Consider the following 144179-nt stretch of genomic DNA (forward strand, 5'->3'; position numbering starts at 1 on the left):
TATTTCATTCCTCCTGGGCCTCATCAGCTGTTTCTTCATCTCACACCATCATGTTGGTTAAGCTCCCTATGGCCCCCACCTTCTTTTGTTTTCCTCTTTTATGTGTTATATTGTCTGCTGAGTTTCCTCGTGAAATTATCCTATGTTTATGTGCTTTTAATCTCATTGGACATTTTTTACTTTATTGTTATGCTTTATATTTGGATGAATAAGGATTATTGTTTTTTTCGTCTTTCAGCTATCAGAATGTTCTGAATTTACATTACCCTCTCTGTACATGTTATATATTGTACAATGATGCAGATGAGAAAGTTTGCTTAATGTATCTTTTATTTTTTTCAAGAAAAAAATTTTTTTTTTCAATAAATGCAGTTAAATAAATAAAAAAATAAGTTTACATGGATTCTCTGGATTCTCCTGCAGTGTGGGTGAATTTATGAAAACCGTAATTAAAACTAGTTGATAATTCTCAGTTTTTGACGCAGTGTTCATAATAAATGTAACACTGCGCCAATGTTTTAGAAACCACCGTGCTATTGTCATGATTACAAAAATCACAGGAAAAGAACAAGAAAAAAAAAACTACTCATGTAAACATAGCCTTAAATCCACAATACTTTTCCTCCATTGATTTTGGTCACAGTTCACCTCAGGCAAATATAATTTGGGTGTTTGGCAGCTCAAGTCCAGCCCAATAATAAATTCTCGTATTGGCTGTTTTATGTCTCTGAATAACCTGATTGATCTGTTAAAAAAGAGACTATAGTTTCTTCTCTACGTGAATTCTCTGATGATTTTTTAAAATTAATTTCTTTGTAAAACATTTCCCACATTCTGAACATGAATATGGCTTCTCTCCTGTGTGAACTCTCTGATGTGTAACAAGGTATGATTTCCTAGTAAAACATTTCCCACATTCTGAACATGAATATGGCTTCTCTCCTGTGTGACTTCTCTCATGTATAACAAGGTATGATTTATTTATAAAACATTTCCCACATTCTAAACATGAATATGTCTCTCCAGTGTGACTTCTCTCATGTAGTAGAAGGTTTAATTTACTTGTAAAACATTTCTCACATTCTGAACATGAATATGGCTTCTCTCCTGTGTGACTTCTCTCATGTATAACAAGGTATGATTTACTTGTAAAACATTTTTCACATTCTGAACATGAATATGGCTTTTCTCCTGTGTGACTTCTCTCATGTATAACAAGGTATTGTTTATGTGTAAAACATTTTCCACATGCTGAACATGAATACGGCTTCACTCCTGTGTGACTTCTCTTATGTATAACAAGGTAATGTTTACTTGTAAAACATTTTCCACATTCTGAACATAAATACTTATCTCCTGTGTGACTTCTCTCATGTTTACAAAGACTTGCTTTATTTGTATAGCATTTCCCACATTCTGAACAGGAATATGGCTTCTCTCCTGTGTGACTTCCCTCATGTATAAGAAGGTATGGTTTACTTATAAAACATTTCCCACATTCTGAACATGAATACGGCTTCTCTCCTGTGTGACTTCTCTTATGTATAACAAGGTAATGTTTACTTCTAAAACATTTTCCACATTCTGAACATAAATACTTATCTCCTGTGTGACTTCTCTCATGTATAACAAGATCTGATTTACCTGTAAAACATTTCTTACATTCTAAACATGAATATGGCTTCTCTCCTGTCTGATGTCTCTCATATATAACAAGATTTGCTTTATTTGTATAGCATTTCCCACATTCTGAACAGGAATATGGCTTCTCCCCTGTGTGATTTCTCATATGTACAATAAGACCTGATGTATTTGTAAACAATTTCCCACATTCCGAACAGGAATATGGCTTCTCCCCTGTGTGAGTTCTCATATGTACAATAAGACCTGATGCATTTGTAAACAATTTCCCACATTCTGAACATGAATATGGCTTCTCTCCTGTGTGAATTCTCTGATGTATAACAAGGTATTGTTTACTTCTATAACATTTTCCACATTCCGAACATGAATATGGCTTCTCCCCTGTGTGACTTCTCTGATGTATAACAAGACTTGATTGGTCTGTAAAATATTTTCCACATTCTGAACATGAATATGGCTTCTCTCCTGTGTGAATTCTCTCATGTACAACAAGATTTGATTTATTACGAAAACATTTCCCACATTCTGAACATGAATTTGGCTTCTCCTCGGTGTGACTTTTCTTATGTTTAACAAGACTTGATTTATCTGTAAAACATTTCCCACAATCTGAACAGGAATATGGCTTTTCTCCTGTGTGTATTCTCTCATGTATAACAAATTTAGATTTTTGTTCAAAACATTTTCCACATTCTGAACAGGAGTATGGCTTCTCCGCTGTGGGAATTCTTCTGTGCATAACACGACCTGAGGTTTTTGTGAACTGTTTAACACATTGAAAATTTTTACCCCCTTTCTGAGCTGTACTTGCGGTAAGGATCTCCGATTGGTCAGGAGAAGGTTGCACATGAATAGGGGAATTATATGATCGATCTGTACTGTGAAGTCCTGGCAGTACATTAAGGATAAGGAGGTTTTCTCCTGAAGACTGCTGTATGATGTCTTGATCTTCTACTTTATAATGTATCGATAACATGAAGTTTCTCTCAGAGTTCTTACTGGGATTTCCTGTTGGGATTAAAATAGATTTTTTTTTTTTTAACCACAAATTAGACAAATGTATAACATTATTATTAAGCTGGAAACACACATGCAGTTTTAAAAGCAATTTATTTTGAGCAAACACCAACAGTAAATTCAGCAGAAAAGGGAAGTATACGTTCTTCACTTATATTTCCTATTTCTTTTGAATCTGCTGTTGGATTTGGCTCATAAAACCGACACAAAAACTGAACCAAAGCGTCATGTGTAATTCCAGTCTTATAAAGTTTTGTCATTGATACATTTTGAAGTTTTATACAAAGTCCTGAATTCTTCTAGTGACCACAGTTTTTACATAAACCTAGACTTGATAAAGTTCCAAAATCTGATAAGTACAACTTTGTCCGGAAATTAGGCCTGTCCTCTGACAACACATATGGCCCTTCAATACAATTTGGGAATCACTTTAATACAATAACGAAGATTAATGGGGGAATTTATATAGAGTGGGGTTTTATATGCCAGTCTTAATAAAGAGAAAACTTAAGAGTAAACTCTGACACAGCAGCGTCAGGACCTTGTATGTGATGCAGCACTTTAACATCAGTGCTGCGTCGCATTCAACATCCTGATGTTGGCCGGCATCATTAAACTGGTGTAGAAAACTAGCAGAGAATTGTTGATAAATAACCCCCAATATTGTAAGGTTGTGTTCACACATAGTGGCCACTAAACTGACTGAGGTGCATCTAATGCGACCGAAAAACCGCGTCGACAAGCGGTTTCACTATTAAGCATCTTTCTAATTACATTTTAATGGCCGTTCATTTTTTCGGGTAAACAGTTGATCAGCAAAATCACACTAAAATGAGCAATTTGAAAACCTTGTCGGCACAGTTTTCGGATGCATGCCTGCTACGTGTGAACAAAGCTTTATTGACAATCAAATCATGTCTGCAGTCTACATTTAGTAAGATAATGTGCCATGTGTAAGGGATCTGCCAGGCACAGCTTCTGTGTCAACGCCCATAGGTAATCAGTCTGCACCTGCTTCTATGTCTGTGAGACTGACTCCATCTTCCACCACTCAGGATGGCAGGCTTAGGAGTGGGAGAGCCTATCACAGCCTGGCCAGACGGAGCTAGCTCCCGCCCTCTGTCTATTTATACCTGCCTTTCCTGTTCCTCCTTGCTTGTTATTCTTCTCGTTTGGTTTCCTGGCCCTGCTGCAGCTTCTGAACTATTTGACACTGCTTCATATTGACCCTGGCTTACTGACTACTCTCCTGCTCTGCGTTTGGTACCTCGTACACTCCTGGTTTGACTCGGCTTGTTCACTACTCTCCTGCTCTGCGTTTGGTACCTCGTACACTCCTGGTTTGACTCGGCTCGTTCACCACTCTTATTGCTCTCGGTGTTGCCGAGGGCAACTGCCTCATTTCCCTTAGCTTCTCTGTACCCTTGTCTGTTTGTCTGTCGTGCACTTATTGAGCGTAGGGACCGTCGCCCAGTTGTACCCCGTCGCCTAGGGCGGGTCGTTGCAAGTAGGCAGGGACTGAGTGGCGGGTAGATTAGGGCTCACTTGTCTGTTTCCCTACCCCCATCATTACATAATCACAAGCCCATATACCTAGTCTACCCTGGTCCCTCACACTATGGACCCCCTTGAGACCCTGGCTCAGCAAATGCAGGGTCTCTCCCTACAGGTCCAGGCCCTGGCTCAGAGGGTCAACCAGCCTGATGCTACCATGGTAGTGCCCCTCACCTCACCTCTTGAACCCCACCTCAAGTTGCCTGACCGGTTCTCAGGGGACCGGAAGACTTTTCTCTCCTTTCGGGAGAGTTGTAGGCTCTACTTTCGCTTAAAGCCTCACTCCTCAGGCTCTGAGAGCCAGCGGGTGGGTATTATTATGTCCCGACTGCAGGAAGGGCCCCAAGAATGGGCCTTCTCCTTGGCTCCTGACGCCCCTGAACTTTCCTCCGTTGTTTTTTTCTTTTCTGCTCTCGGACTCATTTATGACGACACTGACAGGACTGCCTTTGCCGAGAGTCAGCTGGTGACCTTACGTCAGGGTAAGAGACCTGTTGAGGAGTATTGTTCTGACTTTAGGAAGTGGTGCGTAGCTTCTCGGTGGAATGACCCTGCCTTAAGGTGCCAGTTTAGGTTGGGTCTGTCGAATGCCCTGAAAGATCTGCTAGTTAGCTATCCCTCTTCTGACTCCCGAGACCAGGTTATGGTTTTAGCGGTACGACTTGACTGACGTCTCAGGGAACGACAACTTGAACGTTTTTGTGTTTTCCCCTCTGACTCCGCCATGATGCCTCCCGAGGTTCCGTTGCTTCGCTCTTCCACGGAAGACTCGGAGGTACCTATGCAACTCGGGGCCTCCGTGTCCCCCCGACAACGTAGAGAGTTCCGCAGGAAGAATGGTCTCTGCTTCTATTGTGGGGATGACCAGCATCAAGTGAACACCTGTCCTAGGCGTAAGAATAAGCAGCCGGAAAACTTCCGCGCCTAAGTGATCATCGGGGAGGTCACTTGGGCGCACAGGTATTTCCCGTAAATATGAAACGTAATAAAATCTTGCTTCCCTTTCAGGTCTCTTTTGGTGGTAGGTCTGCTACCGGCAGTGCCTTCGTGGATTCAGGGTCTTCTGCTAATATCATGTCTGTGGAATTTGCTATGTCTTTTATGCCTTTGATTGATTTTCCTAAACCTGTCCCGGTAGTGGGTATCGACTCCACTCCTCTTGCTAATGGTTATTTTACACAGCATACCCGTTTTTGAACTCCTTGTTGGCTCCATGCATTTGGAGCAGTGCTCTTTACTGTTGATGCAGGGATTATTGTCCGATTTGGTTTTAGGCCTTCCCTGGTTGCAGTTGCATAATCCCACGTTTGACTGAAATTCTTGGGAGCTTACCAAATGGGGTAATGAATGCTTGACGTCATGTTTTTCTGTTAATTCTATTTCTCCCCCTGAGGTGAACACGCTACCTGAGTTTGTTCAGGACTTCGCTGATGTTTTCTCTAAGGAGGCCTCCGTAGTGTTATCCCCTCATAGAGAATACGATTGTGCAATCGATTTGGTACCAGTAGCTAAGCTCCCTAAGGGTAGGATATTTAATCTCTCTTGTCCCGAACATGAAGCCATGAGAGAGTATATCCAGGAATTCCTGGCCAAGGGTTACATTCGCCCCTCTACTTCTCCGGTAGGTGCTGGCTTCTTCTTCGTAGGGAAGAAGGATGGTGGTCTTAGGCCATGTATTGACTACCGTAACTTGAATAAGGTCACTGTAAGGAACCAGTATCCCCTTCCTTTGATTCCTGATCTCTTTAATCAGGTTCAGGGGGCCCAATGATTCTCTAAGTTTGATCTACGGGGGGCGTATAACCTTATCCGCATCAAAGAGGGGGGTGAGTGGAAGACTGCGTTTAACACGCCCGAAGGTCATTTCGAATACCTCGTCGTGCCCTTTGGGTTGTGTAATGCTCCCGCGGTCTTCCAGAATTTCATAAATGAGATTTTAAGAGATTACCTGGGGGTATTTCTTGTAGTGTACCTTGATGACATACTTGTGTTTTCCAAGGACTGGTCCTCCCACATTGAGCATGTCAGGAAGATGCTCCAGGTCCTCCGGGAAAACAAACTGTTTGCGAAGACCGAAAAATGTGTGTTTGGGGTGCAGGAGATACCATTTTTGGGTCAAATCCTCACTCCTCATGAATTCCGCATGGACCCCGCCAAGGTCCAGGCTGTGGCGGAGTGGGTCCAACCTGCCTCCCTGAAGGCGTTACAGTGCTTCTTGGGGTTCGCTAATTATTACAGGAGATTTATTGCTAACTTCTCGGTCATCGCTAAGCCTCTTACGGACCTCACTCGCAAAGGTGCTGATCTCCTCCACTGGCCTCCTGAGGCTGTCCAGGCTTTTGAGGTCCTTAAGAAGTGCTTTATCTCGGCCCCGGTGCTGGTTCAGCCCAACCAAATGGAGCCATTTATCGTGGAAGTTGACGCATCCGAGGTGGGAGTGGGGGCTGTCTTGTCCCAGGGTACCAGGTCCCTCACCCATCTCCGTCCCTGTGCCTACTTCTCCAGGAAGTTTTCGCCCACTGAGATTAACTATGATATTGGCAACTGCGAACTCTTAGCCATTAAATGGGCATTTGAAGAGTGGCGCCACTTCCTGTATGGGGCTAGGCACCAGGTAACGGTCCTTACCGACCACAAGCATCTGGTTTTCCTAGAATCTGCCCGGAGGCTAAACCCGAGACAAGCTCGATGGGCGTTCTTTTTTACCAGATTCAACTTTTTGGTTACCTATAGGGCTGGGTCTAAAAATATTAAGGTTGATGCACTGTCGCGTAGCTTCATGGCCAGCCCTCCTTGGGAGGAAGATCCTGCTTGTATTTTGCCTCCAAGTATAATCATTTCCTCTATTGATTCTGATTTAGTCTCTGAAATTGCGGCTGATCAAGGTTCAGCTCCCGGGAACTTTCCTGAGAACAAGCTGTTTGTTCCCCTGCAATTCCGGCTAAGGGTACTTAGGGAAAATCATGACTCCGCACTATCTGGTTATCCAGGCATCCTGGGTACCAAGCACCTCATTGCCAGAAGCTATTGGTGGCCTGGGTTGCCTAAAGACGTTAAGGCCTACGTCGCCGCTTGTGAGGTTTGTGCTAGGTCCAAGACTCCCAGGTCCCGACCAGCGGGCTTACTACGTTCTTTGCCCATTCCCCAGAGACCTTGGACCCATATCTCCATGGATTTTATCACCGATTTGACTCCATCTCAAGGCAAGTCGGTGGTGTGGGTTGTAGTAGACCGCTTCAGTAAGATGTGCCACTTTGTGCCCCTCAAGAAACTACCCAATGCTAAGACGTTAGCTACCTTGTTTGTCAAACACATCCTGCGTCTCCATGGGGTCCCTGTCAATATTGTTTCTGACAGAGGGGTACAATTTGTTTCATTGTTTTGGAGAGCCTTCTGTAAAAAGTTGGAGATTGATCGGTCCTTCTCCTCTGCCTTCCATCCTGAAACTAATGGCCAAACTGAGAGGACTAATCAGTCTCTAGAACAATATTTAAGGTGTTTTATCTCTGACTGTCAATATGATTGGGTCTCATTCATTCCCCTTGCCGAATTTTCCCGTAATAACCGGGTCAGTAACTCGTCAGGGGTCTCCCCCTTTTTCTGTAATTTTGGGTTTAATCCACGGTTCTCCTCCGTTTCACCTGGTAGTTCCAACAATCCCGAGGTAGAGGTCGTTCATCGGGAACTGTGCACAGTCTGGGCCCAGGTTCAGAAGAACCTAGAGGCGTCTCAGAGCATACAAAAAACTCAGGCAGATAGAAGACGTTCTGCTAACCCCTTGTTTATGGTCGGGGATCTGGTGTGGCTATCGTCAAAGAACTTGCGCCTTAAAGTCCCGTCCAAGAAGTTTGCTCCCCGGTTTATAGGGCCGTACAAGGTCATTGAAGTCCTCAATCCTGTCTCCTTCCGACTGGAGTTGCCCCCATCTTTTCGAGTACACGACGTGTTTCATGCCTCCCTCCTTAAACGCTGCTCCCCGTCCTTGGCTCCCTCGAGGAAACCTCCTGTCCCCGTTCTCACCCCTACATTTAATAAGATAATGTGCCATGTGTAAAGGATCTGCCAGGCACAGCTTCTGTGTCAACGCCCATAGGTAATCACTCTGCACCTGCTTCTATGTCTGTGAGACTGACTCCATCTTCCACCACTCAGGATGGCAGGCTTAGGAGTGGGAGAGCCTATCACAGCCTGGCCAGACGGAGCTAGCTCCCGCCCTCTCTGTCTATTTATACCTGCCTTTCCTGTTCCTCCTTGCTTGTGATTCTTCTCGTTTGGTTTCCTGGCCCTGCTGCAGCTTCTGAACTATTTGACCCTGCTTCATATTGACCCTGGTTTACTGACTACTCTCCTGCTCTGCGTTTGGTACCTCGTACACTCCTGGTTTGATTCGGCTTGTTCACTACTCTCCTGCTCTGCGTTTGGTACCTCGTACACTCCTGGTTTGACTCGGCTCGTTCACCACTCTTGTTGCTCACGGTGTTGCCGTGGGCAACTGCCCCATTTCCCTTAGCTTCTGTGTACCCTTGTCTGTTTGTCTGTCGTGCACTTATTGAGCGTAGGGACCTTCGCCCAGTTGTACCCCGTCGCCTAGGGCGGGTCGTTGCAAGTAGGCAGGGTCTGAGTGGCGGGTAGATTAGGGCTCACTTGTCTGTTTCCCTACCCCCATCATTACACCATGAGACAAAGGAGACATCTCATGCTGAATTCATGGACATGACAATGAGGTCTGTATATCCTAATGGCTGCACGGTCACCGGATCTCAATGTTATAGAACATCTTTATAGAATAGACAGAGTGAGGGTATCATTCAGAATCTTTAATTAAGGATTCCAGTATCTTGTTATATCATTCCACTAAGAATTCAGGCTGTTCTAAAGGGAAAGGTTCCTTACATTAGCAGCAATGTTTTAAAATTTTCAAGAACATTTCCATAACCTATTCCATCCTAAGTGTCTTGTGGATTTTAGAGCCTCCTTTTAACTAGGATGTTTTCTATGCATCACTATAGGTTTGCAGAGGCCTTAACCCCTTAATGACCGGGGCATTTTGTGCATTAACGACCAAGGATTGATTTTGTTTTTTCACTGTTGCTGTAAAGGATCTGCCAGGCACAACTTCTGTGTATACGCCCATAGGTAATCAGTCTGCACCTGAGTCTATGTCTCTGAGACTGACTCCAGCTTCCACCACTCAGGATGGCAGGCTTAGGATTGGGAGAGCCTATCGCAGCCTGGCCAGATGGAGCTAGCTCCCGCCCTCTGTCTATTTATACCTGCCTTTCCTGTTCCTCCTTTGCTTGTGATTCTTCTCGTGTGGTTTCCTGGCCCAGCTAAAGCTTCTGACTATTTGATCCTGCTCCATACTGACCCTGGCTTACTGACTACTCTTCTGCTCTGCGTTTGGTACCTCGTGCACTCCTGGTTTGACTCGGCTCGTTCACCACTCTTGTTCCTCACGGTGTTGCCGTGGGCAACTGCCCCATTTCCCTTAGCTTTGTGTACCCTTGTCTGTTTGTCTCGTGCACTTACTGAGCGTAGGAACCGCCGCCCAGTTGTACCCCGTCGCCTAGGGCGGGTCATTGCAAGTAGGCAGGGACAGAGTGGCGGGTAGATTAGGGCTCACTTGTCCGTTTCCCTACCCCCATCATTACAGTTGCATTCTAAGAGTCAAATATTTTTTTTTATTCCGTCGACATAGCCGTATAAGGGCTTGTTTTTTGCGGGACGAGTTGTATTTTTCAATTGTATCGTTTTTCGGTGCATATATTATATTGATTATCTTTTATTAACTTTATTTTAGGAAATAATTGAAAATAAACGGCTATTCCAGCATGGTTTTTCACGTTATACATTTACGCCGCTCACTATGCAGCATAAATAACATGTTACCTTTATCCTATGGGTCGGCAGGTTTTATGTTTTCCTACGCAAAAACCCTTTTTTTAAAAAACAATTACTTGTTTTTGCATTGCCGCATTCCAAGAGCCATAACTTTTTTTTTCCGATGTAGCCAAATGTGGGATTGTTTTTGCGGGACAAGGTGTCGTTTTCATTGGTAGTATTTTGGGGTACATGGGACTTATTGATTAACTTTTTTTTTATTGTTTATGGTGGGAATGAGAGAAAAAAAAGAATTTTGCCGTAGTTTTTTGTGGGTTTTTTTGGACACCGTTCACCCGGCGGTTTAATTAATGCGTTAACTTTATTGAGTCGTTACGATCACGGTGATACCATATATGTGTTACTTTTTTTTTTACACTTTTACTAACTAAAACTACTTTTTGGGGAAAAAAATGGTTTTATTTTATTTTTACAGTATTCTTTTTTTTTTTTCCCATAAACTGTAACTGTTTTACTTTTTTTTTTTGTCCCACTTGGGGACTTTACCATTCGATCTGCTGATCGCTTATATAATGCTATGATATACCTAGCATACCAAAGCATTATTGCCTGTCTGTGTAAAACTGACAGGCAATCTATTAGGCCATGCCTCTGGCAGATGCTGAAGGCAGGCCTTTGTTAGGCCCCCCCGGCCATGGAAACCTGACAGCGCCCCGCAATTTCTTTGCGGGGGCGTCGATGGGGTGACAGAGGGAGCTCCCTCCCTCTGTCAAACACATTAGGTGCTGCTGTAGCTATCTAGCGGCATCTAATGGGTTAAACATCCGGAATCGGAGCACGCTTCAATTCCAGCAGTTGCCAGGCTGTGTTGAACAGCCATGCTCCTGCCGATGATCGCGTGGGTACACTGGCAGTACCCAACCGATCAGAGCGACGGATATATCCGTCACTATGCGGGAACTAACACCTGCTTGCAACGGATATATCCGTCGCTTGTCGTTAAGGGGTTAAGGTACCAAAATATAGAAAAAACACCCCCCCAAAAAAAAGAACATTTTAGAATCTACACTCCACAAGGAATTCATCTAGGGGTTCAGTGAGCATTTGTTCTCTCAAGTGTTTCATAGATTTTATAAAAATTAGGCAGTGAAAATAAAAAATACAACTTAAATTTTCTCCAATAAGATGTAGTTTTAGCTAAAAATCTTCATTTTTAAAAGTAATAAATGAAGAAAAAGCAACCTAACATTTGTAAAACAATTTTACCCAAGTACGGTAATGCTCCATATGCGGTCATAAAATGCTGTTTGGAGGCAGGGCAGGGCTCAGACGGGAAGGTGCGCAATTTGGCTTTTGGAGCGCAGATTTTGAGGAATGGTTTGCAGACACTATGTCGGATTTGCAAAGCCCAAAACAGAAGTGAACTCATTTTATAAACCACACCCCTCAAGGCCTTCATCTGGGGGTGTAGTCAGCATATTGACCCCACAAGTGTAAACTAGTGTACAGTGGATGTTTCTATAGATATGACATTTCAGTGGCCAATATGTTAAGCCCAGCTTGTGCCACCATGAACATACAGCTCTCTAATTATTATGCTGTATTTCCTGGTTTTAGAAACACCCTACATGTGTCCCTAATTTTTTGTCTGGACATACGACAGGGCTCAGGAGTGAAGAGCACCATGCACATTTGAGGCCTAATTTGGTGATTTACACAGCATTGTTCACAATTGTAAAGGTTCTGAGATACAAAAAAAATAGAAGAAACTGCTGAGAAGTGACCCCAATTTGGAAACGACAGCCCTCAATGTATTTATTAAGGGGTGTTATTTTGAGGATTGATACGATTACGGTGATACCAAGTTTATAGTTTTTTTCATGTATTACAGCTTTTGCACAATGAAATCACTTTTTTGCCAAAAATAATTTGAAAAAATCTGAGCTAAAACTACATTTTATTAGAAAAAAATTAGATTTTCAATTTCACAGCATAATTCCCATAAATTCAGCAAAAATCGTGTAGGGTCAAAATGCTAACTATACCCCTAGAAAAATTCCTTGAGGGGTGTAGTTTCCAAAATGGGGTCACTTTTGGGGAGTTTCCACTGTTATGCTCCCTCCAGGGCTTTGCAAACACGACATGGCACCGAAAACCAATCCAGCAAAATCTGCGCTCCAAAATCCAAATGGCCCTCGTTCCCTTCTGAGCCCTGCCGTGGGTCCAAACAGCAGTTTATTACCACACATGGAGTGTTGCCGTGATCGGGAGACATTGCTTTACAAATGGTGGGGTGCTTTTTCTCCTTTATTCCTTTTTAAAAACTAAAACATCGTATGGGTTCTCTCATATGAACTGCTCGCTTCAGCTCCTTCCATAACATTTCTATTGGATTAAGGTCAGGATTTTGACTTGGCCATTCCAAAACTTCTTTAACCATTCTTCTGTAGAACGACTTGTGTGCTGAGGGTTGTTGTCTTGCTGTATGACCCACTTTCTATTGAGATTAAACTCATGGGCAGACTTCCTAACAATTTCCTTTAGAACTTTCTGGTATAATTCAGAATTCATTGCTTCATCAATGATGTAAAGATGGCCCAGATGCAGCAAAACAGGCCCAAACCAGGACATTACCACCACCACCACCACGTTTCACAGAGGTAGGGATGTCACGATACCAGAATTTGGACTTCGATACCGATATTTAGTGTAGTATTGCGATACTCGATACATACCTAAGTATGCCCTAACAACAGGAAATATGGTCAGACAGCCCTGGGGTCCTTCAATGGGGGTCCATATATGGTATGTCCCTCGATCGCGTCACAGGAATTCCCTGTGACACGATCCAAAGGGTATCCCCCTTCTCATTTTCCCATTGAATGCTGCAGTCAGCTTTGATCGCAGCATTCAAGGGAATAGCGGCGGAGATGAGAGGTTTCTCTGATCTCCACAGTTAGAGCTGGGCTGCGGATGTGTAATACAGCCATTGCCCTGCTCCTAACAATAACTGTGTGCGCGCGAACAGTATGAGGTGATGCAGCTGGCGCTGCACTAATGATCAGCGGTGCAGGCACTAAAGACAGAACATGGGGGGGTGTTTTGTAGTGTGCCCGCCATGCTCTCTGTCTTCAGTGCTGCCGCTCATTAGTGCGGCGTTGGGCGCATCACATCATGTTGACCACGCGCACACTTGTCAAAACTCCGGAGCGGGGCAATGGATGTATCACACAGCCGCAGCACCGATCTAACAACATTCATGTATTACTATACTTAGCTGTGCGGCTGCACAGCTTAGTATCGAAATACATGAAATAACGGTATTGAACCGTTTGAGGGTGCACGGTATCGAAACAGTATCGAAGTTTCGATGCATCGTGCATTCCTAATATGAGGTAGGGTTGCACGATGCATCAAAATATCGATACTATTTAGATGCCGTGCACCTTCAAACGGTTCAATACCGTTAATTCATGTATTTCGATACTATGCTGTGCGGCCACACAGCTTAGTATTGTAGTACATTAATGTAGTCAGAGCGGGGCTGCTGTTGTGTAACACAGCCATTGCCCCACAGCTGACAAATGTGTGCATGCGGCCAGCATGATGTTATTGCACGGGCACTGCACTAATGAGCGCTGGCACTGTCGACAGAGAACATGCCGGGCACACCCCAAAACGCCCCTATGTTCTGTCTTCAGTGCCGGCATCACCGCTCATTAGTGCAACGACGGCTGCATCACTTCATGCTCACCGCGTGTGCACACTTGTTGTCAGGAGCTGGGCAATGGCTGTATTACACAGCCGCAGCCCCGCTCTAGCAGCGGAGATCAGAGAAACCTCTGATCTCCGCCACTATTCACTTGAACGCTGCGATCAAAGCTGACCGCAGCATTCAAGGGGAAAATGAGAAGGGGGATGCCACTTGGATCGCATCGCAGGGAATCCCTGTGATGGAATCTAGGGACATACCATATATGGGCAGACATCCCAGGGTCCATTAAAGGACCTCAGGGCTGTCTGTCCATATTTCCTGTTAGGGCATACTTAGGTATGTTCTAAAAACTGCCTGTGTACAATCAGTACACAGGCTAATGTACTGGCATGTAAATATATGCCAGTACATCACAGTTGAAAAATAAAATAGTAAAAAAAGAAATAAAGTAATGTTAAATAAAAAATTTTTTACAAAATACACACACATTTTTTACAATAAACATTAAAATAAAAGTCTCAATACATAAAATAATATACACATATTCAGTATCGTCGCAACAGTAATAACCTGCACAACAAATTTAAGTGTAATTTCTGATATGTACGCTGTAAAAAAAATGCCTTTAGTGGCAGACTGCTGCTGGGTCTTACTACACCCAGCAAAGCCCTATTAGTGACAATATTCACCATAAGACGGCTGATTTCTCCTGTAACTGGAGCCCCAGTTACAGTGGAAAAACTTGCTGTAAAAGAAGGAAAAAAAAACACACAAAGCCTTTTCTGACCTTTGAGGGACAGACCATAATAATAAAAAAATAAAAGTAAAATAAACATAAACATAAAAAATGAATGATAAATACACACAAAATACCCACCCCAAAAAATATTTTCCCCCCGCCAATCATTGTTGTAACGCTAGCCCTGAGCAAATTACCCTAATATAGACATGTAATATATGAAAATTTGCAGTAGACAAGGACGATCACAAATAAACGGTCTATTTTAGGGTAAAACTATATTATTACCAGAAAAAAATAGCTAAGAATTAAAAAAGAATATTTTTTACTCTAATTTTCAAACTTTAAGCCTAGAAATTAAAATAGCAAAAAGGATGTGTATAAAAATGATACAAAAAAGAAACCTGCATTGTCCACGAAAAAAACATCGCAAAAATCACGTTGCTAGCCCAACAAATAAAAAGCTATAGCCGTTTAACTAACGCGTGCTAAAAATGGCTAAACGGTGTCTGGTCCTGAAGGCTCAAAATAGCTGGTCCTGAACTGGTTAAATAGAACAGGTCGCCCACTCACATCTGATTGTCTTCCCATTGAACGAAGGCACCAGATTCTAATTCCACCTTCAAAATATCTGCTAATCCTAAAAGGTTCGCATACTTTTTGTCACGATCTGTGGGTATGTGGACCCACTAGGCTGTACGCCGTAGCGGGATAGCAGCTGGCCAAACAGTGTACCAAGTAAAGTCTATAGTCCAAGTAAGGGTACCTGTGGTAGTACAGACAGTAGCGATGGCTAGGCTCAGATGGGACCTTGGCAGCAGACACCAGGCGTGGTGTAACACAACACGACTCCAACTCTTTTAAGGCACAGGAACAAGGTAGCACGGGATACAGGTAGCAGGAACGGGAACAGGAAAACATTAAGGGATCATTTGCTAGACCGACACGGGAAAACACAACAACGCTCAGGCAATGAGTGAAGGGGCAGGGTCCTTCTTATAGCCCAGGGTGATTAGACAATACTAAAGATGTGTGCGCGCTAGCCCTTTAAGGCCGGGACTGAGCTCGCGCGCGAGCGCACCCTAGTGGTCACTGCAGGTCAGGACGGCCAGCATGTGCTGGCATCTCCGGGAAGGAAGGCATCGGCAGGATGAGAGGAGTCTGCGGCCGCAGACGTTACACTTTTGCCACTCACAGATATGTGATATTGGATCCTTTTAATAAATAAATAAACAAACAACCATGTCCAAATGACCATGTTTAATATTTTTGACTCTTTTGTTTGATTTGGTACACTTTATCTACTTTTAGGACGTCTGCAAATCTGATTTTGGTCGAACTATAGAAAATTCTGAAGGATTTACAAACTTTCAAGCACCACTGTAGTGCAAGATGTTGCAACACGTCGGACCTAAAGGTCATTGTTAAGCCTCTGGTTGCCATAGAAGCCATCGGCACCCCTGCGATTGTGTGGCTACAAACCACTTAGAAGCTGCGTTCGCTATTGACAGTGGCATCTAAGGGGTTAATTGGCCAGGATCGTCGTTTGCTCTGATCACGGCCGTTACAGCAGAGCGTCAGCTGTAACATACAGCTGACACCCACTGGTAATGGCGCGGGCTCAGCTTTTGAACTGCGCCATCACTGCGATGTAACTGTACTGCGGATTGCAGGTACCCCTTTTGACAATGCAGTATATATAAGGCAGAAGTCATGCAGGGGTAAAAGGCCTTGTATTTTTGTAGGAGGAGCTTTTGACCTGCATAATTTTGGGGGACCATATAACATTGATACAATAATTTTATTGAATAGCTTATTTTGGGTGCGAGAATACCAAGTATGTGTATGTTTTATACAGTTTATTGGACTTTAATTTGATAAAAAAATATTAAAGTAAATTTTGTCGTTGTTGGTTTTTCTTTTACATATTTTTAGTTTAACCCCTTCAGGACTGAGCCTGTTTTGGCCTTCAGGACAAAGCCGATTTTTCAAATCTGACCTGTAAAACAGATAGTAATACCACACAAAATAGTCACTAGTTTACATTTCCCATATGTCTACTTTATGTTTGCATCTTTTTTTTGAACGTTCTTTTATTTTTCTAGGACGTTACAAGGCTTAGAACTTTAGCAGCGATTTCTCATATTTTCAAGAAAATTTCAAAAGGCTATTTTTTCAGGGACCAGTTCAGTTCTGAAGTGGCTTTGAGGGCCTTCTATATTAGAAAGTCCCCATAAATCACCCCATTTTGAAAACTGCACCCCTCAATGTATTCAAAACAGCATTCAGAAAGCGTTTTAACCCTTTAGGCTTTTCACAGGAATTAAGGCAAAGTAGAGGTCAAATTTACAAATTTCATTTTTTTTGGCCAAAATTAATTTGTAATACATTTTTTTCTGTACCACAGAATGTTTTACCAGAGAAACACATCTCAATATTTATTACCCAGATTCTGCAATTTTTAGAAATATCCCACACGTGGCCCTAGTGTGCTAATAGACTGAAACACAGGCCTCAGAAGCAAAAGAGCACCTAGAGGATTTTGGGGCCTCCTTTTTTCAGAATATATTTTAGGCACCATGTCATGTTTGAGGTCTTGTGGGGCCAAAACAGTAAAACCCCCAAAAGTGACCCCATTTTGGAAACTACACCCCTCAAGGAATTCATCTAGGGGTATAGTTAGCCTTTTGAACTCACAGTTTTTTTGCTAAATTTATTTGAATTAGTATGTGAAGATGAAAATCTACTTTTTCTGAAAAAAACAGACATTTTTAATTTTTACATGGAATAAAGGGCAAAAACACCCCAACATACGTAAAGCAATTTCTCCCGATTATAGCAATACCCCATATGTGGTAATATACTGCTGTTTTGACCCACAGAAGGGTTTAGAAGAGAAGGAGCACCATTTGGATTTTGGATTTTGCTGGAATACTTTTCAGTGACGTGTCGCGTTTGCAATGCACTGGGGGGACCAAAATAGTGGAAACCCCCCAAAAGTGACCCCATTTTGGAAACTACACTCCTCAAGGAATTTTTCTAGGGGTAAAGTTAGCATTTTGACCCAACATTTGTTTTGCCGAATTCATTGGAATTAGTCTGTAAAGGTAAAAATCTACTTTTTTTCTGAAAAAACGTAGCCATTTTTCATTTTTACAAAGAATAAAGGAGAACATTTGTAAAACAATTTCTCTCGATTACGGAAATACACCATACGTGGTAATCTGCTGTTTGGACCCCCAGCAGGGCTGAGGGTATGTTCAGGCAGTGTTTTCAGGCATATTTCAGGGCGTTTATGCCTCGAAAAACGCCTGAAAAAACGGCAGATGAATGCCTACAAACATCTGCCCATTGCAATCAATGGGAAAAACAGAAGTTAGTTCATACGGGGCGTCTTTTTACGCCGCTGTTTTAAAAAATGTAGCGTAAAAAAAGACGTTTTGTAAACGGAAGTGCATGTCACGTCTTGAGGCGTATTTTGAAGCCGATTTTCCATTGAACACTATGCAAAACGCCAGAAAAGAAGCTTAAAAAGAAGCCTCAAAAGAAGCTTCAAATTAAAAGAAGCTTAATTTTCAGCTTCAAAAACGCCTGAAAATCAGAGGCTCCGTATTTTCAGAAGATTTTGGTTAAGTGTGTGAGCATACCCTTAGAAGGGAAGGAGCGCTATTTGGCTTTTGGAGCTAAAATTTAGCTAAAATGGTTTTCGGGTGCCATGTCGAAATTGCAAAGCCCCATAAGAGGACAAAACAGTGGAAACCCCCCAAAAGTGACCCCTGTCATGTAGCGGGTTAGTGGACCCACTAGGCCGTACCGCCGTAGCAGAGACGCAGCTGGCCAAACAACAGGAAACCCCAGCAATACAATGTCCCGCACAAGGCTACCTGGATAGTCCAGACAGTGGCCGCAGCTCTAGTACAGATGGAGATTGGTGCAGCAGGTAAAGCCAAACGTGGCGAATGACACAGGTTGCGCCAGACGTGGAGGATTCCTCCGGACGTGGCAGATGACACAGGACGTGGCGGATTCCTCCGAACGTGGCAGATGACACAGGACGTGACACGACACTAATAGACATTAATAGGCACAGGAACAAGAACAGCGCGGGATACAGGAACAGGTGACAAGGCACGGGTAACAACTGGAACGAGAAACCCTAAGGGACCATTTGCAAGACAGACTGGGAAAACTAACAACGCTCAGGCAAGGATTAGAATGCCTGGAGCCTTCTTATAGACCAGGAAATCGTGGCAGTTGATGATGATGACGATTTCCTTTTCGGGACACAGCAGACCGGAGCGGAAGTGAGCGCTGGCATCTCCTAGGAAGGAGATGGGGACCAGCACCCACGGATCCATGGCTGCGGGCGTCGGGAGGTGAGTAAACCAGACGGTCCATGGCCATGGACGCTAAAGTATCCCCCCTCTTACGCCCCCTCTGCTTGGGGCCAGAGCGAGAGAGGAATTTTTTAATAAGAGCAGGAGCACTGAGGTTCTCCTCCGGCTCCCAGGACCTCTCCTCTGGACCAAACCCTCTCCAGTCCACCAAATAGAAAGTCCTTCCTCCTACCCTCTTGCAGTCCAGAATCTCCCTCACCTCGAACACATCAGAAGAACCAAAGGGAGCAACTGTGGAACTAGAAGTCTTGCTGTAGCGGTTCAGGACCACAGGCTTCAGGAGGGACACATGAAAGGAGTTGGGGATTCTGAGGGCAGGACGCAGCTGCAGCTTATAGGAGACAGGGTGTATTGTTGCAGAATTTCAAAAGGACCAAGGAACCTGGGAGCAAACTTGTATGAAGGCACCTTCAAACGAATGTTCCGAGAGGATAGCCAGACTTTGGTACCCGGAAGATACTGAGACGGCTCTCTTCTCCTTGTATTTGCTTTTCGCTTCATGCGATCGACTGACAGCAAAATAGAGGACCGGGTCTGTTGCCAGATTTGCAGAAAGTCCCCATAAGCAGAGTCAGCAGCGGGTAATTGAGATGTGGTCGACACTTGAAGATGGACTCTAGGATGTTGACTGTACACAATGTGAAATGGAGTGGAAGTGGTGGACTCACTTGTGTGTTGGTTGTATGAGAACTCGGCCCATGGAAGAAGCTGTACCCAGATATCGTGCTGTGAAGAGATGAAGTGGCGGAGATAATTCTCCATGATCTGGTTGATCCTCTCGACTTGCCCATTGGACTAGGGGTGATAAGCTGAGGAAAAGTCAAATTTCACATCCAGGAGTTTACAGAGGGCACTCCAGAACGTTGAAGTAAACTGAACCCCCCGGTCGGACACAATGTGAAGAAGCAAGCCATGCAAGCGAAAAATGTGTAGAATGAAGAGACTCGCCAGTCGAGGAGGAGAAGGTAGGCCGGTCAGTGGGATAAAAAGTCCCATCTTAGAGAACCGGTCCACCACCACCCAGACGGTGTTGCATCCTGCTGAGGGGAGGAAGGTCTGTGACAAAGTCCATCGCAATGTGCTGCCAGGGGGTATTGGGTACAGGCAGAGGTTGAAGCAAGCTGGCAGGCTTGGAGTGAGTAACTTTGTCTCTTCTTGCACGGTGTGTGCTTCTAACAAAGTCCAGAACATCTTTAGGTAGCGTGGGCTAAGTGACAATCAGGTCTTGGGTTTTACGGACACCAGGGTGCCCAGCCAGTTTAGAACTGTGTCCCCAGCAGAGAATTCTTCTGTCTGCCAACCGAACAAAAGTCCTCCCCGGAGGGATGTCTCTAACCTGCAGAGGATTAGCAGTGACGATGCAGGACAGGTCTATGATAGTCTGAAGGGACACCACTGTGTCTTCTGTCTCAAACGATCTGGATAGGGCATCGGCCCTCATATTCTTGTGTGCGGGATGGTAGTGGAGCACAAACTGGAAACGGGTGAAGAACACCGACCACCTGGCTTGACGGGGATTCAGTCGTTGAGCAGACTGAAGGTAGGTAAGGTTTTTGTGGTCGGTGAAGATCAGGTTGGGGTGAGCAGCACCCTCTAAAAGATGTCTCCACTCCTCCAGAGCCAATTTGATGGCCAGTAGCAACCGATCTCCAACAGAGTAATTGCGCTCAGCAGAAGAAAAAAGTCTAGAATATTAGCCACATACTACTGCCTTTCCTTTGGAGCTCCTCTGGAACAGAAGTGCACCTGCACCAACAGAGGAAACGTCCACTTCCAGTGAGAACTGCCGAGATACGTCAGGATGATGGAGGATCGAAGCTTAAGTGAAGGCTCTCGAGGCTAATAAATGCGGACTCTGCCTCTGGAGTCCAAACCTTGGCGTTCACACCCTTCTTGGTAAGGGTAGAGATGGGAGCCGTCAGAGATGAGAAGTTTGGAATAACTGCCGGTATAAATAGGCGAACCCAGGAACCGCTGTATGGCCCTTAAGCCTTGAGGACGTGACCACGCCAGGAAAGCTTTCACTTTCTCAGGATCCATCTTGAGACCTTGATCCGAGATGATGTAGCCCAGGAAGGGCAGAGAACTCTTCTCAAAGACGCACTTCTGCAGCTTGGCGTATAAATGATTCTCCCTTAATCGTAATAGAACCTGACGGACATGCCTCGATGAGTCGTCGGATCTGGGGAGAAAATCAAAATACCATCGAGATAAACAACAACACAGACATAGAGGAGATCTCGGAAGATATCATTAACAAACTCCTGAAACACTGTGGGAGCGTTACACAGTCCGAAGGGCATCACTAGGTATTCGTAGTGCATGTCCCGGGTGTTAAATGCCGTCTTCCATTCATCACCCCGGCGAATACGGACTAAACGGGTATTTGTTCTTGACCGTGATCTGGTTGAGACCACGGTAGTCAATGCAGGGTCGAAGAAGAATCCAGCCCCGGCCGGGGAGGAAGACTTTCATATGAAACCCTTTTCCAGACTGTCCTTGATATAGGCCGACATGAATAGAGACTCTGGCAAGGAGAGGGGATATACTCGACCACGGCGGAGAGAGGCATTAGGAAACAGTTCAATGGGGCAGTCATAACTCCGATGTGGAGGCAGCGTCTCAGCCTCCCTTTTGCTGAAAACATCTGCATACTGAGCAAACTGGGGAGGCAGTCCCGCCAATGACTGAGGCAGAGGAGGCTGGACAGGATTGGATCGGCAACAGACAATGACCAAGGCACTTGGAGCCCCATTGGAGAACCTCTCCAGAATTCCAGTCCAGCACTGGGGCATGTAGTCGCAGCCAAGGCAGGCCCAGCAGAACAAGATTGATCAGTTCAAAATGAAGGACTCCAACCTGGAGCTTCAACGGCTTGGTTTTAAAAACGATGGGATCAGGCAGTCCATTAACTGAGGCAACATCCAAAGACGTCTCTAGGGAAACTGTGGGCAACTGAAGATGATCCACTAGCTCTTTCTGGATGAAGTTTGCAGCAGAACCAGAGTCAAGATAGGCAGAAACTTGATGCGTCATCTCGGCGGATACTAGGGTCACAGGAATAGTCAACTTGGAACGGAATTCTCTATTAGGTACCGTTGCATCTAGGGTTGTCTCTCCAATCAATCATAGGCAATGGGGTCTCTCTGGCCTCTGGGGACACAGACGCACAATATGGCCTCTGAGGCCGCAATACAAAGTTTCTCCTGGGTAGAACATTTCACATAGTTACATTGCATAGGATCCTCTGGTGGGACGACTGAGGAGGATTGCTGGAAAGTAGAATCCAGCCTAGGAAGTTCTCTCTCCCGTAGAACCTCTTGGGAACGCTCCCGGATCCTCATGTCAACCCGGGTGGCGAGTAACATAAGATCATCCAGGGTAGATGGCAGATCGCAAGCAGCCAGCTCATCCTTAATCCCTGAAGACAGTCCCCGCCAGAATGTGGCCACCAAAGCCTTGTTGTTCCAGGTCAAATAAGCAGCCAGGATACGGAACTGAATGGCATACTCGCCCACGGAGAGGTCTCCCTGGTGTAGGGTCAGCAAGGATGCAGCAGCCGAAGAAACTCTCCCAGGTTCCTCAAAAATCGAGCGGAAGGTCTGTAAGAAGCACTGCAAGTCACTGGTCCCTGATGTTCCCATAGAAGATTAGCCCATGCCAGGGCTTTGCCAGTAAGGAGAGAGATGATGAAGGCGATCCTGACTTCATCCGAAGAGAAGGACCTGGCACGTAGTCTGAAGTGGATCAGGCACGGATTCAAAAATCCCCTGCAGGTCCTCGGGTCTCCGTCATAACACGGAGGTGTCAAGGATCATTAGCCTGTATATTGTTTGCAAAAACATTATTGCTTTATATCAGTATATTCCACAAAGATTTGTAAATGAAACAAGATGGAGTCTGTATTAGGAACATGCCTATGGAGACACCGCCCCTGGAATGCAAGAGGAGTGTACAGATGAACTTACAGCTGAATAGAGCCAATGGGGCTTAAGCACGTCCCACATCTCTAGGGAGGAGACTTGTGATTCTTTTCTTTGTTCAATAAAGTTTAGTTCTTACTTCCTACTTCACTGAGGGAGGATGTCTACCACCATTTGTCTGTTTGGCACATATCTTCCATGCATGCCCTCAGTTTCCAATTTACAGAGGTGGCTATTCGTTGTGGAATAACAGGGAGAAGGAAGTTTAACCCTGACAATTGGCACCCAAACGTGGGGCCACACGTGGGGATCTCGGAATCCGGACAACCCACATTCACAGAGTGAAGCAGATGACCCGGGACTGCCCACTGAAGGAGCCTGATCACCTCCACAATAACACGGTAAGTCAGTTGATATGATAAATTTTCGACTTATCTGTGTTAGTGGACGGTCTTGTGGTGGTCTGTAGAACCCTGGTCGGTTGCCTGGATTAGCTCAGGCGACAGGGGCGACATCCCCGCTGTGTGATCACGTACCCGTAAGAAATTAGTCGCGCCCAACTCACCATCCTCTGGATAATTAGGGACTAGATAGAAAATATAACCGGTCTTATACGCGGGCATGCGGGCACAATACATGTGCGATAAATCGTGTGATAAGTCGTGGGACAGGCGTACGCGGGGTGTAAACACTGATGAGTTGTGGGTAATATTTCGGCCAGACCTAGAGAGTTGCAGACTGCGAAATTGTAATATTTCCGGCTAGACCAAGAGAGTTGCAGACCGAAAATTGTTATATAGATTAAGTGAAGAATATAGACGGTTAGAATGGATGGTTTACGGACAAATATTCAAATCATCAGGATTACCCGTACCCGGACGATCCTATTCGTATGATTTGGTGAAACAAAGGGAAGTTGGAAATAAGAAAGGCATTGTATGTTATATGTATTAGAAACCACAGGACCAGCCACCGCCCTGTAATGGCGGCAGTCTCTCATGTTGGGTGTGTCCCCATTGTGGGCAGCAAAACCCCCCTCACAGCTGAGCTATGTGCTTCCTGTGGGAGAAGGCTGCCCCCCACCACCTGATGAGGTCACGCCCGGCCCAATCAAATCAGTATGAAATTATAGCCTTGTTAATTTTGTCATTTCCCTCAGTAAAGAGCTGACAGTAACACATGCTGCAGTGTTTTCTTCTATTCTAGATTCCGTCCCAGGGGTGCAGGACGCTGTGCACTGGTGAAAAGACACGTCATCATAATATAGATATAGTGGCCGACAGATTGGACACAGTTACAGATTATGTGTTTGATGTTTTGAACGTAGATAATTCCTATACAATAGTGTGATGAATTATTGCAGATACGTACGTTCTCTTGTGTTGTACAGATGTGTGACTCTTGGAGGTTCATTGTATGGGAGAATTTTCGCCGGCATTAAAATTGTTAAGATTGTGAGAACAGAAGCTGTGAGGAGTGAGTGTATGACCCCCTCCTGTAGAATTTGATGTAACGTGTGTGATAGATTGTGTGGGGGAGGGGGGCTGTGTGCAGTGTGAAGTCTTGACAGCAGACTGGTGTAAGCTTGTATATGGAGCGTGGACTGATGAGACAAGTGATTACAATATTGCACTGATTTTAGATTTATAATGTATGCTCTTATTTTTAACAGCAGTAATGTCTAAAAAAACAAAATTCTTAGTGTTTTGTGTATGGGGTTAAAATCTGTTTCTTTTTTTCTGTGTAAAGGAAAGTTTCTTATCTTTGCGCATGCGCTGTTGTCCTAAATTTCACCCAGCAAGAAAAATATTACAGACTGCTGGATATGTCTGCAAAAAGATATAACAGTTACGCTGCATATTTATGTGTTATGATGTGATAAGATTTAATGTGTTTTGATGTTAATTCAAATGTATTAAACTACAGATATTGAGAGACACGGGGTCTTGAAAATGTATGTGCCCCCACTGTTCGCTTTTTTTATATACAGTTTATTGGTTTGCAGTAATTAATATTACCAGATATATTATTTTCCGTTTTATTGAATAACTAATTACAATTGTTTTGTTTTTGTTTTTTACATATGAGGCAAGTGCTATAGTGCTGCCTAAATGTTATTTTGGAAAATGTGAGATGTTTTACAGGTAAATGGTTGCAAGTCATTTTAAAGATAAAATTTATTTTTGTCAGGAGAAAGTCATTTTTGTTCCAGGCTGTTGTGTATTACAGGGGGTTAAACTAGTGCCCCCCCAGATAGAGTGCCCAACTTTATTATGTTGACATGTAGTTTTGAACCCTGCTACATTACTTTCGCAGAGTCCAAAAAGGGGGGAATGGTGAAGGGACTGATCAGGTACAATTTAGTTTTTTTTTAAATTAATGAATTTGGTTCCAGGAGATCTGCAAAATGTGTAAGAGACCATCCCCCTCCAGCAAATTTACACAAGAGGCCGAGGTCACTCACAGATGAGTCTTTACAGATTTAGTAGGGAAGGAGGTGAAAATTATATGAACATTGTTAATTTTATGTAAAGATTTTAGTAATTTTTATTTGTTTTTGTATTAATCAAGTATTTACGGAACCTGATAAAAGTGAGATTCTCAAAGTGTTCTGGATTATCAGATGAGTGTGGAGAAGTGTATAACATTTGTTTCTGTTTTTGAGAATGAAGACGCCACCCCTTTGAAATGTTCTATCTATATGTGACATAGGTTTCCAATGTAAATTTGTAATGTAGAAATACTTGATCATATACAGTATGTACAAGACAGGATACGAGGCACCAGGTAAATTATCCAGAAACCACTCTCACCTTCTCATTCATCTCAAGGAGCGGAGCTGGAGGTGCTCGCTGAGGCTTGTAACCTGGCAGAAGGTAAGACGACCGACATTTACACTGACTCTAGGTACGCTTTTGGCATCGCCCACAATTATGGGCCCATTGGTAATAGGAACTTTATTGGATCATCGGGTAAGCCAATTGAGAGAGAAAGAGAAGACAGACCTGACAACAAGGGTATGTGCGGCCATGTGTCAGTAAATTGGCTTGTCCCTGGATACAATAATGCCACCACTAGGTTTGTAGCAGCCTGCACGATGTGCGCACGGCATGATATAGGTAAAACAGCAAAGGTACCTGTGAAAAGTGCAGCCCGGCCAGATTACCCATCCCAGCGACTGAAGAACATGAAACTACCCGAGGTAGAAGTGTATGACTCGGTGCTCGTGTGTGTAGACCTGTTCTCAGGGTGGCCTGAAGCCCGGCCGGTATCTTCCCCACTGCAGACGTTGTGTGTAAGTGACAGGGGAACAGTGTTATCCCAAGTATTGACCTGGTGTTTGTACAATGATAAGATGTCAGCAGTTCTCCAGATGTTGTCTCAAAGTTAGCTTGTTTAATAACGATATTCAAAAAGTGTTGTGGGAATATTAAATACTGATGTTAAGTTTTATGTAAAGTTCTGGACCAGCCTTACCATTGGACTATTGGAGGCATGTGTCAGTATTATATTTGTGTAAATGATAACTTCTTGGTGCAAGTAGATTCCCATTTGAAAATATTTTTGTTGTGAAAGGAAAATTTTAGAGCAGAGAATTCTGTGCAGTGTATATGTGTATGTATAGAAGAAGAAGAATCAGGTTGTATGTATCAGTTTTAGTTACTGCCCAGTGTGAACGTTTAACATAAATCTGTCATTGTTAATGTTTTTCTTCAACTCAATTATCTGATTAAGATAAATTACTGATTATGCGATGGAAAGCTTGTTCTCCACAGGAAGTGTCCAACTGGGAGCGAAAGGCGTGAGAACCAGATTCTGACAGAATGTGGAAACCTGGTAGTGCCCAAGGCACTCTTGATGGCACTTGCATTGATGGTGTATGACCTCACATATGCCCCAAGACTGCAAGGATCGATGTGGTAAGATCTAATTGGTATGTCCCAGGCTTTACAGCTGATGCTGCTAAATTCTGTTAGAGCTGTTGGATTTGCCTACAGAACGGTCCTGGCAGACCGGTGCCAACCTTATCATACCCGCCTCCCACGAAGAGAACCGACCTTGAGAGGCCTTCCCAGGTAGAACGAAACAGAGTAGGGGGAGAAAAATTGGCTTGAGACACTTGTCAGATAAACATGTGGAATTTGTGTATATTTCTGTGAATAGGAGATGTTCCAGGTAATCAGCTGAGATCAAGGTATAAATCCTGCTGGAAAGTGTAAACACCAAGTGCAAATACAATGTACCCAGTAATTACACATTGTCTAGGTGCCCTGTCCAGTGGAACAGAGAAGTTTTTTCTTACATGAAGGTGTTTGTTTGATGTAGTTTAAGGGCCTGTCATTATTATTGTATGTACTTAGAACAACGTTTATAGTGTATGCGGATTAGCATTTATTTTAACAATTGACAAGGTTTGGGTCCCCGGCAAGTGGCAGTACACATGAACTAAAAGACTTTTAATATGATGAACTCCATCACTGAGATGCGGCATGCGCAGCCTGAGCCAGTACAACACGTTTATCACGAACTGACGGCAGTGTCACAATTCTAAGCAGCCGCCCAGACAAGTAACTTACCGGAGGAAGAGGACAGATGTGGAGGGTTTGTGGTAGTCACAATAAAACTCCACTACTCCGTCTACGTGGGATCTCACTCCAGGCTCACAGCATGAGGTGCTATGTACAGCCCGTGACGTATACTAAAAGAGACGGTGTCTGACAGATGAGAAGGACCAAACCAAGTCCTGATGACATCAAAGATCAAAGTAAAGACCAAAGACCTGAGTGAATCCGTCAGCAGTATCAAGTGTTTTAATAAGTAAGTGACCAGGTGGAGGATAATAATAAATCCCCCACTGGACACCACTGTGCAGTCTGACTCCACAGAAGACAGGAGACAGAAGAAGAAGAGGACGATGATGTACAGGACTTGCAATGAACCCATGGGACCCAAAACCTGAGGGTGATAGCATTATATTATTAGTTGAGGCTTTATTGTTTATATTGTCTGAGGTTTATAATTATAATGTGTGTAAATATGCCGCGGCACTGCAAATTACGATCTGAGGAGTTTGTGAAGGTCACTGGTTGTTGTCACTCATATGTAAGAAGTACATGGCAGCAATGAGAGCCCGGAGGTTATGTTACCCGGGTGTCTTTAGGTTTGAGGAAGATGCTGCCCATGACCTGTTATATCTGCAGGGGTAAAAGTCCCATTAGGACAGTAAGTGACAGTGCGACAATTATTACCGTTAATAAAAATGTAGACTGGATTAATTATATATATTACAACCAGCAGCGGTTTGTAGATTATACCAAGACAACCATCCTGTATCCTGAGGAGAATAGGGAAAGTTAGGACCACTCCGAAACCTTGGAAGTCCAGGTACAAAGGGGGGTTACTCATAAGGAGTAGCTTGTCTCAAGCTGGTGAAGAAATCCAAAACCCCTACCCGCCTGGTTCGAGTGGTCAGTAGTAGGTTGCTAGGCAAGACTCAGGGATAGAGTAGTAATGTTTTTAGGGGGGACTGTCAGGGATCATTAGCCTGTATATTGTTTGCAAAAACATTATTGTTTTATATCAGTATATTCCACAAAGATTTGTAAATGAAACAAGATGGAGTCTGTATGAGGAACACGCCTATGGAGACACCGCCCCTGGAATGCAAGAGGAGTGTACAGATGAACTTACAGCTGAATAGAGCCAATGGGGCTTAAGCACGTCCCACATCTCTAGGGAGGAGACTTGTGATTCTTTTCTTTGTTCAATAAAGTTTAGTTCTTACTTCCTACTTCACTGAGGGAGGATGCCTACCACCATTTGTCTGTTTGGTACATATCTTCCATTCATGCCCTCAGTTTCCAATTTACAGAGGTGGCTATTCGGTGTGGAATAACAGGGAGAAGGAAGTTTAACCCTGACAGAGGTAGCGGCAAATAGCACAGGGGATTGGTACTGGTACAGGCAGGAAGTGTAGCAGGAGGAACAGCAGGAATGGGTGCGGTGACGACTGTGGTAGGAACAAGCAGCTGATGGGCTACGCTATTGTCTGGCCTCTGGTTGCCATGACAAGGATCGACAGCCCCCACAAATGCATGTGGGGGGCTGCCGATCTGCTCTAAATCTCTTCACCCTGGGCTAGAAGAGGGTTCCAGCCCATCCTCCCACGCCTGAGCTTTGTTGTGTATTCCTAGTCTGTTTTGCCTATGGCTCCCTAGTGTTTCCTGCTCCCAGTTTTCCTGTATTCTATACTTGTAGCCTGATCTAGTGCCGTGCCTAGCTGTAGTCGTGCTGTGCTGTATACCACGCCTGTCCTGCTTCTCCACGGCTGACGTTCACCTGCTGCCAAGTTCTTGCCAAGCCTGCCTTGCTACTGTCCGAGCTGACACAGGTACCCTATACGAACTATAGACTTTTACCTGCGTCCTGTTGGCCAGCTGCCTTACCACCAAGACGGTACGGGCCAGTGGGTCCACGAACCCTACGTGACAATACAAACTCCATGCAGATGTTGTCCTTGGTCCCCAGCGCTGCAAGGCAATAGTGCTAACCACTGAGCCACCATGCCGCCTAAAACAATGGCGTCAATATAGGAAAAAGCAATTTTCAGTATTGTTTTTCTTGTTTATTTTTTATCCCGTTCATGTTTCACGCTAAATAACCTGTTAAATTAATTTGTCAAGTTATTACGGTCGTGTATATACCTACTATGTGTAGGTTTTTTGTTTTTATGTAATGTGGGAGCAATAAAATATATTTTATGCAAAATAATGACTTTTTTTGGGGACTTTTTAAATTAATTTATTACTTTATTTTTTTTAATCCCATTAAGGGATTACTTTATTTTTTACTTATGTATTAGCATACTCCTGTACATAGTGTGCCCGAACAGCAGGCAAACGGAACAAATCTCCTTTTGGGAGATTTGATTTGTCTTCACATACAGTTATAGGTATTTATTATAAACGGAACAGACAGCCCTGGGGTCCTTTGTAGGTCCCCAGGGCTGAATGCAGAGGGATTCCCCGGTGTTTGATAGAATCACAGAAATCCCGGTGATGCAATCAAAGAGGGGAATTCCCTTTGATCATGCCGCCGTCACGGACCACGGCGATCAAAGGGTTAAACAGCTGGTGTCAGAATGTTTTCCGACCCCAGCTGTGTTCAGGAGGCTGCTCTGAGATCAGAAGCTGTTCGTTACAGCTCCTGCTTAGAGGATGAGCTAAAGTAAAGTTTTTGTGGGACTTACACACGCAGCACAGCGTGATCTCACGAGATCACGCTGTGCTGTTATTCACAGCGTGATCTCTCGAGATCACACTGTGCCGCGATTCAGTCCCACACAATCTTTACCGAAGTGTCGGGAGTGTAAATAGACATCGTGTGCTGGCTGGAGGCAATGTCTATTCACTCTCAAGACACTTCAGTAAAGTTAATGTGGGTGTAAAGGATCTGCCAGACACAGCTTCTGTGTCGACACCCGTGGGTATTCAGTCTGCACCTGCTCCTAAGTCTGAGAGAGTGACTCCATCTTCTACCAGTCAGGCTGGGAGGCTTAGGAGTGGGAGAGCCTATCACAGCCTGGCCGGACGGAGCTAGCTCCCGCCCTCTGTCTATTTATACCTGCATTTCCTGCTCCTCCTTTGCCTGTGATTCTGTCTGTTTCCTGGCTCTGCTGCTGCTGCTTGAACTATTTGTCCTCTGCTTCATTTTGACCCTGGCTTTACTGACAATTCTCCTGCTCTGCATTTGGTACCTCGTACACTCCTGGTTTGACTCGACTCGTTCACTACTCTCGTTGCTCACAGTGCTGCCGTGGGCAACTGCCCCATTTCCCTAACTTCTGTGTATCCTTGTCTGTTTGTCTGTCGTGCAGTTATTGAGCGTAGGGACCGTCGCCCAGTTGTACGCCGTCGCCTAGAACGGGCCGTTGCAAGTAGGCAGGGACTGAGTGGCGGGTAGATTAGGGCTCACCTGTCTGTCTCCCTACCCCGTCATTATAGTGGGTGTATGTGACAGCACAGAGTGAATACAAATGGACATGAATGGAGAGAAGTGTATGACGCTGATTGGTCAGCGTCATACACTCCTCTGTACAACGCCCACTTGGTCAAAAGGTAAAAAACGCCCAGTTGTCTATTGAGAAACTAATTAGCATAAATCTAAAATTGCTCATAACTTGCTCAAAAATTATCGTTTGTTATCTACATTACAGCGCCGATCAGATTATGAAGGAGATAGGGCGCTTATAATGTGATGATAGAGCCTCTTTAATGTTATGGCTGAACAGCGTATGTGTGTGATGTATGTATGTATGTATATATATATATATAGCTATCACAATAGAAGTGGATCGTACAGTGAATGTAAACTGTCACCCAGATAAAAGGTGAATGTGGAAGAAATCATAAATTTGAAAATAATAAATCCATATTTTCTAGTTATCATCTACACTCTCTAGAGTTTATAAACCTTTACAAAGAATTCTAACAATTCGACGCGCAAGAAGTGCCATTGTTCCTATTTTTCTGGCCAACACATATATAGATATAAATAAATAATCGGTCTCTTCTTACCTTGTAATGTGTGCGGCCGGTAGTTCTCCATTATGACCTCCTCGTACAGATCCTTGTGTCCTTCTAGATACTCCCACTCCTCCATGGAGAAATGGACAGTGACATCCTGACACCTTATAGGAACCTGACACACACAATGATACAGTCATCACCCAGACACCTCCAGTGCTGTTACTGTATAATTTCCCAGCATTCCCAGCAGTGTCACCTCTCCAGTCAGCAGCTCAGTCATCTTGTAGATCAGTTCTAAGATCTTCTTCTCATGTATCCGGGAGTGAGGGGGATGCTCTGTGATGGGGCTCTGACAACTGCTCCATCCTCCTGACTCATGGATGATGGGAGTCGTACAGTCACCCGATGTCTTCTTCACCATTGTGTACTCCTGTGTATGGAGAGAGACACTTAGAGAACTGAACACAGTATTCCCCCCTTAGTAGAAAGAGGGAGATTGTGACCCCCGGTGTATAGGGCTTTACTGACCCCACATCTGTAATATTGGAGACCTCGCCTACAAAAAGACATTGGGAAAATAGAACGAGGCCAAAACTAAAAAGGAAATAATATTGGGAGCGCCTAGATAGACCATTTGCTCTCCTCCTGCCGTCATCTTCTATGTTTCTATATACTGTAGATGCCATCCTGATCCACCTGGTTTCTCCTACTTGTCATTCTCATTGTGGCTAAATCTCCCCTCTCCATATCTTCTTTTAGGTTTACACTTATTAAAATCTTTTATTTGGTCCTTGGTAGGAGGTGTAAAGGACATATATGCTTAGATGGTATTTGGTCACGATATCACTTATAAAATTATGAATTCTATACTCTCTATATATTTCGAGTTTGTATACATTACCATTTGAAGGTGCTAGTTGACCTCTGTCTAGAGGCATATTACATGCTCTCCCTGTGTGTTGTTGCCTTACCTATTGCACATTATGTATTACCATATAGATTAGGCAATGGTGGTTATGTTCTGATGATCTCTGAGTTTTTTCATTTTTAAGTATGTTTTAATATTTGTATGTATATTTATGTGAGCTTTTGGGTGTTTTTCCATACTTATGGAATAATAAAAATAATATTTTGGACTAAATACATGTCTAAAGATTCTTTCTTGTATGGTATGGTAATATGATACATATATAGGTTTTCTTTAATTTTGACTATGCCTTATGGTTATATAATTGCCCAATGGGTATTATAGGTGCTAATTCTTGTTTTTGTTATATATATATTTTGAGCAGAAACTCTGTTTATGGATTATAAATCTCGTGACCAGGTGTGGGTTACACAGCTAACAGCTATATTTGATGATACAGTACCTCCTAGAGAGGATGCAAATGCGTGTGTGAGAGAACTAAAATCATCTCTCAAATATCTACTTAAAAAACGGACCAGAGTATGGTGGAATAAAGCGACATTGGAAAACAACCTACAGAAATATTAATTCCACGTGGTCTAAGGATACAGGTGTTTCCCTCATTTCCTATATTTATATTGCTTTTGTAACAAGGTGGGAGGAATCTTGCAGGAATTGCTCCAATACATTTTTAGAGCTTCTAATTGGTGTGGACAAAAAAAACCCTTGAAGCACTGGAAGTGGAAATTGAATTATTAAAAAGACAAATTAAAGAAAGACTCCACAGAGTAGGAAATTAAAAAATTCGAGGGGGGAGTTGGAAGTTGAATTTAAGAAATGGGAATCGGAGGTACAAGAGGCAAAAGTTAAAAAATTCAAAAGGGATCAGCTGGATTATGTGAATAAAACGGCATAGAAATGGCAACGGTTGGGAAGAGTTCAGTCCTTATCTCGAACCTCATCTGTTTCATCCACTCGGAGTTATCAAGGGGACCGTTTTTTTAGACAAACGCCCCGTGGAACACCGGGAAGAGGATGTGGTCCAACCTGAGAAATACACCCGAGAACATCAGAAAAAGAGAGAATTTATCGGGGACAGAATGACCAGGAGAAGGGGAAGGAGACATTAGAGGTAATAAATCTATCGATTTCTGTTCTCAGGAGGGGGTCTTACCTTTTCTCCTACTATTAATTTTGACACATAGGGTGTCACATAGGGGACACATTTAAGCTGTTAAGGACTTACATCTATTTGCCCGTAAGGTAATTCTTAAAAGGCATTTCTTTGACCCTGATAAATTTACACCTAGTACGGATGAGGAAAGGGAGACACTGATGGCTTTGGAAGCCTTGTGTGAGGAAAATAGACACAAGGAGTATATGAGGGATAAACTCCCTAAGAATTCACGTAAAAAAAAGTACCACGTTCCCCTCTTCCTCCCTTTGTCCGCAGGTTATGATTTTTGTCAAATTGGTTACAGGTGAGATGAGGGCAATTAAATCTAATTATAATGACAATCTGACTGTAGCAGAACGTATTGCCCTTAAAGAACTAAGAAACATGAATGATATCGTGTTCAAACCTGCGGACAAGGGGGGGGGGTGCAACATTGTAGCGTGGCCCAATATCATGTACGAACAAGAGGCTAGACGATAGCTAGATGATACAGGCACCTTTAGGGTATTACAACAAAACCCAGTTACTATTTTTAGCTCACAGCTTGAATCTATTTTGAAACAAGCAGTGGACAATATGGTTATCCCTATGGAGGTATATGAGGGTTTAAAAGTAAGAGAACCTAGAATCCCTACAAAATACTTTTTACCTAAAGTACACAAAAATGTCATCTGCCCTCCAGGTCGACCGATCATCTCAGGGATTGGTGGTCTTTGTGAACCAATCTGCCGCTTTATTGACTACTATTTGAGACCTCATGTGGAGTCCCTCCCCTCCTATATCAGGGACTCAACAGATATGTTGATATCCCTGGAAGATTTAAAACTAGAGGAGGATATGTATATTGTGACTAGTGATGTAGAGTCACTCTATACGTCAATTGACCATGTGCATGGTTTGAGACCTTGCAGATTTTTTCTAGAAATGGGCAATTTTGGTAGAGATATAGTGGATCTAATTTTAGAGCTACTTGAATTTGTCCTTTGCCACAACTTCTTTACATTTAAAGACAAATATTATATGTCTGGTACGGCTATGGGGGCCACATGTGCCGCATCATATGCAAATTTGTTTATGGGTTTTTGGGAGGGGAGTACTATACAAAGTGATAACAACCCATATGTGACATCGGTGTTGTCATGGCGATGATTTATTGATGATGTTCTGTTTCTCTGGCAGGGTACGGAACATGATCTTGGAGGTTTTTTGAACTACCTAAACGCTAATGATGTCAACATTAAATAAGTAAGTAAATACAGCAAAACTGCAATTGAATTTTTGGATATTCAGATTCTGATCGAGACTGATGGTAAAATTAAAACTGATATCTTTAGAAAGGCGACCTCAGTCAATTCATACTTAATGGCAGATTCCTCCCATCCTAAACATGTTATAAAGCCAATTCCGAAAGGACAATTCCTCCGAGCGAGGCATATTTGTTCCCCTGACGAATGCTTTGAAGCTCGATCTAAGGATCTTATATCGAGATTTCAAAGAAGGGGTTATGAGGAAACACGTGAGACGGGAATATAATAATGCAAAAATCGAAGAAACGAAGTGATCTCTTAAAACCAAAGGTAAAGAAGGGGCCAGATGAGGTGGTAAGGTTTATTTAGGGTTACAATAAACAGTGGAATGTAATGAGAGGTATTTTTTCAAAAACACTGGGCAGTTTTGAAAACAGACAAAACTTTAGCCAAAATTCTAACCCCCCAGCCGGCTATGACACCAAGACGCAGTCTGAATCTACGGGATATATGTTGGTTCACAGCCACTATACCTAACCCTCCACATATCTTTTTGGATCAAGGGAACCCAGATGGGGCAATATATCGTGTGGTCATTGTGGGGCATGTGCTGTCATGGAGAGAACTGATAGCTTTGTGGGTTTGAGTGACAAAAGGAGATATAAGATTGTCCACTATATAAATTGCAGTGTTAAGAATGTGGTTTATCACGCGAGTTGTCCATGTAATAAATTTTATATTGGTATGACTACTAGGGAATTGAGAACTCGTGTGATGGAACACATTCGGGACATAAAGGGAATTACATGTAGAGATTATGTGGACGAATTTGGGGATAGGAGTAAACCCTTAGCTAGACACTTTAGAGATTTCCACAATAAAAATTGGAGACTTATAAGAGTTAACGGCATTGATAAGCTTTATGAAGGAAACAGAGGAGATGTATTTAAACAGCTCTTACGTAGGGAACTTAAGTGCATTGTGACATTAAATAGTATGTCATCAAAGGGGCTAAACGAGTCTCTAAGCTTTGCATCCTATTTGTAAATATATTTACGTTTTTATTTTTATAATTCTTTACATGTTTTTTTCATTTTGGTAGTGTATGGAATTGAACATATACCCTTGATCAACTCTAGTATCGAGATATCGAGTGAATCTATGTGACTAATGGAAAATTGACGTTGTGAGGAGAATCTATGAGATGAACTTGTAAAGATGTACATATGTATAATTACTCTAATAAATTGAGAGAAATGTGGTGGTTATTGGGGTCTTCTGTATATGTACTGGTGAAACTGAAGAGTTCACCCTTATTGAATTTTGTGTGTGTACATAGAATGAGTAACCACTATCTTTATATTGATTATATATATTTTTTAAAATGTATATGTAATACTAGCACTTTGTATTACGTTTTTTATTATTATGGTGGTATATATGTTATTGTGGGCCTGTCCTTTGCTTCCCGGACCAGTTTGGATCGTAAACCGGGCTGTTCCGGTGACTAAGGGACAGTCACTGTGTTGTAATGTTGCACAATTATGGGGAGTGTGGCTAAATCTCCCTCTCTCTCCATATCTTCTTTTAGGTTTACACTTATTAAAATCTTTTATTTGCTCCTTGGTAGGAGGTGTAAAAGACATATATGCTTAGATGGTATTTGGTCATGATATCACTTATAAATTCTATACTCTCTATATATTTAGAGTTTGTATACATTACCATATGTCATCATCTCCCACATATTATCCTTTACCACATATGCTCTTATTTGTACGTACGTGTGTATTATTGGCATCCCTGGTTGGGGTGTGCTCGGTGAATTGTCACCTCTCACTGATGTGGGTGGTGTCCTTCACGATCATATTCAAACCTTACACACACCTTTGTGTGTGTGTATTTCTATTTTTTCATTTACTATGTGTCTCATGGTATTGTGGGGTGCAGTGTGTGCTGCTGGGTGGGGAACCCCCACACCGGTGTTGGGCACTGTTGGTGGACTTCCCTATCCGTTCCTCTGTCGCTGGTGCACACTGTACTGCATAGTGGTTTGATGCACTCCAGTTTACGTTATATTTATAGTGTTTGCAACGGATTTAGTGTGTGATATGTCATATGTCTCTCGCAGTGGTGTGTGGTGCAGTGTGTGCTGCTATGGGGGTCCGGGTGGGTGACTTTCACCACCGATGTTGGGCACTGGTGGTGATCTTACCTAATCGTTCCTCCACCGTTTGTACGCGCTGTACTGCATAGTGGAGTGATGCACTCCAGTGTATGCTATATTTACAATGCTTGTAAGGGATTCAGTGTGTGACATTGTCATACAGATATATATATATATACATATACATATACAAAATAAGTATATATATATATAACTAACTGTGACGTGGATTGATGGGTGTTGGTTGATATTGAAAACATCATGAACTCCTCTTTGAATTAATTCTCTGAAAAGTCTGTACGGCAGATTCAGACTCTAAAAACTAGATTTTTGACACATAGGGTGATGTGCGCATGCGCTTGATTGGCTGTCTACATATTGTGCCGGAAGTTGTCAGAGTTAGGGCGGAAGTGCAGATGATGGAGAAATCTGCCACTGCACAGTACGCTCCTGACGCGGAAGACACACGTGGGACGGCTTAATGAATCGCTATGCGCCACTGGTCACCAGTATACAGGTACATTATTTAAACCAGATTCCAGTACACTAACATCATCTCCTGACAAAGGGTGTGAAACGCGCGTCGAGGTGTTCCTCTCCTGAGATCACTGATAGCCATCATGCCAGCCACAGGTAATGGATATGAAGTTCTGCTGATCATTTATGTAGGTTAGTCATCTATTACTTTATAGACTACATTGAAGGTGGATGTGCTAGTGGACCTCTGTCTAGAAGCATATTACTTGCTCTCCCTGAGTGTTGTTGCCCTGCCTATTGCACATTATGTATTATCATATAGATTAGGCAATGGTGGTTATTTTCTGATGATCTCAGAGGTTTTTCCTTTTTAAGTATGTTTTAACCCCTTAATGACCAGCCTATTTTAAACCGTAATGACCAAGCCATTTTTTACGTTTTTTCCATTGTCGCATTCCAAGAGCTATAACTTTTATATTTTTGGGTCGACATAGCTGTAGAAGGTCTTGTTTTTTGCGGGACAAGTTGTATTTTTTAATAGCACCATTTTGAGGTACATATTAATTTATTGATTAACTTTTATTAACTTTTTTTTGTGGGGGAATAGAAAAAAAATGAAATTTCGCCACTCTTTTTCGCGTCTTAAATCTACGCCGTTTACCATGTGGTATAAATAACACAATAACTTTATTCAGCGGGTTGTTACGATTGCAACGATACCAACTTTGTATAGTTTTTGTATGTTTTACTACTTTTACACAGTAAAAACGCTTTTTTTTCAAAATTATTTGTTTTTGTGTCTCCATATTTGAAGAGCCATAACTTTTTTATTGTTCCGCCGATGCAGTTGTATGAGGGCTTTTTTTTTGCGGGAAGACTTTATTTGTTTATTAATTTTTATTGGTACCATTTTGGAGTAAATGCGACTTTTTGATCACTTTTTATCACATTCAGAAAACTTTTTCCATAGTTTTTTACAGCGTTCAACGTGCGGGTTAAATAATGTAATAGATTTATAGTCGGGGTCGTTACGGATGCGGCGATACCAAATATGCGTAACTTTTTTACTTTATTTTGTTTTTTTAAGTAAGGGGAAAAAGTGGGTTTTTCATTTTTTTAACATTTTTTTTATTAACTTTATTAAACTTTTTTACTAGTCCCACTAGGGGACTTTAATATGCGATTCTCCCATCGCTATTATAATACACTGCAATACTTTTGTATTGCAGTGTATTAACTCCTGTCCGTTTAAAACGGACAGGCATCTGCTAGGTCATGCCTCTGGCATGAACTAGCAGGCATTCGCTACAGGCAGACCTGGGGTCCTTTATTAGGCCCCCGGCTGCCATCGGATGACACAGACACTCGGCGATTTTATACCCGGGTGTCAGTGGGAGAGAGAGGGAGCTCCCTCCCTCTCTCCAAAACCACTCAGATGCGGTGCACGCTATTCAGCACCACATCTGAAGGGTTAAACGGATGAGATCGATACTTATATTGAGCTCACACGTTCGAGCAGGGACGCCCCCAGCCCTCAGCTACCTCTGGCAGCTGAGAGCAGGGAGATTTGACATCTCCCTGCTCTGTTTATTTATCCTGATGCAATGCCGTAAAAAGGCGTTTAAAGCCCATTAGTGGCCGCCGTGAAAAGGCGTATTGGCGGTCACGAACGGGTTAATATTTTTATGTATATTTATGTGTTTTTTTTTTCCATATTTATGGAATAATAAAAATTAGATTTTGGACTAAATACATGTCTAAAGATTCTTTCTTGTATGGTATGGTAATATGAGACATATATAGGTTTTCTTTGTCATTCTCATTGCTCTACAACATTACTATTGCTGCATTGGTGACATGACACATAACTGACCATATTGGTGGCTGAACTTCAGCTTTTCTGTTGTTGGCTTATTGACGTCACTTGGAAGGTCTGGACGCTGTTATACAGGACACTGGATTCTTCCTATCATGTATTGTCCCTATGTGTGACTTGTTCTATAATGTAGAAAAGTTTACCTCTCCGCTCAACAGGTAAATGATCTCCAAGGTGGAATTTAATAATCTTCTGCTTATCTCATTCCTGTCCTTGTCCATCCTTGGTGGGTCATTCAGAAGGATCGCTGTGGAGGAGAAGAGTCAAAAACTGAAGGAACTGGAGGATCTATTTGTTATGGAAATGCAAGTGGAGCGATACCTTAAGGCTGCTGGAGCCTGCCGGGAGAGGACATGCACGTAAACCCACAACCTCAAATCCACTCTGATCGACGCTGTCTAAGGCTACTCCAAGGTGTTCGCCAGAGCCGACCGCAAGGTGGGATGGACTTTTCTGCTTAGAACCCAGGTTGTCTTAACAGAGTGTATTTTTGAAAAAGTGCAATGCAGGAAAACCTGAGCTGGAAACCAGACAGCCAGTAGGTTAACTGAAAGTCCAAAAACGGAGTAGAGGTAAACAGACAAGCCACGGACAAAACCAGCCGGGAGCGGATAATCAGAATCCGTAAGCAGAGGGTTAACGAAAGACAAGCCAAGGTCCGTATACACGAGGTCCAGAAAATAGAAGTGCAGGAGAAGTCAGGAGCTTGATCAGAAACCAGGAGATAGGAAAATTCACAAGCAAAGACAGGTGGGAAAAGACATATAAATACAACCCCACAGCTGATTGGCAGAAGGACAGAGAAGAGAGATAAGTTCAAGGTAAAAGAAGAAATGCCCAGAAGCTAGACAGGTTGTCGTAGCAACCTTAAGGAAACAGGTGTTTTCCTAACACTAGTACTGCATATGTCTTTATTAAGACAGGAGCAGCTGGAAATCATACAGGGGACAACATCATGTGTGAAATACAGAACCCCACTTGTTGAGCATTGAGAGAAACAGCTTCTCAGAGCAGTCACCACATGGATTAAAAGGGTATTCCCAAAACAGACATTTCTCCCAAGGATATGACAGAAATGTCTGATAGATACGGCTCCACCTCTGGCCATGCTCGGCTGTTTCTGGAACTCCTATACCAGCGAATGGAGAGAGTTGTGCACATGTGTGGTCACCTCTCCATTCATTCTCCACCTGGATGCAGTCATCACCTCACCAGGCGGGTCAGGGGATCCCCGTTCTCCACATAGCGGTGGGACCCCCAATTATCAGATTTTTATGGCTAATCCTGGGACTATAAATGATGAGATATTAGACGTGACCTCAGAGATGCGGGGACTTCAGAGACGTGTAACATTCTTATTTATTACAGTAGTGGAAATATAAGAAACTCCTTATTCATATTGTGTTCCTCTATTCCTCGTAGATTGTGATCATGACCCTCTCTCGTGTAGCTAATAGTAATTGTATGTCCCTCTGTAACTAAGGCTCTGTTCACACCTGCAGGACGGATAAGGAAGTGATACACCCCAGTGACTTCTCCTGTGGATGGCTGATAAATGTCCTTCCTGGTACAACCCCTGTAATAGGTGGCATGGGCGGAGTTACTGTACACCCAGCGTGCGTCTCTCCCATGTCATACAGGGAGGGGTGACTGATAACAGAGAGAACACTCGACAAGCGCCTGCTCTCTACCTCGTACGCTGCAATCGATGAAGGACCTGTGATGATGTCACCATTATGAGACCGGCAAAGGAGGGGTGGAGCTCAGCAATAAAGAGTAGTAGTGGATGAAGAACCTGTGACGGTATCAAGATCACGTGACTGGTGAATCAGGGGGAGGACCTTAGAAGTGGAAAGAATGAACGGTGGATGAAGGAACTGTGATGATCACGTGACATGAGGGGGCGGGGCTTGGTGACGGCAGAGCCCTGTAAAGGAGCTCTGTGAGGGGGCAGGGCTCCTGTGCTGTGTGGAGAAGTGATGGATTCAGTATTTTCTTCTTCTATAGGTTGTCAGCAATTGTGTAAGCCAGGGAAATGCTGGGAATTGTAGTCCTCTCCTCGTATATCCCTCCCTGTAATGTCTTCTAATATCCAATAATAAGTCTGGAAATGCTGAAAGTCGTAGTTCTCCCCTCTTATACCCCTACCTGTAATGTTCTCTAATATAAAATAATAACAACATGGATATGCTGGGAGTTGTAGTTCTCTCCTCTTATACCTACTCCCTGGAATGATATTGTATTATAACAGCCTGCACATGCTGGGAGTTGTAGTTCTTTACTCTTAAACTCCACCCTGCAATGTCCTCTGACATTCCATAATAACAGCCTCAGCATGCTGGGAGTTGTAGTTCTCCCATCTTATACCCCTCCCTGTAATGTCCTCTGATATCCCATAATAGCAGCATGGACATGTTGTGAGTTGTAGTTCTCTCTTCCTATGTACTCTTCCATGCAGCCCTTTGTTCATTCTGGTGCTGCAGAAGATTTTCTAGATATTGATTTGGGTTTTATCCCTGCACCTCCAGAGAAACCCATTCACATTTGTTCATTGGATGGTACTCAAGTGTCTGGAGGATCGGTAAGATCCCGTACTCCTGGTCTGAAGTTTTCAGAAGGTAGTATCCACTGTGAGACTATTTATTTTCTTTTAGTTCTCTCTCCCTCCTTTCCAGTTATTTTGGGGTAACCTTGGTTGTTCCTCCATAATCAAATGTTTGATTGGACTTCAGGAGAATTACTGCAGTAGGAAATTTTTGTTCAGGGGGATGTTTTACTTCCCCGATTCTAGTCGCATTCACCAGTCTCCAGGGTCTGCCTGTTGACTATAGAGAAATTGTGAATGTTCCCCCTCATAGAGAGCAGGACTGCTCCATTGATCTTTGTACCAACGTTCCAAAAACCTTAAGGCTGATGCCCTTTCTTGCAGTTTTCTACAGCAACATGTGGAGACCCCTGTACCTTCTTTCATCATTCCTCCTGAAAAAATTGTGACAGGGCAAACACAGGATATTTGTGGTTTACTTCTGCAGGCTCAAACTCAGGCACAGCCAGAGAAACCCACCCAATGTTTGTATGTTTCTAGTAACCTTAGACCTGCTGTTCTTTTAGAGTGTCATGGTAGTATGTTGGCGAGTCATTCAGGTGTAACTAAGATGTATAAGACCTTGTCTCGATCTGTTTGGTGGCCAGATATGAGGAGAGATGTAGAAAGGTTTGGTGGGGAATGTGACATTTGTGCTCACAATAAGACATCTACAGCATTACCCTTTAGTCGGTTAAAACCTTTGCCCAATCCCGGGAAACCATGGACACACATACGATATCCATGGAATTTATTGTCGAGTTGCCCAGATCCGGGAGGAGGGACACCAACTGGGTTGTTGTAGACAGGTTCAGTAAAATGGCCTATTTTATACACTTGTCTGGCTTGTTCTCTGCTGATAAGCTGGCTACTCACTTTGTTCAACAAGTGGTGAGACGTCATGGTATTTCTGAATATATTGTATCTGGCAGGGGTTCACAGTTTGTGGCTAGATTTTGGAAGGCCTTTTGTGCAAATTGAGGTATTGATTTTGGTTTCTCCACCACCCATCATCCACAGACCAATGGTCAAACAGATAGTGAACCAGACATTAGAGCAATATCTCTGGTGTAATGTTTCAGAACAACATGATGATTAGCTCAAGTTTTTGCCGTAGACAGAGTTTGCTTATAATATTTGTGTCATGCATTCACTAATCTCCCTCCGTTTTTCAGTAATTATGGTTTTCACCCCAAAGCATCTTCATTTACCGGCAGTGTGGGCTTTCACATTCCATTGCTCAGACTAAGGATTAAGATATTGAAGTCAGTGTGGAGTAAGGTCCATGGGGCATTGGGCATAGCTGCCCTTCGTGCTAAACGCGAGTTTGATCGCCACCACAGACGACATAAGTTCAAAGTGGAAACTAGATTGTGGTTGTCCACCAAAAACATTCTGTTGAGCCAACCATGCAGAAGGTTGGGTCTAGATTTATTGGTAGTTTTAAGACAAATGAATCCAGCTTCCTTTATGTTGGATTTACAACAAAGCATGAGAATGCCCCGGACTTTTCATTGTTCTCTTTTTAAAACTGTGTCTTCTTTTAGAAGAGCGATCTGTAGAACTCCTTTTGTTTTGGTCCATGGTCAGCCTGAGTATGTGGCCCAGAGGAGCCTTCATTCTGAATGGCGTGTAAGACAACTCAATTACCTTGTTGACTGGCGGGGCAATGGCCTCGAGGATAAGTTGTGGGAACGGCTAGAAACATCCATTCTGATATATTGATATGAGCCATTCATGCAGTTAATCCAGATAACCCCAGGATTAAAGGTTCATCAGACCTCCTTTAAAGGGGGAGGGGGTCATGTTACAATTATCAGCAGGACTGGATTTTTTCATCATTTAGCTTTGCCTGGTTAATTAGGGCAGAGTACTTTTCTTGTTTTTTTTATATACTTCAGGCCTGGATTACTCAGGTGCTGGTTATACTGTTTCTGGCATATGCTTAATTCTTTCCAGATTCTAGTTGGTAATGTTGTTCTTGTCTATGTGTTTGTTTGTACTGTTGTTACTCTGAGAGACCTAGTTTTTGTATAGTGGATTTTATGTGTATCCTAGGATCAGTAGTTCCAATGGTTTGTTTACGCTTTTTGTGCGTTTGTTCTCCGGACAAGCTGTCTTTTCCTGTTGTGGGATATTCAGATAGGGTCCGTGAGTGCTGTTAATTCTGATATTCATCTGCCATCCACTCCATTTAGGCGTCTCCGTCTTCAACTACCTTTAGTGTTTGGTTCCACTTATCCACTGGTGAGTACCTGTGCCTTTTGTTTTCTGTCAGTGTTGATGCGTGCTTCACCCATGTGATTGCGATTGTCTGGCGTTGAGGTCTTAAGCACTACCAGCGGCATAACAAGCGCTAAGGCGGAACCTTACCCTAAAGTGTACTTATTATTCTGGGTGAATTTCCTGAATAAGCTGTCATGTGTGTGTGTCTGCTCTCCCATACACAGCACACAGAGAAGATTGTGCTCCTCTCTCTCTCACATTCAAAAGCAGCATGGAGAACATTATACAGCACTACTGAGCAGTGTAGCTGTGAATCCAGCAATGGGGTTAGATATAACACTTACTACAAGCAGAAGCAGCATGGATAACATTATAAAATAAATAATGGAGCAGTGTAGCTGTCAATTCACTACTGGTGTGCGATAAAGCATTACTAGAAGCAGCATCTGTGTGTCTCTCTCTCTTTATGCAGCAGCTCATTCCTTCATCCTCTCCATAGACTTCTATGGGAAGTAGCTTTAACCTGATCTTAGTCTGCAGACACCTGTGTATGGATTTTATCAGTAAATTCAGAGCAGAATTCGGAGAGGGATGAGGAGAGGAGTCTGATAAGTGGAGAAAAAAAACAATTTTTCTGTAATAAGATAAAATACAAAGTTTCTTATCTTCTCATATACTGATATTGATTTATGAGGAAACATTTTTAAACAATAGTTAATCTGCAAGGAACCTCTGAAGTCACTTTCTAAAATCATTATAACTTACCTGTGGTAAAACCTCCTGAAATTTCCTCCTCCACTTCACTCTTACATGGTTGATCGCCCCTCACCCGCTCTTTTTCTGATTTATCCTCCGCTTTATTATAAGTCAGATCTTCCCCCTGATTTCACATATGTAACAATTCAGTACAATACAGCAGATAGTGCGAAGAATCTAACAGATCAACATAAGAAACCACCAAAATCTATCACCACATCTATGACTGCAGGACCAAAAAGCTCCACACCCCCCTATATAGATCTGGTATAGGACTCAGCTTCATCTACCTGATGATTCTCTGGGACATTGTGATTTTCCTCTGGACAGTCCTGGGAATGCAGAGGACTGGGACATCTCTCTGGTGGATTTCTCCTACTGGATTCATCTGTGGGAAACACACAGCGAATGAATTCATGACTACTGTATATTTGTCTATATATCAGACACTTCTCTCAACGCCTTCAATTCCATGTTTAATTTTAGAGCGTAAATGATAGTACTTGGGTCCTCACCAACTGTGCTTGGATCCTAGCAATTAGGAGTGTGAAAGCAAAAATATTTTCCAAAGTGTTTTAGACTTACTGTATACCTTATATACTCATATCTTTATATGCTTGTACAAGTTAGTTATATTAGAAGGTAGATGCTCTGGGACTTTAAGGCAGTAGGCCGTGTGCAAAGTACTACGCAATAATAATAAGAATTAAAATGGAGAATCATAGGGCCGGGTGCAAAGCCTACGCAGCAATAATAAGAATTAAAATGGAGAGTCATAGGGCCGGGTGCAGAGCCTACGCAGCAATAATTGGGAAGATAAGGGAACGGCCCCCCTAAGAGCCAATTAAGTTCTGGAACTTTATCTAAACTTTCTGACTCATTTGTTGTTGAAAACTTGTTATTGTCGGAGTATAAATATACGTGCTGATAAGAATAAAGTAGAAGGATTTTCATACAGTAACATGTCTGTGTGTTTTTACTCCTCCGAGCTGCTCGTACTCATAACATTTTTAAAAGCTAATTTGGAACTGGATGGAATTCAAGGCGTGTGGGCTGGTAAATTGCACCCACAGTTTTTGGCGCCCGAACAGGGACTGCAGCACTAGGACCCAGAGACCACCCGAACCAGGCAGAGGAGACCGGACGGGAATGTGTAGACCAAGAGCTGCAGCATAAGGTAAGAAGATTTGATTCTTACATTTTTGCTCTGCATCTCCCAGTCTGGCCCCCCCTATTTTCGGATGACTAAGGCTCCACCTTAGGGAGTAATGTATGAAGCTGCAGTTCCAGAACTCTGTACTCCCTTAGAAACTAAGTGCCTGACTTCCATGTCCGTTGTGTGAAAGAGGAATGGATAGCGGCATTGAGCATGCTATAGGGGGATTGCTTTGTTAGGATACCCATAAAACAATAAAACATGGAACACTCTGGCCAGAATAGTGAATAGTAGTTTAGTTTGATTTCTGGGGTGAAAGAGACCCAGAATAGTAGTTTAGTTTGATTTCTGGGGTGAAAGAGACCCAGCATAGTAGTTCAGTTTGATTTTTGGGGTGAAAGAGACCCAGAACACTTTGATTTCTGGGGTGAAAGAGACCCAGAATAGTAGTTTAGTTTGATTTTTGGGGTGAAAGAGACCCAGAATAGTAATATTAGAAGTTGTTAGATACCCAGTACAGCCTAGAGATGGGTAACCTATTTACTAGAGCAGAGAAGCCAGGAGTGCCAGCCCGAGAGATAGTGGAAAGAAGAAAGGGCAAACGTGCAGTAAAGAGATGTAAGAAATTGATGAGTGGTTTGGGACTCCCCAGGGGAGGCATGCTTGATGTGGATGAATGGGATGCCGCTATCAGTAAGAATGAAGGATGGTTGAGAGACAATAAGTTGAGAAAGGCAGCGGATGATTGGAGGGATGTGTCTGAAGAAGTGAGGAGAGGAGGATGCAAGGAAACCACTGTGGGTAGGAAGAGATATTATGAATGTTATGATGAAAGCCCAAAGACAGGAGTAGGGATGGTCACAGGTCAAAAGGTGAAAGTAAGTCATGATAAGAAAGAGACAGAGGATGTTGGGGAAAAACTTAAGGAGTCTCCTGGGTACACGGAAGAGAAATGTGCCAAGGCTAGTCGATAAGTGTCAGTAAAGGCAGTTAAAATATAACTTTTAGGCCTCATTTACACGAGCGTGTGCGTTTTGCGCGCGCAAAAAACGCTGCGTTTTGCGCACGTTTGTATGGCGTATGCACTGCGTATACGCAGCCTTGTTGCGTTTTAAACGCGCAAAAGGCATTTGACTGCTCCGTGTGTCATCCGTGTATGATGCGCGGCTGCGTGATTTTCGCGCAGCCGCCATCATAGAGATGAGGCTAGTCGACGCCCGTCACTGTCCAAGGTGCTGAAAGAGCTAACTGATCGGCAGTAACTCTTTCAGCACCCTCGACAGTGAATGCCGAACACAATATACACCAACCTGTGAATATAAAAAGACTTTCATACTTACCAAGAACTTCCTGCTTCCCCCAGTCCGGGCTCCCGGCCGTTGCCTTGGTGACGCGTCCCTCTCTTGTCATCCGGCCCCACCTCCCAGGATGACGCCGCAGTCCATGAGACCGCTGCAGCCTGTGATTGGCTGCAGCCTGTGCTTGGCCTGTGATTGGCTGCAGCTGTCATTTGGACTGAACTGTCATCTCGGGAGGTCGGACCGGAGTTATCGGTAAGTCAGAACGTCTTTTTTTTTTTACAGGTTCATGGATTTTCGGAGCGGAAGTCACTGTCCATGGTGCTGAACCAGTTTAACGCTTTCAGCACCGTGGACAGTGACTGTCTCCTGACGTCGCGTACCCGAACATTTTTTACCGGTTTCGGTCAAAACGAGTTTGGCCGAACCCGGTGAAGTTCGGTGCGCTCATCTCGAATTTGACACTCCGTTTGGATGTTTGTAAACAGAAAAGCACGTGGTGCTTTTCTGTTTACATTCAGGAGTTTGACAGCTCTTGCGCGAATCACGCAGTTCGCACGGAAGTGCTTCCGTGCGGCATGCGTGGTTTTCACGCACCCATTGACTTCAATGGGTGCGTGAGTGCGCGAAAAACGCACGATTATAGAACATGTCGTGAGTTTTTTTCTGCGCACACGCGCTGAGCGCAATTCACGCATCGTCTAAACAGCCCCATTGACTAATATAGGTGCGTACGACATGCGTGCAAAGCACGCGCGTCGCACGCGCGTATAATACGTTCGTGTAAACGAGGCCTTATTATGTATCAAAACAGACAGACAACACTAAAGAGTTAAAATTATATCAAGAGGCAGCTGCCGAATCAGTCTCTCTCACTGCGTCCAGCGTTGCACTGGGTGCATGCACACTGACTCCTGTGACACACACTGGCCGTCTCTTGATATAATTTTAACTCTTTAGTGTTGTCTGTCTGTTTGATACATAATAAAAGTTATATTTTAACTGCCTTTACTGACACTTATCGACTAGTCGACTGGTGGCTGGGAAACTGGGACTCTGTGCCTTGGCACATTTCTCTTCATTGTCTAATTATCCCTGCCAGCCACTAGGGGGTCTCCTTTTTTGCTTTTTCTCCTGGGTACACGGGACTCAACCCAGGGAAAGATCCAGGAGGCTTCTGGACCTGTCTGAATTGCGGTGTCCAGAATCCTGACTGGAGAGAGGTGTGCTCTAACTGTGGGGCTCACCGTCCCCGAGCAGACGCCCCCGCCCCTGGCTTGTATCCCGTGATTACCTATACTCGTGGCTCAGCAAATAATCCCTTTTTAGGCATGTTAAAAGGGAAAGATGCTAATGTAATGGGAGTGACGGGAGAGGAAGAATCAGAGGTTGAGGTCAATGGAATGCCCGACTTGTCGGGACACATGAATCAGGATGATTCTCTAACCACTCCCATAAAAGAGCCCAAAAGGGAAAAGCTGAGGGATGAAGAAATTGCGGGGATAGTGGAAGGAATAGGAGAAAGTTTGAGGGCAATAGCTCAGAGCTCAAAAACTCAGGTAGACCAGGGAAATGTACACTTGTATAAACCTTGGAGTCCAGGGGACATAAAGAGTATAATTGAGGGAATGCCCGACCCAGAAGAGAAACCAGTTAAGTGGGCAGAACAAATAACAAAGATGCAGAGATTGTATAACGCTACGTGGAAAGATCTGGACATGGTGTGTAAAATACAATGTCCCGATATATACTCCACCATAGAGGACGATCTAAGGGTCCCCCGTGACTATGTGACCGAGGAACCTAGTGACTGTACTAACTTTTCAAGAGAACAGTTTGTAGCCCAGATAAAACAGTGGGCAGTAACCCAACAAGGACAAAAGGGACAGAGTTTGACTGACACAACTCAGGATAACACAGAGTATTGACAAATACTATGCTAGACTGAGGTCCCAATGGAAGGATATGGGTTACAAGGAAAGACCCCTAGATACCAGGATGTTGACAGCTGCGTTTATAGAGGGGCTTAAGAAAAGCTTGCGGGAGGCAGTGCAGACCGCTAGACCCGAGTGGAGAGGCATGGCGACCAGTGACCTAGTGAAGGTAGCCCAAGGGGTAGAGTTAGATCTAAAGAAAACCAGAAAGAAACCCGCTGGAGTAGCTTATATGCAACCTGGCCCCTTTAGGCAACCAGGGCCGCCGATCCAACAACAGCCCTACCAGCCACCCCCAGCACAGTATATGCAGTATCCTTGCCAAGGGGGACAAATGATCCAACCGCAGTATGTACAGACACGGGGCAGGAGGATGGTCATCTGCTATAATTGTGGCGAGCAGGGACATCTCCAAAGATACTGCAAAACACCTAGAAATATGAACCCACAGATAGGACCAGGTGGGATCCAAGGGGGATGGGCTTCACAGCCGGACCTTCCCCAAGGAAATCAAAGGCAACAGGGAGACACGCAGCAGCCCCAGTACAAGCCCCATCAAGCATGAAGGGTCGGCAGTCCAGATATAGGCGAATCCGCCCACACCATGGCAGTAAAATTAGGCCCCGCCCCTTTAATGTCCTTGTCTGTCAATGATGGTACCCCGATCCCTTTCCTGATAGATACTGGAGCTGCCGTGACTGTTGTTAACCCTAGAGAACTGCCAGCAGATTTGTTATCAGATGACACCCAGATTTGCGTGGGAGTAGATGGGAGGTCCCACCCAAATCAAGTTACGAAACCGGTTGTTCTACGGTTTGGTCCACACCAATCTATAGTCACAAAACTTGTCACCTGTGAAACAACTCCAATAAATTTACTAGGTGCTGATGTTTTAGAAAGACTAAGAGCTAGAATTGAATATTGTGCGAATGGCACCATTATGTTGAGAGGAACCATTGATGAGGAGGACTTATGTATATTAACAGCTACAAACCTGAATCCATGGGATACTGAGTCCCCGTCCTTTGTTTTATTAGGCCAACAACAGATAGATAGCCTACTGGCACAAGTGCCAGATGGGCTATGGTCAACAGGACCCACTGATGTAGGGATCCTCAAAGTCCCCCCCCCCGTAAGGGTAGATCTTAAACCGGGGGTGCCCCTCCCCTACAGGAAACAGTACCCCCTTATAATAGCACAATCAGATGCTATATCACAGCAGGTGAAGGCGTACCTTGCTGCGGGGGTCTTAACTCCCATAGTCTCCCCATGTAACACACCCCTTTTCCCAGTAAAGAAAAAGGCAGAGCCGGGACAACCGGCCAAGTACCGCATGGTCCATGACCTCAGAGCTGTCAATGACGCTACAGTATTCAATACACCTATTGTACCTAACCCCCAAACTCTATTGGCACAGATCCCTGCTACGTCATGCTGGTTTACGGTAGTAGATCTGGCTAATGCTTTTTTCTCTGTTCCTCTTCATCCTGACTGTTGGTATATTTTCGCCTTCACGCACAATTATGCACAACTTGCTTAGAAGGTATTACCCCAGGGGGCTCACAACTCCCCCAGTATGTATACCTCTGCTATGACTCCGATTTTCAGTGACTGGGACCCCGGCCCAGGAGTAGTTCTACTACAATATGTGGATGATCTCCTCCTTTGCTGCCCCTCCAGGCAGCAATGTGAGAGCTCCAGTGTTTCTTTGCTCTGTTTCCTAACACAGTCAGGCTGCAAGGCCAGCAAAGCGAAGCTTCAACTTTGTCAGCAAACTGTTGTATTTTTAGGACACTGTATTTCTCCTGGTATTCGACACCTTACACCTGAAAGGATCTAAGCTGTTACTAGTATCCCTCTGCCAAAAACTCAGTCTGCTATGCGCACATTTTTGGGACTTATTTCTTACTGTCGCCCCTGGGTTCGCAATGCTTCTGCTCTTATGCAACCTCTTTACGATTGTCTTGCTGCAACTCCCTTTCAGGTGTCACCAGAAGCAGAGGAAAATTTTTATAGTCTTAGATTGAGTATTCAGACAGCCCCAGCACTGGGTATTCCTGATTACAACAAATGTTTCCGACTGTATACCACGGAATTAAATGGACACGCTACAGCGGTTCTCACACAGGACCATGGCCAAAAACAAAGGCCTGTTGCATATTATTCTGTACGGCTGGACCCAGTTGCTAGAGGGTCCCCATCTTGTGTTAGAGCGTTAATTGCTGCTACAGAAGTATTAGACAAAGCTCAACAGATTGTCCTTGATTTTCCTGTAACTGTTTATGCTCCTCATGATATGTCTGCTCTTTTATCTCAAGTACAGCCAAAACATCTCTCTGTTGCTCGGCATACGAAAATTCAATGTGCCTTACAGTTACCTGATAATGTCACTATTCAACGTTGTACTACTCTGAACCCAGCTACTTTACTGCCTCTGGAGCAAGGGGGAGAAGAATCAGGTATTTGGTCAGATTTTCTTCCTTCACAGGATGATCATGACTGCTCGCAGCTCATGCAACAAGAGACAATGGGGTTTGAACATATTAAGGATTCACCATTACAGAATCCAGAGTTAGTTCTCTTTGTGGATGGTTCCAGGTATGGTATAGATGGTAAATTTTATACAGGGTATGCGGTGGTCACCCCATATGAAGTATGTAAAGCAGAAGCACTCCCACCGCACATGTCAGCACAAGAAGCGGAGATGAAAGCTTTAGCCGAAGCATGTAGACAAGCTGAGGGAAAGACAGCTAACATATACACAGATTCCAGATATGCTTTTGGCATAGCACATGACTATGGTCCTATTTGGAGAGTAAGGGCGTTCCTCACATCAGCGGGTACACCTATTAAAAATGCAGATCTAGTCAAATATTTGATGGAAAGTTTATTGTTGCCAAAAGAGGTGGCAGTGGTGAAGATCAGGGCTCACACAAGAAACAGCAGTGAAGAGGCTAAAGAAAATGACTTTGCAGACAAAACCGCTAAAGAGGTAGCAAGGACAAGGCCTATTCTGGCCAACACTTTCGTAATCACCAACCTAGAGGATATACACACTTCAGTCAGCTCGGATATTTTGCTGACACTACAGAGACAAACCACAGATGAAGAAAAGATCAAATGGACAGGTAAAGGGGCTGAAGCAAAGACTGATGGTTTGTGGTATTTAGAGGGACGGGTATGCCTGCCCAGGACACTATACCCCATGATGGCTCAAGTAGCCCATGGGATTACCCACCAGTCAAAAACAACTATGTGCAACCTGGTTAGTCGGTACTGGTTTGCTCCAGGGTTTGGGACATTAGCAGCCCAGTATACGCAGGGGTGTATGATCTGTGCCCAGAACAATATTGGTAAGGTGGTAAAGGTCCCTATGAGACACATGCCAAGACCCCTGTATCCTTTTCAGAGACTACAGATTGACTATATCCAATTGCCAAAGGTGGGAACCTATGAGTATGTTTTGGTATGTGTTGATATGTTTTCAGGATGGCCCGAAGCGTTTCCAGTGTCAAAGGCCAATGCCACCTCCACCGCCAAGAAGTTGATGGCAGAAGTGATTTGCAGGTATGGTGTACCAGAGACTATTGAAAGTGATAGAGGTACTCACTTTACAGGAGAAATTATGCAACATATTATGTCAATTTTAGGGATAGAACAGGCATTCCACACCCCATACCATCCACAAAGTAGCGGTAAGGTTGAAAGGATGAATGAGACTCTAAAACTGAAAATACAGAAGGCTATGGTGGAAACAGATAAACCATGGACAGAGTGTCTTCCCCTGGCTTTATTTTCAGTAAGATATACGCCCAATAAAAAGACAGGTCTGAGTCCCTATGAGATTCTATTTGGGGGAGGTCCTAGGTTAGGATTGTACTTTCCACAGGTGCTCCAGATGCAGTACGGTAGACTCACAGATTATGTATGTGCCTTGCATAAACAACTGGCTAAAGTGCATGGTCAAGTATTTTCTTCTATTCCAGACCCAAATTCTCTAGGTGGTGCACATTCCCTCGTACCAGGAGATTGGGTAGTGGTCAAGAGACACGTTCGGAAAAGTCTTGATCCCAGATTTGACGGTCCGTTTCAGGTGCTCCTGACCACAAGTACTTCAGTGAAACTTGAAGGAAAAGCCAGTTGGATCCACGCCAGCCATTGTAAGAAGGTTCTCTACACGCCAGAAGACGAAAGAGAAAGGTCATCTAAAGAATCAAGATGAAGATTTTGCTGATTTTGGGGGTGGTGGGACTTATTCTTCACAGGTCCGAATCCAGAGCTCCCGCACATGCGATAACTAGAATGCAAGGGACATTGCAGTGGGGATGGGTAATATCCAACAACATTCGGATTCAAGATGGATTTAGTTGTCCTTCTAGACAAATTTGTAGCGGATTATTTAACATTACCAAGACCAACGAACTTGTAGACTGGTATACGGGAGGTGGATCCCAGCGGGGAGTAATATATATGAAATTCCCTGATGAGGATACTGTAACAAATGTGACTTATGAAGCCCGGGTGAAAATGTCCTGCTGCGACATGAGCAGATTAATGCGTTTGCAAGATTTGAGAGATCATAGTAATCGGTCAGGAATGCTGACTAATTGTTCATTGTCCAAAATAGATAGCCCTATACTAATGAATAGTACTGTAAAAATGGTGATTTGTGTGAACTCTACCCGAATCATCGGAAGAACCTGGTTCGTAACAATTATACAAACTCTAGGAGGAGGTAGGCGTCCGGAACATGTAAACACCTCGATAAATAAGATTCCCCAGACTTGTGTGCCTATGGCCTATAGGGAGCAAAGAAAGATAGTGCATTGGAACATCACATTTCCTAAGGATAAGGCATGTAGAGTAAAAAGGGAATGGTATGATACCCTTTTAGGAGGAGCAGGAACAGGGATGGGAATCCTAAACGGTGTACAGCTAGAAGTAATGGCCAATAAATTGGCCTCAGTCGGAAGCAACATAGAAGAAGCCATAGCTTTGGGTGCCCAGTGGTTACCCACAAGTTTTGAGACACAACAATTACAGTTAAAAGTGGAGCAAAATTTCCTTAATGAATCTGTACTCACCCAATATCGAGCTTACAAAGATATGTCTGCTTTTATAGATTGGACTATATGCACCACTAAGACTTTATGGGAAATGAGACAAAAAGATAAATTCCAACAAGATTTGATGAGTACACACCCTCATGTCTGGGGAAGGGCACAAGTACAAGCGAATTCTAATGATACATGGGGCTGGTCTGACCCAGACTCAGTAGAATGTACAGATGAATGGTGTTCAGGAAAATTGATAATATATAAGGTGACTAATATTGGGATGGTATGTAAATATGTAGTGTTACCTATTGTCATGACTGATGAATTTACTCAGAATAGCCAATACTGGTGGCCCGAATTTAGACATCCACATATAACTGACAGAAACAAAACTATTGATATAGGTTTGTGTATTTTAACCAAAAAAGGATATGTATGTAACAAACAATCAGAGAGTTACGAACCTTGCCTGATGGAATATGAGGACAATATATGCCCTTTCTCAGTAATACCAGCAGAACATTTTTCAATGTATATAGAGATAAAACCACAGAGTGTATGTATGGTTACGGATGACCCCAAAACACTAAAACCTTTTTCACTACAGGTACCCTTTTCCGGATGTATATTTAATGTTAGCTATATAGAATGGAAAAACCAGACTATTGTATTTCTCCCGGATTTGGATGAGATTGTAAGCACAGTATGGGTACCGGACCCATTGCCAACACCTAATATTAGTCTTCCTTTAGATGAGTTGAATAAAGTTCTAAGAGACGCAGAAGAGGTAAGAGAGATGGTTAGGAGACATAATGTTACACTACAAACAGTAAAAATGAATGCTGTTATAAGTGGGAAAACGCTGCAATATTTAGGATCCCAGATTAAGGATGACACGGCTCATCACTGGTATGACATATTTACAGGGTTTTCGCCGACTGCCAGTTCAGTACTAAGCTACTTATTCCAACCACTAATATGTATTATGATTGTTTTTGTTATTATGACTTGTTTTAACTGTTATGCGTTTTATAAGATACGGAGAGCTTTCACAGCGAGGCCTCTAGAAAGAAGTGACAGGTTGTTGTGAAATTAGAGGCAGGTAAAGATTACCAGACCTATAAAATCACAAAAGGTGGGAAATGTGAAAGCAAAAATATTTTCCAAAGTGTTTTAGACTTACTGTATACCTTATATACTCATATCTTTATATGCTTGTACAAGTTAGTTATATTAGAAGGTAGATGCTCTGGGACTTTAAGGCAGTAGGCCGTGTGCAAAGTACTACGCAGTAATAATAAGAATTAAAATGGAGAATCATAGGGCCGGGTGCAAAGCCTACGCAGCAATAATAAGAATTAAAATGGAGAGTCATAGGGCCGGGTGCAGAGCCTACGCAGCAATAATTGGGAAGATAAGGGAACGGCCCCCCTAAGAGCCAATTAAGTTCTGGAACTTTATCTAAACTTTCTGACTCATTTGTTGTTGAAAACTTGTTATTGTCGGAGTATAAATATACATGCTGATAAGAATAAAGTAGAAGGATTTTCATACAGTAACGTGTCTGTGTGTTTTTACTCCTCCGAGCTGCTCGTACTCATAACATTATTTTTAAAAGCTAATTTGGAACTGGATGGAATTCAAGGCGTGTGGGCTGGTAAATTGCACCCACAGGAGTTTGCAGGTCTGATGTGGCCGATGGGTAAATGAGAGCCAATAGTGTCGTAAGGGAAAGATGGCTTTTACTCCGCTATAATATTCAACGTACAAACTTGAAAGCGGCAGGGCGCATCCCAGGGTGTCATCTGCTTATTAGCCCCTTAAGCACCTAGCCATTTTTTGCCATAAAGACCAAGATAATTCTGCTCCAACCTCCTGATTTTCAGACGTTTTTTAATCAAAGTCTCGTTTTTCGCTGCATTTTTTTTTTTTAATTCTTTTATTTTCATTTTTCAAACACCAAGAAGATAGTGCCGACATAAACAGCACAGACATCGGCTCACAGGCCAGTAAGTATGATAACAATAAGTGCAATGCAAGAGATACAATACACAGCTCTGACCGTCATCTGCATCAATCCGGAAGAAACCGCAAATTTTATACATCCCGAACCAGCAGCCATGCATGAAACCAAAGAAGGACAGACTAGAAATATAGAAGAACAGAAAAGAAGGGGGGGGGGCAGAGAGAAAGGGAAAGGGAGGTAGGGGAGGAAGCTGACCTCACACACATAAATCTAGGAAGCGAAACAGGAGGCCATAATGGTCCTGTAAAGGCTCTGCCAGACACAGCTTCTGTGTCGACGCCCGTGGTTAGTCAGTCTGCACCTGCTCCTAAGTCTGATCGAGTGACCCCTTCTTCTACCAATCAGGATGGGAGGCTGAGGAGTGGGAGAGCCTATCACAGCCTGGCCAGATGGAGCTAGCTCGCGCCCTCTGTCTATTTATACCTTCACTTCCTGCTCCTCCTTTGCCTGTGATTCTGTCTGTTTCCTGGCTCTGCTGCTGCTGCTTGTACTTGTCCTCTGCTCCATATTGACCCTGGCTTACTGACTACTCTCCTGCTCTGCGTTTGGTACCTTGTACACTCCTGGTTTGACTCGGCTCGTTCACTACTCTCCTTCTCTGCGTTTGGTACCTCGTACACTCCTGGTTTGACTCGACTCGTTCACTACTCTTGTTGCTTACGGTGTTGCCGTGGGCAACTGCCCCATTCCCCGAGCTTCTGTGTACCCTTGTCTGTTTGTCGTGCACATAGTGAGCGTAGGGACCGTCGCCCAGTTGTACGCCGTCGCCTAGGACGGGCCGTTGCAAGTAGGCAGGGACTGAGTGGCGGGTAGATTAGGGCTCACCTGTCTGTCTCCCTACCCCGGCATTACAGGTCCTATACTCCACGGATAATTGGAATCGAATCCACTCACGCCACGTTTGGATAAATTTGGCATGAGCCCCTCTCATTGATGCCGTGAGGTCCTCCATTCTCATGATCTCCTGAATCTTGCCGAACCACATGCCCACTGTAGGTGGACAGGTTTGTCTCCATAACACGGGAACACAAGCCCTAGCAGCATTCACCAAGTGGCGAAACCACCGAGCGTCGGTATGTAGATAAGGGGACCTCGCACAAATGGAGCAGGAACAGAGCTGGAGAACGCGGAAGAGGAAAGTCCGTAAATTTAGAAGAAATGCGCCACACCTCAGCCCAAAAGTCTGACAGCTGCGGGCACACCCAAAAGATATGCAAAATCGTGCCCATCTGGCCCCCACATCTCCAACACAACGGAGAGACCGCCGGAATCATTGCATGCAATCTGGAAGGCACCCTATACCAACGTGACAGGATCTTAAATCCTGCTTCTTGAATTCGGCTGGCCATGGATGATTTGTGGGACATAGTAAACAGACGATCCGTCTGTTCTGCAGTGAATGTAATGTAGAGGGGGAGATCAGCAGCGCATAGAGCCTGGACAATGAGTGGCGCACCGAGGTCGTGCCCCTGCATAGTCGTTCGAAAGGTGTGCAGTCTCGCGAATATGCCTGAGGGTTAGATAGGGATGTAATGAAATTTCTTAACTGGGTGACCTGCCAGGCGGTAAAGGAGATGGGTTCTGACAAGGATAACAGCTGTGAACTGGTCATCCAGGCCGAATCCTGTATAAAATTATCCGCGTAGCCCTTGCCCGCCCTAAACCAGTGTCGGAAGGGGCCCCCCTCCTGTCCCGGTGGGAATGCCGGGTTGCCCAAGATAGGGAACAAGGGCAATGGGGACGGAGACATCTCCTTCCAGGGTGGGCCCTATTGTCGGATGCATTCGAGCCGAGAGGGAGACACGTGTGCCTAACCAAGGCAGAGCCTGCAACAGGACCTCAAAAAAGGACTGTTCCATAGACACCCACTGTTTGATCCCCGTGTGCCTGAACCAGTCCAATATTCGTGCAAAATGAGAGGCCTGGTGATAGGAGACAAAATCTGGGAGACCAATGCCACCATCACACTTGGCACGAAAAAGCAGGGACCGCGCGATGCGCGCTGGCTTCCCCACCCAGGGCTTGGAAGAATCGACGTGGGACATGTACCGGCAAGGCTTGTAAGAGATACAAAATCCGGGGCAGAATGTTCATCTTGAAGATGGCACATCTACCAAACCAGGTGATGGTGCCCGACGTCCAGGAATCTTCGCTGCATTTTTAATGGCCGTTTTTGGAGCTGTTTTTCTAGATTTTTCAGCCATTTTTCAGGACGTTTACGGCCCGAAATAAACCGGCTAAAAACACTCCGTGTGAACATACCCTAACAATACTACATTACTATAATACTACATTACTATAACAACCCGAATGTGATGTCAGGGGCAACCCCAGAGCTGGATTCCCGGGCAGAGTGCTAGTAGCGCTCTGCCTGGGACTCCAGCTCTGCTCCTGATATACCTGTCCATATATGGACAGTGATGTCAGGGGCTTCCTAAGAGAAGAAGTCCCGGAGCAGAGAGCTAGTATAAGCTCTGCGACTCCGGCTCTGGGGAAGCCCCTGACATCACTGTCCATAAATAGACAGTGACGTTAGGGGCTTCATTATTCGCCGGCGGACTCCTCCTTCGGCCTGCTCTCTCCTCTCCTGAAGGAGCTACGGTGCCCCGCGGGCCGCAGATGACAGCCTTGGGGGCCACATGCAGCCCGCATGTTTGAGACGTCTGGGATAAGGCCTGCAAAGTCATTTGTTCTGGCCCTCCGGCACCCCACAGTTGCAAAGAACAAAGGGCCACAAGTCTCTATTTCCGGTCAGAGAATAAGCCGTGCGCATGCAACCACTGGAAGAAGCAGAGTTCCGATTCACTGTTCTCAGTAATGATGGAGGTCACAGAGGTCGGAAACCCACTTACTGTAATTTTACGAACTGTTTAATTGTAGGACAACCCTATAAGGGGCACAGTTCTGTTAAAGCAGTAGCTGGCATCTAAATGGATGAAGCTTTCTGCAGTCTGACCTCATATTGATGGGATTGTACACTCAATCTGAGGCATAGCCACTCCTACTGCTAGTGACGTGAGGTCAAGTGACTTAGGTCAGGTGACTGGACTGGTCCACTCCTGGGCCGGCACTTACCGACCTTACTCAGACTGCCGCCGCCTCATTCACTAGTAGACACTAGATGACACTACTTGGCTCTCTCTGCCCTCCTCCTGCTCCTAAAATGTAGAAATTTAGCTGTGGCCTCATGTAGTGTTAGGACCTAAATGCATTTGCCGTGAGCCACAGCCTACTCAGACATGCCTCACCAAAGAACGGCACTTCCAGCCATCACATTAGGGGTTAGTTAATTCAATGTTTGACCAAATATAGCTGGCTAATTTTTAAGTTGATAATTTTGTATGACCCGCGAAAGATGTTATAAATATCCAAATGGCCCTTGGCAGAAAAAAGGTTCCCCACCCATATGCAGTGGAATAGACAGAGTGAAGTTAATAATCAGAATCTGTAATAAAGGTTTCTAGCACTTGTTGAATTCATTCTAGCAAGAATTCAGGCTCCTATCAAGTACTAATAAGGTGGACCTAATGTAGTGGCCTCATTCAAGTTATAGCCATGTGGCAATTTAATAGCAAATTGTCGTTCTATTCCTCTGCCAACATATTTTTATTTGGTCTTGTTTTCTCAGAACATATAGGGTTTCGATATTGTGTAATAAAATAAGTGATATATTTAACGCTGATGGAGTGGGAGAGGCGTAGACAGGAAACGCCTCTGGACTTTTTAAAACGTCCTTGCAGAGATAGGTGTGGACCACCAACACGTTTATAGTCTATGGGCAGTCAACAACTCTTAAAAATTGGTGTTTCCAAATAATCATGGATCTGTTTTTTTTTAATTAATCCAATATATAAAAAAAAAATATCTTTAAACTCACTTGAAAACTTCTTAAAGACCCTTACAGCGTACCTAATTTTTAGATGACTTTTCAAAACAATCTGTCATATGTGTGTACAGGAGGCATTCTTGTATTAGTTTTCCCTCTGCAGGCTCTCTCTTTAATTTTCAATTAATATCCCTGAGGTAGTGAAGTCTAACTGCTATCATGTCTTCTATACACTGCACACACAGAACAGAGAGCCATCCTGATCCACTATCTCTCTGTAGCACACCCTTAGGAGCTGCAAAAGCATGGAGCACATCATACAACAGTAAGAAGCAGTATAGCGAAAGTCCAGCACTGGGGTGACATAACTCTTACCAGCAGCCTATGTCTCTTCTTTCTGCTTCTGCTCCCTCTCCCCACTTCAAACAAGTCTATTGGCAACAGCATCGGTGTCTTTGTGCTCCTGCTCCTCCCCTACCCTCTCCATAGACTATAAGCAGCAGCGTCCGTGTGTCTCTCACCCAGTGGCACTAACTTCACATAAAATTTGCATGGCTAAATGTTAACAATAAGTATATTACAAAGTTGATATATATTAGGTAAACTATGAGATTACCATAAGTTGTTTGAAATGTTAGTGACCATTTAAAGAAGACATGTTCCAAAAAAGCTATTTAGCGTACAGTAGATTATAGCGGAGATCTGATTGCTTGATATTGCAGTCTAAGGTTGTACTACAGACATATCCTGAAGAGAACACGTCCCCTTGTGACTTGTGTGCAGAGTTGTCATTGGGACCTTGTGTGTTTTATAAGAGTTTGTCAATTCTTGTACTCAGCCTCATATTAAATATAGAACTATAATGAGAATCTTTCTTCTCAGCTGTTATTATTAGGGGATTTGTAATGGAAGAACCAAATAAATTACAAAGTACAAAAGCAATCACCAAAATGTATGTGGTTTTTGACTCCTAAAATGATGCTTAACCGGTTAAGGACTGCCCACTATATACACTACCGTTCAAAAGTTTAGGGTCACTTAGAAATTTTCTTACTTTTGAAAGAAAAGCACCGTTTTTTTCAATGAAGATAACATTAAATTAATCAGAAATACACTCTATACATTGTTAATGTGCTAAATGACTATTCTAGCTGCAAACGTCTGGTTTTTAATGCAATATCTACATAGGTGTATAGAGGCCCATTTCCAGCAACCATCACTCCAGTGTTCTAATGGTACATTGTGTTTGCTAACTGTGTTAGAAGGCTAATGGATGATTAGAAAAACACTTGAAAACCCTTGTGCAATTATGTTAGCACCGCTGTAAACAGTTTTGCTGTTTACAGGAGCTATAAAACTGACCTTCCTTTGAGCTAGTTGAGAATCTGGAGCATTACATTTGTGGGTTCGATTAAACTCTCAAAATGGCTAAAAAAAGAGAGCTTTCATGTGAAACTCGACAGTCTATTCTTGATCTTAGAAATGAAGGCTATTCCATGCGAGAAATTGCTAAGAAACTAAAGATTTTCTACAACGGTGTGTAGTACTCCCTTCAGAGGACAGCACACACACGCTAACCAGAGTAGAAAGAGAAGTGGGAGGCCCCGCTGCACAACTGAGCAACAAGACAAGTACATTAGAGTCTCTAGTTTGAGAAATAGACGCCTCACAGGTCCTCAACTGGCAGCTTCATTAAATAGTACCCGTAAAACGCCAGTGTCAACGTCTACAGTGAAGAGGCGACTCCGGGATGCTGGCCTTCAGGGCAAAGAAAAATCCATATCTGAGACTGGCTAATAAAAGGAAAATATTAATATGGGCAAAAGCACACAGACATTGGACAGAGGAAGATTGGAAAAAAGTGTTATAGACAGACGAATCGAAGTTTGAGGTGTTTGGATCACACAGAAGAACATTTGTGAGAAGCAGAACAACTGAAAAGATGCTGGAAGAGTGCCTGACGCCAACTGTCAAGCATGGTGGAGGTAATGTGATGGTCTGGGGTTGCTTTGGTGCTGGTAAAGTGGGAGATTTGTACAAGGTAAAAGGGATTTTGAATAAGGAAGGCTATCACTCCATTTTGCAACGCCATGCCATACCCTGTGGACAGCGCTTGATTGGAGCCAATTTAATCCTACAACAGGACAATGACCCAAAGCACACCTCCAAATTATGCAAGAACTATTTAGGGAGGAAGCAGGCAGCTGGTATTCTATCTGTAATGGAGTGGCCAGCGCAGTCACCAGATCTCAACCCCATAGAGCTGTTTTGGGAGTAGCTTGACCGTATGGTACGCAAGAAGTGCCCATCAAGCCAATCCAACTTGTGGGAGGGGCTTCTGGAAGCATGGGGTGAAATTTCTCCCGATTACCTCAGCAAATTAACAGCTAGAATGCCAAAGGTCTGCAATGCTGTAATTGCTGCAAATTGAGCATTCCAAGACCAAAGCAAAGTTTGAAGGAGAAAATTATTATTTCAAATAAAAATCATTATTTCTAACCTTGTCAATGTCTTCACTATATTATCTAGTCATTTTGCAACTCATTTGATAAATATAAGTGTGAGTTTTCATGGAAAACACAAAATTGTCTGGGTAACCCTAAACTTTTGAACGGTAGTGTATATATATATATGTAGATGTAGTTCAGGGTTAAACTTGCTGCGATTGAGCAGCTGAATGTCGGGTGCCCAGCAGTCAGACTGCCAGGAACCCTGGAGAGAAGACAAAAGTGGTTTTCACAACTTCTGTCTTCTCTGTACTCATGTACACTCTTGGACAATGAGCGCTGTGTAAAGAATAGAGGCCGCTGCCTCTATTGGTCCTGGTGGTCATGTGACTAGTCACATGATTGCCAAAATGCTGGTAGGACGATGCTGCTGCTGGGTCTAACTGAACCCAGCACAGCCCAATCAGTGACAATAATCACTACAAGAGTATGTTCACATAGGGAGGATACGCTGTGCCACAGGGAATTCTGGCTAAAGAACCGCACCAAATTGTGGTGCAGGTTTTTTTTACAAAAAGTCTGCTGCGGAAAACTGAACCGGAAAATAAAAAAAATAGATACTTAACATGGCCATGAGCCCCTCCGATGTCCTGCAGCTCTGGGGGAACGTTTTATCCAATGTAACCGCTGCAGTGGTCACATGGAATGAAATGTCATCCCAGGAGGCCGGCCTGGAAGAAGAAACACAGACTTCTGGTTAAGGATTTAACTTTTTTTCTGAGTTGCGATTTTTGCAGCAGAATCGCTGCATTTCCGCCGCAAAGAAAACTGCTTGTTGCAGGTTTTACCTCCCCATTCAATGGGGAAAATCCGCAACAAATAAGTAGCGTTTACGCAAATACAATTGACATGCTGTGGACTAAAAAAAACGAACTGCAGGTCAATTTCTGAGCATTTTTTCCGCTCAGCATTTACGCAGCGTGTGGATGAGATTTGTTCTATCTTATCCACTCTGCTGCTATTGTATAATCTGCAGATTTTCCGTAACGAAATATGCAGTATTTACGGCTCCCTGCTCCACCATAGTATTCAATTGTTTCGGGGACCTGATGAAAAACAAGTCTGATCCATGGAGGCCGCACTTCACAACTTACAGGACTTGAAGGATCTTCTGCTAAGGTCAGATCCCACAGGAACCTTCAGAGGTATTGTGGAGTCCATGCCTCGACGGGTCAGAGCTGTTTTGGCGGCACCTACACAATATTAGGCAGGTGGTTTTAATGTTATGGTTGATTAGTGTAGATCTTAGTTTTGTGAACTACTAGTCTAAAGCCGGCCATACACTCTAGATATGTGTCAAATGAACCATCGTTCCTCAGTTCCTCCATATATATGCGTGCTCTGTCAGATGAGTATATGTTTTCAATAGGGAGAAAGCCGCTGCCGGACTCCTCTGACAGCAACTTATCTACTAAGAAAAGGATCCGGCATGTTGAAATTCCACGGCCCGATCCTTCTCTCTCCTGACATCTGCCATCCGGGGAGAGTTGGGAAGTCGCCATACACATTAGAAAATCAGCGGGTCCGGTCGACATACATCTAATATGTATGACCAGCTTAGCACACTGGCAGAGATTGATGACTGGCAGTAACATACACCTGGTATGACTGCCCATCCTCCACACTACAGATGAGTGGCATGTTACAGTATATTATTCTTATGTTCCTCCCCACAAATGCGCACAGATGTGTAAAGTAATGGCCCCCACATCACATATTTACAGCAGGTGATCTCAATGTCTTTGGGGGGCTGATATTAACCCCTTCCAGCATCACTCCTTACATGTTCTGCACGGACAGAAGCTAAAGTAAGGAATGTGTGTTTGAAGCTCAGGCATCGGCCCCATCAGGAACGTCTGTCACACCTTCAGATTTTATGATCAGGATCACAAAGCAAAAGCTGTCAATCATTCTGTGTGGGCGGGGGAAGCAGGACTCACAGGTTTTCTCTAGGAGTACTGGCAGCATTTATACCGTTCTTTACATGAAAATACTGAATAATGTCATAGAAAACGTTAGATCCCAGATCTCAGCGTCTACCCCCCCCCCCCGATCCTATGCTGCCCTCTGATAGGGGAACATAAGAGACCTGACAGATCCACAGTAAATGGATTGTTCTAACTGGAGAAATCTACTCAAAAAGGAAGCTGGTTCTGAGAGTAGTGGTGCGCCACGGGTCCAACTGCTGAAAGCACAAACGTCAGATTATATTGCTGGACTCAACTGTGCGTGGCCACATATTTAATATGGATGTAATATTACACAACTGCCAATCACATGGAACGCTAACAATATAACAAAATGGAACCCTCTCACTGCTTGTCCTGAGCTGTGCTCATGCAGGGGGAAAAGTACTGAGAACAGCTTGGAGAGTAGTGTTACTGCAGGGAGCACGGCTTGTAATGAGCAGCAGCTTCTCCCTGCACACTAATAGTAAAGTTTAAAGCGTAAATAAACGTTCTATCAACTTTTTATTTTATAGCAGCATGTGTAATATAAATATGTTTTGTAATATACGTTATTAATGAATTTGGGCTCCTTTTTGTGTTATATGTGTTTTAAATGGCCACTCTCTGACACTTTTCTACCACATTTTATTTCTTGTATTTCTCCTGTTGCTAGCAGAAATCCGTACACCGTTTAAATGTATCAGTGTACGAATTCTGCTGCCTATGAGTACGGGTGGGTGGTGGCCCCATCCTGACGTCAGATGTGCACGCCCTCATCGTGATGTCAGGAAGGTCTCTGCCTCTATACACTACACAGTTCTCTAGCAGCAGAGCGCATGGAAGAGACTGTGTGCACTGGTCTCTGTGCCTGCATGATTCTTCCCCTTTCTCTCCGGAAAAGATGCTAATTAGCATCAGATAAGACTAGGACTGCTCCGTCCGTCTTCCCCCTCCCTCCCCCCCCCCCCTGCAAGCACCCTGCCGTCCTGTCTTATCTTCCCTGCACTTGCCAGGGAAAGTGAAAAAGAAAAACTGTGATTGCTTTTTTCTGGAGTGTGCAGAGATATTTACATCTCTGTATACAGTGAAGGAAATAAGTATTTGATCCCTTGCTGAATTTGTAAGTTTGCCCACTGTCAAAGTCATGAACAGTCTAGAATTTTTAGGCTAGGTGAATTTTACCAGTGAGAGATAGATTATATTTAAAAAAAAACTGAAAATCACATAGTCAAAATTATATATATTTATTTGCATTGTGCACAGAGAAATAAGTATTTGATCCCCTACCAACCATTAAGAGTTCAGCCTCCTCCAGACCAGTTACACGCTCCAAATCAACTTGGTGCCTGCATTAAAGACAGCTGTCTTAAATGGTCACCTGTATAAAAGACTCCTGTCCACAGACTCAATTAATCAGTCTGACTCTAACCTCTACAACATGGGCAAGACCAAAGAGCTTTCTAAGGATGTCAGGGACAAGATCATAGACCTGCACAAGGCTGGAATGGGCTACAAAACCATAAGTAAGACGCTGGGTGAGAAGGAGACTACTGTTGGTGCAATAGTAAGAAAATGGAAGACATACAAAATGACTGTCAATCGACATCGATCTGGGGCTCCATGCAAAATCTCACCTCGTGGGGTATCTTTGATCCTGAGGAAGGTGAGAGCTCAGCCGAAAACTACACGGGGGGAACTTGTTAATGATCTCAAGGCAGCTGGGACCAGTCACCAAGAAAACCATTGGTAACACATTACGCCGTAATGGATTAAAATCCTACAGTGCCCGCAAGGTCCCCCTGCTCAAGAAGGCACATGTACAGGCCCGTCTGAAGTTTGGAAATGAACATCTGGATGATTCTGAGAGTGATTGGGAGAATGTGCTGTGGTCAGATGAGACTAAAATTTAGCTCTTTGGCGGCATTAACTCAACTCGCCGTGTTTGGAGGAAGAGAAATGCTGCCTATGACCCAAAGAACACCGTCCCCACTGTCAAGCATGGAGGTGGAAACATTATGTTTTGGGGCGGTTTCTCTGCTAAGGGCACAGGACTACTTCACCGCACCAATGGGAGAATGGATGGAGCCATGTACCGTCAAATCCTGAGTGACAACCTCCTTCCCTCCACCAGGACATTAAAAATGGCTCGTGGTTGGGTCTTCCAGCACGACAATGACCCGAAACATACAGCCAAGGCAACAAAGGAGTGGCTCAAAAAGAAGCACATTAAGGTCATAGAGTGGCCTAGCCAGTCTCCAGACCTTAATCCCATCGAAAACTTATGGAGCTGAAGATCAGAGTTGCCAAGCGACAGCCTCGAAATCTTAATGATTTACAGATGATCTGCAAAGAGGAGCGGGCCAAAATTCCATCTAACATGTGTGCAAACCTCATCATCAACTACAAAAAACATCTGACTGCTGTGCTTGCCAACAAGGGTTTTGGCACCAAGTATTAAGTCTTGTTTGCCAAAGGGATCAAATACTTATTTCTCTGTGCACAATGCAAATAAATATATATAATTTTGACTATGTGATTTTCTGTTTTTTTTTTTTTTTATATAATCTATCTCTCACTGGTAAAATTAACCTAGCCTAAAAATTCTAGACTGTTCATGTCTTTGACAGTGGGCAAACTTACAAAATCAGCAAGGAATCAAACACTTATTTCCTTCACTGTATACATACAGTCCTGTTGTAGATGAACACAGCACTCCACACAGCTGTATATTAGGCCATGTGCACGTTACCAGAGGATGAATCAGTTCCCCAACAAGAATACATAAGAACCATGGGCCGAAATAACGGCACCAGGACTTCCAGATAGATGAAAAAAGGGTGGATTTATTCACCTCAAGTGAGCAGCGACGTTTCGGTTCGTCACAGAACCTTTCTGAAGCTGTACATATAGCTGTGTATATATATATATACACACACACACACACACACGAGGAAATTATTACTCCAAAAAATAAAGAAATAAAATAGAATATATATATCTTTTTACCTTGTGATGTGCGCGGCCGGAAGTTCTCCATTATGACCTCCTCGTACAGATCCTTGTGTCCTTCTAGATACTCCCACTCCTCCATGGAGAAATAGACAGTGACATCCTGACACCTTATAGGAACCTGACACACACAATGATACAGTCATTACCCAGACACCTCCAGTGCTGTTACTGTAGAATTTCCCAGCATTCCCAGCAGTGTCACCTCTCCAGTCAGCAGCTCCGTCATCTTGTAGATCAGTTCTAAGATCTTCTTCTCATGTATCCGGGAGTGAGGGGGAGGCTCTGTGATGGGACTACTGCTCCATCCTCCTGACTCATGGATGATGGGAGTCGTACAGTCACCCGATGTCTTCTTCACTATTGTGTACTCCTGTGTATGGAGAGAGACACTTAGAGAACTGAACACAGTATTCCCCCCTCAGTAGAAAGAGGGAGATTGTGACCCCGCTGTACAGAGCTCTAGTGACCCCACATCTGTAATACTGGAGACCTCACCTACAAAAAGACATTGAGAAAATAGAACGAAGCCAAAGACGACTACAAGAATGGGGGAAGGTCTGAAGAATAAAACTTCTCAGGAGAGACTTAAAGGCATGGTGTTCCCCGAAAAACATGTTTTTTTTTAAAAAATTAAACATTTAGTGTGTGGGTGATTAAACATGGTTCAAATTTTTTTTATTTTTTTCACGAGTCAGGAAATAGTCAGGAAATATTATAAATTAATTCAAATTTATAATACTACCCATTTTTGGTCACTAGATGGAGCTAGTTCCCAAAATTGCAGCATTGCAACATTGGGTTAAAAGCCCTCGCTCTAGTGAGCTCTCAGCATCCCCCCCTCCTTTATCCTGGCTAGTGCCGGGATAAACGAGGGGTTTGAAAGGTTTAACCTCCTACACTGTGTGTCGCCATTTTTTGAGGTAACCCACAGTGTAGTAGGTTTACATACAGTAGTAAACACACACAAACACTAACATACATTGAAATGTCTTACCTGCTCCTGCCGCCGCGGCTCCCTCCGGCCCGTCCGCTCCCTTTGCTGCCGCTGTTCCATGTGCACAAGTCCGGAAGCCGCGACCGGAAGTAGTAATATTACAGTCCGGCCGCGACTTCCGGTCCACAGGAAAATGGCGCCGGACGGCGCCAATTTCGAATAGGACTGTGTGGGAGCGGCGCATGCGCAGTTCCCACACAGACGCCGTACACGGACGTGAATGGGACGGGAGCCGTTCACAGTCCCTATGGGACTGTGGCTGCCGTACTCCATGTCTGTGTGTGTCGTTAATCGACACACACAGAAATGGAACAAAAAATGGCAGCCCCCATAGGGAAGAAAAAGTGTAAAAATAAGAAAAAGTAAAACACAAACACACAAATGAATAAAAACGTTTTTATTAAAGCACTAACATCTTTAACATATAAAAAAAATTATTTGCCATGACACTGTTCCTTTAAAGAACTTAATTTGTATCTCCTGGAGAAAAGAAGGGAAAGGGGGGAAATAGTGGAAACCTTTACATATGTTACAGGAGGGAAGAAACTAAACCCAGGAACAAGGGGCACAATCTGACATTAGTTGTGGGGGGGGATCAGAAAATATTATTAAACCGAAACAGTAGTAGATGCTCGGAACAAATTTCCAACAGATGTGGTTGGAAAATCAGCAGTAAGTGAATGTAAACCGGCCGGGGAGAAACATAGATCTAACCTAAGAGAAAACTAAAGAGAAATAATATTGGGGGGAGGGGGGGGACGACTAGATGGACCATGTGTCCTCCTCCTGCCGTCATCTTCTATGTTTCTATATAGAGGTCATCCTGATCCTCCTGGTTCCTTGTCATTCTCATTTGCTCTACAACATTACTATTGTTGCATTGGTGACATGACACATAACTGACCATATTGGTGGCTGATCTTCAGCTTCTTGACGTCACTTGGAAGGTCTGGACGCTGTTATACAGGACACTGGATTCTTCCTATTACTTCCTATTATGTATTGTCCCTTCCCTATGTGTGACTTGTTCTATAATATAGAAAAATTTACCTCTCCGCTCAACAGGTAGATGATCTCCAAGGTGAAGTCTAATATTCTTCTGCTCATCCCATTCCTGTCCTTGTCCATCCTTGGTGGGTCATTCAGGAGAAGGAACATTGTGGAGGAGAAGATGAGAAAACTGGAGGAACTGGAGGATCTAGTACTGCAGACGTCTTTATGAAGAAAGGAGAAGATGGAAATCATACAGGGGACATCATGTGTGCCATACAGAACCTCACTTACTGATCATTGACAGAAACATCTTCTCAGAGCCGTCACCACATGGAATAAAGGGGTATTCCCAACACGGGCATTTCTCCCCAGGATATGCGAGAAATGTCTGATAGATGCGACTCCACCTCTAGCCGTGCTCGGCTGTTTCTGGAACTCCTATACCAGCGAATGGAGAGTGGTGCACATGTGTGGTCACCTCTCCATTCATTCTCCACCTGTATGTAGTTATCACCTGACCAGGCGGGTCGGGGGACCCCTGTTCTCCACATAGAGATGGGACCCCCATATATCAGACATTTATGGCACATCTCTCAGATGAGAAGAGTAAAATGAAGACATTTCCCCGCAGACAATGAAGACCGGACTCTTGACAACCTGACACATGGTGGATACTGGGGAGACATTAGTGACATCTCACAAGACGTGGTTTTTAGGTAAAGTTTTTGGTCATGTACAAAATATAAACATCATAAAAAAATAATAAATAATAAAAAGTCATAAAAAACTACAGCTCTCCCCACAAAAAATAAGCCCTCACTCCGCTGCATCGACGCAAAAATAAACCACAAAAAAAAATAATGAAGGAATCAAAATTTTCTCCCCATTTCACCCCACGTAAAGTGTGCAGTAACAATATGTGATACTTTTTATGACGCCCTTAAAAACTACAACTCGTCCCGCAAAATATAAACCTTCACACTGCGGCACTGACAGAAAAATAAAATAGATATAGATCTGAGAAGACAGAGGGGGAAAAACGAAAACTAAAAATGGCCTGGTCATTAAGGGGTTAACCTGCGGTGCGGATATCGGATTTATATTGCGGATTCGCTGCGCATTTGTTGCAGAATTTCCCCATTAAATTCAATTGGAAAGTCAAGTTCCGCACCAAACACCATTGTTCCCAGAATCCTCTGCGGCTCCACCGCGTGTTCACAGTAACTCTGCAGGTTACACATACTAGTCCTTCTTAATTAATTAGAATATCATCAAAAAGTTAATTTATTTGAGTAATTCAATTCAAAAATTGAAACTCCTGTATTATAAAGATTCATTACACAGAGGGATCTATTTCCAGCATTTTTTTTCTTTTAATGTTGATGATTATGGCTAACAGTTAATGAAAACCCAAAATTTAGTGTCTCAGAAAATTTGAATATTATATAAGACCAATTTCAAAAATGATTTTTAATACGGAAATGTAGGCCTACTAAAAAGTATGTACAGTATCTGCACACAATACTTGGTCGGGGCAACGACTATGCATGAATTACTGCATCAATGCGGCGTGGCATGGAGGCAATCAGCCTGTGGAACTGCTGAGGTATTATCAATGCGGCGTGGCATGGAGGTGATCAGCCTGTGGCACTGCTGAGGTGTTATCAATGCAGCGTGGCATGGAGGCGATCAGCCTGTGGAACTGCTGAGGTCTTATCAATGTGGCGTGGCATGAAGGCGATCAGCCTGTGGCACTGCTGAGGTGTTATCAATGCGGCATGGCATGGAGGCGATCAGCCTGTGGCACTGCTGAGATGTTATCAATGCGGCGTGGCATGGAGGTGATCAGCCTGTGGCACTGCTGAGGTGTTATCAATGTGGCGTGGCGGCGATCAGCCTGTGGCACTGCTGAGGTGTTATCAATGTGGCGTGGCATGGAGGCGATCAGCCTGTGGCAATGCTGAGGTGTTTTCAATGCGGTGTGGCATGTTGATCGCCTCCATGCCACGCTGCATTGATGCAGTAATTCATGCAAAAGGAGCCCCGACAAAGTATTGAGTGCAGATACTGGACATACTTTTCAGTAGGCCTACATATCGGTATTAAAAATAATTTTTTTAATTGGTTGTAATGTCCGTGGCTGCGGGCTGTCAGCTCCAAACTCCCGCTGACAGCCGCAGCCACGAGTCGGCAAGCGCTGGCTCCAGCCTCCTCCTGAGGAGACGCCAGCGCTTGCATTCACTCACCTCTGCTGGATCCCGTAGGGTGCGCGCGCACGCTCGTCCCCGCTTTTAATGGGGCAGCGCGTGCACCGGACATCATGGACGACCTTTGACTCGTGAGTACCCTGGACTATAAGAGGGGTCCAGCCCCCTAGTTCGATGCCTAAGCGTTGTTGTGTATCCCTTAGTCTGTCTATGCAAATTGGTCCCCTAGTGTTTCCTGCTCTTAGTGTTTCCCGTTCCTGCTCCTATATCCCGATCTAGTGCCGTGCTTGCTATTGCCGTGCCGTGCTGGATGCCACGCTTGACTGACTACCCACGCCTGTCGTCCACCTGCTGCCTAGTTCCTGCCAAGCTACTGACCGTGCTGCCACAGGTATCCTATATACCATAGACAGTACGGCCCAGTGGGTCCACAGACCCTTCGTGACAGTGGTCTTATATAATATTCTAATTTTCTGAGACACTAAATTTTAGGTTTTCATTAACTGTTACCATAATCATCAACATTAAAAGAAAAAAAATGCTGGTAATAGATCATTCTGTGTGTAATGAATCTTTATAATATGAGTTTCACTTTTTGAATTGAATTACTGAAATAAATTAAACGTTTTGATGATATTCTAATTAATTGAGAAGGACTAGTATATAAAAAAAGAAGGCGTCATGTGACCCCTGCAGCCAATCACAGGCTATAGAGGTCACATGTCATTATAGGGGCCTCCTGGACACAGAGCAGCCAGAAGAGCAGGGACTTGTTGCTATGGTAACGCTGGGAGAGGTGAGGATCGGCCTTGTTGTATTTCTGTAGTAGATATTCGGGAGGATTATACGTCCACCATTTGGGGTGAATATTCGGGGTGATTTCCTTGCGTGTTGTGGGTCGTATTTGCTACATGTGAACATTCCCTTAAACCGCACGGTGAACGACATTAACAAGAAATGTATAAAAGTCAGTGAATAAGTTGTATGTACCCATAACCTCCAACCATCCCGGATTCATTGGGATAGTCCCAGATTTCGGGCGGTGCCCCGCTGTCCTGGGCGGCTGGTGGTATGTACCGGACTCCTGGAGTCAACTGTATCTGCTTCCTCAGGTATAGTTGAACCCAATGCTGAAGCAGGGAGCTATCAGCTCCCTGCTTCAGCATTAGTACAGAGGACTCCCCGGGCACAGCGCTACTTCAAGCTCTGGGCCCGGGGAAGTCCTTGGCCTCACAATCCATATATGGACAGTGACGCCAGTGTATCCCCCTGGAGCGATATTCCCCGCCACAGCGTGGCCGATGCTCTGGCCGGGGATTCCGCCCCTAGAGAGAGTTCCAATGGCTACAGGGGGGGGGGTTGCGCTATCTACAGGGATGTGGCACTATCTTTAATGGGGTGTGGCACTATCTACATTGGCACTGGCACTAGGGGCAGCTTAGGGGGCATTATACTTTATGGGGGCAGCTATGTGGGCATTATACTGTGTGGGGGCAGCTATGAGGGCATTATACTGTGTTGGAGGCACTATGGGGGCATGATACTGCATAGGGGCAGCTATGAGGGCATTATACTGTGTGGGAGCAGCTATGGGGTATTATACTGTATGGTGGCAGCTATGAGGGCATTATACTGTATGAGGGCAGCTATGAGGGCATTATACTGTATGGGACAGCTATGAGGGCATTATACTGTGTGGGAGCAGCTATGGGGTATTATACTGTATGAGGGCAGCTATGAGGGCATTATACTGTATGAAGCAGCTATGGGGCATTATACTGTAAAGGGGCAGCTAAGGGGTATTATACTGTATGGGGCAGCTTTGGGGACATTATACTGTATGAGAGCCGCTATGGGGGCATTATACTGTATGAGAGCAGCTATGGGGGCATTATAATGTATGAGGCCAGCTATGGAGGCATTATACTGTATGAGGGCAGCTATGGGGGCATTATACTGTATGAGGGCAGCTATGGGGGCATTATACTGTATGAGAGCAGCTATGGGGGCATTATACTGTATGCTGGCAGCTATGGAGCATTATACTACATGAGAGCAGCTATGAGGGCATTATACTGTATGGAGCAGCTATGGGGGCATTATACTGTATGGAGCAGCTATGGGGGCATTATACTGTATGGGGCAGCTATGGGGGCATTATACTGTGTGGAGGCAGCTATGGGGACATTATACTGTATGGGGGCAGCTTTGAGGGCATTATACTGTGTGGGGGCATCTGTGTTGGCATTATACTGTGTTGGAGGCACTATGGGGGCATTATACTGTAGGAGGGCAGCTATGGGGGCATTATACTGTATGAGGGCAGCTATGGGGGCATTATACTGTATGCTGGCAGCTATGGGGCATTATACTGTAGGAGAGCAGCTATGAGGGCATTATACTGTATGGGGCTGCTATGGGGGCATTATACTGTATGGGGACAGCTATGGGGGCATTATACTGTATGAGGGCAGCTATGGGGACATTATACTGTATGAAGCAGCTATGGGGCATTATACTGTATGAGGGCAGCTATGGGGCATTATACTGTGTGGGAACAGTATGGGGGCATTATACTGTATGTGGGCAGCTATGGGGGCATTATACTGTATGGAGCAGCTATGGGGGCATTATACTGTATGGGGACAGCTATGGGGGCATTATAATGTATGAGGGCAGCTATGGGGCATTATACTGTATGGGGCAGCTATGGGGCATTATACTGTATGGGGACAGCTATGGGGGCATTATACTGTGAGGGCAGCTATGGGGCATTATACTGTATGGCGACAGCTATGGGGGCATTATACTGTATGAGGACAGCTATGGGGCATTATACTGTATGAGAGCAGCTATGGGGGCATTATACTGTATGAGGGCAGCTATGGGGCATTATACTGTATGGGTAACAGTATGGGGGCATTATACTGTATGGGGGCAGCTATGGGGGCATTATACTGTATGGGGGCAGCTATGGGGGCATTATACTGTATGAGGGCAGCTATGGGGGCATTATACTGTGTGGGGGCATCTGTGTTGGCATTATACTGTGTTGGAGGCACTATGGGGACATTATACTGTATGAGAGCAGCTATGGGGGCATTATACTGTATGAGGGCAGATATGGGGTATTATACTGTATAGGAGCAGCTATGGGGGCATTATACTGTATGGGGACAGCTATGGGGGCATTATACTGTATGAGGGCAGCTATGAGGGCATTATACTCTATGGAGCAGCTATGGGGACATTATACTGTATGAGGGCAGCTATGAGGGCATTATACTGTATGGAGCAGCTATGAGGGCATAATACTGTATGAGGGCAGCTATGGGGGCATTATACTGTATGGAGCAGCTATGGGGTATTATACTGTGTGGGGGCAGCTATGAGGGCATTATACTGTGTGGGGGCATCTGTGTTGGCATTATACTGTGTGGCGGCACTATGGGGGCATTATACTGTGTGGGGGCACTATGGGGGCATGATACTGTGCGGGCTGCACTGGGTGTGTATGGGCGGGGAATGGGTGGGAGTAGAGGCGTGGCTTACGCAAGACCCATCGGTTGTCCCTCTTTACGCTACTTGGAAGTTATGAGATATATGTACCTAATATTATGTCATTACAAAATACTAATCATCCCACAAAACATCAGACACTCCAAAGACCAGAAATAACAACTTACCGCTCTCTTAAGTTCTTGCACTACTTACCCCAAAGAGGCCGGCACTGAAGGGGTTAAATCCCTGCTGTTTGGGGTTGAGTCCAGTGGGCGGGGTCACACAATGATTCACAGCTCTCTGTATACACATTCATACAGGGGTGACTGATAACAGAGAGGACACCTGAGAAGCGCTGCTCTCTACCTCTTACGCGGCAATAGCTGAAAGACCTGTGATGACGTCACCACCATGTGACTGGGCAGGAGGAGCGGAGTTTATCAGTGGAGGAGGGGTGGTGGGTGAAAAATCTGTGCCGATATCAAGATCACGTGATCGGCGCATCAGGGGCGGAGCTTAGAAGTGGAATGAATGAGCGATGTATGAAGGACCTTTTACTCCTCATGTCATCTGACGATGATCAATTGACATGAGGAGTAATGAGGATCATGTGACCGATGAAGGAGCAATTGGAGCTAAGCTGTGCAAAATATAACGGGTTTTGGCTAAAGGACCTGTGATTACGTGATTACTCCTGTGTGAGAGCAGCTATGGGGGCATTATACTGTATGAAGCAGCTATGGGGCATTATACTGTATAGGGGCAGCTATGGGGTATTATACTGTATGGGGAAGCTTTGGGGACATTATACTGTATGAGAGCAGCTATGGGGGCATTATAATGTATGAGGCCAGCTATGGGGGCATTATACTGTATGAGGGCAGCTATGGGGGCATTATACTGTATGAGGGCAGCTATGGGGCATTATACTGTATGAGGGCAGCTATGGGGGCATTATACTGTATGAGGGCAGCTATGGGGCATTATACTGTATGAGGGCAGCTATGGGGGCATTATACTGTATGAGGGCAGCTATGGGGGCATTATACTGTATGAGGGCAGCTATGGGGGCATTATACTGTATGCTGGCAGCTATGGGGCATTATACTGTAGGAGAGCAGCTATGAGGGCATTATACTGTATGGGGCAGCTACGGGGGCATTACACTGTATGCTGGCAGCTATGGGGCATTATACTGTAGGAGAGCAGCTATGAGGGCATTATACTGTATGGGGCTGCTATGGGGGCATTATACTGTATGGGGACAGCTATGGGGGCATTATACTGTATGAGGGCAGCTATGGGGATATTATACTGTATGAGGGCAGCTATGGGGCATTATACTGTATAGGAACAGTATGGGGGCATTATACTGTATGGGGGCAGCTATGGGGGCATTATACTGTATGGAGCAGCTATGGGGGCATTATACTGTATGGGGCAGCTATGGGGCATTATACTGTATGGGGACAGCTATGGGGGCATTATACTGTGAGGGCAGCTATGGGGCATTATACTGTATGGGGACAGCTATGGGGGCATTATACTGTATGAGGACAGCTATGGGGCATTATACTGTATGAGAGCAGCTATGGGGGCATTATACTGTATGAGGGCAGCTATGGGGCATTATACTGTATGGGTAACAGTATTGGGGCATTATACTGTATGGGGGCAGCTATGGGGGCATTATACTGTATGAGGGCAGCTATGGGGGCATTATACTGTGTGGTGGCATCTGTGTTGGCATTATACTGTGTTGGAGGCACTATGGGGACATTATACTGTATGAGAGCAGCTATGAGGGCATTATACTGTATGAGGGCAGCTATGGGGCAGTATACTGTATGAGGACAGCTATGGGAGAATATACTATATGAGAGCAGCTATGGGGGCATTATACTGTATGAGGGCAGATATGGGGTATTATACTGTATAGGAGCAGCTATGGGGGCATTATACTGTATGGGGACAGCTATGGGGGCATTATACTCTATGAGGGCAGCTATGAGGGCATTATACTCTATGGAGCAGCTATGGGGACATTATACTGTATGAGGGCAGCTATGGGGGCATTATACTGTATGGAGCAGCTATGGGGTATTATACTGTGTGGGGGCAGCTATGAGGGCATTATACTGTATGGGGCAGCTATGGGGGCATTATACTGTATGAGGGCAGCTATGGGGGCATTATACTGTATGAGGGCAGCTATGGGGGCATTATACTGTATGGTGGCAGCTATGGGGCATTATACTGTAGGAGAGCAGCTATGAGGGCATTATACTGTATGGGGCAGCTATGGGGGCATTATACTGTATGAGGGCAGCTATGGGGACATTATACTGTATGAAGCAGCTATGGGCCATTATAATGTATGAGGGTAGCTATGGGGCATTATACTGTTTGGAGCAGCAATGGGGGCATTATACTGTATGGAGCAGCTATGGGGGCATTATACTGTATGCGGCAGCTATGGGGCATTATACTGTATGGGGAAAGCTATGGGGGCATTATACTGTGTGGAGGCAGCTATGGGGACATTATATTGTGTGAAGGCAGCTATGGGGACATTATACTGTATGGGGGCAGCTTTGAGGGCATTATACTGTGTGGGGGCATCTGTATTGGCATTATACTGTGTTGGAGGCACTATGGGGGCATTATACTGTATGAGGGCAGCTATGGGGGCATTATACTGTATGAGGGCAGCTATGGGGGCATTATACTCTATGGTGGCAGCTATGGGGCATTATACTGTAGGAGAGCAGCTATGGGGTATTATACTGAGTGGGGGCAGCTATGAGGGCATTATACCTTGTGGAGGCACTATGGGGGCATTATACTGTATGAGGGCAGCTATGGGGGCATTATACTGTATGGAGCAGCTATGGGGGCATTATACTGTGTGGAGGCACTATGGGGGCATGATACTGTATGGGGGCATCTGTGTTGGCATTATACTGTGTTGGAGGCACTATGGGGGCATTATACTGTGTGGGGGCACTATGGGGGCATGATACTGTGCGGGCTGCACTGGGTGTGTATGGGCGGGGAATGGGCGGGATTAGAGGCGTGGCTTACGCAAGACCCATTGGTTGTCCCTCTTTACGCTACTTGGAAGTTATGAGATATATGTACCTAATATTATGTCATTACAAAATACTAATCATCCCACAAAACATCAGACACTCCAAAGACCAGAAATAATAACTTACCGCTCTCTGAAGTTCCTGCACTACTTACCCCAAAGAGGCCGGCACTGAAGGGGTTAAATCCCTGCTGTTTGGGGTTGAGTCCAGTGGGCGGGGTCACACAATGATTCACAGCTCTCTGTATACACACTCATACAGGGGTGACTGATAACAGAGAGGACACCTGACAAGCGCTGCTCTCTACCTCTTACACGGCAATAGCTGAAAGACCTGTGATGACGTCACCACCATGTGAATTGGGCAGGAGGGGCGGAGCTTATAAGTGGAGGAGGGGTGGTGGGTGAAAAATCTGTGCCGATATCAAGATCACGTGATCGGCGCATCAGGGGCGGAGCTTAGAAGTGGAATGAATGAGCGATGTATGAAGGACCTTTTACTCCTCATGTCATCTGACGATGATCAATTGACATGAGGAGTAATGAGGATCATGTGACCGATGAAGGAGCAATTGGAGCTAAGCTGTGCAAAATATAACAGGTTTTGGCTAAAGGACCTGTGATTACGTGATTACTCCTGTGTGGGAGCAGCTATGGGGGCATTATACTGTATGGAGCAGCTATGGGGGCATTATACTGTATGAAGCAGCTATGGGGCATTATACTGTATAGGGACAGCTATGGGGTATTATACTGTATGGGGCAGCTTTGGGGACATTATACTGTATGAGAGCAGCTACGGGGGCATTATAATGTATGAGGCCAGCTATGGGGGCATTATACTGTATGAGGGCAGCTATGGGGGCATTATACTGTATGAGAGCAGCTATGGGGGAATTATACTGTATGAGGGCAGCTATGGGGGCATTATACTGTATGGGGGCAGCTATGGGGCATTATACTGTATGGTGGCAGCTATGGGGCATTATACTGTATGAGAGCAGCTATGAGGGCATTATACTGTATGGAGCAGCTATGGGGGCATTATACTGTATGGAGCAGCTATGGGGGCATTATACTGTATGGAGCAGCTATGGGGACATTACACTGTATGGGGGCATTATACTCTGTGGAGGCAGCTATGGGGACATTATACTGTATGAGGGCAGCTATGGGGCATTATACTGTATGAGGGCAGCTATGGGGGCATTATACTGTATGGGGGCAGCTATGGGGCATTATACTATATGAGAGCAGCTATGAGGGCATTATACTGTATGGAGCAGCTATGAGGGCATTATACTGTATGGAGCAGCTATGAGACATTATACTGTATGGGGGCAGCTATGGGGCATTATACTATATGAGAGCAGCTATGAGGGCATTATACTGTATGGAGCAGCTATGGGGGCATTATACTGTATGGAGCAGCTATGAGACATTATACTGTATGGAGCAGCTATGGGGGCATTATACTGTGTGGAGGCAGCTATGGGGACATTATACTGTGTGGAGGCAGCTATGGGGACATTATACTGTATTGGGGCATCTGTGTTGGCATTATACTGTGTTAGAGGCACTATGGGGGCATTATACTGTATGAGGGCAGCTATGGGGGCATTATACTGTATGAGGGCAGCTATGGGGGCATTATACTGTATGGTGGCAGCTATGGGGCATTATACTGTAGGAGAGCAGCAATGAGGGCATTATACTGTATGGGGCAGCTATGGGGGCATTATACTGTATGGGGACAGCTATGGGGCATTATACTGAATGAGAGCAGCTATGAGGGCATTATACTGTATGAGAGCAGCTATGAGGGCATTATACTGTATGGAGCAGCTATGGGGGCATTATACTGTATGGAGCAGCTATGGGGCATTATACTGTATGGAGCAGCTATGGGGACATTACACTGTATGGGGGCAGCTATGGGGCATTATACTATATGAGAGCAGCTATGAGGGCATTATACTGTATGGAGCAGCTATGGGGGAATTATACTGTATGGAGCAGCTATGGGGGCATTATACTGTATGGGGCAGCTATGGGGGCATTATACTGTATGAGGGCAGCTATGGGGCATTATACTGCATGGGGGCAGCTATGGGGGCATTATACTGTATGAGGGCAGCTATGGGGACATTATACTGTATGAGGGCAGCTATGGGGCATTATACTGTATGAGGGCAGCTATGGGGCATTATACTGTATGAGGGCAGCTATGGGGCATTATACTGTATGAGAGCAGCTATGGGGGCATTATACTGTATGGTGGCAGCTATGGGGGCATTATACTGTATGGTGGCAGCTATGGGGACATTATACTGTATGGGGCAACTATGGGGTATTATACTGTATAGGAGCAGCTATGGGGGCATTATACTGTATGGGGGCAGCTATGGGGGCATTATACTGTATGAGGGCAGCTATGGGGCATTATACTGTATGGGGGCAGCTATGGGGGCATTATACTGTGTGGAGGCACTATGGGGGCATTATACTGTATGAGGGCAGCTATGGGGGCATTATACTGTATGGAGCAGCTATGGGGCATTATACTGTATGAGGGCAGCTATAGGGGCATTATACTGTATGAGAGCAGCTATGGGGGCATTATACTGTATGAGGGCAGCTATGGGGCATTATACTGTATGAGGGCAGCTATGGGGCATTATACTGTATGGGGCAGCTATGGGGTATTATACTGTAAAGGAGCAGCTATGGGGGCATTATACTGTATGGGGACAGCTATGGGGGCATTATACTGTATGAGGGCAGCTATGGGGGCATTATAATGTATGAGGGCAGCTATGGGGGCATTATACTGTATGAGGGCAGCTATGGGGCATTATACTGTATGAGGGCAGCTATGGGGCATTATACTGTATGAGGGCAGCTATGGGGGCATTATACTGTATGGAGCAGCTATGAGGGCATTATACTGTATAGGAGCAGCTATGGGGGCATTATACTGTATGAGGGCTGCCATGGGGCATTATACTGTATGAGGGCAGCTATGGGGCATTATACTGTATGAGGGCAGCTATGGGGGCATTATACTGTATGAGGGCAGCTATGGGGCATTATACTGTATGGGGCAGCTATGGGGTATTATACTGTATAGGAGCAGCTATGGGGGCATTATACTGTATGAGGGCAGCTATGGGGGCATTATAATGTATGAGGGCAGCTATGGGGGCATTATAATGTATGAGGGCAGCTATGGGGGCATTATACTGTATGGAGCAGCTATGAGGGCATTATACTGTATAGGAGCAGCTATGGGGTATTATACTGTATGAGGGCAGCCATGGGGCATTATACTGTATGAGGGCAGCTATGGGGGCATTATAATGTATGAGGGCAGCTATGGGGGCATTATACTGTATGAGGGCAGCTATGGGGCATTATACTGTATGAGGGCAGCTATGGGGCATTATACTGTATGAGGGCAGCTATGGGGCATTATACTGTATGAGAGCAGCTATGAGGGCATTATACTGTATAGGAGCAGCTATGGGGGCATTATACTGTATGAGGGCAGCTATGGGGCATTATACTGTATGGGGCAGCTATGGGGTATTATACTGTATAGGAGCAGCTATGGGGGCATTATACTGTATGAGGGCAGCTATGGGGGCATTATAATGTATGAGGGCAGCTATGGGGGCATTATACTGTATGAGGGCAGCTATGGGGCATTATACTGTATGAGGGCAGCTATGGGGCATTATACTGTATGAGGGCAGCTATGGGGTATTATACTGTATGGAGCAGCTATGAGGGCATTATACTGTATAGGAGCAGCTATGGGGGCATTATACTGTATGAGAGCAGCTATGGGGGCATTATACTGTATGGAGCAGCTATGGGGGCATTATACTGTATGAGAGCAGCTATGGGGGCATTATACTGTATGAGAGCAGCTATGGGGGCATTATACTGTATGAGAGCAGCTATGGGGGCATTATACTGTATGAGGGCAGCTATGGGGGCATTATACTGTATGGTGGAAGCTATGAGGGCATTATACTGTATGGTGGAAGCTATGGGGGCATTATACTGTATGAGGGCAGCTATGGGGGAATTATACTGTATGAGGGCAGCTATGGGGGCATTATACTGTATGAGGGCAGCTATGGGGCATTATACTGTATGAGGGCAGCTATGGGGCATTATACTGTATGAGGGCAGCTATGGGGGCATTATACTGTATGGAGCAGCTATGAGGGCATCATACTGTATGGGGCAGCTATGGGGGCATTATACTGTATGAGAGCAGCTATGGGGCATTATACTGTATGAGGGCAGCTATGGGGGCATTATACTGTATGGAGCAGCTATGAGGGCATCATACTGTATGGGGCAGCTATGGGGGCATTATACTGTATGAGAGCAGCTATGGGGGCATTATACTGTATGAGAGCAGCTATGGGGGCATTATACTGTATGAGGGCAGCTATGGGGGCATTATACTGTATGAGGGCAGCTATGGGGGCATTATACTGTATGAGGGCAGCTATGGGGGCATTATACTGTATGAGAGCAGCTATGGGGGCATTATACTGTATGAGGGCAGCTATGGAGGCATTATACTGTATGAGGGCAGCTATGGGGGCATTATACTGTATGAGAGCAGCTATGGGGGCATTATACTGTGTGGGGGCATCTGTGTTGGCATTATACTGTGTTGGAGGCACTATGGGGGCATTATACTGTGTGGGGGCAGCTATGGGGGAATGATACTGTGTTGGAGGCACTATGGGGGCATGATACTGTGTGGGGGCATCTGTGTTGGCATTATACTGTGTGGGGTCAGCTATCAGGGCATTATACTGTACGAGGGCAGCTATGGGGGCATTATACTGTGTGGGGGCATCTGTGTTGGCATTATACTGTGTGGGGGAAGCTATGGGGGCATTATACTGTGTGGGGGCACTATGGGGGCATTATACTGTGTGGGGGCATCTGTGTTGGCATTATACTGTATGGGGCAGCTATGGGGGCATTATACTGTGTGGGGGCAGCTATGGGGACATTATACTGTGTGGAGGCACTATGGGGGCATTATACTGTGTGGGGCAGCTATAGGGTCATTATACTGTGTTGGAGGCACTATGGGGGCATTATACTGTGTGGGGGCACTATGGGGGCATTATACTGTGTGGGGGCACTATGGGGGCATTATACTGTGTTGGAGGCACTATGGGGACATTATACTGTATGAGGGCAGCTATGGGGGCATTATACTGTATGGGGCAGCTATGGGGGCATTATACTGTGTGGGGGCAGCTATGGGGACATTATACTGTGTGGAGGCACTATGGGGGCATTATACTGTGTGGGGCAGCTATAGGGTCATTATACTGTGTTGGAGGCACTATGGGGGCATTATACTGTGTGGAGGCAGCTATAGGGTCATTATACTGTGTTGGAGGCACTATGGGGGCATTATACTGTGTGGGGGCAGCTATGGTGGCATTATACTGTGTGGGGGCACTATGGGGGCATTATACTGTGTGGGGGCACTATGGGGGCATTATACTGTGTGGAGGGCAGCTATGGGGTCATTATACTGTGTTGGAGGCACTATGGGGACATTATACTGTGTTGGAGGCACTATGGGGGCATTATACTGTGTGGGGGCAGCTATGGGGACATTATACTGTGTGGAGGCACTATGGGGGCATTATACTGTGTGGGGGCACTATGGGGGCATTATACTGTGTGGGGGCACTATGGGGGCATTATACTGTGTGGAGGCACTATGGGGGCATTATACTGTGTGGGGGCATTATACTGTGTGGGGGCACTATGGGGGCATTATACTGTGTGGGGGCATTATACTGTGTGGGGGCAGCTATGAGGGCATTATACTGTGTAGGGGCATCTGTGTTGGCATTATACTGTGTGGAGGCACTATGGGGACATTATACTGTGTGGAGGCACTATGGGGGCATTATACTGTGTGGGGGCAGCTATGAGGGCATTATACTGTGTGGAGGCACTATGGGGGCATTATACTGTGTGGGGGCACTATGGGGGCATTATACTGTGTGGGGGCACTATGGGGGCATTATACTGTGTTGGAGGCACTATGGGGACATTATACTGTATGAGGGCAGCTATGGGGGCATTATGCTGTATGAGGGCAGCTATGGGGGCATTATACTGTGTGGGGGCACTATGGGGGCATGATACTGTGTGGGGGCACTATGGGGGCATGATACTGTGTGGGGGCACTATGGGGGCATTATACTGTGTGGAGGCACTATGGGGGCATTATACTGTGTGGGGGCACTATGGGGGCATTATACTGTGTGGAGGCACTATGGGGGCATTATACTGTGTGGGGGCACTATGGGGGCATTATACTGTGCGGGCTGCACTGCGTGTGTATGGGCGGGGAATGGGTGGGATTAGAGGCGTGGCTTACGCAAGACCCATCGGTTGTCCCTCTTTACGCTACTTGGAAGTTATGAGATATATGTACCTAATATTATGTCATTACAAAATACTAATCATCCCACAAAACATCAGACACTCCAAAGACCAGAAATAACAACTTACCGCTCTCTGAAGTTCCTGCACTACTTACCCCAAAGAGGCCGGCACTGAAGGGGTTAAATCCCTGCTGTTTGGGGTTGAGTCCAGTGGGCGGGGTCACACAATGATTCACAGCTCTCTGTATACACACTCATACAGGGGTGACTGATAACAGAGAGGACACCTGACAAGCGCTGCTCTCTACCTCTTACACGGCAATAGCTGAAAGACCTGTGATGACGTCACCACCATGTGAATTGGGCAGGAGGGGCGGAGCTTATAAGTGGAGGAGGGGTGGTGGGTGAAAAATCTGTGCCGATATCAAGATCACGTGATCGGCGCATCAGGGGCGGAGCTTAGAAGTGGAATGAATGAGCGATGTATGAAGGACCTGTTACTCCTCATGTCATCTGACGATGATCAATTGACATGAGGAGTAATGAGGATCATGTGACCGATGAAGGAGCAATTGGAGCTAAGCTGTGCAAAATATAATTGGTTTTGGCTAAAGGACCTGTGATTACGTCACCACCATGTGACCGGGGCAGGAGGAGCGGAGCTTATCAGTGGAGATGAGACGTGGGCGATGGAGGACCTGTGATGTTGATCACATGACATGAGGGGCGGGTCTATGTGAGGGGGCGGAGCTCCTGTTTTCTTTGATGGATTCAACCTTTTCTTCTATCGTTTATCAGAAATTGTAATAACAATAACAGTCTGGACATGCTGGGAGTTGTAGTTCTCTATTATACCTCCTCTCTGTAGTGTCTTTTGATATCACATAATAACAGTCTGGACATGCTGGGAGTTGTAGTTCTCTATTATACCTCCTCTCTGTAGTGTCTTTTGATATCACATAATAACAGTCTGGACATGCTGGGAGTTGTAGTTCTCTATTATACCTCCTCTCTGTAGTATCTTCTGATATCACATGATAACAGTCTGGACATGCTGGGAGTTGTAGTTCTGTCTTATACCTCCTCCCTGTAATGTCCTCTGGTATCCCATAATAACAGCCTGGACATGCTGGGAGTTGTAGTCCTCTCCTCTTATACCTCCTCCCTGTAATGTCCTCTGATATCACATAATAATAGTCTGGACATGCTGGGAGTTGTAGTTCTCTCCTCTTATACCTCCTCCTTGTAATGTCCTCTAATGTCCCATAATAACAGCCTGGACATGCTGGGAGTTGTAGTCCTCTCCTCTTATACCTCCTCCCTGTAATGTCCTCTGATATCACATAATAATAGTCTGGACATGCTGGGAGTTGTAGTTCTCTCCTCTTATACCCCTCCCTGTAATGTTCTCTGATATCCCATAAAAACAGCCTGGACATGCTGGGAGTTGTAGTTCTCTCCTCTTATACCCCTCCCTGTAATGTTCTCTGATATCCCATAATAACAGCCTGGACATGCTGGGAGTTGTAGTCCTCTCTTATACCTCCTCTCTGTAGTGTCTACTGATATCACATGATAACAGTCTGGACATGCTGGGAGTTGTAGTCCTCTCTTATACCTCCTCTCTGTAGTGTCTACTGATATCACATAATAACAGCCTGGACATGCTGGGAGTTGTAGTTCTCTATTATACCTCCTCCCTGTAATGTCCTCTGGTATCCCATAATAACAGTCTGGACATGCTGGGAGTTGTAGTTCTGTCTTATACCTCCTCCCTGTAATGTCCTCTGATATCACATAATAATAGTCTGGACATGCTGGGAGTTGTAGTTCTCTCCTCTTATACTCCTCCCTGTAATGTTCTCTGATATCACATAATAATAGTCTGGACATGCTGGGAGTTGTAGTTCTCTCCTCTTATACCCCTCCCTGTAATGTTCTCTGATATCCCATAATAACAGTCTGGACATGCTGGGAGTTGTAGTCCTCTCCTCATATACCTCCTCCCCACTGGCGTAGCTACAGTGGTCGCAGCGGTCGCAATTGCGACCGGGCCCCGAAGCCAGGGGGCCCACGCCCCCCCGCACCACATCAATAAAAAGTTACTATAGTAACTCGGGCCGCGGGCCCCTGTTACTATAGTAACAGACTTTACTTACCTTCCTGGTTCCGGATCGCAGCGGAGGTCCTGACGTCAAGCGCTATGCGCCGCGCACAACATCGAGAGGACAGAACTACCGCCGCGGCTGAAGAGGAAGGTAAGACTAGCCCTGACTGGCGGGGTCCGACTCCCGGGACCCGCCAATCAGCTGTTTTGAAGGGGCCGCAGCACTCGTACGAGAGCTGCTCCCCTTCATTCCGGTCACACTGTGAATCCGTGTCGGCGATTCACAGTATGAGCGAGTAGTGAAATGAAGGGGAAGCAGCTCTCGTAAAGAGTGCTGCGGCCCCTTCAAAACAGCTGATCTGTGGATAGGCCATCAATGTTTAGGGACTTCACAACCCCTTTAAGCCTACGATGTAGCAGGCTTAGGCGGCCCATGAGACAGGATCACAGATTGTGTGATCCTGTCTGCTGGGCCCTGTATCTAAGCCAATCACATGGTAGGCTTAGATACATGGCCCATGTGTGATCCTGTCTGCTGGGCCCTGTATATAAGCCAATCACATGGTAGGCTTAGATACATGGACCATGTGTGATCCTGTCTGACGAGCCCTGTATATAAGCCTACCACACTGTAGGTTTAGATACAGCCCCAGCACACAGTAATCTTATACGTTGTGGTAGGCTTAGATACAGGGTCCCACAGACAGTATCACACATGGGCCCTGTATCTAAGCCTAACACATGTGTTACTACTCATTTTTTTTTGTGTGTTTTCTTACAGGTTCGGTCGTTGGACTACGTCGGATTCCAGGACTACTTCGATGACGGCTTTTTTTTTTATCATCAATAAAATAGTTAATGAGGGTTGTGTTGTTTTTTTTTTTTATTTCAATAAAATATTTTTTCTATGTCTTTGTTTTTTTTTTAAACTATATTACTACCGCCTTAGTAATGGCCGCCGGCTGATTGACAGCATCCATTGCTAAGGCGGGGCTTAGTGCAGAGGCTAACACTAACCCTCCATTATTACCCCGACACCCACCGCCACCAGGGGTGCTGGGAAGAGCCGGGTACCATCCAGTACTCGACCATCTGTAGTGATAGTCGGACACTGGGGTGGCTGCAGGCTGGTATTATCAGGAGGGGAAAGGCCAAAAACAGTGGCCCTCCCACCCTGGTAATGCTAGGCTGCTGCTGCTTTATTGTATCTGGCTGGTTATGAAAAATGGGGGGACCCCACGTCATTTTAAAAAAAATAAAAAATAATTCGAAAGAACGATGTCGGGTACCCCCCAATTTTCATAACCAGCCAGATACAACACAGCAGCAACAGGCAGCATTACCAGGGTGGTAGGTGCCACTGTTTTTGGCCTTCCCCAGCCTAATACTACCAGCCTGCGGCCACCCCGGTGCCTGACCGTCACTACAGATGGACGGGTACTGGTTCGTACCCGGCTCTTCCCAGCACCCCTGGTGGCGGTGGGTACCGGGGTAATAATGGGGATTAGTGTTGGCCTCTGCACCTGCTAACATTAAGCCCCGCCTTAGTAATGGAGGTTGTCAATCAGCCAGCGCCCATTACTAAGGCGGTGATAATAAAGTTTAAAAAGATACAAGCACATAGAAAAAATATTTTATTGAAATAAAAAAACACAACCCTCATTAACCATTTTATTGAGAATAAAAAAAACGCCGTCATTGAAGTCCTCGAATCCGCCGTAGTCCAACAACCGAAGCGGTAAAAAAACACAAACACACAAAAATAATCAGTAACACACAAAGAAGCAAAATTATTATTCTTACCTTTCCTGGGTCCAGCGCTGGAGCCGCAATGTCAGCGAGCTGAGCCCTGTATCTAATCCTATCATGTGTTATACGGTCTGCTCAGCCACTGTATCTAATCCTATCATGTGTGATACTGTCTGCTGAGCCCTGTATCTAATCCTATCATGTGTTATACTGTCTGCTCAGCCACTGTATCTAATCCTATCATGTGTGATACTGTCTGCTGGGCCCTATATCTAATCCGATCATGTGTGATACTGTCTGCTGGGCCCTATATCTAATCCTATCATGTGTGATACTGTCTGCTAAGCCATGTATCTAATCCTATCATGTGTGATACTGTCTGCTGGGCCACTGTTTCTAATCCAATCATGTGTGATACTGTCTGCTGGGCCCTGTATCTAATCGTATCATGTGTGATACTGTCTGCTGAGCCACTGTATCTAATCCTATCATGTGTGATACTGTCTGCTGAGCCATGTATCTAATCCTATCATGTGTGATACTGTCTTCTGAGTCATTGTATCTAATCCTATCATGTGTGATACTGTCTGCTGGGCCACTGCATCTAATCCTATCATGTGTGATACTGACTGCTCAGCCACTGTATCTAATCCTATCATGTGTGATACTGTCTGCTCAGCCACTGTATCTAATCCCATCATGTGTGATACTGTCTGCTGAGCCACTGTATCTAATCCTATCATGTGTGATACTGTCTGCTGAGCCATGTATCTAATCCTATCACGTGTGATACTGTCTGCTAAGCCATGTATCTAATCCTATCATGTGTGATACTGTCTGCTGGGCCACTGTTTCTAATCCAATCATGTGTGATACTGTCTGCTGGGCCCTGTATCTAATCGTATCATGTGTGATACTGTCTGCTGAGCCACTGTATCTAATCCTATCATGTGTGATACTGTCTGCTGAGCCACTGTATCTAATCCTATCATGTGTGATACTGTCTTCTGAGTCATTGTATCTAATCCTATCATGTGTGATACTGTCTGCTGGGCCACTGCATCTAATCCTATCATGTGTGATACTGACTGCTCAGCCACTGTATCTAATCCTATCATGTGTGATACTGTCTGCTCAGCCACTGTATCTAATCCCATCATGTGTGATACTGTCTGCTGAGCCACTGTATCTAATCCTATCATGTGTGATACTGTCTGCTGGGCCCTATAGCTAATCCAATCATGTGTGATACTGCCTTCCGAGCCACTGTATCTAATCCGATCATGTGTGATACTGTCTGCTCAGCCACTGTATCTAATCCTATCATGTGTGATACTGTCTGCTGAGCCACTGTATCTAATCCTATCATGTGTGATACTGTCTGCTGGGCCCTATATCTAATCCGATCATGTGTGATACTGTCTGCTCAGCCACTGTATCTAATCCCATCATGTGTGATACTGTCTGCTGAGCCACTGTATCTAATCCTATCATGTGTGATACTGTCTGCTGAGCCATGTATCTAATCCTATCACGTGTGATACTGTCTGCTAAGCCATGTATCTAATCCTATCATGTGTGATACTGTCTGCTGGGCCACTGTATCTAATCCAATCATGTGTGATACTGTCTGCTGGGCCCTGTATCTAATCGTATCATGTATGATACTGTCTGCTGAGCCACTGTATCTAATCCAATCATGTGTGATACTGTCTGCTGAGCCACTGTATCTAATCCTATCATGTGTGATACTGTCTGCTGGGCCCTATAGCTAATCCAATCATGTGTGATACTGCCTTCCGAGCCACTGTATCTAATCCGATCATGTGTGATACTGTCTGCTCAGCCACTGCATCTAATCCTATCATGTGTGATACTGACTGCTCAGCCACTGTATCTAATCCTATCATGTGTGATACTGTCAGCTCAACCACTGTATCTAATCCCATCATGTGTGATACTGTCTGCTGAGCCACTGTATCTAATCCTATAATGTGTGATACTGTCTGCTGAGCCATGTATCTAATCCTATCACGTGTGATACTGTCTGCTGAGCCATGTATCTAATCCTATCATGTGTGATACTGTCTGCTGGGCCACTGTATCTAATCCAATCATGTGTGATACTGTCTGCTGGGCCCTGTATCTAATCGTATCATGTATGATACTGTCTGCTAAGCCACTGTATCTAATCCAATCATGTGTGATACTGTCTGCTGAGCCACTGTATCTAATCCTATCATGTGTGATACTGTCTGCTGGGCCCTATAGTTAATCCAATCATGTGTGATACTGCCTTCCGAGCCACTGTATCTAATCCGATCATGTGTGATACTGTCTGCTCAGCCACTGCATCTAATCCTATCATGTGTGATACTGTCTGCTGAGCCAATGTATCTAATCCTATCCATAGTTGATAGGGTCGTAGTGCTATAAATATGCTATGCTGTCTCCTACACACACATTTTTTTTGGGCGGACACATATGTATTGGGGCTATTTCCCCTGACATTTTAAGCCCTGAGGGTAGGTTCACACGGCAGCGTCCGTTACGGCTGAAATTACAGTGCTGTTTTCAGGAGAAAACAGCACCGTAATTTCAGCCGTAATGGCATGTGCAGGAAAATGGCTCCATTTACGTCTGAAGAAGTGACATGCACTTCTTTGACGCGGGCGTCTTTTTTACGCGCCGCCTTTTGACAGCGGCGCGTAAAAAAAATGACCGTCGGCACAGAACATCGTAAGACCCATTCAAATGAATGGGCAGATGTTTGCCAACGCTTTTGAGCCGCATTTTCGGACGTAATTCAATGCTAAAACACCCGAATTACGTCCGTAAATAGGGTGTGTGAACCCAGCCTTAGTGACGCCCCCGGCTGCTAGTGCTAGGCCCCAACAAGAACTTTTGCATCGGGGCCCATGAGCCTTTAGCTACGCCCCTGCTCCTCCCTCTAATGTCCTCTGATATCACATAATAACAGCTTGGGCATGCTGGGAGTTGTAGTTCTCTCCTCTTATACCTCCTCCCTGTAATGTCCTCTGATATCACATAATAACAGCCTGGACATGCTGGGAGTTGTAGTTCTCTCCTCTTATACCTCCTCCCTGTAATGTCCTCTGATATCACATAATAACAGCCTGGACATCCTGGGAGTTGTAGTTCTCTCCTCTTATACCTCCTCCCTGTAATGTCCTCTGATATCACATAATAACAGCCTGGACATGCTGGGAGTTGTAGTTCTCTCCTCTTATACCTCCTCCCTGTAATGTCCTCTGATATCACATAATAAGAGCCTGGTCATGCTTGGAGTTATAGTTCTCTGTACTCTGGAGAACAATTTCTGGGATGTGTCTGGAGATATCGGGCACTGAAATTACGTCTCTATAGGAAAAATTGCAATTTTCAATCTGCAACAACTTTTGTGTAATAATTTCTGCAAAACATCTGTGGGGTGAAAATGCCGACTATACATCTAGATGAATTCCTTGAGGGGTGTAGTTTCTAGAATGGGGTCACTTCTCGGGGGTTTCCACTGTGTTCCCAATGCAACATGGTGTCCGAAAACTAATTCTGTAAAATCTGAGCTCCAAAACCCAAATGGCGCTCCTTCCCTTCTGAGCCCTGCCGTGTGTCCAAATATCAGTGTACAATGACATATGGGGGTGTTGCTGCACTCAGGAGACATTGCGGAACAAATTTTGGGGTGCCTTTTCTCCTATATGCCTTGTAAATATGAAAAATGTTGAGCTAAAACGCCATTTTATTGGAAAAAATTTAGATTTCAATTTTCACGGCCCAATTCTAATAAAATCTATAAAACACCTGTGGGGTCACAATAATCACTATGCCCCTAATTTAATTCCTTGAGGGGTATTGTCTCGAAAATGGGGTCACATCTGGGGAATTTTTACTGTACTGGAACCACAGGGGCTTTGCAAATATGACATGGCGCCCAGAAACCAATCCAGAAAAATATGCGCTCAAAAGACAAATGGCGCTCCTTCCCTTCTAATCTCTGCCGTGTGCCCAAACAGCAGTTTATGACCACATATGGGGTATTTCCATGCTCTGAAGAAATCACTTTACAATTCTTCGGGTGCTTTTTTTCCTTTATTTGTTGAGAAAATGAAAAGTTTTGAGCTAAAGCTACGTCTTATTGGAAGAAAGTGTAATTTTTCATTTTCACTTCCCAATTCTAATAAAATCTATGAAACACCTATGGGGTCAAAATGCTCACTACACCCCTAGATTAATTGCTCAAGGGGTGTAGTTTCTAAAATTGGCTCTTTTGGGGGGTGTTACCTTTGTATTGGCATCTTCTAACCTGACATGGTGCCTAAAATATATTTTAATAAAAGGAAGGCCCCAAAATCCACTAGGTGCCCCTTCGAGGCCGGTTTTCAGTCCATTAACACACTAGGGCCACATGTGGGATATTTCTAAAAACTGCAGAATCTGGCCAATAAATATTGAGTTGGGTTTCTCTGTTAAAACCTTCTGTATTACAGTAAAAAATGGATTAACCCCTTAATGACGATCAACGGATATATCCTACTATCTCGTGTCACGTGTGACGAAGCGGGATGTGGACCCACTGGGCCGTACCGCGTAGCTGACCAAACAGGTAAAGTACAGAGTACAATAGTTCAGTGAGGATACCTGATGCAATGTAGACAGTAGTGAGGCAGGCACGTCCAGGACCAGGCGGCGGGAAGACGTCAGGTGAGGCGTAGCAAAGCAAGCGTAGACTGTAGCACAGCACGGCGACAGTCCGGAGACTGTCTCGAAGTCCGGAATTGAGTGCCGGCGCCTCACAGGAGGATGACGCTGCACAGAGGTAAGATGTCCATAGCCACGGCCGTCGAGGTTAAAGTCAGAACGACGAGCCGTGGCCATAGACGTTACAGTATCCCCCCTCTTACGCTCCCTCCTCTTGGGACCAGAGCGGGAGAGAAACTTCCTCACGAGGACAGGAGCATCGATGTTCTCCTCTGGCTCCCAAGACCTCTCTTCTGGGACGAACCCCCTCCAATCCACTAAATAAAATGTCCTTCCTCCCACCTTCTTGGTGGCCAGAATCTCCTTTACTTCGAAAGTCCCAGCTGAGCCGCCAGGAACCACTGCGGAACTAGGAGTCCTGGAGTAGCGGTTCAGAATCACTGGTTTCAGGAGACGTGGAAGGATTTAGGAATCTTGAGGGTAGTGGGGAGCCGCAGCTTGTAGGATACCGGGTTGATTTGTAGCAGGATTTCGAAGGGTCCGAGGAACCTAGGGGCAAATTTGCACGACGGCACCCTCAGCCGGATATTCCTAGAAGACAACCAGACTTTAGTCCCAGGAAGGAACTGTGGAGGAGCCCGTCTTCTAGTATCTGCCTTTCTCTTCATGCGGTCCACCGCCAACAGGATAGAAGATCGGGTCTGTTGCCAAATCTGTAGAAAGTCGCTGAAGGTCGAGTCGGCTGCAGGAACCTGGGACATAGTAGGGACAGGAAGACGTATACCAGGATGCTGACCGTAGACAATGAAGAATGGACTGGAAGTGGTCGACTCACTTGTGTGGTTATTATAAGAGAACTCTGCCCATGGGAGCAACTGCACCCAATCGTCATGCTGTCTGGAAACAAAGTGACGTAGATAGTTCTCCATAATCTGGTTAACTCGCTCGACTTGCCCATTGGACTGGGGATGATAGGCCGAAGAGAAGTCCAACTTTACACCGAGGAGACCGCAGAGTGCTCTCCAAAACTTTGAGGTGAAATGGACCCGTGTCCGAGACAACATGCAGGGGCAAGCCGTGCAGACGGAAGATGTGTTGGATGAAAAGGTCAGCCAAGAGCATAGCAGACGGCAGGCCGGTCAAGCGGATGAAATGAGCCATCTTGGAAAATCGATTCACCACCACCCAGATCACACTGCAACTCGCAGAAGAAGGAAGATCCGTGACAAAGTCCATAGTGACATGTTGCCAGGGGGCAACGGGCTCAGGCAGTGGTTGGAGCAGGCCAGCAGGTCTGGAGTGAGCAACTTTATTTGCTGCGCATACCGTGCATGAGGAGACAAAGTCCATGACGTCTTTGGGTAGCGTGGGCCACCAGAACTGACGGGTGATTAGATCTTGGGTCTTATGAGCAGCCGCGTGACCTGCCAGCTTGGAACTGTGACCCCAACAAAGAATTCTTCCTCTGTCTGCCCGACGCACAAAAGTCCTTCCCGGAGGAATATCTCTAACTTGCAGGGGATTCACAGAGAAGATGCAGGATGGATCAATAATATTCTGTGGAGATTCCAAAGTGTCCTCAGTTTCAAAAGATCTAGACAAGGCGCCGGCCCTCACATTCTTGTCGGCGGGTCGGTAGTGGAGTTCGAACCGGAACCGAGCAAAGAACAATGACCACCTGGCTTGACGAGGATTTAACCGCTGGGCCGTCTGTAGGTAGGTCAAATTCTTGTGATCCGTGAAGATCAGGATAGGATGAACCGCGCCCTCCAGTAGATGTCTCCAATCCTGCACAGTCAGCTTGATGGCCAGTAACTCCCCATCCCCAATCGAGTAGTTGCGCTCTGCGGAAGAAAACAGCTTGGAATAATAGCCACATACCACAGCCTTGCCTTTCGATCCTCTCTGGAACAACAGTGCTCCAGCACCAACAGAGGAATCGTCCACTTCTAACGAAAACTGTAGGGATACATCAGGATGGTGCATAATGGAGGTTGGTGAATTGTGAAGTGAAGGCTTTTTTTAAGGATTCAAATGCGGCTTCAGCCTCCGGGCGTTACACAGGCCGAAGGGCATAACTATTCGTAGTGCCCATCACGAGTATTAAAGGCAGTCTTCCACTTGTCACCTTGACGAATCCGAACCAGATTGTAGGCCCCCCGCAGGTCCAGTTTAGAAATGTTTTCAGCCCCCCCCCTCCGTATGCGATCAAACAGTTCAGAGATCAAAAGGCAAAGGGTACCTGTTCTTCACCGTGATCTGATTTAGACCTCGGTAATCAATGCAAGGTCGTAGCGATCCATCTTTTTTCTTAACCCCTTCCCGCTCCTTGACGTACTATTACGTCATGGCAGCTGTATCGTTCGCGCTCCATGCCGTAATAGTACGTCTCGGGAGTAACGGCCGTTTCGGCCGTCCTCCCGACACATACAGGAGCTGTGACACTGCTGTCTTGTTCAGCAGCTGTCACAGCTCCTACAGCGGGGACCGATCGCTGTGTCCCCGCTGATTAACCCCTTAAAAGCCGCGTTCTATAGAGATCGCGGCTTTTTAGGGGTTAAGCTGCCATCGCCGGCCTGCTACGCGATAGCGGCCGGCGATGGTGACTATGGCAACCGGACACCAAACAATGGCGTCCGGCTATGCCATAGACGGAAGCCTAGTGGGTCCTGACAACGTCAGGACCCACTATGCTTGCTGTCAGTGAGTAGCTGACAGTTCTAATACACTGCACTACGCATGTAGTGCAGTGTATTAGAATAGCGATCAGGGCCTCCTGCCCTCATGTCCCCTAGTGGGACAAAGTAATAAAGTAAAAAAAAAGTTAAAAAAAGATGTGTAAAAATAAGAAAATAAAAGTTTTAAAAGTAATAAAAGTAAAAGTCCCACTTTTTCCCTTATCAGTCCTTTATTATTAATAAAAATATATAAACAAACAAATAAACTATACATAATTGGTATCGCCGCGTCCGTAACGGCCTGAGCTACAAAATTATTTTGTTATTTATCCCGCACGGTGAACGCCGTAAAAAAAAATATTAATAAACCGTACCGCAATCACAATTGTTTGGTCACTTCACCTCCCAAAAAATGGAATAAAAAGAGATCAAAAAGTCGCATGTACCTAAAAATGGTACTGATGGAAAATACAGTTCGTTACGCAAAAAAAAAGTCCTCGCACGCCTTTATTGATTGAAAAATAAAAACGTTCTGGCTCTTAGAATAAGGTAACACAAAAAGTGAATGATTGTTTACAAAACGTATTTTATTGTGCAAACGCCATAAGACATAAAAAAAAACTATAAACATCTGGTATCGCCGTGATCGTATCGCCCCGCAGAATAAAGTGAATATGTCATTTATAGCGCACGGTGAACGCTGTAAAAAAAAAAGTATACAAAAACAATAGTAGAATTGCTGTTTATTAGTCACCACGCCACCTAAAAATGGAATAAAAACTGATCAAAAAGCCGCATGCACCCCAAGAAAACTACAATGGATTCCTCAAGGGGTCTAGTTTCCAAATTGGGGTCACTTTTGGGGGGTTTCCAATGTTTTGGCACCACAAGACCTCTTCAAACCGGACATGGTGCCTAATAAAAAAGAGGGCTCAAAATCCGCTAGGTGCTCCTTTGCTTCGGAGGCCGGTGCTTCAGTCCATTACCACACTAGGGCCACATGTGGGATATTTCTCTAAACTGCAGAATCTGGGCAATAAGTATTGAGTTGCGTTTCTCTGATAAATCCTTTTGTGTTATAAAAAAAATGGTATAAAAAGAGTAAATTTCACCTCTACTTTGCTCTAAATTTCTGTGAAACACCTAAAGGTTTCATAAACTTTCTAAATGCTGTTGTGAATACTTTGAGGGATCTAGTTTCTAAAATGGGGTGTTTGATAGGGGTTTCTAATATATGGGCCCCTCAAAGCAACTTCAGAAATGAACTGGAACCTAAAAAAATAAATAAATGAGGCAATACTTCGCTTCTTACATTATACTGATAATGAGCCGTGCCCACTCCGAGATGACCCCAGTTTTGACCGTTTGTATAAACGGAGACCCCTATTAGACCGTTCCAGTGCCCGGTTTTCCCAAGCATACACCCCCGAGAAGTGTTTTTCTATTGATGAGTCCCTGGTACATTTTAAAGGGAGGGTTCAATTCCGCCAGTACCTGCCAGGTAAGAGGGCAAGGTATGGCGTGAAGATGTATAAGCTGTGCGAGAGTGCATCAGGGTATACCTACAGGTTTAGGATATATGAAGGAAAGGCCACCCCCAAACCAGACTGCATCCTGGACTACAATAGGTACATGGGAGGGATGGACTTGTCAAATCAAGTCCTGAAGCCCTACAGCGCCATGCGGTGTGGTATAAGAAGCTGGCCGGGCACATCATACAGATGGCTTTGTACAATGCGTATGTGCTACGTCGATGTGCAGGCCAGAGGGGAACTTTCCTGGAATTTCAAGATCTAATCTTTAGGGACCAGGAAGGGGGGGCACCCAGTACTTCTGGAAGCGAGGCCACACGCATCGTACCAGGGCAACACTTTCCAGGAGAAGGTCCCCAAACCGGTGGAAAGGGAAAGAGTCAAAAGAGGTGCAGAGTCTGCTATAAGAGGGGGATAAGGAAGAACACAATATACCAATGTGACACGTGTCCCGAAAAACCAGAGCTCTGTATAAAAGATTGTTTTAAAATGTATCATACATCCCTTGATTTTTAATTTACCCTGATGCACTCCGCACAGCTTACCCCCCTCATCTTTCCCTTCTGAGCCCTGCCGTATGCCCAGGCAGCTGATAACAGCCACATGTAGGGTATTGTCGTACCCAGGAGAACCCACATTACAATTTAAGGGGTGTATATCTCCGGTGGCGCATGCTGGGCACACTATATTGGACACTGAAATGGCATATACATATATAAAATTGCAAATCTCACACTGCACCATCTGCTGCGCATTATCTTTTACACAGTACCTGTGGGGTCAAAATGCTCACTACACCTCTAGATGAATGTCTTAAGGGGTGTAGTTTTTAAAATGGGGTCACTTCTCGGGGGTTTCAACTGTACTGGTACCTCAGGGGCTTCTGCACACATGACTTAGCACCAGAAAAGCTCCAGTAGGCCAAATGGTGGTCCTTTCCTTCTGAGCCCTCCCATGGGCCCAAAGGGCAGTTTATCACCACAAATGGGGTATTGCCGCACTAAGGACAAATTGGGCAACAAAATGGGGTATGTTGTTCCTTGTGAAAATAAGAAATTTTGATCAAAAATGACATCTTATTGGAAAAAATATCATTTTTTTCATTTCACAGCCCAATTCAAATAGGTGCTGTGAAAAAACTGTGCGGTCAAAATGATAACAAAAACCATAAATGAATTCCTTGAGGGGTGTAGTTTCCAAAATGGGGTCACTTCTGGTGGGTTTCCATTGCTTTGATACCTCTGGGGCTCTGCAAATGCAACATGGCACCCGAAAACCAATCCAGCAAAATCTGGACTCCAACAAACACATAGCGCTCCTTTCCGTCTGAGCCCTCCCATGGGCCCAAACGGCAGTTTATCACCACAAATGGGGTATTGCCGCACTAAGGACAAATTGGGCAACAAAATGGGGTATGTTGTTCCCTGTGAAAATAAGAAATTTTGATCAAAAATGACATCTTATTGGAAAAAATATAATTTTTTTCATTTCACAGCCCAATTCAAATAGGTGCTGTGAAAAACCTGTGCGGTCAAAATGATAACAAAAACCATAAATGAATTCCTTGAGGGGTGTAGTTTCCAAAATGGGGTCACTTCGGGTGGGTTTCCATTGCTTTGATACCTCTGGGGCTCTGCAAATGCGACATGGCACCCGAAAACCAATCCAGCAAAATCTGGACTCCAACAAACACATAGCGCTCCTTTCCTTCTGAGCCCTCCCATGGGCCCAAACGGCAGTTTATCACCACAAATGGGGTATTGCCGCACTAAGGACAAATTGGGCAACAAAATGGGGTATGTTGTTCCCTGTGAAAATAAGAAAATTTGATCAAAAATGACATTTTATTGGAAAAAATATCATTTTTTTCATTTCACAGCCCAATTCAAATAGGTGCTGTGAAAAACCTGTGCGGTCAAAATGATAACAAAAACCATAAATGAATTCCTTGAGGGGTGTAGTTTCCAAAATGGGGTCACTTCGGGTGGGTTTCCATTGCTTTGATACCTCTGGGGCTCTGCAAATGCGACATGGCACCCGAAAACCAATCCAGCAAAATCTGGACTCCAACAAACACATAGCGCTCCTTTCCTTCTGAGCCCTCCCATGGGCCCAAACGGCAGTTTATCACCACAAATGGGGTATTGCCGCACTAAGGACAAATTGGGCAACAAAATGGGGTATGTTGTTCCCTGTGAAAATAAGAAAATTTGATCAAAAATGACATTTTATTGGAAAAAATATCATTTTTTTCATTTCACAGCCCAATTCAAATAGGTGCTGTGAAAAAACTGTGCGGTCAAAATGATAAGAAAAACCATAAATGAATTCCTTGAGGGGTGTAATTTCCAAAATGGGGTCACTTCTGGTGGGTTTCCATTGTTTTGATACCTCAACGCCTCTTCAAACCTGGCATGCTGCCTAAAATATATTCTAATAAAAAAGAGGCCTCAAAATGCACTAGGTGCTTCTTTGCTTCTAGGGCTTGTGTTTTAGTCCACGAGCGCAGTAGGGCCACATGTGGGACATTTCTAAAAACTGCAGAATCTGGACAATACATATTTAGTAGTGTTTCTCTGGTAAAACCTTCTCTGTTACTAAAAAAAAATTGAATAAAATTGAAATTCAGCAGAAAAAATGAAATTTGCAAATTTCATTTCCACTTTGCTTTAATTCCTGTGAAATGCCTGAAGGGTTAAAAACTTTCTATATGCTGTTTTGAATACTTTGAGGGGTCTAGTTTTTAAAATGGGGTGTTTTATGGGGGTTTCTAATACATAGGCCCCTCAAATCCACTTCAGAACTGAACTGGCACCTTCAAAAAAAGGCTTTTGAAATTTTCTTAAGAATATGAGAAATTGCTGTTTATGTTCTAAACCTTGTAACGTCCAAGAAAAATAAAATAATGTTCAAAAAACGATGCCAATCTAAAGTAGACATATGGGAAATGTGAACTAGTAACTATTTTGGGTGGTATAACCGTCTGTTTTTCAAGCAGATGCATTTAAATTCTGAAAAATGCTATTTTTTGTAAATTTTCTCTAAATTTTGCAATTTTTCACAAATAAAGACTGAATATATCGACCAAATTTTACCACGAACATGAAGCCCAAAGTGTCACGAGAAAACAATCTCAGAATCGCTTGGATAGGTTTAAGCATTCCGACGTTATTACCACATAAAGTGAAATATGTCAGATTTGAAAAATGGGCTCTGAGCCTTAAGGCCCAAACTAGGCTGCGTCCTTAAGGGGTTAACAAAGAAGAACCCAGCTCCGGCCGGGGATGAGTATTTACGAATGAAACCCCTCTACAGGTTCTCCTTAACCCCTTAGTGACCAACAATACGCCTTTTCACGTTTGTCACTAAGGGGCCTTAGGCTAGGCTGACGCCTTTTCACGTTAGCCTAGTCTAAGTCCTGCACGGGTCTCCCGTGCAGGATGGAGCTGGGGCTCAGCTGTCTGATGACAGCTGAGCTCCTGCTCCAACGCCCGTGATCGAAGTTTACTTCGATTGCGGCCGTTTAACCCGTTAAATTCTGCCGTCAATAGCGACCGCGGCATTTAACTTTGTTTACAGAGGGAGTGAGCTCCCTCTGTCACCCATCGGTGGCCCGCAAATGCAATCGCGGGTCTCCGATGGGGTGTCATGGCAGCTTGATAAAAACCACCAGGTCTGCTCTGGACAATGCCTGTTAGGACGCGTCGGAGGCACGTCCTAATAGATTGCCTGTCAGATTTACACTGACAGGCAATAATGCTCTGTTATACGAAGTATACCAGAGCATTATAGCAGCGATCTGAAGATCGCACAGTAAAGTCCCCTAGTGGGACTAGTGAAATAAATAATAAATGTGAAATAAAGATTATTAATAAAAATTACAGTAAAAAAATAAATAAAACCATTTTTTTCCATAAAAAGTGGTTTTATTTAGTAAAAGTGTAAAAAATAAATAAAAGTACACATATATGGGGGGCGTGGTTTGGCAGCTGAACCTGATGGCCGCTTGAGAATCCAGCTCCGGCATGAAGCATAGCTAATTAGCAATTTAACACCGGAGAACGAGAGAGAAAACACATCTGAAACAGACCTAGAGAGAGGAGATGCCAAGGAAAAGAAAACCGGTAGCTAAACCGGTCAAATTAATAGATTTTTACTACCCTCTCCGATCGGAGGGAGAAAGAGAGGAGATGGCCTCTGACTCACAGGCTAGCTCACTCACCTCTGAACCGCCTAATCGCTACACGAGGGGACAAGATGAAGAGCACATGCCGAGACGCAGCAGATCTGTACCAGCACCGGAGGTTAGTTCACCATCAGCTGGGGCGAATCGGGAACAACAGACAGAGAGACGGCCTCTCAGAGAGAACGCAGATCCCCATATAGCGCCACATCGCCACGTGGGCCAATCCTGTCGGCGCCATCTTCCCCGGCCTCAAGAAATACCCTGTTAATACAGGAGGAAGCTCAGGAGCCAACAGGAATACAGGACACGATAGGAGACGCTCCAACTATTACCCCAGTCCTTGACCATCTGCCCTCATCATCCAACCCTGTAACAGAATCTATGTTAAAGACCATGCTGCAGGCTTTACACCATTCCCTACATACAGGCATGGCTGAGCTCATTCACCCTCTGGTGACTTCTGTTGCACAAATGGAACATAGAGTGCAACATGTAGAAACGAAAATGAGTAAAATCACCTCATCCCATAATACTCTTATTGATGCACACTACGAGATGGAAAATGATATATCTCAAGTTAAAGCAAAGATAGCAGATCTGGAAGATAGATCTAGACGAAATAACCTCAAATTCAGGGGGATTTCAGAGGATATTGCACCAAAAGACCTTAATCAATACGCACAGGACTTTATTGAAGCTTTGCTCCCCGCCTGTAGCCCACAGGATCTCATCATAGACCGCATACACAGAATACCCAAACCTAAACACTTGGCAAACTCCATACCAAGAGATGTGCTAGCCAGAGTGCACTTTTTTCATATCAAGGAGAAATTCCTAAATGCCTCTAGAAATGAAGCGTCTATACCGGCAAAGTTCAAAGGAGTTGCAGTATACTCTGACTTATCTGCGGGGACCCTGCAACTACGACGACAACTACATCCGATCACTGTGGCTTTAAGAGAAAATAATATTCTATATCGATGGGGATTTCCAGTTCGCCTCATGGTCTCGTATAACAATTCATCGCACATCATCAAGTCAGTAGCGGATGGAACTACCCTTTTGAAGCAATGGAACATCGTGGTTTCTCCTCCTAAGCCACCATATATGGGCTCTCCACAACGCATCAGAGAAGACTGGCGCACGGTAGATCATCGCCGAGGTAGACCGACCCGCTGACTGCTGGAAGGGATGTCTGAATGGTCGTAATAAAGAAAACAACGCTAGTTTCCTGAACTCTCTCTTGTTCTCACGGATCTCACCAGCCATTTTTGATACCGGAATGCGGTCACCAAGGTTCGGTTTCGGATGGACTATTCTACCCCGAATCCACGGGACAATAATGGAATTTGTCCCTTCCTGCAAACTGGTTTGAAGTTATTGTTTATGAATGCTTTTAATTTGTTTTGTTTTTTTTCCTTGAACATCTACTCTTTGCAATTCAGATTTTATTCAGGGCCTACAAAATTGTGTTACATGGGTTGTACTATACATTATTCTGGAGAGCTCAAATCAGACAAAAGTAGAGGAGGATTTCTTCTAAATATACGTGGCCAGGGAATGGGTCAGACACTAGCATATTTACAATCTGAATAATGGTTATCTCAATTGCTTCCCTAAATGTGAATGGCCTGAATAGCCCTCAAAAAAGGGCTCACATGTGGAGGGAGGCCAAATCTAGGGGATGTGACGTTCTATGAATACAAGAGACACACCTCTTGGAAAAAGATGCTGAGCGTATAAAACATCGTTTATTTCCCGATATATATCAGGCACATTACTCCACCAAATCAAGAGGTGTTATGATAGCAGTTAAAAATACTGTAGCCTTTCAGATGCTCCACACACATATAGACCCAGATGGTCGATATATTTTGCTCATATGTATACTGAATAATATTAAATATACAGTAGTGAACCTGTATGCTCCTAATAGACACCAAACTAGGTTTTTCCATAAAATCTTTAGACTTATTGATAAATACAAAGAGGGGAAACTACTTATATGTGGGGATTTTAACACGGTAATGGAGGCCTCAATTGATTCTACATCTAAAACTAGACTAACCCAGACCTCTCTGTCCGATATGTGTTGGAAAAGAGAATTATATGATGTATGGCGATTACAACATGGCTCTGAGACGGACTTCTCCTTTTATTCACAACCTCATAACAGCTACTCTCGTATAAACATGTTCATTGTAGACAGAGAGGTACTACTCTTGTCAAAAGACACGCAGATTCAAGATATTACTTGGTCTGACCATGCGACCTTGACGATGAAACTGGATGAAAGACACAACATTAATCAGACGTATTTGTGGCGCTGTAACCACTTTCTTTTATCCCATAGTAAACACAAGAGAGAACTTGAACGAGATCTTAAGGAATATTTCCAAAATAATGATACCCCCGACATTACGGTAGATACTCTTTGGAATGCTCACAAAGCGTTTATACGTGGCTCCTTGATTCGACTTGGACATATAGTTAAAGAGGCTCTGTCACCAAATTTTGCAACCCCTATCTGCTATTGCAGCAGATAGGCGCTGCAATGTAGATTACAGTAACGTTTTTATTTTTAAAAAACGAGCATTTTTGGCCAAGTTATGACCATTTTCGTATTTATGCAAATGAGGCTTGCAAAAGTACAACTGGGCGTGTATTATGTGCATACATCGGGGCGTGTTTACTACTTTTACTAGCTGGGCGTTGTGTATAGAAGTATCATCCACTTCTCTTCACAACGCCCAGCTTCTGGCAGTGCAGACACAGCCGTGTTCTCCAGAGATCACGCTGTGTCGTCACTCACAGGTCCTGCATCGTGTCGGCACCAGAGGCTACAGATGATTCTGCAGCAGCATCGGCGTTTGCAGGTAAGTCGATGTAGCTACTTACCTGCAAATGCTGATGCTGCTGCAGAATCAACTGTAGCCTCTGGTGCCGACACGATGCAGGACCTGTGAGTGACGTCACAGATCTGCACTGCCAGAAGCTGGGCGTTCTGAAGAGAAGTGGATGATACTTCTCATCAGAACGCCCAGCTAGTAAAAGTAGTAAACACGCCCCGATGTACACACATAATACACGCCCAGTTGTACTTTTACTTTTCAACACGCCCAGTTGTACTTTTGCAAGCCTCATTTGCATAAATACGAAAATGGTCATAACTTGGCCAAAAATGCTCGTTTTTTAAAAATAAAAACGTTAGTGTAATCTACATTGCAGCGCCTATCTGCTGCAATAGCAGATAGGGGTTGCAAAATCTGGTGACAGAGCCTCTTTAAGAAACAAAGACTAGCAAAAATTGCCTCTTTGACTGAGGAAATACACAAGATAGAGGTCTTGAATAAAGCAGCGCCGTCTCAGAGCTATGCAGAACAGATTTTGCGAATTAGGCAGGAGTTACGACTATGTTTACTAGCAGAATATGAAAAATCTCTGAGAAAAACGAAAGCCAGATACTACTCGCAAAATAACAAGGCAGGTAAACTGTTGGCCGCTAGACTCAAAGCCCAAACTAGGAAATCTAGAATCCCTTTCCTGATCGATCCCCACACTAAAAACAAAATCAAACACCCTAAAGATATCGCAGATCAATTTAAAACTTATTACTCGTCCCTATATAACTTGAAGGAAGACCCATTTACGGCTCGCCCGTCTCCAATAGACATTGAGGACTTTTTAAAACATATTTCACTTCCTCGACTGTCATCAGATCAAATTTCTACCCTTAATGCTCCAATTTCGGGGAATGAGATACAAGATATTATTCGTGGATCACCATCTGGTAAATCTCCTGGACCAGATGGTCTCACTAACGAATACTATAAAATGTTTCAGGATATTCTAACTCCTTTTCTTAATACATTTTTTCAGAAGGCTATGTCATCGGGGTCGTTCCCTCGGGAGAATCAGATGGCCTTGGTTGTGACAATACCCAAACCAGGGAAGTCTCCGGATGTTCCACAAAATTTCAGGCCCATATCTCTGTTGAACACAGATATCAAAATCTATGCAAAAATTTTGGCAAACAGGTTAGCCCCTCTACTTCCTTCCCTGATCCAAGAAGACCAGGTAGGATTTGTCAAAAGACGCCAAGCGTCTGATAACACTAGACGGGTGGTAGGTCTACTACACCATATTGAGAAACATAAAATACCTTCTGTAATGCTAGCATTAGACGCCGAGAAGGCATTTGACCGTATTCACTGGTCTTATGCATTTACAGTTCTGGAAAATATGGGTTTTCAAGGGGAAATTCTTACAGCAGTTCAAGCTTTGTACTCCAAGCCGACTGCAAAAGTTTTTACAAATGGAATTCTATCGGGGGACTTTAACATCACTAACGGCACGAGACAGGGCTGCCCCCTATCTCCTCTTATATTCATACTAGCTATAGAACCCCTGGCCCAGATGCTTAGAAGACATGATCAAATTTGTGGCATACAAGTAGGCTCGTTAACTCACACTATTTCATTATTCGCTGACGACATCCTTCTGTCTTTATCACAACCGGAGACTTCCCTGGCAGCGGTTCTAGAATGCATACAGTTATTTGGGAATATCTCACTCTATAAGCTCAACACCCAAAAAACACAAGCACTCCCTCTATGTTTACCCCCGTCCACGATACACTTTCTGCAAAACAAATATTTATTGGACTGGAGGAAGGTCGAAATCTCATATTTGGGACTCCACTTAACCCCTAAACATGCATCTCTATATATGCATAACTACACACCGCTCCTTAACGACATAAAAAATGAAGTGAATAGATTACAAAAATGTGAAATATCATGGATTGGTAGAATAGCTTCCTTCAAAATGCTCTTACTGCCGAAACTTTTATACTTATTTCGCACCCTACCCATACACCTCCCCAAGTCATTTTTCCAGCAAACCCAGAAACTATTATCACAATTTGTATGGGCAAATAAGAAGCCCAGGATTGCTTCTCATATACTTAACAGAGATAGGAAGTTGGGAGGGATGGGCATACCGAATATACATGGATACTACATAGCAACAGTGGTAGCCCAAATTTCCTCTTGGAAAACAGACAATATGAAGCCTTGGGTTAATATCGAAGCCTCCTATATTTCCCCAGCTTCGCTAAAGGCACTTTTATTCCTCCATTACTGGAATTTGACTTGTAAATCAGACCTCTCCCCGCTTACTTTAGTCACTCTAAGGTGTTGGAAATACTTGCATACCTGTTCCAAAAATTGTCTCCCTCTGCCAAAATCATCCATACCCATAGAGTTCTTGGAATTGGTCATTCCAGATCTTAATGTTAATACATGGAGAAGAGGTGGTATAACAGATATATCTCACCTTCTAGAGAACAATAAGATGGTAGACTTTTCATATCTGAGATCTAAATACTCAGTTCATGCACGAGATTTGTATAAGTACTTCCAAATTCGACATTTTCTGCTTAAACATGATAACTTGGACTCTCTATGCAACCTTAAATTATTTGGATGGCTAAATAGAGGCCTGAAAGGCCTTAAATATATTTATGATTTAATTGACACCCAAGCCAAATTTGTTAAATCCTATCCCATAAGAATGTGGGAGAGAGATTTAAGGAGCAATTTTACAGAACAGGAGTGGCTCAAGGCCTTGAAACTAATGCATACCTCCTTATCATGCACCTCACACGCAGAGGCTGCGATTAAAACCGTCCTAAGGTGGTATTACACACCAGATCGACTCCAACAGATGTTTCCTCAAAACACCGCCCAATGCTGGCGAAAATGCGCCTCTAAGGGAATGTTGATCCATATACTATGGGAATGCCCGGTCATTGGGGAATACTGGAAGGCGTTTTTTGCCCTTTTGAGGGAGTTATTGGGTATTCGAGTTCCTATGCTACCACAAAAAGCTTTATTATTGCTTCAGATAGATGAGATCCCCTCACAAGATCGGATCCTGATAAGTAAAATATTAGTTATGGCTAAAATGGTCTTAACTCGTTATTGGAAGACCACTACAAGCCCTCTTCTCCCAGAATTAGTGACACTGATTAATATGTCCTACGCATACGAGAGAATTATTGCATATGGAAATTTCTTATCTGACACATTTACCAAGAGGTGGAGGTTGTGGAAAAATAGCCTTTACTATACCTATACCTGAAGAGAAACTTACCTATTTAATGTAAAACAATATTCATAGCCATTCCACAAGTGAATGTAAACTGAGTGGTGTTCAACCTGTTCTGTTTAATGTTCTAATTATTTTTATATTGATATTCAGGTGCTCCAAATACAGTGTTTACACATATGTATAAAAATCAAAATTTATTCAAAAAGAGCACAGTTATATACATGTATATTTGTTTGTAAAATACCAATAAAAATTATTGAAACGAAAAGCACACATATGTGGTATCGCCGCGACCGTAGTGACTCCATTAATAAAGTTAATCTGTAATTTAAACCGCAAGGTGAACACCGTAAAAAAAAACCGCAAAAAACAATGGCGAAATTGCCCCCCAAAAAAGTCATAATAAAAATGAATCAATAAGTCCCATGCACCCCAAAACAGTACCAATCAAAACTACGTCTCGTCCTGCAGAAAACCAGCCCAAGAAATCACTACATTGATGGAAATATAAAAATATTACGGCTCTTGGAAAGCGACGATGCAAAAGCAAATAATTATAGTTCAAAAGTGTTTTTATTGTGCAAAAGTCGTAAAACATAAAAAACCTCTACATATGTGGTATCGCCGTAATCGTACCGACTCATAGAATAAAGGTAACATGTTATTTACGTCGCACAGTGAACGGCGTCAATTTAAAAACTCATAGAACAATGGCGGAATTTCAGGTTTTTTTTTATAATCCCCCCAAAAAAAGTTAATAAAAGTTAATAAAAAAATTATATGTACCCAAAAATGGTGCTATTAAAAAGTACAACTAATCCCGCAAAAAACAAGTCCTCATACAGCTATGTAGACGAAAAAATAAAAAAGTTATATCTCTTTGAATGTGACTATAGAAAAACGAATAAAATAGCGTGGTCATTAGGGCCTAAAATGGGCTGGTCACTAAGGGGTTAATGTAGAAAAACAGGAAAAAGACGAAATATGGGATATTCAAGGCACTCTTTAGGTGTAGAAAAAATATATTTTATTTGTTTTTATTTTTATTTTTTCTGAATTTGTTTAATTTCTTTATATTTAAAAAAGGAAATTTATCCTAAAATGACCTAGTAATACTTTTACCAACAGTTTACAATGAGGAACAATACAAATTACCTGGCCAGGTTCTACAAAGGTTGTTTTTCCCATATAAATACATAAAACGATACATCAACAGAGCTGTCATAATTTATATACAATTGGTATACATTTATATATGAGTAAGGACAAAGGACTGATACAAGGCAATGAAATAAATCTTCGTTAACTTTGGTACAGAAAATTCATTGTACTCCACACAGATTTTCTTGAGTAAATTCTTTGAATCATATATTGAAAAAAGTCAGTCCCGACTCCACCAAGTGTTAGGTTTCATTCACACTTGTGATTAGGTTTTGCATTTACTCTGGTGTCAGTATGGTATTAGATATTACGTAGAACCAAAAGACCTCTCAGGCCAAGCACAGGTATTAGTGCAATGAAATTCTGGAAAGTAACCAGGTGTACTCATCTGATCTTGGAGTTACGAGATGCATTTCCTCCGATACGTCCAAACAGTGCTTTATCTTTTCCGACTGTAGTCAGGACCGTCGATGGTCTGGAGGTAAGCGATTTTTCTCCTCCAGGCACTATAAAGATGCTACACCTCTGTGTAGAGATTGGTAATGAACATACAGACAAGCAGTAGAAGACTGACTAAGGGCTGAGCATTTCATTGAATTCAGTCTTCTACTGCTTGTCTGTATGTTCATTACCCTGCACATAAACCAATCACTTTCTCCGAATATTCACAGCGCAACCAATCTGAAAGTTTACAGTGCTTGGGAATAAGTGACTGGGGCAGAAGAGGATGGAGGCGCAGCCTTATATAGTGGATCGAACGGGTTCCCCAGCAGCATTTAAAAGAAACAGGATCCTGACCTGTCCACAGAGTTTAAGGCAGCACAGAGTATTTCAGGAGATGAGCGTGCGGATCTTGTGCGGGGTGGTGACTTGCCAATCATGTGAAGGTGTTATTGAGGACAGGAGTGGAGGAGAGGTAACAGACTGAGAGCTTCGTAATGGTAAGAGCAGAGTTCACAGCAGCACAGAATATTTCAGGAGAGGAGCGTGCAGATGTTGAGGAGTGTATGACGCTGACTGGTCACTGATTGGTCAGCGTCATACACATAAACACGCCCAGTTAAAAACACAATACACGCCCAGTTGGACATAACGAAAAAAAAACGCCCAGTTGTCCATTTCAAAGCTCATTTACATAAATATAAAATAGCTCATAACTTGGCCAAAAATGAAAGATTTTTAAAAAAACCAAAACGTTACTCTTATCTACATTGCAGTGCCGACCACATGCAATAGGAGATAGGGATTTGAGAATCTGGTGACAGAGCCTCTTTAAAATAGTTAGAAAAAATAGGCTCATAACTTGTGTACGTTCACACAGAGTTTTTTGCAGGCAGAAAATTCTGCCTCAAAATTCCGTTTGGAATTTTGAGGCAGATTTTGATCTGCCTGCACGCTGTTTGCCGCGCTTTTCGCTCGTGCCCATTGAACACAATGGGCAAAAACGCCGCAAAATACACTTCCTCTGCCCCCATTGTCAATGGGAGGAAAGAGACGTAAATGCCCAAAGATAGGGCATGCCGCTGCTTTTTCCCGCGAGATGGTTTTTCCGCGAGATGGTTTTTCCGCTCGCGGTGTAAAAAAACGCCTCTGCCTCCCATTGAAATCAATGGGAGGCATTTTCGACCATTTTTTGGCACATTTTCCGACACGGTTTCCACGTCAAAAAACTCTTTGTGAACTGACCCTTAAAGTGTAATTAAACTTTAATAAAAACAATTGACATGTCATAGTAAAATTTCAGAAGTTTTGATCATTGGGGGTCTGAGCACTTAGCACTCCCGATCGCTAAAACGAAACAGCAAAAGTGCTCAGGTGAGCGTTGTGCCGCTTCGTTTCTTATTGGCGTGTGTGTGTGTGTGTATATGTATGTATGTATATATATATATATATATATATATATATATATATATATATATATATATACAGTGAAGGAAATAAGTATTTGATCCCTTGCTGATTTTTTACGTTTGCCCACTGTCAAAGACATGAACAGTCTAGAATTTTTAGGCTAGGTTTATTTTACCAGTGAGAGATAGATTATATAAAAAAAAAAAATCACATTGTCAAAATTATATATATTTATTTGCATTGTTCACAGAGAAATAAGTATTTGATCCCTTTGGCAAACAAGACTTAATACTTGGTGGCAAAATCCTTGTTGGCAAGCACAGCAGTCAGACATTTTTAGTAGTTGATGATGAGGTTTGCACACATGTTAGATGGAATTTTGGCCCACTCCTCTTTGCAGATCATCTGTAAATCATTAAGATTTCGAGGCTGTCGCTTGGCAACTCGGATCTTCAGCTCCCTCCATAAGTTTTCGATGGGATTAAGTTCTGGAGACTGGCTAGGCCACTCCATGACCTTAATGTGCTTCTTTTTGAGCCACTCTTTTGTTGCCTTGGCTGTATGTTTCGGGTCATTGTCGTGCTGGAAGACCCAGCCACGAGCCATTTTTAATGTCCTGGTGGAGGGAAGGAGGTTGTCACTCAGGATTTGACGGTACATGGCTCCATCCATTCTCCCATTGATGCGGTGAAGTAGTCCTGTGCCCTTAGCAGAGAAACACCCCCAAAACATAATGTTTCCACCTCCATGCTTGACAGTGGGGACAGTGTTCTTTCTGTCATAGGCAGCATTTCTCTTCCTCCAAAAACGGCGAGTTGAGTTAATGCCAAAGAGCTCAATTTTAGTCTCATCTGACAACAGCACCTTCTCCCAATCACTCTCAGAATCATCCAGATGTTCATTTGCAAACTTCAGACGGGCCTGTACATGTGCCTTCTTGAGCAGGGGGACCTTGCGGGCACTGCAGGATTTTAATCCATTACGGCGTAATGTGTTACTAATGGTTTTCTTGGTGACTGTGGTCCCAGCTGCCTTGAGATCATTAACAAGTTCCCCCCGTGTAGTTTTCGGCTGAGCTCTCACCTTCCTCAGGATCAAGGATACCCCACGAGGTGAGATTTTGCATGGAGCCCCAGATCGATGTCGATTGACAGTCATTTTGTATGTCTTCCATTTTCTTACTATTGCACCAACAGTTGTCTCCTTCTCACCCAGCGTCTTACTTATGGTTTTGTAGCCCATTCCAGCCTCGTGCAGGTCTATGATCTTGTCCCTGACATCCTTAGAAAGCTCTTTGGTCTTGCCCATGTTGTAGAGGTTAGAGTCAGACTGATTAATTGAGTCTGTGGACAGGAGTCTTTTATACAGGTGACCATTTAAGACAGCTGTCTTTAATGCAGGCACCAAGTTGATTTGGAGCGTGTAACTGGTCTGGAGGAGGCTGAACTCTTAATGGTTGGTAGGGGATCAAATACTTATTTCTCTGTGCACAATGCAAATAAATATATATAATTTTGACAATGTGATTTTCTTTTTTTTTTTTTATATAATCTATCTCTCACTGGTAAAATTAACCTAGCCTAAAAATTCTAGACTGTTCATGACTTTGACAGTGGGCAAACTTACAAAATCAGCAAGGGATCAAATACTTATTTCCTCCACTGTATATATATATATTGCGCACACACACACATATACGTACGTACGTACGTACGTACATACATACATACGTTACACACACACACACACACACACACATATATGTACCTACATACATACGTTACACACACACATATACGTACGTACATACATGCATACGATACACACACACTATGGCCTCATGCACATGACCGCACTGGTTAGTTGTGCATTGGTGTATCATTAGGATTCACAACAATTCACCATTACTGGCAAATCCGGACCGTAAAATTACTTGTCTTGAGTTTTTGCGGTCCGGATTTGCAGCCCCCATATGGATCAGTGTAAACCACGGTCGTGTGCATAGGGCCATAGAAATGAATGGATCCGCAATTTATCCGCAAATATGCGGATAAATTACAGCCGAGAAAAACCGGTCATGTGCATGAGGCCAAACTGTACGTCCGTACATACATACACACTCTGATACATACACAAATATATATATACACATACACAAACACACACACACACACTAAACTACACAAATATACACACTGTCACGGAGCGGGTTAGTGGACCCACTAGGCCGTACCGCCGCAGCGGGGAGGCAGCTGGCCAAACAACAGGACACCCCAGAAATACAATGTCCCGCACAAGGGTACCTGAATAGTCCAGATGGTGGCCGCAGCTCTGGCACAGATGAGATGGGTGCAGCAGATGGCGCAAACGTGGCGGATGACACAGGAGCCGCAAGTTGCGCCAGACGTGGCGGATTCCTCCGGACGTGGCAGATAACACAGGACGTGGCGGATTCCTCAGGACGTGGCAGATGACACAGGACGTGGCGGATTCCTCCAGACGTGGCAGACGACACAGGATGTGGCGGATTCCTCCAGACGTGGCAGATAACACAGGACGTGGCAGATTCCTCTGGACATGGCAGATGACACAGGGCGTGGCAGATTCCTCTGGACGTGGCAGATGACACAGGATGTGGCACGACTTGATACTAGGGCAAAGCACGGGAAACAGGAACGGGGAACAAGGTACGGGTAACAACAGGAACGGGCAACACTAAGGGACCATTTGCAAGACAGACTGGGAAAACTAACAACGCTCAGGCATCGAACTAGGGGGCTGGACCCCTCTTATAGCCCAGGGTACTCACGGGTCAAAGGTCGTTCAAGATGTCCGGTGCGCTGGCGTCTCCTGAGGAGGAGGCTGGGGCCAGCGCTTGCCGACTCGTGGCTGCGGCTGTCAGCGGGAGGCTGGAGCTGACAGCCCGCAGCCACGGATATTACAGTATCACCCCTCTTACGCCCAGAACTTAGAGGTAAACTGAACCCCCCGGTCGGACACAATGTGAAGAGGCAAGCCATGCAAGCGGAAGATGTGCTGAATGAAGAGACTTGCCAGACGAGGAGCAGAAGGTAGGCCGGTCAGCGGGATAAAATGAGCCATCTTAGAGAACCGGTCCACCACCACCCAGACAGTGTTACATCCTGCTGAGGGGGGAAGGTCTGTGACGAAGTCCATCGCAATGTGCTGCCAGGGGGCATTGGGTACAGGCAGAGGTTGAAGCAGGCCGGCAGGCTTGGAGTGAGTCACTTTGTTAGAGGCACACACCGTGCAAGAAGAGACAAAGTCCAGAACATCCTTAGGTAGCGTGGACCACCAAAAGTGACGAGCAATTAGGTCTCGGGTTTTACGGACACCGGCGTGCCCAGCAAGTTTAGAACTATGTCCCCAGCGGAGAATTCTTCTCCTGTCCGCCAACCGAACAAAAGTCCTCCCAGGAGGAATGTCTCTAACCTGCAGAGGATTAGCAGTGACGATGCAGGACGGGTCTATGATAGTCTGGAGGGACTCCACCGTGTCTTCCGTCTCAAATGATCTGGACAGGGCATCGGCCCTCACATTCTTGTCCGCGGGACGGTAGTGGAGCACAAACAGAAAACGGGTGAAGAACAGCGACCACCTGGCTTGACGAGGATTAAGTCTTTGAGCGGACTGAAGGTAAGTGAGTTTTTTTTGGTCGGTGAAGATCAGGATGGGGTGAGCAGCGCCCTCCAGAAGATGTCTCCACTCCTCCAGAGCCAATTTGATGGCCAGCAGCTCCCGATCTCCAATGGAGTAATTGCGCTCAGCAGAAGAAAACAGTCTAGAGTAGTAGCCACATACTACTGCCTTTCCTTTGGAGCTCCTCTGGAACAGAAGTGCACCTGCACCGACAGAGAAAGCGTCCACTTCCAGTGAGAACTGCCGAGATACGTCAGGATGATGGAGGATCGAGGCTGAAGTGAAGGCACTCTTCAGGCTATTAAATGCAGACTCTGCCTCTGGAGTCCACACTTTGGCGTTCACACCCTTCTTGGTAAGGGTCGAGATGGGAGACGTCAGAGAAGAAAAGTTAGGGATAAACTGCCGGTAGAAATTGGCGAATCCCAGGAACCGCTGTATGGCCCTTAAGCCTTGGGGACGTGGCCACTCCAGGACAGCCTTCACTTTCTCAGGATCCATCTTGAGGCCTTGATCCGAGATGATGTAGCCCAGGAAGGGCAGAGAACTCTTCTCAAAGACGCACTTCTCCAGCTTGGCGTATAAATGATTCTCCCTCAATCGTAGTAGAACCTGACGAACATGCCTCCGATGAGTCGTCTGATCTGGGGAGAAAATCAAAATATCATCGAGATAAACAACAACACAGACATAGAGTAGATCTCGGAAGATGTCGTTAACGAACTCCTGAAACACTGCTGGAGCGTTACACAGTCCGAAGAACATCACCAGGTATTTGTAGTGCCCGTCCCGGGTGTTAAATGCCGTCTTCCATTCGTCACCCCGGCGAATCTGGACTAGATTGTAAGCCCCACGCAGGTCTAGCTTAGAAAAAATTTTGGCCCCTCGTATGCGATCAAATAGCTCAGAAATGAGTGGCAACGGGTATTTGTTCTTGACTGCGATCAGGTTGAGGCCCCTGTAGTCAATGCAGGGACGAAGGGATCCATCCTTCTTTTTAACGAAGAAGAATCCAGCCCCGGCCGGGGAGGAAGATTTTCGTATAAAACCCCTCTCCAGATTCTCCTTGATATAGGCCGACATGGATAGAGACTCAGGCAAGGAGAGAGGATATACCCGTCCACGGAGAAGGGAGGCATTAGGAACCAGTTCAATGGGGCAGTCATAGGTGCGATGTGGAGGCAGCGTCTCAGCCTCCTTTTTGCTGAAAACATCTGCATACTGATCAAAATGGGGAGGCAGTCCCGACAGCGACTGAGGCAGAGAAGGCTTGAGAGGATGGATCTGCAACAGACAACGACCATGGCACTTGGAGCCCCATTGGAGAACCTCTGCAGAATTCCAGTCCAGAACTGGGGCATGTAGTCGAAGCCAAGGCAGGCCCAGCAGAACAGGATTGATGGCCTTGGGCAAAACAAGGAACGAAATAAATTCAGAATGGAGTACTCCAACCTGGAGCTTCAACGGCTTGGTTTTAGAGATAATGGGATCAGGCAGAGGCAGTCCATTAACTGAGGCAACAGCCAAAGATGTCTCCAGGGGAACTGTGGGCAGCTGAAGATGATCCACAAGCTCCTTCTGGATGAAATTTGCAGCAGAGCCGGAGTCAAGATAGGCAGAGACTTGATGCGTCCTGTCGCCGGATACCAGGGTCACAGGAATAGTCAATTTGGAAGCAAATCCTCTGTTAGATTCTGTTCCACCTAGTGTTGTCTCTGCAACCAATCCTAGGCAATGGGGTCTCTCCGGCCTCTGGGGGCACAGACCCACAATATGGCCTCCATGGCCGCAATACAAACAAAGTCCAGAAGTGCGTCTGCGTTGTTTCTCCTGGGTAGACAATCTAACATAATTACTCTGCATCGGGTCCTCTGGTGGGACGACTGAGGATGATTGAGGGACAGCAGAATCCAGCCTGGGAAGTTCTCTCCCCCGGAGAACCTCTTGGGAACGTTCCCGGATCCTCATGTCGACACGGGAGGCGAGTAGGATAAGATCGTCCAGGGTAGATGGCAGATCGCGAGCAGCCAGCTCGTCCTTGATCAATGAAGACAGTCCCTGCCAGAATGTAGCCACCAAAGCCTCGTTGTTCCAGGTCAATTCAGCAGCCAGGATACGGAACTGAATGGCATACTCGCCCACGGAGAGGTCTCCCTGGTGTAGGGTCAGCAAGGATGCAGCAGCCGAAGAAACTCTCCCAGGTTCCTCAAAGATCGAGCGGAAGGTCTGTAAGAAGCACTGTAAGTCACTGGTCCCTGATGTTCCCATAGAGGATTAGCCCATGCCAGGGCTTTGCCAGTAAGGAGAGAGATGATGAAGGAGATCCTGACGTCATCCGAACAGAAGGACCTGGCATGTAGTCTGAAATGTATTAGGCACTGATTCAAAAATCCCCTGCAGGACCTCGGATCTCCGTCATAGCGTGGAGGTAGCGACAAGAAACACAGGGGGTTGGTACCGGTACAGACAGGAAGTGTAGCAGGCGGAACCGCAGGAACGGGTGCGGTGATGACTGTGGACGAAGCAAGCAGCCGATGGGCTATGGCGTTCACCGACAGGAGGAGCTGGTCTTGTCGTGACTGAAGATCCTCCATCTCAGCCAGCATGGTTTGTGTAGTCAACGTCTCAGGTTGACCAGCGGGGTCCATGGCCTGAGCGTACTGTCACGGAGCGGGTTAGTGGACCGCCGCAGCGGGGAGGCAGCTGGCCAAACAACAGGACACCCCAGAAATACAATGTCCCGCACAAGGGTACCTGAATAGTCCAGATTGTGGCCGCAGCTCTGGCACAGATGAGATGGGTGCAGCAGATGGCGCCAAACGTGGCAGATGACACAGGAGCCGCAAGTTGCGCCAGACGTGGCGGATTCCTCCAGACGTGGCATATAACACAGGACGTGGCGGATCCCTCCGGACGTGGCAGATGACACAGGACGTGGTGGATTCCTCCAGACGTGGCAGATGACACAGGACGTGGCGGATTCCTCCAGACGTGGCAGACGACACAGGACGTGACGGATTCCTCCAGACGTGGCAGATGACACAGGACGTGGCAGATTCCTCTGGACATGGCAGATGACACAGGACGTGGCAGATTCCTCTGGACGTGGCAGATGACACAGGACGTGGCACGACTTGATACTAGGGCAAAGCACGGGAAACAGGAACGGGGAACAAGGTACGGGTAACAACAGGAACGGGCAACACTAAGGGACCATTTGCAAGACAGACTGGGAAAAATAACAACGCTCAGGCATCGAACTAGGGGGCTGGACCACTCTTATAGCCCAGGGTACTCACGGGTCAAAGGTCGTTCAAGATGTCCGGTGCGCGCGCTGCCCCTTTAAGAGCGGAGACGAGCGTGCGCGCGCACCCTGCGGGCTCTGGCGGAGGTGAGTGGATGCGAGCGCTGGCGTCTCCTGAGGAGGAGACTGGGGCCAGTGCTTGCCGACTCGTGGCTGCGGCTGTCAGCGGGAGGCTGGAGCTGACAGCCCGCAGCCACGGACATTACACACATACTGTACGTACATTACATACTCGTGTGTGTGTATATATATATATATATATATATATATATATATACACACACACACACACACTAAACTACACAAATGTACACATACAGTATGTACATTACATACTCGTGTGTGTGTATATATATGTATATATATATATATATATATATATATATACACACACACACTAAACTACACAAATATACACATACTGTACGTACATTACATACTCGTGTGTGTATATATATGTATATATATAGATATATATATATATATATATATATACACACTAAACTACACAAATATACGCATACAGTACGTACATTACATACTCGTGTGTGTGTATATATATGTATATATATATATATATATATATATATATATACACACACACACACATACAGTACACATACAGTACACACACAGTAAACACATTACATACATACATACATACATACAGTACACACTACACATACCTTTTGTAGACTTCAGGGAACATCAGGAAGAGGTGGAGAGTCCATGGCAGGATTTCCCCTGAGCGTCCTCATGCGTGATGAGTGCAGTGCAGACACACTGCCCCCTGCTCTCTCCAGACACTCAGCAGGATCATATTACAACAGGGACAGGAGAGTGGAGAGCAGCGGGGGAAGTCAGGGGGGGGGGGTTATAAGGTGGCACAGGAGCGATATTCTCTTAAGAAGGCAGCACATCTTGCAGCTGCTAATACGTGGTGGAAACGTCGGCCAGCAGCTCTGTAATGCCGCCCCCTCTAAGACCCTGCAGTGTGTCGCCTGAAGCCAGAGGCTCAACTTGCCTCATGGTAAGTGCGGCACTGTGAGCTCCTTAAAGAGGCTCTGTCACCAGATGTTGCAACCCCCATCTGCTATTGCAGCAGATAGGCGCTGCAATGTAGATTACAGTAACGTTTTTATTTTTAAAAAACGAGCATTTTTGGCCAAGTTATGACCATTTTTGTATTTATGCAAATGAGGCTTGCAAAAGTCCAAGTGGGCGTGTTTAAAGTAAAAGTCCAAGTGGGCGTGTATTATGTGCGTACATCGGGGCGTTTTTACTACTTTTACTAGCTGGGCGTTCTGACGAGAAGTATCATCCACTTCTCTTCAGAACGCCCAGCTTCTGGCAGTGCAGACACACAGCGTGTTCTCGAGAGATCACGCTGTGACGTCACTCACAGGTCCTGCATCGTGTCGGACGAGCGAGGACACATCGGCACCAGAGGCTACAGTTGATTCTGCAGCAGCATCGGCGTTTGCAGGTAAGTCGATGTAGCTACTTACCTGCAAACGCTGATGCTGCTGCAGAATCAACTGTAGCCTCTGGTGCCGACACGATGCAGGACCTGGGGCAGGAAGTGAGTGACGTCACAGCGTGATCTCTCGAGAACACGGCTGTGTCTGCACTGCCAGAAGCTGGGCGTTCTGAAGAGAAGTGGATGATACTTCTCGTCAGAACGCCCAGCTAGTAAAAGTAGTAAAAACGCCCCGATGTACGCACATAATACACGCCCACTTGGACTTTTACTTTAAACACGCCCACTTGGACTTTTGCAAGCCTCATTTGCATAAATACAAAAATGGTCATAACTTGGCCAAAAATGCTCGTTTTTTAAAAATAAAAACGTTACTGTAATCTACATTGCAGCGCCTATCTGCTGCAATAGCAGATAGGGGTTGCAAAATCTGGTGACAGAGCCTCTTTAATAACAACTTTCACTATATTGTTCTTGCATCTCAGGAAAGTTTATAGGATTAATTGAATAGGCTGTTATTTGGTTATTACGAACCTTGGCTACTGCGAGCAAATATCCGTCCCTTCATATTTATTTTTTAGATACCAACCTCTACTTGTCTCAATATGACATAATGGTGCGGCAATACTCTTATCAAAGAGGGGACTCTTGCCCCCGTCCCCGTTACCATCTCGCCACCCGTCTGACTGTCTAGTTTGCACGATGCGAGGCTTTGAGATACCGCCAGTGGAGAGGGTCTGTTTACATTCTCCCTCCGCCAATTCAGGTCCTGACTCTCGACGCATGCGCATTAGCACGCCTTCCGGAGTCGAGAACATACCATCATCATTCTTGGCAATGCGATGAGCATGTGACGGAATGCTGGCGGTGCCACCATGTCACTTTGACATCCATGAGACGGATGTCAGAGATCACAGGGTGAAGGCAACCAATAGGATTGTCAATATACACCCCCCCCCCCGAACATCACATGGGAGTGTCTCAAGGGGCGGGATCTGACCAATATAAAAAGTAAGCGGAAACACATGAGTATTGATAACGTCAGACGCCGAACATGGGTGTTTAGAGGAACGTGGGACACACACTCTTCCATGGTTCCCCTCTCTTTGCCACTGAAATCCTTCTTTTGATCTAAGAGCCACTATCGAAATATTGATGAATTTCTCTTCCTTACCATGGAATAGGGCTGGGCAATTAATCTAATTCGATTAATTCGCCCTCAAGGACTCTCACGATTCTGTTTTTTAACAGAATTGTAAAATCGATTCTTTAGTGGCGATGTCTCACCGTACTTCAGGAGGAAGCTCCGCCCCACCGCTTCATCACTTCCTGGTCTGCCTCATTCTGTGTCTGCTTGCCCATGGAACTGCTGTACTGTACTGAACAAAATGATACAGTACAGAACAGTTCCATGGAGAAGCAGGGACTCCTAGTACATATCCACACCGCCCTGTAGATATTGCCCCTCTGTAGATAGCACCCCTTTGCAGATCGCAACACCCCCCTTGTAGATCGCGCCACAACCCCCCTTATAGATTGCACCGCTGTTTATTTTACCCCCTTGCAGATCACATCACCCCCCCCCCCTTGTACCTTGTAGATCGCACCATAACCCCCCGCTTGTAGATCGCGCTGCTGTAGCTCCCACTAGGAGCTGAATCCCCGGCCAAAGCGTGGGCAACCTCTGGCTGGGGACTCAGCTCCTAGTGGCAGCTACAGTGGCGCGATCTACAAGGAAGGGGGGTGCGATCTACAAGGGAGGGGGTGGTGCGCTCTACAAGAGAGGCGGTGGTGCTGCGATCTGCAAGGGGGTTGGGTTCGATCTAAAAGGTAGGGGGTGCTGCGATCTATATCTACATGTGGGGGTGCTATCTACAAGGAAGGGGGTGGTGTTGCGATCTACAAGGTTGGGTACGATCTACGTAGGGGTGTTATCTGCAAGGGGGTGCTATCTGCTAGGGGGTGTGGCACTGTCTACATGGGCACTGTGGCACTATATTGGGGGTGGCAGTAAATCGGCGCTTTCACTACATGTGGGCATTGTCACTACATGTGGGCATTGTGGCACTGTCACTATATGTGGGCACTGTCACTGTGGCACTGTCACTATACGTGGGCACTGTCACTATATGTGGGCATTGTGGCACTATGTCACTATATGTGGGCACTGTGTCACTATATGTGGGCACTGTGTCACTATATTTGGGCACTGTGGCACTATCTACCCTGACAAATGAAATCCATCCTTTTTTTCTTAACGGCCATGAAAGACGGACTGGAAATTGCTGAGAATTTGGAGACACCGATGCAAAATGTTGTGTGATTGTAGCCTGAATCACTATGATGCCAGGAGTCCCGTTCACATGTACCGTGATTGGGCCGCGAAATCCGGCTGACACACGGACCATTTTTCACGATCTAATTAGGGTCGTGTGAATCCGGCAATGTCGGAGACTGACGTGGTGACGGGTAGAGAGGGCTGTTAGCGCACGCAGTGCCTCATTGATTACTGATTCTGTTAACCTGTTCCCTGCTAGGGGAACACAGACGTTATAATCAATTAGATAGACATTTTTCCAATTGTATTTATGATAATATAAAGTATTTGCTGAGGTTAAAAATTGTGACTTTACGTACAATAATTATAGCAATATATGTTAAAGAGTTATTTATATAAAAAAATAAGAAAATTGAGATTCAAATTGAAAATCACCCAAAGTGTTGAAAAAAATCTAGATTCAATTTTTGGGCAAAATCGCCCAGCCCTACCATGGAAGAATATTTTTAATTGCTTGATCTCCCCTGATGAATCCTAGCCTTGAGGAAACATGTTGGGAGAATAACGACTAAGGATCCTCCCAGACCTATTGTATTAAGAGCAATCGACAACAGAACGGGTAGGGGGGTGGGGGAGGGGGGTAAATTAATACCCCTAAACATCACTTCTTTCTATGTGTAATATTTCTCAGATTATGAGAATTATTCGGAAACTAAAAATATTATCAATTGTACTACATGTGTCTGATCACAAATATATGTTACAAATAGTGTGTAGAAGCATGAACATTGCATCTCGTTACCAACTATGATAATTGGAGTATCTGACATTGCAATGAATATAGAATTAATCTTTTTTGTATATGTGTTTATGCACATTTTTTATGCATTGTCTATAGTAAAAGTTATATTTTAAGCAAAACTCCAGTCCTACAGTGATTTACATAACACCTCAGCAGTGCCACAGGCTGATCGCCTCCATACCACGCCGCATTGATGCAGCAATTCATGCAAAAGGAGCCCCGACCAAGTATTGAGTGCATTTACTGTACATACTTTTCAGTAGGCCAATATTTTGGTATTAAAAATCATTTTTCAAATTGGGCTTATATAATATTCTAATTTTCTGAGACACTAAATTTGGGGTTTTCATTAACTGTTAGCCATAATCATCAACATTAAAAGAAAAAAATGCTGGAAACACTCTGTGTTTAATGAATCTATTTAATATAGGAGTTTCACTTTTTGAATTGAATTACGGAAATAAATTAACTTTTTGATGATATTCTAATTCATTGAGAAGGACTAGTATATACACAGTCGAGTCACATTATTATGACCACCAGCTAATATCCAGAGTAACCGCCGTGTGATGCACGGACAGCAGCTGGATGGGCTGGGAGTGAATAAGGTGCTGGTCGGTTGTCAGGTTTCTGGAGCCATGCTGACTGCAGTACATCCCACATTTGCTGGAGGGTGCGTGGGGGAGGATCTATAAAGCGAACAAGACGATCAAGGTGGTCCCACAGATGCTCAATTGGGTTAAAGTCTGGCAAATTAGGGGCCCAGGGAAGTACTTGGAAGTCTAGGTCATGCCATTCCAACCACTGTCGGACATTGCTAGCTGTGTAATATGTCGCATTGTCTTGCTGGAAGATTTCATCTGCCCCAGAGAAGACAAACAGCATGTATGGGTGGACGTGATCTGCAACGATGGATTCCTACCCAAATCGGTTCAGAGTGCCTTCCACATGGATAAGTGGGCCCAGAGAATGCTACGAAAAAATTCCCTAGACCATAAGGCCTCATTTACACGAGTGTGAAATACGTCGGTGCGACGCGCGTGCTTTTCACGTGTGTCGTACGGACCTATGTAAGTCTATGGGGGCGTGAGTCCGCTGAAAAAAACTCACGACATGTCCTATATTTGTGCGCTGTTCGCGCATCATGCACCCATTAAAGTCAATGGGTGCGTGAAAATCACGCAGGTCACATGGAAGCACTTCAGTGCGAACAGCGTGATTCGCGCAACAGCTGTCAAACTGAATGTAAACAGAAGAGCACCACGTGCTTTTCTGTTTACAAACATCCAAACGGAGTGTCATAATGATGGCGGCTGCGCGAAAATCTCGCAGCCGCGCATCATACGCTGATGACACACGGAGCTGTTAGGTGCCTTTTGCGCACGCAAAACGCCATGTTTTTTGCGTGCGCAAAACGCACACGCTCTTGTAAACCAGGCCTAACGGTGTGTTTGTTCTCTGATATTTCTCGCCTGACACGCCAACATCCAACTGTTCGATAAAGCAGAAAATGTGGCTCATCGGAGAAGGCAACCCTTTGCCAATCGTTGGTGGTCCAAATCCGATACGGCCGTGCAAATGGAAGCCTTTTTTTCCGATGCACCTTTGTTAGCATAGGAGCAGTGACCATCCTTCTGCTTCGGAGCCCCATACGCAGTAGGGTTCGCCAAACTGTTTTTTTAGACACATCTGGTAGCCCCGTGGTTGATTTTCACGGTGAGTTGCTCCACTGTAGTGTGTTGTTCGGCCCTTGCGCACCTTCGTAGCCGTCGATCACCTCTCACATCAATGGCACATGGTGCTCCTCGGTTTCCACGTCGGTTATTCCCAATGATGCCATTTGTCCACTCCTGATACACTGTCACCACGGCAGCACATGAACAGTTAAAAAAAATGTGCCGTTTGAGAAATACTGTCACCCTTGGCATGAAAGCCAATATTCATCCCTATTTGCAACTTTGATAAATCACCCTTGCGCACCTTCGTAGGCGTCGATCACGTCTCACATCAATGGCATGTGGGGCTCTGCAGTTTCTACCTCGGTTACTATCAGTAATGCCATTTGTCCACTCCCGATACACTGTCACCATAAGCAGCACGCGGACAGTTCACAAACTGCGATGTTTAAGAAATACTGCCACCCTTGGCCTGAAAGCCTATAATCATCCCTTTTTGCAACTCTAATAAATTGCCTCTTTTACCCATGGCAACAACGAATGATGTGTTCAGGCTATCGCACACCTTATATACCCACCAAGCTGGCCCATGACACATCACTTCCTTCATGGGCTACGCCCTGCCGACATCAGAAGTAGGAAGTGGTGATAATAAAGGGACTCTATCGTGTATATATATTATGGTAACCTGAATAAATAATGCACCTAAAATAGCCCCGTCATACTGTAGATTCAGCGAGTTAGAAACAGGAGGAAACCAATGTGGTTAAAGGAACTTGTAAGGGGGCAATAAATGTTAGAAAGAAAATATTTGCACTACTAAAGCAAGAAGATCGTTAAGAGGCATTAAATAATTCTAAAGAAAAAAAAAACACATAGTGTAAAATAAGAATAAGGCTTTATTCAGACGAACGTGAAAAACGTCCGTGCAACGCGCGTGATTTGCACGCGCGTTGCACGGACCTATATGTGTCTATGGGGCCGTGCAGACATGTCCGTGATTTTTGCTCAGCGTGAGTCCGCTGAAAAAAAGTCACGACATGTCCGTTCTTTGGGCGTTTTGCACGCATCACGCACCCATTGAAGTCAATAGGTGCGTGAAAACCACGCATGCCGCACGGAAGCACTTCCGTGCGAACTGCGTGATTCGCGCAAGAGCTGTCAAAAGGATGAATGTAAACAGAAAAGCACCACGTGCTTTTCTATTTACAAACATCCAAACGGAGTGTCTTTGAGAAGAGCGAACCCGGACAACCGAACCGAACTTCACCGGGTTCGGCCGAACTCGTTTTGGCCGAACCCGGCAAAAAAATTTCCGGTACGCGACGTCCGGATATAGTCACTGTCCAGGGTGCAGAAAGAGTTAAACTGTTTCAGCACCATGGACATTGACTTCCGATCCCAATATACATGAACGAGTAAAAAAAAAAAAAAAAAAGTTCTAACTTACCGCTAACTCCTCGGCTTCTTCCTCCAGTCTGACCTCCCGGAATGACAATTCCGTCCAAGTGACAGCTGCAGCCAAGCACAGGCTGCAGCGGTCACATGGACTGCCGCGTCATCCAGGGAGGTGAGGCCAGATGTCAAGAGAGGCGCGTCACCAAAGACAGGTTGCTAGATATGGTGATCGGAATTCACTGGCGAGGGTGCTGAAAGAGTTACTGCCGATCAGTTAACTCTTTCAGCACCTTGGACAGTGACTGACGTCGGCTAGCCTCATCTCTATGATGGCGGCTGCGCGAAAATCACGCAGCCGCGCATCATACACGGATGACACACGGAGCTGGCAAGTGATTTTTGCGCGCACAAAACGCCGCGTTTTTGCGTCCGCAAAAACGCCACGTTCGTGTGAATCCAGCCTAAAGCAGCAAACATTGAAACAGAGAATTATTACCACAGAAAATCAAAATAACCAACTACATAAATAATAAGAAACCTAAAACTGACAGTCTTGTCCTCTCCCAAATAATCTTGTGTAATGGTGGAGGAGGATGAAAAAGAGGACAAGTTATTAAATGTCTTCTCTACTGTAGTTACACAGGGAAATGTAATGACAGACGACATGTTTGAGGAGAACATATATTCTCCATTAAATGTCACCCGCTTAACCCAGGAAGAAGTGCAGCACCGCCATAAAAACACTAAAATAGACAAATCAACAGATCAGGGTGGTATACACCACGAGTTCTGCAGGAATTAAAGGGGTTATCCAGCCCCTAATAATGAATGGCCTATCCTCAGGATTTATATTTAGTGGTCTAGGTGGCATTAGTGTCGCAGGGTGCTGTCGCCATTTTTTGTCTGCTGTATATCTGCAGTCATAGGTGTTCTTGCACCTGCATACATTTTGTATCATTTAGTTGGAATGTGCTGTTCAATTTTTGTTGTGTTTATGGGATCCATATATGTGGGGTTAGTGACTGCCTCCACTTGTTGTTCTTGCACTCCTCCCATTCTGCCCTGGGTGATTTTAATCAGTTCAATGCTGGATCCTACCATCCCCAGGTATATATGTGGGCTTAGTCCCAGTTCTGGGTGTATGTGCAGCGTAGGTTCCCACCTTACAGAGGTCGCCTTGTCGTGGCAGGTGGGCTAACACTTTTTGATCAAAATGTGCACTAAGAACCTCCCTATTTGTAAGTAGATTTAGCTTTAGTGCATATTTATTTATATTTAGTGGTCTAGGTGGCAGTAGTGTCGCAGGGTGCTGTCGCCATTTTTTGTCTGCTGTATCCTCAGGATAGACCTTCGATGGCTGATTGGTCGAGGTCTGACTCCTGGGACCACTGCCAATCAGCTGTTTTGAAGGGGGTGCAGTGCTCGTACGAGTGCTGCTTCCCCATCATGTCTTCTTGCTCACTGTGAATCGCCGACACGCATTTAGCTGTGAATCACAGGTTTGCAGCATTCTTCTCCCATTGAAGTGAATGAGAGAAAAGGCTGCAAAACCTGTGAATCGCCGCTATTGTGAAGGTTCGGACAGCACCAGTAACTGGTTGGGTGCATGAGTAGGAGCCCAAACCGATAGTATCCAAAACGAAAGTACTTGGCACACCAATTGGAGTGTAATATTCTCTTGTTTTTATTTTGCCAGTTAATGTATGCGTGCAGTGTTTCAGTCTGCAAGGACCTTCATCAAGCACTGTATGGTTAAATGTGAGCCGCTTGCTGCTGTAGAGCTATAGTATAGCGGCTGGCCACATGAGGAGGGCTACTTTCGTGTCAACTATTCACAGTCAGCAAGAAGACAGCGCTGCACCCCCTCGTACGAGCGTTGCACCCGCTTCAAAACAGCTGAATGTTGGGTGTCCCAGGAGTCGTACCCGACCCATCAGCTATTGATGGTCTATCCTGAGGGTAGGCCATCAATTTTTAGGGTCTGGATAACCACTTTAATTACCGTGATAGACAGACCCTTATTTCTATCATGACAGAGACTGTTCCACCAGACTGGTGCAAATGTGGTACCAATGTGGTACCAATATATTTAAAACGGGTAAAAAAATTAAGCCCGAATACTATAGGCCTGTGAGGTCACTTCTATTGTGGGTAAAATATTTGAAGGTTTTCTAAGATCCATTATCTTGATGTAGGGTTTTCATACAGAGGGAAGTTTCAGACTGTACTTGGGTAAAGTTGTGGATGTAGCGTGTCTAGACTAGACCTGGGTAAGGCTGTGGATGTTGTGTATCTAGATTACACCTGGGTAATGCTGTTGATGTAGTGTATCTAGACTAGACCTGGGTAATACTGTGGATGTGGTGTATCTAAACTGGACCTGGGTAAGGCTGTGGATGTAGTGAAGCATGCTTGGACCTGGATAAGGTTGTGGATGTTGTGTATTTAGACTGGACCTGGGTAAGGTTGTGGATTTTGCGTATATAGACTGGACCTGAGTAAGGCCGTGTGTTACGTTCTGACTTACCCCTTGACGATCCCGGCCATGGACGCCTCTCTTCTCGGCGTGTGCTCCCTCCAAGGAGATGCCGGCACTCTCTTCCGGGTCCTCATACTGTGTTCCGCAGGGCGCGCGCCTGCGCGTGCACGGCCTTAAAGGGCCAGTACGCGTCCAGCTGCCTTACATCAATTATCAGCCCAAATGGCTGCTGGACTATAATAAGGGGTCCTGCCTACTGGTTCCTTGCCTGAGCGTTGTTGTATACCCTAGTTTGTCTTGCTAAAGAACTCCCAGTGTTTTCCAGTTCCCAGTGTTACCCGTTCCTGCTGCCTGTACCCTGTATCCCGTTCTATCGTTACCTGCTGTGAAAGTCAAGTCGTGTCTTCCCGCTGCATCTGCGGCGTCACCTGCTGTGAAAGCCAAGTTGTGTCTTACCGCTGCATCCGCGGAGTCACCTGCTGTGAAAGTCAAGTCGTGCCCCTGCCACTGTCTACATTGCCTCAGGTACCCGTTCAGAATTATAGACATTGTTTTGTACCTTGTTGGCCAGCTGCTACCCCGCTACGCGGTACGGCCCAGTGGGTCCACACCCTGCGTCGTGACAGTACGCTCAGGCCATGGACCCCGCTGGCCAAGTCAAGAGCCTGTCTTCCTCCCAAGCCATGCAGGCGGACCTACAGGATCTGCAAGCACGACAGGATCAACTCATTATGGCAGTAGACTGCATGGCACAGCATCTTGGTGCCCAGTTACTTCCGTCACCACTCCAAATCAAGCTCCTCCGATCGACCCTCCTGCTACACCTCCTGGCAGCCCCAGTTCGGACTCTCGGTTCTCGCTGGCATTGCCACCTCGGTTTCATGGAGACGCAAGTTCGTGCAGGGGGTTCCTGAACCAATGCCAAATCCACTTCACTCTGCACGCCCGAGTATTTCCTTCGGACGGAGCCAGGATCGCCTTTATTATATCCCTACTCGCCAGCAAGACCCTGGCGTGGGCGAATCCAATCCGGGAACGACAGGGTCCCGAGACCAGAGACCTCCCAGGGGTTTGTGCGGTTGTTCCGTTCCATATTTGAGGAGCCTGGACGAGTCTCGTCGGCAGCCACTGCTATCCTTAACTTGCGTCAGGAGGACGTCTCCGTGGGCGAATATACCATCCAGTTCCGGACTCTGGCAGGAGAATTGTCCTTGAACAATGAGGCCTGGGTAGCATCCTTCTGGCATGGCCTATCGCCTGAGATCAAAGACGAACTGGCTGTTCGAGACCTCCCAGCTGCCCTGGATGATCTGATTCTACTGGCTACCCATGTGGACATAAGGCTCAGAGAGAGATCCCGAGAGATTCTTCAGGAAAAACGGCTTTCTAGACTGGCGTCCAACTTCCAGCAACCCCTCTTGCCTTGTTCTTCTGCTGCGGCCGAGGTTCCATCGCAGGTGGATCGGCTTAAACTGTCCGAGCAAGAGAAACAGCGCAGGCGCACCTCTGGACTCTGTCTGTACTGCAGTCTTGCTGGCCATGTCGTGCGTCTGTGTTCTCAGAGGCTTAAGAAATCCCAACTCCTGGGACTGGTTGGAGAGACAAACCTGGGCGCTACTGCACTTGATAGAGAATTCTTGTCCAAGCTGTTCATTCCCGTGACCATCGCGGTTGGCGAGAGACCTCATCCAATCTCTGCCTACCTGGACTCTGGCTCCTCAGCCAATTTCATCTGTCAAGACCTCGTGGATCTTCTTCAATTGCCTACTGTTTTGCTGGAGAGACCGTTAATGGACTGCCTTTGCCTGACCCAGTATTATCTGTGACTAAGCCATTGAGACTCCAAGTGGGAGCTCTTCATTCTGAGCTTATCTCCCTGTATGTTCTGCCCAAGGCCGTCAACCCCGTGCTGCTGGGTTTTGCCTTGGCTCCGCCTTCACGCCCCAGTTCTGGATTGGAACTCTGGAGAGGCTCTTCAGTGGGGCTCCAAGTGTCTAGACCACTGTGTGGGTCATGTTCATCCATCCCAGCCTTCTTCACCTCAGTCATTGACAGGATTGCCTCCTTGTTACTCTGTTAGCTGATGTCTTCGACAAAAAGGAGGCAGAGATATTGCAACCACATCGAGAATACGACTGTCCTATCGACTTGGTTCCTGACTCGTCCCCTCTTCGCGGTAGAGTGTACCCTCTTTCCTTGCCGTTGATTTCTGAGCTCTTTAATCGTATATGGGGGGCGAAAAAAATTTCCGGGCTTGACCTGTGGGGGGCTTACAATCTAATCCGGATCCGTCAGGGAGACGAGTGGAAGACTGCATTTAACGTGATGGACACTACGAATATTTGGTCATGCCCTTCGGTCTGTGTAACGCTCCCGCAGTATTTCGAGAATTTGTGAATGACATTTTTCGTGACCTCCCCTATGTCTGTGTTGTGGTGTACCTCGATGATATCTTGATTTTTTCCCCAGATCTTGTGACTCATCAGGGCCATGTCCGCCAGGTGTTGCTTAGATTAAGAGAGAATCATCTTTACGCCAAGTTGGAGAAGTGCGTGTTCCAACAGAAGTCTCTACCCTTCCTGAGCTATATCATCTCTGATCAAGGTCTCAAGATGGACCCTGAAAAGGTCAAGGCTGTCCTGGAGTGGCCACGTCCCCAAGGCTTAAGGGCCATAAAACGCTTCCTGGGATTCGCCAACTTCTACAGACTGTTCATTCCCAACTTCTCTTCTCTGACAGCCCCCATCTCCACCCTCACTAAGAAGGGTATGAATGCCAAGGTATGGACTCCAGAGGCGGAAATCGCATTTAAAACCTTAAAAAAGGCCTTCACGTCAGCTTCTATACTTCACCACCCTGATGTATCCTTACAGTTTTCATTGGAGGTGGACGCCTCCTCTGTTGGTGCCGTTGCACTATTGTTCCAGAGGGGTTTGAAAGGCAAGACTGTGGTATGTGGTTACTACTCCAAGCTGTTTTCTTCTGCTGAGCGCAATTACTCGATTGGAGATCGGGAGTTACTGGCCATCAAGCTGGCTCTGCAGGAGTGGAGACACCTACTGGAGGGCGCAGCTCATCCTATCCTGATATTCATGGACCACAAGAACTTGACCTACTTACAGACGGCTCAACGGCTGAACCCTTGTCAAGCCAGATGGTCATTGTGTTTTGCACGGTTCCGGTTCGAACTCCACCACCGACCTGCCGACAAGAATGTGATGGCCGATGCCTTGTCTAGGTCATTTGAGACAGAGGACACTATGGAGTCCCCACAGAATATTATCGATCCTTCCTGCATCTACTCTGTGAACCCTCTGCAGGTCAGAGACTTTCCTCCAGGAAAAACTTTCGTACGGCTGGAAGGCAGAGGAAGAGTCCTTCGCTGGGGTCACAGTTCCAAGCTGGCAGGACATGCAGGTGCCCGTAAGACCCGAGACCTAATTGCCCGTCAGTTCTGTTGGCCCACGCTGCCCAAAGACGTCATGGACTTTGTCTCCTCCTGTACGGTGTGTGCAGCCATCAAAGTTGCCCACTCCAGACCAGCCAGTCTGCTCCAACCACTGCCTGTGCCCGATGCCCCCTGGCGGCATATTGCTATGGATTTTGTTACAGATCTGCCTCTCTCTGCGGGATGCAGTGTGATCTGGGTGGTGGTGGATCGTTTTTCTAAAATGGCTCATTTTGTTCCTCTGACTGGCCTGCCTTCTGCCGCTCGACCGGCTGATCTCTTCATGCAACACATCTTCCGTCTGCATGGATTACCTCTGCATATTGTCTCGGATCGAGGGGTCCAGTTCACCTCTAAGTTCTGGAGAGCACTCTGCGGCCTACTCGGTGTAAAGTTGGACTTCTCCTCAGCTTACCAACCTCAGTCCAATGGACAAGTTGAGAGGATTAACCAAATTATGGAGAACTACCTGCGCCACTTTGTCTCCAGAAGACATGACGACTGGGTGCAGCTGCTCCCGTGGGCGGAGTTCTCTTATAATAACCATACCAGTGAGTCCACCACCTCCAGTCCATTCTTCATAGTATACGGTCAACATCCTCGAATACCCCTGCCCGGCTCGACTATGTCTCAGGTGCCTGCAGCCGACTCTACCTTCAGGAACTTTCTGCAGATATGGCAGCAGACACGATCTTCTATTCTGCTGGTGGTGGACCGCATGAAGAGAAAGGCAGACACTAGAAGACGAGAGCCTCCCCAGTTTCTTCCAGGTACAAAGGTCTGGCTGTCTTCCAGGAATATCCGGCTGAGGGTACCGTCTTGCAAATTTGCTCCCAGGTTCCTTGGACCCTTCGAGATTCTGCTTCAGATCAATCCTGTGTCGTACAAGCTTCGACTGCCTCCTACCCTCAAGATCCCTAACTCCTTCCACGTCTCCTTGCTAAAACCCGTGGTTCTGAACCGCTACTCCAGGACTCGTAGTTCCGCAGTGGCTCCTGGCGGTTCATCCGGAACTTTCGAAGTCAGGGAGATCCTGGCCACCAAGAAAGTAGGAGGCAGGAAGTTTTACCTGGTGGATTGGAGGGGATTTGGTCCAGAGGAGAGGTCTTGGGAGCCAGAGGAGAACATCGATGCCCCTGTCCTCGTGAAGAATTTTCTTTCCCGCTCTGGTCCCAAGAAGAGGGGACGTAAGAGGGGTGTGTGCTCCCTCCAGGGAAACGCCGGCACTCTCTTCCGGGTCCTCGTACTCTGTCCCGAAGGGCCCGCGCGTGCACGGCCTTAAAGGGCCAGTACGCGTCCAGCTGCCTTACATCAATTATCAGCCCAAATGGCTGCCGGACTATAATAAGGGGCCCTGCTCACTAGTTCCTTGACTGAGTGTTGTTGTATACCTTAGTTTGTCTTGCTAAAGATCTCCCAGTCTTTTCCAGTTCCCAGTGTTACCTGTTCCTGCTGCCTGTACCCTGTATCCCGTGCTATCGTTACCTGCTGTGAAAGTCAAGTCGTGTCTTCCCGCTGCATCCGCGGCGTCACCTGCTGTGAAAGCCAAGTCGTGTCTTCCCGCGGCATCCGCGGCGTCACCTGCTGTGAAAGTCAAGTCGTGCCCCTGCCACTGTCTACATTGCCTCAGGTACCCGTTCAGAACTATAGACATTGTTTTGTACCTTGTTGGCCAGCTGCTACCCCGCTACGCGGTACGGCCCAGTGGGTCCACACCCCGCGTCGTGACACCGTGGATGTACTGTATCTAAACTGGAACTGGGTTAAGACTCTGTGTAATGCCTGCGGTCACTGACTGTCGGCATTTCCTACTTACTGGCAGCCGTGACCGCAGGCCTCTGGGAACTTGCTGGCGTCTCCTTCTCCAGAGACGCCAGCGTGCACTTCTCTCCTCCCCGGCTGATGCTCATAGGCGCTTGCCCACGCTCTTAAAGGGCCAATGCGCACCCCAGAAAATTTTCCCCAAACCTATCCCAGCAAACCTGGGACTTTAAAAGGAACTCTGCCCAATCCCTCTTTGCCTGAGCAAAGTTGTGTATCTTCCCTATGTTTGTCTTGCAAATGGTTCCTTAGCTGTATCCTGAATCCCGTACCACGTATCCAGTATCCGGTTCTCGTGCCAAGTCAAGTATCCGTTACGACTTCACCTTCTGTGTCCGGTGCCCTAGCAAAGTCCAGTGTCCGAGACGACTGCACTACTCCTGTCCGGTTTCCTAGCCAATTCCAGTGTCCGAAACAACTGCACTACTCTTGTCCGGTGATCTAGCCAAGTTCCATTGTCTTGCACAGGCCTGCTTCCCCTGATTGTCTGGCACAAACCCACCTCTGACATTTCAGGTACTTTCTCCTCACTGACTTCCATAGACTCTGTTGATCAGCACCTGCTCCCAGTAGGTCCACATCCCTGCCAGTCGTTACACTGTGGATATAACAATAGCCGCAACTTTCCCAGTGATAACAGCTGAACTTGCAGAGTTTTTGAAGCCAGCCCCGCAATGATCAGCTGATCATTAAAAGGGTCCCTTGCCGATAAACTGATTACAGGGTATCGTACTGCTAGGACCTCAAGTGATCAGTCTTAGGCCCTATTCACACAGAGTTTTTTGCAGGCAGAAAACTCTACCTCAAAATTCTGTCTGGAATTTTAAGGCAGATTTTATCTGCCTGCACCCCGTTTGCCGCGATTCTCACAGCGTTTTTTGCCCGCGGCCATTGAGCGCCACGGGCAAAAACGCAGCGAAATACGCTTTCTCTGCCTCCTATTGATGTCAATGGGAGGTCAGAGACGTAAATGCCTGAAGACAGTGCATGTCGCTTCTTTTTCCAGCGAGACGGTTTTTCCGCTCGCGGAAAAAAATGCCTCCTCCTTCCCTTGAAATCAATTGGAAGCATTTTCGACCGTTTTTTGGAGCGTTTTCCGACGCGGTTTCCGCATCAAAAAAGTGTCAATAAACTCTGTGTGAACAGGGCCTTAATCTGTGGAGGAACCTGGTGATAAGGAACAATTCCCCTGCAGCACCACCACAGATGAACTGAAGCATTACACATGTAACGGCCGCAGGCACAAACCGCAGACCCCTCTCATCCTGCCGACGTGTCCCACCCCGGAGACACCGGCAAATGCGGCCATCCTGCCCTGCAATGACCACTAGGGTGCGGGTGCGAGCTCATTCCCGGCCTTAAAGGGCCAGCGCGCGCACATGTAATTAATTAACTAATTACTCCCAGATCACCCTGGATTATAAAAAGTGCCCTGCCTTTTTACTCCTTGCTTGAGCGTTGTTTGTATTCTTATGTTAGTCTTGCAAATGGTCCCTTAGTCGTATCCTGTTCCCATACCCTGCATCCTGTATTCCATGCTGTATTTGTTCCTGTGCCATCTCTAGTGTTGGACTCTCGTTGTGCCGTCTGCTACGCCTGCTGTCTTACACCACGTCTGGTGTCATCTGCCACGCCTGGTACCTCCTGCCACATTTTGCATCATCTGTCATAAAAGTACCATCTGTGCCTAAGCCGCTGCTACTGTCTGGACTATTGCAGGTACCCTTGTGCTTGGACTTTGTATAGACTTGATACACTGTTTGGCCAGCTGCTACTTCGCTACGGCGGTTCAGCCTAGTGGGTCCACATACCCACAGATTGTGACAATATGCTCAGGCCATGGACCCCGCTGGTCAACCCAAGCCCTTGACGTCATCAATAGTCATGCAGGTGGATATACGAGACCTTTAGTCACGACAGGACGAACTCCTCCAGGCGGTGAACACTATTGCACAACGACTGGATACGCAAGCACCAGTCTTCACGGCACCAGCTCCTATTGCTCCTGCTGTTCCTCCTACTATACCTCCTGGCAGTACCGATTCCAGATGCTCTATGCTTCTACCTCCTCGCTACGACGGAGACGCGAGGACCTGCAGGGGATTTCTGAACCAATGTCAGATCTACATGCCAGAGTATTTCCTTCTGATGACGCAAAGATCGCCTTCATGGTCTCTCTTACTGGGAAGGCCTTGGCATGGGCGAGCCGCATCTGGGAAAGTCAGGTACCAGAGACCCGTGACTTACAGTGTTTCCTACTGACTTTCCGCACAGTATTTGAGGAACCTGGGTGAGTCTCTTCTGCAGCTGCATCCCTGCTGACCATTCGCCAAGGAGACACCTCTGTGGTCGAGTACGCCTTTCTGTTCCATATCCTACTGGAGGAGCTGACCTGGAACAACGAGGCCTTGGTGGCTACATTTTGGCAGGGTCTATCCTCCGATATCAAAGACGAGCTTACTGCTCAAGATCTGCCTTCTACCCTAGATAACCTCATTCTTCTAGCCACCCGGATTGACATGAGGATCCAGGAACGGTCTCAAGAGGTTTGCTTGGTCAGAAAATTTCCTAGGCTGGCTCCTACATTTCAGCAACCCCTGCTGTCCTCATCAGCTGTTCCACCAGGGGAGCCCATGCAAATAGACTGTCTCAAGTTGTCTGTCCAAGAGAAACAACACAGATGCACTTCGGGACTCTGTCTGTATTGTGGCCTTGGAGGCCATTTTGTGCATCTGTGTCCCCAAAAGCCAAAAAAAAACTCCAGCGCCTAGGATTGGTTAGAGAGATAACCCTAGGTAAAAAAGGACTAAATAGTAAACCCTGTCTCAAATTGTCCTTTCTTGTGACCATAGTGTCCGGTAAGAAGACACACTGGGTCCCTGCCTACCTGGACTCTGGGTCCGTGACAAACTTTATCCAACAGTACCTAGTGGATAAGTTCCCTTGGAGACACCCCTAGCTGTTGCCTCGGTGAATGGATTTCCTTTGTCCGATCCTATTGTGTCTGAGACCACGCCACTGAAGCTCAGAGTTGGAGCCTTTCACACTGAGCAAAGTGTATTCCTCATCTTGCCCAAAGTCGTCAATCCTGTGTTGCTGGGTCTGCCTTCGCTCCGGCTTCATGTCTCGGTCCTGGACTGGAATTCCGGAGAAGTTCTTCAATGGGGTGTCTCCACCACTGCCTGTCACAGATCCATCCTGTCCTGCCTCCTATGTCTCAGTCGTTAACAGGATTGCCGACTAATTTTGCGCAGTTTGCAGACGTCTTCGGCCAGAAGGAGGCTGAGATGCTTCCCCCACACCGGGAGTACAACTGTCCGATTGGACGGCTTCCTAATGCTTCACCTCCCTGTGGATGGGTATACCCCCTCTCCTTGCCAGAGACTCAATCTATGTCGGCCTATATCAAGAAGAATCTGGAGAGGGGTTTCATCCTCCTCCACGGCCTGTGCCAGGTTCTTCTTTGTAAGGGAAAAAGACGGATCTCTTCAACCCTGCATTGACTACCGCGGTCTCAACCAGATCACGGTCAAAAATAAATACCCTTTGCCACTGATTTCTGAATTATTTGATCGTATACGAGGAGCCAAGATCTTCTTTAAACTAGACTTGCGTGGGGCCTACAACTTAATCCGAATCTGTCAAGGTGACGAGTGGAAGACGGCATTTAACACTCGAGACGGGCCCTATGAATACCTGGTGATGCCCTTCAGCCTGTGTAACGCTCCCGCGGTCTTCCAAGAATTTGTGAATGATATCTTTTGAGATCTCCTCTATGTCTGTGTGGTTGTCTATCTTGATGACATTTTGATGTTCTACCCAGATCCGACGACACATCGGAGGCATGTCTGTCAAGTCCTAATGCGATTAAGGATGAATTGTCTGTATGCCAAGCTGGAGAAGTGCACTTTTGAAAAAAATTCTCTGCCCTTCCTGGGTTACATCATCTCGCGTCAGAGTCTCAAGATGGATCCTGAGAAAGTAAAGTCCGTCCTGGAATGGCTACGTCCTCTGGGCCTGCGGTCCATACAGCATTTTTCTGGGATTCGCTAACTTCTACCGGCGGTTTTTCCCAAACTTCTCTAAACTGACGGCTCCCATCTCTACCCTTACCAAGAAAGGTATGAATGCCAAGGTGTGGACTCCAGAGGCAAAATCAGCATTTAATAGCCTCAAGAGTGCCTTTACTTCAGCCTCGATACCTCCATCATCCTGTTGTGTCTCTGGATTTCTCGTTGAAGGTGGACGCTTCTTCTGTTGGTGCAGGTGCATTTCTGTTCCAGAAAAGCTTCAAAGGAAAGACAGTAGTATGTGGCTATTACTCTAGACTTTTTTCCTCCGCAGAGCGCAATTACTCTATTGGGGATGTGGAATTACTGGCCATCAAATTTGCTCTGAAGGAGTGGAGACATCTGCTTGACATCTGCAGCTCACCCCATCCTGATATACACCAACCACAAGAAACTTACCTTTCTCCAGTCGGCTCAACGGCTAAACCCCCGTTAAGCCAGGTGGCCGCTGTTGTCACCCGTTTCCAATTTGTGCTCCACTACCGTCCCGCTGATAAAAATTTGAGGGACGATGCCCTGTCCAGGTCTTTTGAAACAGAGGACACTGTGGAGACCCCTCAATGTATCATAGACCCATCCTGCATTGCCACTGCCAATCCTCTGCAAGTTGGAGACATCCTTCCAGGGAGGACTTTTGTTTGGTTAGCGGACAGGTGAAGAATTCTTCAGTGGGAGACACAGCTCCAAACTGGCTGGGCCCGCTGGTGTTCGTAAGACACAAGACCTGATTGCTCGTCATTTCTGGTGGCCCATGCTGCCCAAAGATATTGTGGACTTTGTCTCTTCCTGTACTGTGTGTGCTTCTAACGAGGTTGCTCATTCCAAGCCTGCCGGTCTGCTCCAACCTCTGCCTGTACCCAATGCCCCCTGGCAGCACTTTGCGATGGACTTAGTCACAGACCTTCCTCCCTCAGCCGGATGGAATTCTGTCTGGGTGGTGGTGGACCGGTTCTCGAAGATGGCACATTTTATACTGCTGACCAGCTTACATTCTGCACCTCGACTGGCAAATCTTTTCATTCAGCACATCTTCCACTTGCACGGCTTGCCCCTTCATATAGTGTCTGATCGGGGGGCTCAGTTCACCTCAAAATTCTGGAGAGCCATCTGTGAACTCCTGGATGTGAAATTGGACATTTCCTCAGCCTACCACCCCCAGTCCAACGAGAGGATTAACCAGATCATGGAGAATTATCTTTGTCACTTCATTTACATGCAGCATGATGACTGGGTACAGATTCTTCCATCAGGCAATTTCTCATATAACAATCACACAAGTGAGTCCACTTCTTCCAGTAATGTCCATAGCCGTGGACCGTCATGCTTACCTGACCCACGACTGCCACGGCCATGGACAAGTGAGTGCCGGGCGGCATCTCCCTCCTGAGAGATGCCGGCACTCACTTCCGCACCCGGCCTTAAAGGGCTAGTGCACACAAATGAGTAAAATCTGTAATTAGCCCATGATCACCCTGGACAATAAAAAAGGCTCTGTCCTTTCATTCATTGCCTGAGCATTGTTATGTTTACCCATGTTAGTCTTGCAAATGGTCCCTTAGTGTTATCCTGTTCCCAATGTTCCCCTGTCCTTCTATTTGTATCCTGTATCCCGTGCTACCTTTTTTCCTGTGCCTTAGAAAGTTGGAGTTGTGCTGTTCCCCCGGTCAGACCTTCTGTGTTACACCACGCCTGGTGTCTGCTGCTATCTATTCATTGACTTGGTACACTGTTTGGCCAGCTGCTATCCCGCTACGGTGGTACGGCCCAGTGGGTCCACATACCCACAGATCGTGACACTTCCACACCGTTCTACATTGTCTATGGTCACCATCCATGAATCCCTCTTCCTGTTTCGGCTACATCTCAGGTACCCGCAGCTGACTCTGCATTTGGGGACTTTCTACAAATCTGGCAGCAGACCCGGTCCCCTATTCTGTTGGCAGTCGATCGCATGAAACGAAAAGCGGATACAAGAGGAAGAGAGCCGCCTCAGTTTCTTCCGGGTGCCAAAGTCTTGCTGTCCTCAAGAGATATTCGCCTGAAGGTTCCTTCATACAAATTTGCTACCAGGTTCATCGGTCCTTTTGAGATCCTACAACAGATTAACCCTGTATCCTATAAGCTTCAGCTGCCTCCTACCCTCAAAATCCCAAACTCCTTTCTTGTGTGCTTTCTGAAACCTGTTGTGATGAACCGCTACAATAAGACTCCTAGTCCTGCGGTTGCTCCCAGCGGTTCTTCCCACGTGTTCGAAGTAAAGGAGATCCTGGACTGCAAGAGGGCTGATGGAAGGACTTTCTATTTAGTGGATTGGTGAGGGTTTGGTCCTGAGGAGAGGTCCTGGGAGCCAGAAGAAAATCTTTTTTTTAAAATAAAACAACTGTTTATTGAAAATATATAGCATACAGCTTTCATTTGTTATATTTCCACATTGGCAACAAAAATAAAAAGTTACTTTCCATATAACATCTTTTCTTATGAACTCTGTACATACATTATATATTTCCCATACAATTCCTCAATAAAATCCCCACCCCCCAACATTAACTCCCATTCCCCTCCCTGCGCGTCAATGTCCCTATTCCTTGGTCACTGGCGTAGCTATAGGGGTCGCAGCGGTCGCAATTGTGACCGGGCCCCGAAGCCAGGGGGGCCCACGGCCCCCCGCACCACATCAATAAAAAGTTACTATAGTAACTCGGGCCGCGGGCCCCTGTTACTATAGTAACATACTTTACTTACCTTCCTGGTTCCGGATTGCAGCGGAGGTCCTGACGTCAAGCGCTGTGCGCAGCGCATGACGTCACAGCGCTATGCGCCGCGCACAGCATCGAGACGACAGAACTCCCGCCGCGGCCGAAGAGGAAGGTAAGGTTAGCCCTGACTGGCGGGGTCCGACTCCCGGGACCCGCCAATCAGCTGTTTTGAAGGGGCCGCAGCACTCGTACGAGAGCTGCTCCCCTTCATTCCTGTCACTTCATTCCAGTCACACTGTGAATCGGTGTCGGCGATTCACAGTGTGGGCGAGTAGTGAAATGAAGGGGAAGCAGCTCTCGTACGAGTGCTGCGGCCCCTTCAAAACAGCTGATTTGCGGGTCCCGAGGATAGTCCATCAATGTTTAGGGACTGTACAACCCCTAAGCCTACGATGTAGCAGGCTTAGGGGGCCCATGAGACAGGATCACAGATTGTGTGATCCTGTCTGCTGGGCCCTGTATCTAAGCCAATCACATGGTAGGCTTAGATACATGGCCCATGCGTGATCCTGTCTGCTGGGCCCTGTATCTAAGCCAATCACATGGTAGGCTTAGATACATGGCCCATGCGTGATCCTGTCTGCTGGGCCCTGTATCTAAGCCAATCACATGGTAGGCTTAGATACATGTCCCATGCGTGATCCTGTCTGCTGGGCCCTGTATCTAAGCCAATCACATGGTAGGCTTAGATACATGGCCCATGTGTGATCCTGTCTGATGGGCCCTGTATATAAGCCTACCACACTGTAGGTTTAGATACAGGGCCCCAGCACACAGTAATCTTATACAGTATAAGATTACTGTCTGCTGGAGCCTGTATCTAAACCTACGTTGTGGTAGGCTTAGATACAGGGTCCCACAGACAGTATCACACATGGGCCCTGTATCTAAGCCTAACACACGTGTTACTAATAATTTTTTGTGTGTTTTCTTACAGGTTCGCTCGTTGGACTATGTCGGATTCCAGGACTACTTCGATGACAGCTTGTTTTTTATTAGCAATAAAATGGTTAATGAGGGCTGTGTGTTTTTTGTTTTTTTTTCAATAAAATATTTTTTCTATGTCTTTGTGTTTTTTTTTTAACTATATTACTACCGCCTTAGTAATGGCCGCCGGCTGATTGACTGCATCCATTGCTAAGGCGGGGCTTAGTGTTAGCCGATGCCGATGCAGAGGCGAACACTAACCGCCTTTATTACCCCGGTACCCACCGCCACCAGGGGTGCTGGGAAGAGCCGGGTACGATCCAGTACCTGACCATCTGTAGTGATGGTCGGCTACTGGAGTGGCCGCAGGCTGGTATTATCAGGAGGGGAAAGGCCAAAAACAGTGGCCCTTCCTACCCTGGTGATGCTAGGCTGCTGCTGCTTTATTGTATCTGGCTGGTTATGAAAAATGGGGGGGACCCCACGTCATTTAAAAAAAAATATAATAAAAAATAATTGGAAAGAACGATGTGGGGTCCGCCCCAATTTTCATAACCAGCCAGATACAACACAGCAGCAGCAGGCAGCATTACAAGGGTGGGAAGGGCCACTGTTTTTGGCCTTCCCCAGCCTAATACTACCAGCCTGCGGCCACCCCGGTGCCTGCCCGTCACTACAGATGGTCGGGTACTGGTTTGTACCCGGCTCTTCCCAGTACTCCTGGTGGCGGTGGGTACCGGGGTAATAATGGGGGTTAGTGTAGCCTCTGCATCGGCTAACATTAAGCCTTGCCTTAGTAATGGAGGTTGTCAATCAGCCAGCGGCCATTACTAAGGCGGTGATAATAAAGCTTAAAAAGATACAAGCACATAGAAAAAATATTTTATTGAAATAAAAAAACACAACCCTCATTAACCATTTTGTTGAGAATAAAAAAAACGCCGTCATTGAAGTCCTCGAATCCGAAGTCCAACAACCGAACCTGTAAAAAAACACAAACACACAAAAATAATCAGTAACACATAAAGAAGCAAAATTATTATTCTTACCTTTCCTGGTCCAGCGCTGGAGCCGCAATGTAAGCGAGCTGGGCCCTGTATCTAATCCAATCATGTGTGATACTGTCTGCTGAGCTGTGTATCTAATCCAATCATGTGTGATACTGTCTGCTGGGCCCTGTATCTAATCGTATCTTGTGTGATACTGTCTGCTGGGCCCTATATCTAATCCGATCATGTGTGATACTGTCTGCTGAGCCACTGTATCTAATCCTATCATGTGTGATACTGCCTTCTGAGCCACTGTATCTAATCCTATCATGTGTGGTACTGTTTGCTGAGCCACTGTATCTAATCCTATCATGTGTGGTACTGTCTGCTGAGCCACTGTATCTAATCCTATCATGTGTGATACTGTCTGCTGGGCCACTGTATCTAATCCTATCATGTGTGATATTGCCTTCTGAGCCACTGTATCTAATCCTATCATGTGTGATACTGTCTGCTGAGCCACTGTATCTAATCCTATCCATAGTTTATAGGGTCGTAGTGCTATAAATATGCTATGCTGTCTCATATACACACTTTTTTTTGGGCTGACACATATGTATTGGGGCTATTTCCCTGACATTTTAAGCCCTGAGGGTATGTTCACACGGCAGCGTCTGTTACGGCTGAAATTACGGTGCTGTTTTCAGGAGAAAACAGCACCGTAATTTCAGCCGTAATGTCATGTGCAGGCGTCTTTCGCTGCGTCCATTACGGACGTAATTGGAGCTGTTTTTCTATGGAGTCCATGGAAAACGGCTCCATTTACGTCTGAAGAAGTGACAGGCACTTCTTTGACGCGGGCGTCTTTTTTTAAAAAAAAATGACCGTCGGCACAGAACATCGTAAGACCCATTCAAATGAATGGGCAGATGTTTGCCAACGCTTTTGAGCCGCATTTTCGGACGTAATTCAATGCTAAAACACCCGAATTACGTCCGTAAATAGGGTGTGTGAACCCAGCCTTAGTGACGCCCCCGGCTGCTAGTGCTGCATTGTTGGGTCACTTAGGAGACCCAGCGATGCAGCTGAAAGCTGCGGACCGTCGGCCATGAGAAGTTTGCGGGGGGGGGGGGGGCCCAGTAAGAATTTTTGCATCGGGGCCCATGAGCCTTTAGCTACGCCCCTGCCCTTGGTATATCTCACTCCACTTCTACTGACCTGCCAATCCATAGTATTGTGTCCATTTACCCCATTGCTTATCATATTTATGAATCGCTCCACGTTTCATATAGATTCTTCGTTCCAAAGTCACCGTACATGTAACATAACTCACTAGTTCAGAAACCTCCGGTGGATCCCCCTGTAACCAGTATTTGGCTATTATTTTTCTTGCGTGATATAATACTTTTTTAATGGATAATAGTTCAGCCCTATCTTCTTCCACCCCTCCCATACAGCCCAACAAATATATCTTAGGATCCAGCGGGAATTCCCTGCCATATACCCGAGACACCATTTCTTTAACCTCTCCCCAATATCCGTGCAGCCTCGGGCAGCTCCAGAACATATGTTTCAAATGCGCCCCATCCAGTGAACATCTCTGACACTCCATCGTAGATCTAAGCCGCATTTGCCAGAGCACCTTAGGCGTTCTATATACTCTGTGCAGAAGAAAAAGTTGCGACCTCCTATGTGTTACACTGAGGGAAAGGACTTTTGGTGATTCCAATATTTCCCCCCCACTCGTACTCTGTCAATGTTCCCACATCCCTTTCCCATTTACTTTTAACTTCCGCCATCGGATCCCTTAGAAATTTGAGAAGCAGCGTGCCATATAGCAAAGATATAAGCCCTTTTGTGTCTCTTGCCCCCAGTATCTGCTCCACCACTCCCATACCGGAACAGCCTAAATCTAGCACTCGTGCCTGGGCTTGTGCCGCATGCCGCAGCTGCAGGTATTGATAGAACAACCTATGAGGGAGGTTAAACTCATCCTGGAACTGCGAAAATAGTTTAAAAGTTCCCTCGTCATATAACTGACTCACAAATCGAACTCCTTTTTGCTCCCACTCCTGAAATCCCTCCAGTGTGTTAAACTCCCAGAGGTAAGGATTGCTCCAAATGGGCATATAATTGGAACACCCCATAACTCCCAGTATGGCCTTACATTCCCACCAAACCATATGAAGCAATAACAAGGTAGGTTTTCCTCTCGCCTC

At 45.3% G+C, this 144179-nt stretch overlaps 1 protein-coding gene across 1 annotated transcript; it reads right to left on the reverse strand.

The window, feature by feature from the left end:
- Window positions 1-312: 312 nt before the first annotated feature.
- Window positions 313-75945, reverse strand: LOC142656178 (uncharacterized). The gene is made up of 10 exons (XM_075831099.1): window positions 75449-75945; window positions 69585-69748; window positions 67743-67910; window positions 67535-67658; window positions 45066-45163; window positions 44785-44899; window positions 39353-39456; window positions 31615-31788; window positions 31407-31530; window positions 313-2652 (listed from the first exon to the last, which is right to left on the reverse strand). The coding sequence occupies exons 2-10, from the start codon at window positions 69690-69692 to the stop codon at window positions 761-763; spliced, it is 2907 nt and encodes a 968-aa protein (XP_075687214.1). The 5' UTR covers window positions 69693-69748; window positions 75449-75945; the 3' UTR covers window positions 313-760.
- Between the last annotated feature and the right edge of the window lie 68234 nt (window positions 75946-144179).

The sequence above is a fragment of the Rhinoderma darwinii genome, chromosome 1 (assembly GCF_050947455.1).
Source record: "Rhinoderma darwinii isolate aRhiDar2 chromosome 1, aRhiDar2.hap1, whole genome shotgun sequence".
Taxonomy (NCBI): Eukaryota; Metazoa; Chordata; class Amphibia; order Anura; family Rhinodermatidae; genus Rhinoderma; species Rhinoderma darwinii.

What these genes read in the sequence shown, in the direction of transcription:
- LOC142656178 (XM_075831099.1), bottom strand. Translation starts at nt 69,692, where the DNA reads ATGTTCCTTCTCCTGAATGACCCACCAAGGATGGACAAGGACAGGAAT. An exon ending in TCTACCTGTTGAGCGGAGAG is followed by an intron (nt 67,911 to 69,584) that starts GTAAATTTTTCT and finishes CTCCATACACAG; the next exon opens with GAGTACACAATAGTGAAGAA. An exon ending in TTTACCTGTTGAGCGGAGAG is followed by an intron (nt 31,789 to 39,352) that starts GTAAACTTTTCT and finishes CTCCATACACAG; the next exon opens with GAGTACACAATGGTGAAGAA.